The sequence below is a fragment of the Cyprinus carpio genome, chromosome A7, assembly GCF_018340385.1.
Source record: "Cyprinus carpio isolate SPL01 chromosome A7, ASM1834038v1, whole genome shotgun sequence".
NCBI lineage: Eukaryota > Metazoa > Chordata > Actinopteri > Cypriniformes > Cyprinidae > Cyprinus > Cyprinus carpio.
This window is the reverse complement of record NC_056578.1, coordinates 32,586,368-32,694,835: the sequence shown is the minus strand read 5'-3', so window position 1 is coordinate 32,694,835 and position 108,468 is coordinate 32,586,368. Positions and strand designations below refer to the sequence as shown.

At 37.7% G+C, this 108,468-nt stretch overlaps 1 protein-coding gene across 2 annotated transcripts; it reads right to left on the bottom strand.

Annotated features, from left to right (window-relative positions):
• Nucleotides 1-18,186: 18,186 nt before the first annotated feature.
• On the bottom strand, nucleotides 18,187-100,548 carry LOC109070898 (cellular tumor antigen p53-like). Of its 2 annotated transcripts, none has more exons than XM_042760852.1 (11): nucleotides 100,318-100,548; nucleotides 99,547-99,653; nucleotides 99,211-99,271; nucleotides 98,780-98,989; nucleotides 66,159-66,345; nucleotides 46,934-47,046; nucleotides 19,934-20,043; nucleotides 18,973-19,097; nucleotides 18,797-18,870; nucleotides 18,590-18,693; nucleotides 18,187-18,462 (listed from the first exon to the last, which is right to left on the bottom strand). In XM_042760852.1, the coding sequence occupies exons 2-11, from the start codon at nucleotides 99,612-99,614 to the stop codon at nucleotides 18,390-18,392; spliced, it is 1,125 nt and encodes a 374-aa protein (XP_042616786.1). In that variant the 5' UTR covers nucleotides 99,615-99,653; nucleotides 100,318-100,548; the 3' UTR covers nucleotides 18,187-18,389. The 2 variants fall into 2 exon arrangements, with proteins under 2 accessions (XP_042616786.1, XP_042616787.1); XM_042760853.1 differs by having other exon boundaries at nucleotides 100,491-100,525.
• Between the last annotated feature and the right edge of the window lie 7,920 nt (nucleotides 100,549-108,468).

Genomic DNA, 108,468 nt, shown 5'->3' with positions numbered 1-108,468 from the left:
CATCAAATGTGTCTTTAAATTCACGTGAGGATTATAGTGAGAAACTTGACTACAACAATAGTACCGAGTTCAAAGAAGAAGAAAAAATGAAGTAAAAGAAAAGATTCCATGAGGACGAAACTTACATTTCAATGATGAAATCCATCAATAAAAAAATACAAGAAAAATAAACAGCATAAAGAAAAGTGTGGACAAATCAAATGATTTACACTGCAAAGCTGTGTCAGAAATGGAAGTAGATGTTGCCTGTACAATCTTTGAGTGATTTCATAAACATAGATAAAGTATCTGTGAATGAAATGTGTGCTGAACAAAAACCAGAAACATATTCTTTATACCTAACAAAAGAAAATGAAAGTGATGTTGAATATATTTCAGAAACTGCAACTGTTTATTTACAGAGTGTGGAAAAGTACAAATCAAATGATTCAGATGGCCAATCAAATAATTTACAGTGTGAGGCTGTGTCGCAAATGGAAGTTGATGTTGTCTGCAGTCAATCTTTGAGTGATTTCATAAATACAGGTGAAGTATCTGTGAATGAAATGTGTGCTGAACAAAAAACAGAAATGCCTTCTTTCTACCAATCAAAACAAAATGTAGGTGATGTTGAAGTTATTTCAGAAACTGCCAGTGTTTCTTTAGTTTAGCCCATTTACAGTACAGCAACAAAGGAGCATTTGTTTAAAGCTAAACATTGTAAATGTTGTAAAAGAACAGGTGCCGTATGTATAAAACTTCTAAGAAATGCTCTTAAGAATAATCTTAAGCTTTGACTTGTCAAAAAATACTTAGTAAAGAGTAGGACTTTTCTAAGAGTAGGAGACTTTTATAAAGCAGCTAAAAGCAACTTTCAGTAAAGTATAAGACTGATTCTTAAGTGCTGACTGAAGTGGGACATAAGTGCTGTGAACTAAGGACTACAATGATGTGAACCCAAAATGGCTGCCCTGAAGCTCTGCATCAGCCAATAGTGAGCCTGCAAGGGTGAGGTCACAGCAGCATGACACAATTATTTCTTTATTTAATGAAGACATAACAATTATTTCAATATTTTAATTTATTTAGAATAATTCGTTTTTGCTTTGTGCAAAAAGAATTACAAATAAGTACATGCATTTATTTCACAAAATTTTAATTGCGTTTCAACACATTAATTAAATGGACAAATGTGATGCTATTTAAGTAGCTACATAATTCAAAATTGCACTCACAGCTGTATATAAAGGAAAGACAAAAGTTGCAAATTGTTAAAAAATGGATGCTAAAAAAAAAACTGGTCCAAGAAAGAAAATCATCTTCTAGTGCAGTCAGTCCTTAAATGGAAGGACGTGATAAGAGGAAAATTCAGTCCGACTTAAACAAGCAAGGAAAAAAAACGCATGGCACCAAATTGTACTGACAGTAAATGCAGCATTTCCTCGGACAAGACGTTCAGCAGAGGATTGTGAGAAAAGGTGGTACAATGTGTTGGCAACAACACGCAAGGAAATTGCAGCATATAAAGAAAGCATGCGAGCCACTGGTACATTTTATTTTAGCTTATTAAACCATTTTATATTAAATGATTGTCTCCATGTGGTCAGCAGCTGAGTTTTTGTCAAACAGGTGGGGGCCCTCCATGTAAACCTCTGTCTGAGATTGGCGACATAGTAGAGGAGATACTTGGAACGGCCAGTCCCTCTATTTGTGGCATTCCAGATGCCCCAGACCCTGCACTTCTCAAATTGAAGGAGTTACAAAGATGGTAAGAAGAAAATTATGCATGTAATAATGTATGCATGTAATGTGCCTTTTTAATAAATTGATAGTATTTCAATCACCACATCGAATTGAATAAACATGTTTGCACAGTTTAATATTTTCTGCATGTGAATGTAGTGTGGATAACTCTGGAGCCGGTACATCAGATGCCCTGTGCCCTCCAGATGAGCCTTCTGCCTCACAACACACTGGAATTGCACAGGGCGCAGCCACTGAGGATGACATTGAGTCCCTTAAAAGAAAAAAGCTCAAATTGCAAATTAAGTTGCTTGAAATTCAAAATGAATATTACACACTAAAACTGAAAAGAATTAAGAATACTCAATGATTGTACATATGCTTTGTGTAATAAAATTTTGTAGGGAAAAATTAGTTCGTTGTTGCTTATTGTCTACAAGTCAGGTGAATGTCGACTCTCTCCATGAAGGAATGGAATCTTCTTTTCAGCTGTCCAATTCCTCTCTCCACCATGGGTCTTGTTACTTTGTGTACTCTTCATGACACAAAAACAATAAAAGAACATAGGTCAGATAAGTCAAGAACGCACTCATTGAACAAAATTGGTATCTTGTCTACAGTTCAGTCCAGTACAGTACCTGTTATAATTGAGCTGCTGTTCTCCTTGAGGTCTTCTGTAAGGGGTGAGAAGCCAGTGTTTTAAAAGGGTAACCCAAGTCTCCCAGCAGATGACATCCAGGGCGAACATAATTTTGTTCTAATAACCCAGTGAGGCCACTCTGGGAAAGAACCCAAGCATCATGTGTTGACCCTGGCCATTTTGGCACAAGATCGAGGATCTTGTAATTGGCATCAAATACGACTTGATCATTGATGCTGTGGAATCCTTTTCGATTGATGTATGTCTCCTCATTTACAGTTGGAGCAATGATGCATACATGGGTGCCATCAATGGTTCCAACAACTCCAGGGAAACCTGCAATCCTCATAAAATCTGCTTGCTTTTGCCATATAGTTTGAAGGTCAGTTGGGAAGTCAATGAACTGCCTTACTATGTCTGGTGTGGTTAGTGCAGCAACAGTGGTATTTAAGACCCTGCTAACTGTGGACTGTGATGGCCCTAAGTCATCACTGGTGCATTGCTGCATTTTTCCAGTCGCCAAGAAACGCAGAGTCATTTTAACTTTTATTTCTGCAGTTTAAGAGCAGGTCATATGGGTTTTTGAAAAATCTCTCTTTTGCAGTTTATAACGTAGCTATCCTTAAATGAAAACAATCTGCAAAGTTGTTAATCAAAAAAGTGCATGATAAATAAAGATATTGTCTCTCAAAAGAGAGAGTCGGTTCTGAATCGCCGTAACGAGTCCTTATATTTTCGACTCTTTTGCCTGTTACCGGTGTATGTCACTGGGTAACACATTTGCATAATCATCACCTGCCGCGAAATACGAACAGAGTCTGATCTGCCCACAAACACTTTTGCTATTAGTGCGTTTACATCATGTTGAGAAGACGCGGTATTCAAGGATACTACAGAAATACAATTCGAGCCTTTTGTTGTGTGCTTGTCATTTTATCAAGAACTGCTTCTCTAATCTGGGCTTTTATCTTCGTTGGCTTCTAATCTTCTTAATTTGGACTAACAAGCTCTCTGAACCACGACCTATAAGTAGTACGATTGATACGTTAGGTGTACATTTTCAATTGAGTGCTCAAAATATAATTTTTTTGTGCCAATATGTGATGTATACCTAGTGCAGCTTTAGGTTTCCAGGTAAAGTACGATATTACTGGCTTACTGTCTTAGTGCTCCTGTAGCTCAAGTGGTAGAGCATTGCGTTACGAAGTGAAAGGTTGGGGGTTCGATTCCCCGGGAACACATGATAGGTAAAAATTGATAGCCTGAATGCACTGTAAGTCGCTTTGGATAAAAGCGTCTGCTAAATGCATAAATTTAATTTAATTTTAATTTAATTTACTGAAGTAGTTCTAAAAATTCGCAGTGAACCTAAGAATATGTCGATTATTGTAGACTGACGTTGTTCTAATTACTTTGTTTAATAATAAAGAATGTAGTGTAGCACACAGACTTTATAATAATTGTGAAACTGCTGTTTATTGTGCTGCACTGGCAGTTACAGGGTTAATGCGGGAGAGATGCGTGATTTCGGCTGGTGCTCCTGTGATACAACTGTTCTGCGTTCTGATTAAAAGTTAAGACCAAGCGTCTTTTGTCTGTCGTTCTTCAAACATTACAGTAGACATATTTTGGTTTACACACTGTATTGTTTAATCAGTTAGTCACGTTAACACTCGGCTAACGTATCCACCTAGTGTTCACAGTTTAGCAGCTAAACTTTAGCTGTGGGCACGATTCACTTGCATAAGTGTTTTTGTATTTTATGTCATTATAAGAACGGATTGATTATATTATTGTTTTATGTAAAGGTGCTTTGTCAATGGTAGCGCTGGCTAACTGGCTCAAGGACTCATCTCTGTGCCAATCACAACAGGTTTGGCCAGCTGACCAATCAGAGCAGAGTAGGCTTGAGGAAGGGAGGGGCTTGCTCCGAACTTGCTTGAAACGAATCATTTCCTAATCATTGGCAAATGACTCTAATATTAAGACAAAAAATTTACTCTTGAGTGGCTTTATACATACTGCCCCAGATCCCATGCCGAGTCTTTAGTGTGTAGTGCAGGCTTCAGCCTCAAAGCACCATGGAGGAAACGGGGTGGGGATGAATGATCCTGCTGCCCGCTCGAGTTTGAAGGTCCCTCCTGATGGGAATCTCCCAAGAGGAGCCATCGAGAAAGAATACAAGGTCCAAAAACTGCTTCCCAATTGAGGTCGCCAGGGATGTAACTGCTCTGAGTGAGAGGAGTTTTCCCTGAGCCCACAAGAGGATATGGTGTGCCAACTTGCATAATAGGCATGAATGCAGACACCCCTGGTGGTTGATGTAGGAGACCAACAAAGTGTTGTCTGTGTGGACAAGCACATGATGGCCCCTCAGGTCTGATAGGAAGTGTTTCAGTGCCGAAACATGGCCAGCATCTCCAGGCAATTTATGTGCCACATGTTGGGCAGTGTGGCCACTCATGACTGCTCCTCAGCCCATGAGGGAAGCACCTGTTGTAAGCGTTACACGATGAAAAAGAGCTCCCAGCATGGGACCTTGAGACAGGAACCAAGGCTTCTTTCACATGACTAAGGCATGAAGGCATCACCACGTGATCTTGATCAATTGAAACGAGTTGCCGGGGAAAACCCTTTGGTCCTGAGCTACAACCGTTAGGGTCTCATGTACAGCAGGCCAAAAGGAATGACATTGGATGCAGTTGCCATCAGACCCACTAGTCTCTGACACTGTTTCACAGTGAGTGACTGGCCTAGTGTGATACTGTTCACGACTGCAAGAATCGAATTGATATGAGCAGAAGAAAAATGTGCCTGCATCATCGTCGAAACCCACACCACGCCAAGATAAGTGGTCCTCTGAACTGGAGAAAGCACACTCTCCTTGGTGTTTAGCCTTAACCCCAGCACTTTCCTATGTGTGGACGACATCTCGATGCCGAACCGCCATATGGTCTGATTGAGCCTAGAATCAACCAATCGTCAATATAGTTTAGAATGCGGATTCCCTGGAGTGTGAGGGGAGCCAGAGCTGCATCCACACACTTGGTAAAAGTGTGGGGTGACAGCTCAATGTTCAATTTCTTGCTGAGCAAAACTTTTCTCTATTGGGGAGACATTTTAGCCACCTGAATAAAAACATTCTTTATACCAGACCTTTACAACAAGGGCACAAAAAAGTTTGTAACTTTTAACTTAAATATGGCATTTATATTTGACTTGACCATTGATGTAACTAAAAAAAAAATGCACATTTTAGGTTACCTGAGAAAAAATATATATTTTTAAATTGCTGTGTTACCAAGAAATTCTATTATATATATATATATATATATATATACACACATACACACACACACACACACAGTGGGTACGGAAAGTATTCAGACCCCCTTAAATTTCTCACTCTTTGTTATATTGCAGCCATTTGCTAAAAAAAAGTTTATTTTTTTCCCTCATTAATGTACACACAGCACCCCATATTGACAAAAAAAAAAAAAAAAAAAACACAGAATTGTTGACATTTTTGCAGATTTATTAAAAAATAAAAACTGAAATATCACATGGTCCTAAGTATTCAGACCCTTTGCTCAGTATATAGTAGAAGCACCCTTTTGATCTAATACAGCCATAAGTCTTTTTGGGAAAGATGCAACAAGTTTTTCACACCTGGATTTGGGGATCCTCTGCCATTCCTCCTTGCAGATCCTCTCCAGTTCTGTCAGGTTGGATGGTAAACATTGGTGGACAGCCATTTTTCAGATCTCTCCAGAGATGCTCAATTGGGTTTAAGTCAGGGCTCTGGCTGGGCCATTCAAGAACAGTCACGGAGTTGTTGTGAAGCCACTCCTTCGTTATTTTAGCTGTGTGCTTAGGCTCAATGTCTTGTTGGAAGGTGAACCTTCGGCCCAGTCTGAGGTCCTGAGCACTCTGGAGAAGGTTTTCGTCCAGGATATCCATGTACTTGGCCGCATCCATTTTTCCCTCGATTGCAACCAGTCGTCCTGTCCCCGCAGCTGAAAAAAAAACCCACAGCATGATGCTGCCACCACCATGCTTCACTGTTGGGACTGTATTGGACAGGTGATGAGCAGTGCCTGGTTTTCTCCACACATACCGCTTAGAATTAAGGACAAAAAGTTCTATCTTGGTCTCATCAGACCAGAGAATCTTATTTCTCACCATCTTGGAGTCCTTCAGGTGTTTTTTACGATAGCTCAGTTTGGCCGGACGGCCAGCTCTAGGAGGCGGTCTGGTCGTCCCAAACGTCTTCCATTTAAGGATTATGGAGGCCACTGTGCTCTTAGGATCCTTAAGTGCAGCAGACATCTTTTTGTAACCTTGGCCAGATCTGTGCCTTGCCACAATTCTGTCTCTGAGCTCTTCAGGCAGTTCCTTTGACCTCATGATTCTAATTTGCTCTGACATGCACTGTGAGCTGTAAGGTCTTAAATAGACAGGTGTGTGGCTTTCCTAATCAAGTCCAATCAGTATAATCAAACACAGCTGGACTCAAATGAAGGTGTAGAACCATCTCAAGGATGATCAGAAGAAATGGACAGCACCTGAGTTAAATATATGAGTGTCACAGCAAAGAGTCTAAATACTTAGGACTAGAGATCGACCAATATGGGTTTTTCTATAGCCGATGCCGATGTTTAGAGGTCAGGGTCAGCCGATGGCTGATATGTGCTGCCGATTTTTAGGGCCGATATCTTTAAGTTTTCCCCCTCATTTGCATGCTAAAATGTCACACTAATAACAAAGAGTATAGAAGCCAAGAGGCGAAACTCAATCGAACGCTCCATAGCAACAGTTGCCCCATGACGTGACGGCGCGGCCGCCATTATGGACTGAAAACTGAAGCAAAAAGCAGAGAAATAATGGGAGTCAATGGCACTGAAAAACTTAACATAACAAAAACTTAACATAACTTAATTTTTTCTGGCCGTCATATCTAAATATGAAAATTTAAAATACATTAATGAGGATGACCGACGTTAAATGATAGAAAATATAAGTCTGTGTCGGTTATGCATGGCATTTTTGGGACAAAATATTACTATAGAAGTACTATAAGACTACTATAGAAATACTATAGCGGCTCTAGGATATTATACAGGTATTACAGAACATAACATACTTCTGTGATGTTCTGTAATACCTCTATAATATTTTTAAGCTGCTATAGTATTTCTATAGTAGTCTTATCGTACTTCTGTAGTATGTCCCAAATTACTATAGGCCTAGTATTCCTATAAGATTACTATAATATTTTGTCCCAAAATACTATAAGATTCCTATAGTACTTTTTCGTAAGGGTATGTCCCCCACCGAACCGGCTTCATTAGCCTAAAGTTACGGTTTGCAAAGATACAATTATAAAATTACTGCAAACCTTTAATATATCAATATTTATGTTCTATTATGCATTTTCCTTGTTATATGAATAACAGAAATTCATGAAATAATATATATAGGCAGACACACAGTAATAAGATTTATTCAAATGTTGATTTTGACATTAGTGAACATCACCATATATTATATGATTTGGAAAAATAAATAAATAAATAAAAATTATAAATGAGCATTTCTAAAGACAGTTCATCTTTTACATAGAATTTCACAAAAATATTAACAACTTGTTTTTCAACATCTTCAGTGAAAGTGCACAGAGTGAACGTTTTAATGGCAAGAACAAAAACAATCTGTGAATGTCCTATTACAGACGGAAAGGTACAAAAAAAAGATGTGCAATCTAGCAAGTGCACACATGAACTATAAACAGTACTAAAATGGAAGTGGTGCCATAAGATCTCAGTAATTAATCAGACACCACCATCTATTGTGTGTGCATTTGTGTTTGAGAAGTTTGTTTGTATTTTTTTTTCTTTTTGTGAGAGAAGAGGCATTGACATAGAATGGAAGCATTAGTCAAAAAGGTGTATAATCTAGCAAATGCACACATGAACAAAAAAGAACTCTGACCATCTTTCAGAAACTAGTGTACTACTAGCCAGCTACTAGCCAGTTCAAGTTTTGTATAGATTTCTATACAAAATTATAGCAAACTGGCGCTAACGATTTCAGCAGCTTTCAGTCCATAATGGCGGCCGCGCCTCCGCAGCGCCATCTACAGACTGTTACCCATAACACAACAGAGTTTCGCCTCTTGGGCTTCTATACTCTTTGCTAATAATAAGTGGATGCACAACATTTCTAAACTTATCATCATTTATTGAGCACTGACTTGAACCATCTCTCGAATCTTAATTTTGTGCACTGCACGGTATTACAAATAAAAAAAAAATATCTAAAGTTAACCAAACAAATCAATAAACTGACCAAGTATTAAATATATAAAACAGGTAATAGATATATAAAAGTCAATCATTTACATAAAAGTTGTAGAGCATTTATCAAGCAGAATTTTTCAAGTTTGTTGGAACATAAATGTAAACTTAAATATACATTTAAATAAAAGAAATAAAATTTTATAAATAACAAATCAATTAAACTGAAAAAATATTAAAAAATAATATATATAAAAAATAAATAATAGTAGTGCTGCAAACACACTAGCAACCAGCAACATTTGTGTTTGGTATAAATGACACAGAACATCTACAGTGCATTCTAACTTCAAACTTACATAGCAGTCTGTTCATTTTTAAGATTAAGTACAGTCAACCAAACATATAAAAGGTTACACTGGTCAGTTTAAATAGACTGGTCCACTCTGCTGTTATGCCAAGGACGGTTTTGCTCATGTGAAGAGGATTATCTTTTCCGTCTAGTTTACATTAAAAAAAATATATATATATATTGTAGTTTAACATTCAGATACATTGCGAATATGGAAACATTTGGATATGTGCAGAACGAGGCGTGAGCAACAACCTCCACCCACATAGCAAATGTCTTCTGGCCCAGATCCGGGCCACACAATCACTTTTCCCTCAGCCCAAGTGCCGCAAAGAATGACGGCCCTGAAGTGGCCCCAGAACTGGATTAAAGACAAGGGCCACACATGGGCCATAACCAGGCCGAATCTCAGCCAGTTAATCATCCTGAACTGGGCCAAAACAGGTTTTATTATTGGTGCCAATTCTCAGCTTTAAGTAAACCAGAATCTCCAAATCTGAGCCACACCTGAGCCTTATATAGCCCAGACCAAACCCAGACAGCAAGCAGTTTGTTGGATTTCATGCGGGCCAGATGTGGGCCGGATCTGGACCAACACTATATTGCTGTCTGGGAATACAGAATCTTAATATTTCAGATTATTGCCTTGTATATTGCTATAATCACAATTATACATTTTGTGACATGCTTTGGTAAACCAGACAGCAACATAGTGTTGGCCCAGATCCGGCCCACATCTGTACATTAATGTACACACAAACTATGCCAATAAAGTACATTAAACTGAATAGAAAATCAGACTTAAAACTCACACATCATGTAACTGTGCAATAAAAAAATATATAAATAAATAAAAAAAACCTTTTGCATTGATTTTTCTATTTATTTTTATAAAGAACAAATCTACCAATAAAGAGTGAGTATATAAAGAATGCATTCTATAAGAGAAACGTCACAGATAGACACATGTAACTTAATCATAATAATTTATTACAGGTGTGTCAAAGAGCAGTACCACAGTAGTCCAAATGACGATACATTGCAGTTGCAGTCCTCTCTGGCAGAATATAATAGGAGGAGCAGGGAATAATCTAAATTGTTAAACGCTGAAAATACTATCCCGATCCACTCTGTTAAGGCGCGCGTTCCACATTCAAAACACGCATCACCGGAAACACGGCATGTCGCAATCTATGACGAAACCGGCGAGAGCCAATGAGCGTTTGATATCGCTGCCGTAAAACTTGTTGTAAAACTTATTAAGGCACGTTTTTAAATTGTTACTATAGTTACAGAGGAAGGAGATACATATCGCCGACGAAAGCGGTTTGAATTTGGATCTGTTCTGTTCCTCACACCAAGCATCACATGGATACAGAGGATTTAAATAAAAAATAAAATACTTTCATGATCATTTTATTTAATGCTTGTGCATGACAGCATACTAATAATAATGATGTGCCTCATGGTAAACCAGATAATTATTACATGATGGTTAAATGATCTCTCTCTCTCTCTCTCTCTCTTTTCATGTAAGGATTCTAAGATTATGTGTACCAAGAATAATAATATAATTTTGAAATGATAATGTTTCATTCTGTTTTGACTTGCCATTTCAAAGACTACATATTAACAATACTACACTTTGTTAAAAATGTATGTGATCATTTAACCATTATCATGCATCTTGTTTATCATGAGTCACATAATATGCTGCCAGATCATAGCCTGATTTGGGCCACATATCACCTGACTGATCTGGGCCACACTCCTCCCACCAACAATCGGCCCTCATATTGTTTGCCGGATCCCCGCCCTGCCGTCATTGCCACACATGGCCCAGCTCTGGCTGAAAGGGTACATGCCATTGCCGACAGGAGGCCAGCAGTGCTAGCTTGAGGCCACATTTGGGCCAAGTCCGTTTGCTATGTGGGTACATCTAGCCAAACCCGTGCGCGCTCGTCCTCGTCTGCACCCACACACCCACTGTCACGATCTAATGCACTGTAAATGCCGGATTTTTTAAAACAAAAAGGGCCTGGCTACCGGAATGCAAAAATTTAAAATCTAACATTTTGCAGAACAGGATCAAATAAAGTACTGGTCATTAATACTCGCATAAAATGTTTAATGTGAAAAAAGCGGTTCACTGACTGCGCAGCACAGCCACATGCGCCACAGTTACGTTTGGGATAATTTTATTTTTAATAGTGTCATTTGAAAACATTGCAATTGCGTTTTAAAATACAACAACGAGCACCACGAAACCATTTAAAGAGGCGCATTCAGCGGTCTCCTTGACGGGAAACAGACAACAAAGTAAAATGATCTCAAATGTACAGCGTGCTCCCTTCATTTTATCAAATGATCGTAATCACATATTCATTTTACAGTCCTGCTACTAGCATTTTATTCAGACTAAAACCCCTTTCATTCGGGTGAGAAAGTTTTTCCGTGTGGCTTTTGCACATAATAATACCGCTGCAGACGCATTTTGCAGCATTAAGCTTATTCATTGATTGTTCATTTAAATGACGATCGATCATGGAAATGATCAAATATTGACATCCCTAAATGCAAATGAGTTGGATGGAAACCTGGCTATTGTCTGCATCAAACCATGCTTCCGAACAAATGTCCTTCACCATTCTCTGCTGCTCCAGGACAGCTGTCTCTCTGAGCACGCTGCTGTCTGTGAGCGGGGCGGAGTAACGGAGCCCTCAATCACGCTGCAGTGTTTGTGAGAGCTGCCACCTTCTCCACCCCATTTACAGAGAGGAATTCTCTGACTACCTTTATCTCCCAGGACTGTTGTTGAATCTTCCAAAAGTTTTGGCTTGGGGTCCTTCACATGCGGTAGCAGCACTTTCCACCGCACCAATAACACGGGGCTGCCCGCCGACGTGCCTGGATTTAAATCGGCGCTACTAAACACGGATATCGGCCGATGCCGATATATTAAAAAATGACAAATATCGGCCCGATATATCGGTCGACCTCTACTTAGGACCATGTGATATTTCAGTTTTTCTTTTTTAATAAATGTGCAAAAATGTCAACAATTCTGTGTTTTTCTGTCAATATAGGGTGCTGTGTGTACATAAATGAGGAACATTTTTTAACTTAAATGATTTTAGCAAATGGCTGCAATATAACAAAGAGTGAAAAATTTAAGGGGGTCTGAATACTTTCCGTACCCACTGTATATATTATATATATATATATATATATATATATATATATATATATATATTAGGGCTTGCATAGACTAGTCGAGTAGTACTTCAACCACTAGTCGGCGCTGTCGGAATTGACTACTCGAGCGTGCATTAACATTAAATTAACATTATTAGTCTTAACTCTTAACTAACGCCTTTCATATTTCAAGTTTTTCCCTCATTTTCTAGAGAAGTCTCCAGTGTAAATGTATAAATTAATTACAGATACATATCTTTGCGGGAAAGCGGAAGTTGACGTTATTGTGAAACAGGCTAATTCAAAATGTTGAACGTCATCAATAGACACCACGCATCAGATGTATTGAAGTATTTCATCAAGGATGACAAAAATATAGTAATTTGCCAACTCTGTAAGACAACATTAAAATACAACAGCAGTACAACAGCTATGCACAACCACCTATGATCGAAACACCCAACCACAAAGGCAAATGTTAGTGAGACGCACACCACCGACCAAATGAGCATAGGTGAATTCTGTAAGCGCCTGATTACAGAGAGGAGAAGACAGGTAATAACAGATTTACTTGTGGATTTTATAGTGAAGAATGTAAGACCACTCTCTGCAGTTTCAGGAGAGGGATTCAGGGGAATTATCAACTTCTTTGAACCCAGTTACACCGTCCCATCGAAAGCTACACTGTGGAAAATAATTGGCCACAAATATGACTCTCTAAAAGCAGACAACGCGTCTGAAATGAAAAGCAAGAACATCTCCCTCACAACTGATCTCTGGACTTCTTGCACCATGGACCCATATATAACAATAACGGCTCACTACATGGGAGTTGAAATCAAGGGTGTTAGGCACCACTATCATGCCAGGGAGACACACTGCTGTCAACATTACACAGAAGCTCACAGAAAACATTATTGGGTGGGAGTTACGCGTATTCTGCACAGTTCATGACAACGCCAACAATATGAACTTGGCCATGGAAATCTGTGAGGCCTGCCCCGCCACATTGGTTGCAGCGGACACACATTACAGCTTGCAGTTAAGGCAGGTTTGGATTTACCTGTGGTCTCGAAGACCATTGATGCTGTGAGGCGTCGTCAGTCACTTCCTTCACTCTTCAGTGGCGACCTGCGCCTTGATAGCACGTCAGGAGCAACTATCCATCAGAGGGAGAAAACTTCAAAGTGACTGTGCTAGATGGAATTCCACGTTCGATATGTTGGATGGCTTTTACGAGTGCAAACTGTACTCGCTGACGAAACGGTAACTAATCGAAAAACTCTGGGTATAAAGTCTGATCTGATTGAACAGCTGCTTCCCATACTGAGGCCGCTAGCAAAGGCGACAACAGTCGTGTGGAGAGCTACACGTCGGCCTGTCCTTTCTATATTCAGTGCTTCTTAATCTGACAGAAAACACTCTGCGCCCAGCGTGGGTGATCTCACAGCCACTCAGGCGTTCAAAAAGATGGTTCGGAAACAGTTGTTAATGTGGTGTAAACTGGATTCTGAAGCCGTAGCCAATTCTCTCCCTATTAGCGCATGCATGTTGGATTCACGGTTTAAGCATTTGCTGTTTCTACCAGAGAAAGCCAGAGAGGATGCCAAAGCCCATCTTGCCGATTTAGTGTACGACAACGAGACAAAGCATTCAGAAACTTCAGGTGAGCTAATAATTTAACGTTTAAACGTTATTTTTTGTTTATGTTTTTTAAACCACTTCTTGATGCATATTTCACTGTCAGAACAGGTGAACAGGAAGTTGCCGACTGCAATGTGACAACCAATGCATTGCCCAGTGAGCATAAAAAACCAAGACTCAAGGCTGATCTCGAGGAGCTCTTTGGATGTAACTACAAAAGCTGCAATCCTACGACAAAGCAGCCAACTACCAAGGAAGATGAGATTCAAGATTATTTTCAGATGCCTGACATTCCCACCATGGGGAATCCTCTCAAATGGTGGGCATGTAATGAACACTGGTTTCCTCGATTATCCAAGCTGGCTATATCATATCTAGCTGTCCCTGTCACCAGTACACCAAGTGAAAGAATTTTTTCCTTGGCCGGCAACACCGTCATAAGGCAAAGATCAAGGCTGCATCCCTCTCACGTCGATGCGCTTATATTTCTGAATGCAAACCAGCGATCCATGAGCTCGACCAAAGACTGTGTGTGAAGAGAGGATAATAGTGGTGATGACTTATGTTAGTCTATAATATAAACTTTCAAGCCAGTTGCAGTAAGATTCTATTCGGTCTTGTTATTACTATGGGACAGTCTCAAGCCTCCAGGTTTTCATCCAAAATATCTTAAATTGTGTTCCGAAAACTAACAGACTTTTACGGGTTTGGAACGACATGGGGGTAAAATGATTAATGACAAAATTTTCATTTTAGGATGGAGTATACCTTTAATAAACCAACTCCAGCTGGTCCAAAATGCAGCAGCTAGAATTCTTTCTAGAACCAGTGAGTACAACCATATTAGCCTAGTTCTGTCAGCTCTGCACTGGCTCCCTATTGAACAATGAATACTTTTTAAAATCTTGCTAATTACTTATAAAGCCCTGAATGGTTTAGCTCCTCAGTACTTGAGCATGCTTATATCTCATTATAGTCCTTCACATCCACTGCGATCTCAAAACTCTGGCCATTTGATAATGTTATGCTAATTCCAGCATACAGACCACTTCTGAAACTCGCCAAACCAGTTCAAAAACTCATCACAGTTTGGCCAGATGTTGCTACCTCAGCACTACAGGACTGCTTTCAGTGCTCAGACTAATATGTTTTTAAGTTTCCACAGTCTGTGATGATTTGGGGTGCAATGTCATCTGCTGGTGTTGGTCCACTGTGTTTTTTGAAAACCAAAGTCACTGCACCTGTTTACCAAGAAATTTTGGAGCACTTCATGCTTCCTTCTGCTGACCAGGTTTTTGAAGATGCTGATTTTATTTTCCAGCAGGATTTGGCACCTGTCCACACTGCCAAAAGCACCAAAAGTTGGTTAAATGACCATGGTGTTGGTGTGCTTGACTGGCCAGCAAACTCACCAGACCTGAATCCCATAGAGAATCTATGGGGTATTGTCAAGAGGAAAATGAGAAACAAGAGACCAAAAAATGCAGATGAGCTGAAGGCCACTGTCAGAGAAACCTGGGCTTCCATACCACCTCAGCAGTGCTACAAACTGATCACCTCCATGCCACACCGAATTGAGGCAGCAATTAAAGCAAAAGGAGCCCCTACCAAGTATTGAGTAGCTGTACAGTAAATGAACATACTTTCCAGAAGGCCAACAATTCACTAAACATTTTTTTAGTATCTACCCCATGATGAAGAGCCGGCTGAGAATAAAAACAGAAGTTGCCACACACAGCAGCGCCAATGAGAAGGACTTTTTTTCTTTTGGTGAGGAGGAAGATGAATGGAAGATGAAGAATGGCCTTTAGTGCAGACTCAGAGGTACTTGAGTACATGAGATCAGGCTCAGATTCTAAATCTAATTCTAAGTATTCTAATTTGTTGAGATAGTGAATTGGTGGGTTTTTGTTAAATGTGAGCCAAAATCATCACAATTATAAGAACCAAAGACAATCTACTTCAGTCTGCGGCATTGAATTTAATACACGAGTTTCACAATTTGAGTTGAATTACTGAAATAAATGATCTTTTCCACGACATTCTAATTTATTGAGATGCACCTGTATGCTTTCTTTTCCACCTTTACTCTTATTTGAAATTAGTTTGCACTCCAAATAAACATGATGGTACTTGCACTTGAAGCCTATAACTTTATCGGCCCCCAGAAGTAATGGTAATGCCAAAAAATTATTGTCTTTGTATTGTGCCCTCCTAACATTTTTACTGGCCCCTTTCGGCCACCCTATAAAAAAATCCTGGAGGTGCAACTGGTAAGAACTGTAGCTACTGCATTTTGGACAAGCTGGAATTTGTTTATTAAGCACGCAGAGCAACTACGTTTGGAGACGTACGTGTGCTTACTGGTATTACTGGTGCTCCGCTGTTATACACAGTAAAACATGTTTTTACAGCAAAATCACAAATACAGTATACTATACAGTTAGTGTATTTACACCTATGACAATTCAACAACAGTTCACTCTAGAGTAGTTCAACAAATGCAATTTTAACACAAGGAACCATGTTTATGGTTTATAATACTCACATTTGAAAACACTCTTGTTGCTGTTCTCCGCCCCCTCCCACCTAAGATAGAGAAGTGTCCATCGGATGCACACTTCATAATCTGGGCTGAAGCAGTAGGACATCCGGGGATTTCTTGCCTACTCTTATGAAAACAGAGGTTTCGAACATACTACTTTCTGCATATACTCTTTTTTTCTCCTACTATACAGTAGGTAAGTAGGCATATTCGGGTGCAACTTAAGTATATGTACATCTGAATCTTGTGAGAATTACTACACCACACAGGTAATTCTCACCTACTATTTTATGAACACTAAGGATTCGGACATACTTCACCTACTGCTTTTTGCCTACTATACAGTAGGGAAGTATGTGGATTCGGATGAAGCCGCAGTCTACCAAATCAAAAGAAACAGGCAGCAATGCACTGCTACATACTGTACACCAAAGAGGTAAAACATTATGAGTACTCATAGGTTTAGTGAATATTGGTATTTATCTCCTATCAAGGTCACATGTGAAGGTTTACCAAGCCACATTGCTTCAATCCCAGTATACATTTACCCCAGTATTATCAAAAGCCTTACTATAAAAATACAACAAAACATTTTCTTACGACCTTACGTGAATTATTATGACAAAATGCATTATGAAGAACTGCACCTGCTATGTAGCTGCATTAGAACTAACGTTAGCATCAAGCTACATAAGACTATTTATGAAATTATTAGTACACTTTTACTCAAGTCACTTTAAAGTGTTTGTAATAACTTCCTTTTGCGATCACATGTGGAATTTGGTTGTTTACTGTTGTAAAAATATGCTATTTATAGCCTTTTACATCGCTGCACAAGTTAGCATTTCAGATGTACATTTTTAATATTGTTATAAAAATGCCCCAAATCTCAAGAAAATCACATACCAACCATTTACTAACGTATTCGTGTGTTTATTATTTGGATATTTCGTGGGTACAGAGGTTTCTCTGTGTTGTTGTGGTCAGATATCAACACGGAAGCATACAGGAAATGCATCACGGGTAGGACGGGGCAGGATATGATGCACAGTTATGATAGACAAGCGATGGACGAATCAGGTCTCTGTCAGCGGCAGCGCGCACACGGAGTACACGTATACAAACAGAGACAGCACTGGGAGCAGATCATTATCATTAGATCACGTAAATCAGTGGAAAATGAATAGAAATTATGATTCTGTCTGAAGAAATATGAAGTAAACATCAGTAAATATATCTCCGTGCAACTTTTGACTATAAACCCTATTTGACGCTGTTCAGTGAATCTATGTGAACATAAATAAACCACTGCAGACGTGACCGAATATGAATGCTTGATGAATTTCTATTCTAAAAATAACTCATACATATTATTTTGTACTCCTGACATAAAAAACTAAATAACTGTCACTGCAACAGTTTTATCAAAACATTGGCCAAATATCGAAGCTATAATCTTTAAACTTTCAACTGATGCACAGTTTCTCCAGATCAAGTAAGAGAGTGTGATGTTTAACGTGCTGTGAAAGTGAAACAATAATAATCTGGGGTCGTTGACGATCTTTGACAGCAAAGTGGTTAAAGGAACTTTGAAGAAACCCTCCTTGTTAGGATGTTTTATTCATAATTCTTTTATTTTTTATGAATATCCTTGCTGAATTTCCAAAATGTTACAAAAGTAAATATAAAAGAAACCAAGTAAAGCTTTGCATGAGAAAAAAGATGTAAAAATTGGTTTCACAAGGTAGTCAGACTATATGAGTGCAAGTATCGATAAATCGAGAGAGAAATGTTACATTACAAAACATTTTATTTCAATAATTATAAAAAATAAAAAATATTGGGCATGCAAAAAAAAAAAAAGTTCTTGAAAGAAATTATGGTTCGCTATATACAACACCTTGAACTCACAGGTTACACACCCATCTTCAGAAAAGCTAGTAGAAGACTTTTTGATTTTTGTGCATAGAAAAAGTAACAAAATGAAAAGCCGTTTTAGTCTGAATCTTTTAGACGTTTTTTGCCACTCTTCGGCTGCAGACTGGCTTGATCAAGTTTTAAGGTGTTTCTACGGAAGAGATTAAATATAAATTACAAACATTTTATTTGGTATTTTAAAAAAAGACAAAATATTAAGCAGTGTTAAAAAAAGGGACAAAAACAGAGACCCACAAAAAGTCTGACAGGAATCATACCGTTTTTGCCTGTACTTTTCTTGGTCAGCAACAGGCATCATGTGCATAAGCTCCAAACTAGCATTTATGGTCCTTAGCATTTCAAAACGCTCCTTCCCACGTATCTGAAAAACAAGTACAATAAAAACCTTTGAATAATCAAAAATTATTTTCATGAAATGTCTTTTTATAAAGGAAGTAACTTATAAATATTCCAATGTTACATACATGAAGAATGTAAATCTCATCAGTGGATTCAGGTCCAGCTAACTGATCCGAAATTTGATCCTCTGGTGTAATTTCTGTAATAAAAAGGGTTGAGAAATAGCACATATTACTTAATGGGTTAGACATCAATTGAGGCAGTTATCAGTCTTATTTCCTCCATATTTAATTTTGTTTACTTCTCTTTGTCCCAGTTACTGTCTCCCCAGTAATCTTTTTCAGATTGACTTCCTCTGTTTTGCGGTCACGGCCTGGACATGCACACACTCGAACTTCAAAACATCGGCGACCAAGGACCTGTCCCCTGAGAATGTAGAACACCACCAAACGGTCAACCCTTGGGCCGTATTCACAAAACATTCTCTCTCTTACCACTTAAGAGTTCTCCCAAATAGCAGTAAATGTTATTTGGTAAGACTTTCTTCTTTAAACCCATTTACAAAGATGCTGAGACCTACTTTTACTTAATAGGGAGAAATCTTAAGCTAATAGAAAGGGCGAGGTTAACCTCATTGTTATAGTTGATATCAACAAGGTTCTTAACAATGCCCACAGTGATTGGGTCTCTGTCAGTGATTTAATCATAGAAATATTGTACAACAAGCTATCATATTTCCATATTCAAGGACTTTTAAAATAAAATTGTTGGCATATTCAAATACAGATTAAAATGTAGGCTAATTAAGTATATGTTCAGCTAATTGTCAGCCTCTTACACGTCTGCATCTCGTTAACAATAAGCGGATATGCATAAGCAGCCTTTTATTAACAGACTAGAATAATCATGGCTGATAGCTGATAGTAAGACATTGTGCATTCAACATACAAGGAAACCAAACTGCCCGCAAGAATAGCAGTTAATTCTTGCCCAACTTGTACTTGAAAAGAAGGACATTTAAATTAAAAGGAAATTATCGTGAAATGTTTCTAAAATGTATACATTTCAAGATGGATTGCCAGAAGCAGCCATTTTAGGATTATATGTGATTTAGTCAAGGCAAGGATTTGGGCAAGTTAGGAGCTACTTTTAGATGTTTTGTAAATACGGCCCCTGATCTCCATTACTGCCAGAAACCTGTACAACACCCAAGGATGGAAAGGAAAAGACAAAATAAGAGAAAACAGGAGAGAGGGACTCACTCAAATGTCTCCATGGTCAGTATGGTGAGAATTGGCCTCCTATTCATCCCACCCATACAGCTGCTGTTGCACATGAAGTTCAGTAGTATGGTGGTTACCACTGAACCCAGCTATATGGACAGAGCCAAAATACAAACAATAAAGTTATCTATCCACAACTTGGGCACCACTAAAACAACACTGAGAAGGTGGTGTCAAATATATATTTAGTTGTTGACTCTATCACTGCTAACTATGTTGTTTGAATAGTCAGAAGTTTGGACAGGACTTAGTGGATTTAAAGGTTTTTGGTCCTTTTATGTCTGCTGGCCTTTGGGAGTATATTTCCATACCTGGAGCTGATTATTTTGGTCTACGTTGGTTTGTTAACTCACCTATTTTAATTTCAAAACAAATGTCATACACAGTACATGTCAATGTTTATTTATATGATGACCAAATAAAGTGTTTTTTCTTTGCTAATATTAAATGTTTGAAGGGATTTATGGATGGAGTTCAGTCATAGCCATTTCCCTTTTTGTTTTTGCTTTGTTTTATCCTTTTTGTGAAGCTATTACTCTAAATCCTTCCTTTCAGCTCAGTTTTTTTTTTTTTTTTTTTTTTTTGTTTTGTTGGTTTGGTTAGGTGGTTGTGGGTGTGTTTTTGTGTTTTATTGTTTTACCTTTGTTTATGCTTCAACCTGAGTGATTTTGTTTTTGCCGTTAAATCTGCATCTTATAAAATGGCACATACCATAACTGTCACAAGGTGGCAATATCACCATGGCTATTATTTATATAACATAACTTTAATATTATGACTTATAGGCTATCTGCACAAAATGCCCCGAATGCATGAATCTGAATGAACTCCTTTTGTGGATGTGTTCTTCACGCAACAATGTGCAGAAACACAGCAACTAAACTCTAAAAATTCACAGCTTTTTATTATAATAGTGTTCTCATTATAATGTTATATGACAGTAGTTATCAATGTTCTGCATTCATGTTTTTAGCTGTGCGCTATGAAGATGACCAGCAAAATTAAGCATTTGACAGCAGGTTTTTAATCAAAGGGATTTAACTAATCATTTATCTCATATAGAATAAGCTTCATTATTTATACAACATAAATGTTAATATTACGACTTATAGGCTATATGCACAAAAGGCCCCGAATGCACATGAACGTGTCTGCATGGCTCTGAATGAACTCCTTTTGTGGACGCATTCTTCATGCAACAACGTGCAGAAACACAGCAACTAAATTCTAAAAATGTACAGCGTTTTATTATAATGGTGTTCTCATTATAATTATGTATATGACAGTCCCAGTCATAGTTATTAATACTGAGCATTGTTGTTGCGCTGAAGAGATAATCACCGTAGTACTACAATGAAGTGCTTTACTGCAGCGCAACTCAACCAAATGCATCTTATAGATAAATAATATGTACACGATATGTATAAACCAGCCGAAATGTTTTGAAATCACTTGTACCCTACTGCAGTGTTTCCCAAACCTGGTCCTGGAGAACCTCCAACACTGCACGTTTTTGGTGTCTCTCTTATCTGACACACACATTTGAGGTCTTGGAGGTCTTTGAGGTATTCACTAATGAGCTGATGAGTTAATCAGGTGTGTTTGAATAGGGAGACGTCTAAAATGTGCAGTGTTGGGGGTTCTCCAGGACCAGGATTGGGAACCACTGCCCTACCTGATCGAAAAAAATCCAGTCTTTTGCCTGTCATTGGACCTTTTTCACATTTCCGGGTTTCTCAGCAGAGGAAGCCATCATAGTTGGGTTAACTTGAAGAGCAGTGAATGGGAGAGTACCACAAATATAATTTTTGCATTTTCATTTGCTCAAATAGCAAAAGAAAAACTCCACAATAGCGTTTTCATGACTTTCAATAAAAGGAAAAAAAAATTGAGAGACTGATAACGGCAGTCAGAAGAGATGAACGATGTCAAATTTACCATCCCTCATCATAGATGCTGCATTAGAAACAACCTCGCAATAGTGTTAACTGTTTTTTGGATGCAAAGGTGATATAATACAAAGAATAGTGTTATAAATGTACATACATAAAAAAAAAAAAAAAAAAAAAAAAAAAAAAAAAAAAAACCATACACACTTTCGAGGTTGTACGATTCTGATGACCATTAAACGCGTCATCACAGTCTTGTTAAAAGGGTCCATTTGAGTCTTTTTAAAGTTTTAAATCACTGCTGCCAAGATGCTCCTCTGTCGGTCACGGATTATGGAAAGTGAAACTTAAATCTATAGGGGTGGTTGGATTTATTCACACACATTAAAATATTTATTTGAAGCTTCTTTCTTTTCAGATTCTTATTTACAGCATCATTTTAATAGGCTGTATATTAACTTATTGGGAGAAAACCAGTAGTTCCATGTGAAATCAGAATTTTGTTTTTTGCATTAAATAATTTTTACCATTAATATATGTACAGGAATTTCTTTAGGTAAATTTGATGTATTGTTTGGTACTTTTTTGTGTCTGCGAGCATATGATGTCCAGGGTGAATATTGGGCATCTGGCGCTGCTCCTCTTCTGTGACTTTTTTCCATGACCCTATGAAAGGAATTCTTGGTTGGTCAGATTCGCTTCTAAATATTAGAGGTCGACTGATATTGGATTTTGCCGATACCGATAGCTAGGTTGGACCACACTGGCCGATACAGATTAATTAACCGATAGTTTTTAAAATGAATACTGAAAAAAAAAAAAAAAAAAAAAAAAAAAAAAAACTAAAATAGTGCTTTATTTAAAAAAAAAGTAGTATTAGTAATAATACTAATAATAATAATAATAATAACAACAGTAATAGTAATAGTAAATGTTGAAATTACCACACTCTAATAGGGCCCCATGAAATCTGTTAAATTTTTTCCTAAATTCCATTTTAATTTTTTCTAAATTCTGTTTTTAAATTTTTCTGGATTCTGTTTTTTCCATTTTAATTTTACTCCACTCCTTTTTAATAGTTAAAGTTAATTAATCATAAAGTCTAATTAAATAAAATCATGAAACTTACACATTTTCAAATCAGTTTAATAAAAGTTTAACAAAAATTACATGATTAGGGCCCTATGAAATGTTTTATTTTTTCTCACCATATTTTTTTTATCGTTACCAAATTCTGTTTTAGCATGTCTAATTATTTGAAAGCATAAAACTTAATTTATTTTTTCTTAAAGAAGCCTAATGATTTTCTGTGAATTCTGTTTTTATGACTGAATTCCGCGATTCCATCCGTGTTTTCTGCATCGCGCAAAACATAGGGCCCTGCAATAAAACCATCACAATGTTTACTCTCGCACTTTAACTGCTTCTATTATTGAGCACTTAATGATTGTCTAATCAAAATAAAAGAGCAGCGCTGTGTCTAGGAGAACTCACCGGTATCACACACACTCCGGACGTGTCGTGTTCAACTCAAGCAGCAGTCTAAAACTGTTTATTTATTCACCAAACGAACACAAGCTGACTACAAGAATGAACAATGAGGTAAAGATAATTTGAAGTTCAGTGTTTAAAAACAGAGCAAACGGAAAGAGCGATCTATATTGTAGCTCTATAAATGAAGCATACAGACTTTATTAGAGCCACAGAAAGACAAACGTTTCGATGGAAATGCTCAATATACAATTATGTACATTAACAACGATTCGGGGCGAATATAATGCAATTTAATGGAAAACTATGTGAATGGCACTCTGAGGCATGGCAGGATTTTCTGTCTTAAAAGTGTCTCGTTTTGTTCAGCGTGCAGCGTCACGTGTCTAAACAAACAGCACGTGCTGTCAGTGATTTCAGCCACTAGAGGCAGCTCTCGCACTGTATAATGAAAACAGAGCCTTCTCAGCCGCTCCAGCAACGGACCCAACCCAGGAAACTATCAGCCGTCTCCAGCAAGAGACGAAACGCGGAAAACTATCGGAATGGCGTTTCAGCTTGCTAAAACGGGCAGAGCTGAATGCTAAACAAGTCACCTCTGAGAGCCATTTCATCAGAATTTTATCTTTCAGCGCGAAGATCATCTCCTTGCTGGACTCTGAAGAAAAGCAGCAAGAAGCTTGAACATGTCCCACATGCTTCACTTGCCCCGCAGCGCCTCGATTCATTTCACACGTGAGGATCAGCGCCCCTTGTCTACAATGAATGAAACAGATCGGAGGAAGCTGTCACTGATGATCCCATAGGTGCGTTTCCATTGCTCTTCAAATTGTGCAAATTGAAATTGCGAAATTGCGAAAAGGAATATTTCGCAAAACTGCAATGGAAACTTTTTTTCCACATTTACAGGTTACATGGCTTATGTAAAAACGCCATTAATGCTTGGATAACCCCTTATCTAAACTGCACGTCTGCGGAGCATTATGGCTCCGACATGGCGACCGGAGCTGATCGCGGCCACTCTAGTCAAAGCTTGCATTTATACCAGCCGTGCCATGTTTCAGAAGCGGTTCTCCATGCTGCTTTTCTAAATATACACATCCCATTTGATTAATGCAATGGCTGCGATACACATAAACCTACCAACATCGATTGCCATGACTTATTGTGAGAGAGAAAAGTCGTTTAAGAGTTTTAGTCGCATAAACATTGGTTAATGGAAACGACACCATTTCACAAGTTTTTCAATCGGTATTTATAGAATATCACAAAAGTTTTGTACAAATTTATAATGGAAACATGTCTCGTGTCACTGACAGCTTCAAATGAAAAGGAGTGGGCGTGTTCCAGAGAGGATCCTCGCACCCTTCCTCCCAAAGACACAACATGGGCTGACTGTGAGCTGATTCGCATTCTCACTAAGGCCGTGGAGGAACTCGGCTTGGAATGGTCGGCTCCAGAAGAGCCAGCCTGCAGCCACTTAGACAAGTAGTACTTTTGGCAATTGTCAAGGCCATGGCCAACCTGCTGGTGCTGGAGCGCCACCTTTGGTCGAACTTAACAGAGATCAAGGACACTGACAAGGTCACAGTCCTCTACTTCCCTGTTATCCACATGGGATTATTAGGCCATGCTGTGAATGTTTTTGCTGAGCGCTTCACAGAGGCACAGTAGTCATTGCAGGCTATGTGTCACTTCCTGCCAAAGTGTTCTAGCTCAGCGGCTGGTTCAAGTCACCAGAAGGCTCCATCCTCCCAGCAGCTTGTGAAGCCTGTGCTGTCTTCGGCCTAGCTTGAGTCTAAGTCTCAGCCTGGGCACCAACAGTGCTTAGACGGCTAAATGCTAGCCATTTTCTAAGCACCAGGGAAGAGTGACATTGACCCTGAACCGTCCTGATCTCAGGTTCATCCTCAATCTCAGACACCTGAATCATGTGCTGATGAAACACCCATTCAGGATGTTGACTTTGAAACAGATCCTCAAGCATATATGCCCAGGGGACTGGTTCATAATGGTAAATCTGAAAGATGCTTACTATCACATCCAGATAGCCCCTTTTGAGATTCACATTCGAGGAGGTGGCTTTTACAAAGTGCATGGTGCTCTTTCCATTCAGAGGCAGATGGGAATTTGCATTATGAATTACCTTGATATTTGTCTTGTGTTAGCCAGAGAGGAGCAGGAACTTCTCATTCACAGATCACTGTTTTTCAACCACCTTGAGCACCTTGGGCTAAAAATCAGTTTAGCCATGAGTTCTCTGTCTCCCAGGCAGTGAGCCTTCTTCCTGGGGACAGTTATCAACTCTGTCCAGATGCAGGCCAGGCTTATGCCAGAATGCTCACTAACAATTCAGCAGCTAGCAGTGTCATTCAGATTGGGGATTTTCCTCTGCGATTTCATGGGCCTGCTTCACATGCGGCCTCTACAAATTTGGCTCAAAGCCTGTGTATGCTTGGTGCCAGCACAGTCCAATGTTTACCGGGAGCCAGAGCGCCTGACATCTTGGCAAATTTAAAAGAGCTGACTAATGCTAAAATTCAGTATGATTGTTATTCACATCAGCACTAATGATGTTCAACTTCGTCAGTCGGAAATCACTAATAATAACATTAAAGATTGTAATATGTTCCGGTCCCCTACCTGCTTACCGTGGTGACAAGATACATAGCAGACTGTTGTCACTCATTGGCTGGATGTCAAAGTGGTGCAGAATAACATAAGTTTCATAGACAACTGGACAAATTTTTTGAGCAGACCTGACCTGTTCAAAAGAGATGGTCTTCATCCCTCCAGGGGTGGTACCACTCTTCTCTCTATAAATAAGGCATATAGTCTTAAGCTGCATCCTAAATGATGCACTATACACTAATACACTATGTACTTATGCACTATGTATTCAACCATGTAGTGTATGATTTGTAGAAGGATATTTTGTCATTCGGAGTCTGATAGCCCCTCCCAATATGAGTGCATGAAATGTTCAACATTCTGCACTTTTTTTCGGTCATTTAAGTGCACCATCCGGATATTTTAAAGCGCACTTTTTATTTTATGGAATTTTCAGTGTGAATGCACTGCTCACACTATTTATACTACAAAACGTCACACAACTGAATAAGTACGCGATTTGGGATGCACCTTTAGAGTTTGTACTTGACTAACTGGGGCCCAAGTCAGGAAGCAGACAGATCGACCATCTACTAGCCACCTCACATCACAGAAGTCGGTTAATTCTCAGCACATAGAGACTCTGTCACCTAGATATCATACTATAGAGATTGTGTCTATTCCCCTAACTAGCAAACACAAAAAAGTCCAAACCAATTTAAGGGTAACAATTTAACTGATGTTCAACAAATAAAAAAAAACATACAACACGGATAAACAAATGATAAATCTTGGCTTAATGAATATTAGATCCCTTTGTACGAAAGCACTTTTTGTAAATGATATGATCACAGATCACAATCCTAGATTAGGGTTGGGCGATGCCTACAAAATTAGCATCAGACAACGTCTACAATGAAACACTGCAATGGACAATGACATCTGCAGCGGCGGCATCATCATCAGTGTCCGTGTACATCAGCACAGGCACAAGATGAATGTTGAGAGAGTCAAATAGGTGATACTGTGCATATATTGAGCTCATCCATCCACGCTTGAGTATACTTTAAAAGCTGTGCGGACACGGCTGTGAGCGAGACGGAACGCGGAATGTGAAGTATACCTGTGCCTAAGGATTGATGCAGATGTCAGATGATTAAAACATTAAATGTAATTATTATTTTAGGCTATTTTAATTTTATTGTAAAATATTTATTATTCAAATTTAGAATTTTCTTGCTATTTTTGTTTGCTTCGTTTAGCTCATGTAAAACATCTAGCCCAGTGGTTTTCAACCTGTGGGCCGCGGCCCCCTAGTGGGTCGCGATGGTATTGAAGGTGGGCCGCCAATTCCTATTAAAATAAATAATAATATTGTTAATATATGTAAAAATGTCTAAGTCATAACATAATAACATCATTTCATATATATAATTAAATAAGCCCGAGTTATTTTCTGTTCATTGCCAGTTCATTCTAGGGCTGTGCGATAGATATTGTCATAAAATCACGATTTGAGCGTGCGCGATTTCTAAATCGCTTTATAGCACGATTTTCCGCGGCCCTGACCTCCCGCAGTATGCTATCCGATCCAATCATAATGCAACGCGCCTAGCGCGAGAACAGATGTGATGCGCCTTTTTTCCAAGCCCATGTTAACGGATCAGAGTGTTCACACTGCACGCGGTAAAAGGCTAGAAATAAAAACGTGCGAAAAGAATTAATATTTAGCACATGAGCATAGAGAGAGTTGTGAGTGCACAGGACACAGTTTGAGCGAGAGAAGACACGTTTTAAGTGCGCACACTCTCTCCGGGTGAGAGCAGCGTGTATCTGAGCAAGCGCGTCTGGTTTTGTGACAGAGCAAAAGAAATGTGCGTGCGTGCGGACAGATTCGCGCTCGCGCATTAATTTAATGTGCTTTTGCGTTACATTAATGCGCTCTCGCTGCTGCTTCTGCACCGCATACACATTCTGTATACACACTGCAGACAGAGTAGGCCTACGTGTGAACCTGTATAATGTATAACAAATCTATTTCAACACCTGAGGCACCGCTACAATTAATGAGCTCTATGAACAATGTATGGCAAAAAAGAAAAAAAAGTCCCTGGACACAGGATTTATTTATTCATTTATTTTTTGCCATAAGTCTAGAAATTTTGTTACACCTTTACTATAGTGATTATTTTGACTTATGTCTGTTCTAGAGACGTTACAACTTTTTGATAAAGCTCTAATTGGTTTTCTTTTGGAAATATGTTTCAAATTCATCCTGAATGGATTTATGATTGTAAAGCATATCTGTGTGTGTCAAAATTGTGATTAAAATCGAAATCGCAAAATTGCTCAAAGAAACCGCGATAGGTTTTTTTTTGTCCATATCACACAGCCCTAGTTCATTCAATAAATACAGTTAACAATCTAGCTTCTGAGTACTAAATTATTAACCCAACAATAGCGGGGGCAGTTAATTATTTTTTTTTGCAGTGGGCCTCGCAAACATATGTGTTTGGTTGTGTGGGCCGCGAGTTGAAAAAGGTTGGGAACCACTGATCTAGCCTATAATTCATTTGGCGTTTTTTTTGCACAATAAAATCTTTGTTTAAATTGTGTTCACTGAACTGTTTTGAGATTGAACTAGCTGCAGATAAACACTCCATTATTGGTGATTTTAATATCCATTTTGATAATGAAAAAGATGCATTGGAATCAGCATTTATAGACATTCTGAACTCTATTGGGGTCAGAAAACACGTGTCAGGGCCTATTCGTTGTAGATTTAATACTGTCACGTGGAATTGAGGTTAATGGCTTTGAAATACTGCAGAAGTGTTGATATCTCGGATCATTATCTAGTCTTGTGTATTCTCCATATAGTCAAGTCAAGTCAAGTCAAGGTCACCTTTATTTGTATAGCACTTCATACAATACAGATTGTGTCAAAGCAGCTTTACAGTGTCACACAGGAAAATAGTTGGTCAAGAATACAAGAGAACAATAACAGTCATTTTTTTTTTCAGCTACATTCAGTTCATTGATGATTCAGTGATGTCATCATCCAGTTCAGCTCTCTTCCAATTGTGCTGTGCAAGTGTCCCCAACTATTCAAGCCAATGGCGACGTTTGCAAGGAACCAAAATTCTATCGGTGACAGAAATGGAGAAAAAACCTTGAGAGAAACCAGGCTCGGTTGGGGGCCAGTTCTCCTCTGGCTAGACAAAACCAGCATGGTGTGGTTTAATTCCAAGCTGCAACACAGGGCAGATTGTGCAGAGGACTTGTCTGGACCTCATGGTCTTGTGCCGATGGTTGTCGAGGTGACAGGTCTTCACAGGGGATCTATGACTGGGGCGCATCTAGTTGCTGTAGAGCTCATCTCTAGGTGCTGGTCCACCATGTGGTCTGGATATGGGTGGCTATGGTGAAAATCTGATCTGGATACAGACTGGATACAGTTCTTCTTGCGATGTAGCGAGTACTTCGAGTGTTATGGGAAGTGTTCCCGGTTCTGGTTGACCTAATTAATGCAGCTGAACAATTCTTTAATGGATTTGAATTGTAGAAATGCGATAGAGTATGTGTATGCCAGGTTAAAGAGATGAGTCTAATCTAGATTTAAAGGCGTCTTATTATGCTCTTTTTCAAAGTCTTGATTTTGTTTTGGGGGTGTACTAGAACATGCTCTCATGCATGGTGGTTCGAAAAACGCTTTATATTTCACAATTTACATTATTAAAATACCTTTCTCCTCAGTCTGGCACAATCGATTGCTCGATTAGTTCCAGGTTTGATGAAGGCCCGTCTTCAAAAAAACAAAATGTGTTGTGACTGGTTAGCTGTCCCAGTGTGTTGTGATTGGCGAAGCAGCAAGTTCCGTCTGCTCCGGTGTAGTTAAGGATGGAATCAATATTGCCATATCAATTTGAACCGGATTCAAACCCTGAGAATATTGAACAAGAGGATCGCACAGAACCTTTGCACGCACAGATACTGCAAGACATATTAGAGTGGAAACACTTTTTTTTTTAGATACAACGTCAACAACCGCTTAAAAATAAGTGCATTTACTATGTACAGATAAGTGCAACAGTAATATGCATTATGTTAATTGTTCTTTAATTATAACATTATAACATGAACTGCAGTGAAACTGTTATACAGTTGAATTTATTTATACCATAGTCCCATAATTGAAGTGTAAATTCTTCTTCATTTTCTCTGATGCACTAACTCTGCAGCAGCACTTCTTCATCGTTGTCATGTCTGATGCACTCAACCAAGCGTTCTAACCACGACCTCTCCCCTCCCCATCCCCCAACCAGTCAAATTTCCATAGGCGGGAATTATTTTAATGATTTTCTAATGGGCCGCTTTGTGACACCCCAAACCCCTGGAAAACAACGCTGTAGTCCATACAAGCTGTTCGTTGTAGTTCTTGAGAAGGGAATTTTTTAAAAACAAAATATTTCCCTTTGGAGAGGACTTTGAGATTTGTAACTTTGTAGATCTTTTTTATGCCCAAACATACACACTACACACTGACTAAAATTCACAAAGTGAAAAAGCATAATGGGACCCCTTTAAACTGACAGAGTATGTCTGCCTCCTGAACAGCGCTAGGTAGACTGTTCCAGAGTTTGGGTGCTAAATAGGAAAAGGATCTGTCCCCCGCAGTTGATTTTGATATTCCAGGTATTATCAAAGCCAGAGCCAGAGTTTGGAGATCGCAGCGGACATGAAGGGCAATAATGCAACATGAGCTTGCTCAAGTATTGAAGAGCTAAACCATTTAGGGCTTTAAAAAGTAATTCACAAGATTTTAAAATGTATTCGATGTTCAACAGGTACCCATTGCAGAGTTGACAGAATCGGGCTAATATGGTCAGACTTCCTGGTTCTTGTAAAAACTCTAGCTGCTGCATTTTGGACCAGCTGGAGTTTGTTTATTAAGCGCACAGAGCAATCATCCAATATAGCATTAAGATAATCTAACCTTGAGGTCAGGTATATTTTTAAGATGGAAAAATGCAGTTTTACAAATGCAAGAAACATGGTGTTCAAAGGAAAGATTGCCATCAAATAGCACAGCTAGGTTCCTAACTGATGACGTGGAATTAACAGAGCAGCCATCAAGTCTTAGACAGTGTTTCAGGTTATTACATGTGGAGGTTTTGTGTCCAATAATTAAAACCTCTGTTTTTCAATATTTAGCAGTAGGAAATTACTAGTCATCCAGTTTTTTAAATTAACTATGCATTCCGTTGGTTAAGTATGTGTCATCGGGCCGTGGAGAAATATAGAGATGAGTATTATCAGCATAACAGTGAAAGCTAACACCATGTTTCTTGATGATACATATTGCTAAAGCTGCAAACTCAACTACTTGTTACAAATATGGTAGAACCATCACTTCTATAACACTAGGCTGCTTTGTAAATCTTCCTGACTTCTCAATTCCTCAGCAAATCCAATTTCTCAGAAAAACTTGATGTTGTAACAAACTATGGATTCTATTTTCTAGCACTTAAGATACGGTTGCACCTATACACTTAAAAAAAGATCAAGGAAAAAAGTCTGACACCATGGTGTAATAAGAACACACGCCTTAAAGAGAGAAGCCCGGAAAATGGAGTGCAGCTGGAAGAAAACAAATCTAGAGGAATTTTGTATTATTACATGGATGGATAGTACTTCTACCTATAGAAAAACTATAAAAACTGCTAGATCTGCTTACTTTGTCTCTTTTAGAAGAAAACAAATGCAACCCCAGGCATTTATTCAATACAGATCTAAATTAACGAAAAATAAAGCATCAACAGGCACAGAGATTTCCCAACAGCACAACAGTAATGACTTTCTGAACTTCTTTACTTCCAAGATCGATACCATGTAGCCATTAGCTAGTATTGCATCAGACAGTGCACTATAGATCCCGAGGAACAAATCCACTCATTCTCTGTTATAACAGAGGAAAAATCATATAAATGTCAAATCATCAAAACCAACAACATGTATGTTAGACCCTATTCCATCTAAGCTAACAAGGTTAGCTTTGTACCCTGGTGCCTCGAACTCGTGCCGCGCTGTTTGAATACATGCAATTCGTGTGTATTAGAAAACATATTCTGCAGTTAATTGTTTGAGGCCATTTCACGATTTCAATCATCATACAGTCACCAGCAACAGCCACCCTTTTCTCTCATCGGAGACATGCAATGCAGGACTAAACAGTTTCTCGCTTTCTGTGCTTATAATGATTTTAGCATCTTTCTCTGACACTTAAATACTTTCACACTGCTGACAGGTTTGCTGCATTAGTGCGCGCCTCTATTTGATCACGTCACATCATTGTTCAGTACAATTTATTCTGTCTTTTTGATTATTGCAATTTTGGTTGCTGAACATTTGGTGCATCCCTACCCTTAATGATGTAGCTCCTCAGTACTTGAGTGAGCTCATGTCACATTACAGTCCTTCACGTCCACTGTAATCTCAAAACTTTGGCCATTTGATAATACTTATAAAAATAAAAATCAACTGCAAGCGGCAGATCCTTTTCCTATTTAGCGCCCAAACTCTGGAACAATCTACCTAGCATTGTTCGGGAGGCACACACAGTCTATCAATTTAAATCTAGATTAAAGACCCATCTCTTTAACCTGACATACACAAAACACACTATCACATTTCTATAATTCAAATCCATTAAAGGATTGTTAGGCTGCAATAATTAGGTCGACTGGAACCAGGAACACTTCCCATACGCCTGATGTACTTATTACATCATAAGAAGAATGGCATCTATGCTAATATTAGTCTGTTTTATTCTTATTCCGAGGTCAGCATAGCCACCCAGATTAAATCAGTTTCCAGACCAAATGGTCACCGTAGCCACTCCGATCCAGTTCATATCTAGACCAGATGATGGATCAGGGCCTAGAGATGACCTCTAAAGCCCTGAATGTCAGCGGAGACATGTCAACTAGATGAGCCCCAGAGACAGATCCCCTGCGAAGACCTTGTCAACTACAGTGTGTGCATAATTATTAGGCATGTCGATTTTTTGATCATATTTTTTTCCAATCGCATTTTACCAATTCCAAACCACATCAATCTTAACTATTAATTTTGCATTTGATCATTTATGAAGTGATTATGTAATTGTCCATGAAGGCTGTAAGTAAAAAAAATCCAGCTGTGCATAATTATTAGGCAGGTTTTTTTCTTTCAAGTGATTTTTTTGTGATCAACATTTTTATTCAGATTAATTTCACTTTCAGAAATAAGTCACAAGTCAAGGTTCAAAAGAACTATGTACAAACAGATGCCATGAAGCCGTCCACCTATACAGAGAAAGAGGAAGAAAAATAAAAGTGCTATAAAAAAAAAAATCAGTGAAGCATAGTAGGCATGTCAACTTTTCATCCTATCTAGCAACATCTCAGCAACATTTGTCCAACTCCGAATAGTGTTGTCCTTTGCGCCGTTGATCCTGGCAGTGGTACCTTCCAGTAAGGCAATGTCTCTGAAGTATGATAGCCAAGTGAAAGTTATGGAAGTGGATGGTTCTATCCATAATTTCAAAATAGTCTTTTTGGCAGCAGTACTTGCAGCTGATAAAGTCTTTGCTGATAAACACTCAACTGGAGACTGGAATCATCTAACAATAGAAAAAGTTGGGGATCTTGAGGTACATGTAAATGCATGAAATCTGAAAGAACGGAACATACAGTTTTCCAAAAAGGAACCACCACCGGGCATTCCCAAAACATACGCAGGTAAGAGCCTACTGTGGATTTATTACATAAATGGCAGTGAGGATCAGCTCTAACCTTTATCTTATATAGTACACTAAGAGTGAAATAGGCTCTATTAATACATTTATAATGTATCATCTGATGTGCAAGATTTTTAGAAGCGGTAAAACATCTGGCCCATACCACATCCCAGTCAGGTTGAACAAGCCCTTCCCTTTCCCAGGAGTGGATAGCTGGAATAAAGGTATACTGTAGTATGAGAATGGAATTATAAATCTTAGAAACTAAACCACTAGAAGGAGTATCAATGTTCAACCATTCCCACAGAGGATGAGTAAGCACATTGGTGGCCCAAGGAACGCCGTAGGCCTTTAAAGCTGACCTCAGTCTTAAATATAGAAAGAAAGAGAATCCAGGTAAAAAAAATTCTACACTTAAGTCCTGAAACGATTTGAGGCCATTATCACAATAAATGTCATTCAAAGTATGAACACCAGCATCAGACCAGGTTTTAAAAACAAAGGGTTTGTTGCCGGTGCATAAACGGTTATTATGCCATAATGGAGTTGTCTTAGTATATAAGAAAGGTCCACCCGTAATTTTCTCCACCTTTTTCCATACATCAAGTAAATATTCAATAATTGGTCCGCAAGTTTTCTTTAAAGATTTTGAAATACCTGAAAAGGGGAGATATCTTGTAATCGAACCGGATGGATAATATTCGCTTCCAGAACTCGCCATGGAACCGTAGAATCTGAGTTAACCCAGGTTCTGATTCCTCTTATTTGAAAGGATAAATTATATAATTCAAAATTAGGTAAAGACAGACCTCCATCTAGTTTCTTATGCTGCATCGTCTTAAGTCTGATTCTGGGTTTTTTCTTCATCCATATAAATCTAGAAATGGCTGTATTAAGCTCCTTGAAAGAATTTTCAGGCGGAGGAAGAGGCAACATGGAGAATAAAAAATTAACCCTGGGGAGCACATTCATTTTAACTGTAGATATTCTTGCGTGAAGAGCTAAACATAAGGGGGACCATCTATCTAAGTCTTCCTTGATCTTATTCAGGAGAGATTTATAACTACAATTAGAAATAAGATGAAATGAGGAAGATATAGTAATGCCCAAATATGTAAACTGTTTGACTAAGGTAGGTAAACTTTTAGATTCTTGTCTAGCTGCCTCATTCAGAGGCATTAGAGCAGATTTATTCCAATTTATTTTGTAACCTGAAAGACTACCAAATATGTTAAAAAGGTTTAGGCATTCAGGAACGGACACCGAAATATTGGAAACAAAGAGCAAAATATCATCAGCATAGAGAGAAATTTTGTGTGAGGTATTTACGCAGATAATTGGTTGTATAGATAAAGTTTGTCGTACTGCTTGTGCTAATGGTTCCACTGATAAAGTAAAAAGCAAGGGGGATAATGGGCATCCTTGACGGGTGCCCCGGCCAAGAGCAAAAGAGGAAGATGCTAAGGAGCCTGTAAGAACCTGTGCTGAACAGCAATTGTAAAGCGTTTTAACCATTTGAATAAATCCCTGTCCAGCCCCTACATGATCAAGAACCGCCCAAAGAAAACTCCATTCTATCCTATCAAAGGCCTTCTCCGCGTCCAATGAAATGACCGCGGAGGAGGCCGGATAGGAACTGGACCTATGTATAATATGTAGAAGTCGCCTGATGTTATCGGAGGCAAATCGATCTTTGAGAAAACCAGACTGGTCATAGTTTATGACTTTATCTATACACTTACTTAGTCTAAGGGCTAAAGTTTTAGCAAAGAGTTTTGCATCTGTAGTTATTAAACTAATGGGCCGATAACTGGCGCATTCTAAGGGGTCTTTGCCTTTCTTGAGTAAAAGGGTTATGAGAGCTGTATTTTGGTCCCTGTGAAGGGTTCCATTTTCAATCGCGAAATTAAAAGAGGCAAGAATAAGTGGCAAAACTATATCCCAGATAGCAGAAATTAGTTCAGGAGGAATTCTGTCACTACCTGGAGCTTTGTTCTTAGTCTAAAGCCATTTTCAGTTCATCTAATGACAGTTGGCCATTTAGTATCTCTAAATGTTGTTCATCAAATTTGGAGAGGGGAAACTGCTGAAGAAAATATAAATTTTGTTAATAACTAGAGGAAGAATTAGAAGTGTATAATTGTTCATAGTAAGATTTAAAAATCTGATTTATATCTTTGGTTTGAGTGTATAAGATGCCATCCTTCTTTATAGCATGTATATTTGCTCTGGATTCCATCTGTTTAATCCATTGCTCTAATAATTTACTCGGTCTCTCCCCATTAAAGTAGTAAGACTGTTTTGTGCAGTGCATAATAAAGTGGGCTCTGTGCAAGAGTAACTCTTTTAACTCTGATTTAAGAGCATTTAATTATTTTTCTTTTTGTTGACAATGAGTATTTTTGAGATCCTGTTCCACCACCTAGACTTGTCTCTCCAATTCAATTCTACGGCCATTTCTAGACCTCTGATGAAATGAGGAGAAAGCAATGCATTTCCCTCTAATAAAACACTTTGTTACCTCCCATAGCACTTGAGGGTTATTTGTCGAACCCTTATTCAGTTCAATAAACTCTACCAAGGAGGTGCGCAATTGTGATAAGAAATCTTGGTCAAGAAGTAGAGATGTATTAAATCTCCGACGTTAGTTTCCGGAGGAAATAGAAAATGGGAGAAGATACAATGTAACTGGAGAATGGTCTGAAAGAAGAAGGGGTAAAATATCAGCGATTTCAACAAACGTAATGAAAGCTGGTGATATGAGCAGGTAGTCAATGCAAGAGAAGGATTTATGGCGAGCTGAGAAAAAGGTATAGTCTTTGACAGCCTCATTCCTCAATCACCATATGTCACACACGTTGACCTGTTTAATAAAATCCTTTAATAATTTTGAAAAGGTCTGATCCGAATGTGATATTTGAGATCTATCAAGTAAGGGATTTTGCACAGCATTGAAGTCGCCTCCTATGACAAGGTGATAGTCTTTCAAACTTAGTAAAATGCTGACGAGCTGTTGATAAAATATTCATTCAAATCATATTCGTTGGGAGCATAAACCGTTGACATTCCAAGACATTATATTAAGAGCCATAATTCAATTGAATTACTGTACATTTTACTAATTAAGAAACAAGAATTAGTGGACTTATAAGGATAGTTCGTGGCATCTGAAACTATAAGGGAGGAACAACAAGAACGGAACAAAGGCAGTAAGTGGAGAGTGAGAACAAACTCTCCTACCTGCCATCACAACAACCTCGTCTGGATACGTGGCCAACATAACAGAGGATCACCCGAGTCCCAAGACCAACTAGGTGTCACAGTACACTAAAGTAGTGCTCAGCATAGTAGTGATATCAGTCTACATCTTCTCCTGGAGACAGCTCACTGTAATCCGTTAACATTTCCACTGGCGTGCTGTCACGTAAAGGCAGAGGCACAGCAAGTGCCTGTTGCTGGTCAGCAAAAGCTTCCACGTCAGCCGGCGTTTGGAGATGAGAGGTTGATCCGCGATGCGTCACCTTGATCGTGGCGGGATATATCATGAAGGAAGAAATCCCGAGTCTTTTCCTAGACTGAATCATCTCATGTCTTTTCATGGCTGTTTGGTTGCTGTAGTCGGGAAAGAAGAGAAGCGAGCTGCCCTTGTGTATTATTTGACCCGCCGCCCGAGCTCCTTTGAGGATAGCGTTCCTGTCCTGGAAGCGAAGCAGTTTTAAGATTAGAGTACACGGGCTCTTTCTGTTGCTGTCACCAGTATATATCCGATGCGTCCTGTCGATTTCGATCTGTCTGTTTTTAAGTGACGGGATCCACCGTGGTAACTGAGCTTGCATGAATCCTAAAGCATCGCTGCCTTCTTCCCCTTCTGCAAGGCCGACAAGACGAATGTTACATTGACGGCTTTTATCTTCTAATCTCGCCATTTTGTCTTGAAGTGTATCAAAGGTTAGCTTAAAGGCCGTGTTGCATGGTTAATTTTTCAACGAATGTGTGCAATTTGCTTGTTGGTAATGAACAATTAAACTGTCATCCATTGTATTTTATGTTGTTGGGTATCACAAAATGGAATAAAATACGAAAAAGTAGGTACTATCTTACAGCGGTTTGCAACGATTCTCCTTTCCCCCACAATGCATTGCATTACGTCACATCGGGGAGAGAATTTACCAAAGCCCGCCTTGAGAGCATTCAGAGTGACTAGAGAGACGAGTAGTAGACGAGAGTATTCAGATAGTGCAGATTATAGATAAATACATAGATATAGATAGATAGATAGACAGACAGACAGACAGACAGACAGACAGACAGACAGACCGATAGATAGATATCGACCAACAGCGACTAAACGCACTCACTTCCCTACAGCACCAGCTTTCCAACGCAGTTTCCACACAAGCACCAGCCAAACATAGCGACAGACACGCGGCTACGTTTGCAACAACATTTTCACCGGAGGAAGAGATAAACACTTAGAAATGCCCATATAGCTAGCATGATGCCTTCTATTTCTAGATGACAAAGACAAAGTTCACCAGTACGACACTATGACAAAGGTTACTGGTACTTATCTGAACTAACGTCATGATCACTGCCACTAGATATAAAGAAAACATTTATTTTTCACTCGGTGCTATCCAATGACAGTAAAAAAAATATATATATATATATATTTATATGTGTGTCGTTATTGTGCACTGCTGCTCGTAGACTAGCTCCAGTGTTCATTGCTGCATTGCTAAATGATAGCAACTCACCAGGACACTTCACCAACTCTCCACTCATTCTCCTTGGACCATGCATTTAATTGGCTTTGTCGGCCATCAATGCATTTAATTGGTCATCGTGCCCTCTCACGTCTGGCTGGTTTGAAATTATAGGGCTGCGGGCCATCATACATGTTGGCTCTTGCCACCTCTTCCTCATCTCAGTTTTTATCGCAACGTTACATTGTCCTAAAATCGTTTTTTCAACGTGTACCACTTGCATAAACACTGCGTCCGTAGGCAGTATTATCCGTAGGGGCTGTCATTGTTGTTTCGCGTCCTGTGTGACATCGGAACTCGGAGTACATCGATCTAGTACGAGTTCACGGGTGGGAAGTCACGGGTTTGACTGCCGTTCCAGTGCACTTTCATGGGTTTAAGGTTGGAAAAACACGGGTTATGGGTTGCCTGGAACGCGCATCATACTAGGCTGAGGCTACATTTCCTCCACTTCTCCCCAATGTGACGTCATCACCGAATTGCGTAAAAAAAAACGTTAATGGGGCTTCCGGTATGCGACGGAACAAGATGGACGTGTGAAATGAGAGCTCCGTAAAGTCAGTCGATTAAAACCCCTTAAATTCAGCGAATATTTTCTAAGTTGTGGTAAAAGACTCGGAATATGAGCGGGGGTGCTAAAACAAGAAACCAAAAGATGACTGGAAAAGCAGAACAAGAGGGACGCAAAGGAGATGGAGCGAATACACTTGATGCTAACAATGCTAACATAAACGCACACAGCAGTGACTCGACTTCTCAACCAAGTTTGAAAGATATAAGCGATCAAATAAGCAACCTTCGAACTCAGCTAACTGCCGATCTAACAGCGTTTAAAGAAGATGTAAAGAGAGAAGTGAAAGAGGAACTGTCAGAATTCAGACAACAGATTAACCAACAATTAGCTTCTACGACGTTTTCCCTACAAGAGCATGACAATAAACTCGAGGAGGAGGCGGCGCGTATTGAAGAACTGGAAAGTTGGTCGGCAGCAGCAAATGAAGTGCTCCAAGAGACACTAAAAGAGCAAAGGGCACTGCTTGGAAAAGTTGACGATTTGGAATCAAGGGGGAGGCGAAACAACCTCAGAATATACGGGGTACGCGAGGAAATAGAAGGTTCCTCTGTGATTCAATTTGTGGAGAAGCTGTTGGTGAGCGAAAAACTTATTGAAGAAGGGACTGATGCCCAAATACAACGCGCACACCGCTCACTCGGCCCGAAACCGTCCTCCGACACACCCCCGAGATCAATAGTTGTTAACTTTCTTCAGTACAGAGTCAAAGACGCGGTTCTCAGAAACGCCTGGAAAAAGAAGATTCAGCTTGGGGATAAAACTCTCTCTTTTGACCACGACTACACAACAGACGTGATCCAGCAACGTAAAGCTTATAAAAAGGTTAAGCTTGTTTTGAAAGAGAACGGTATCCGCTTCCAGACACCATACACCCGCATGCGTATCCATTGGGAGAGCGGCCAACAGACCTACAACTGCGCTGAGGAAGCCGAAAGAGAACTGCATCGCCGGGGTCTTCTACCTGGGGGCCACATCGGTGTGGATAATGCTAACTGGACCAAACATCGTCATGGCAACGCGTGCATCAGCGTGGAGAGAGGGAGACAGCCAAGAGAGCACGGGAGCGGCTACAGGAATTCCAACGGAAGATCAATACTTGAACTGAGAAAACAAAGACGGGGTAAATAGGTACTAGCTATGATCCAAAGAGCTGTGTGTTTAGTTGCATTTGGACATTGTCTGTTAATGATGTAAACACTAGTATTGTCATCCTTTTTTTTTGATTCAAATAACCTGACTTGAAGGGGCTAAAACACCTAAGGTAGAATTAGTGGAAAAGCTCTTGTTGATTTATACACTGGTTCTGGGAGGGGGTCCTCTCTCAGAGGGAGGCTTTCCCCCTTACCTTAGTTTGGCGAAAATGGGGGAATTACGAATACCCTGCCTTGGAAGCCTTTTTCAGTCTATTGGTTTTGTTATTTTAAGTTCAGTTCTGTTTCTGTTTTTATTTACAATGTTCATGGTCGAAGTTGATGGTTATAAGACAAGCAACCAATCTGAACCACCTTACATTCATGATGCACAGTCAAAAGCTTAAAATAATGTCATTAAATGTCAATGGATTAGGTAATCCAGTCAAGCGGGCAAGGGTGATGAATAAGATAAGGAAAGACGATATGCACATCATCTTGCTACAGCAAAACACATTTAGGAGCTTTGGAGCATGAAAAACTTACTAAATTTGGTTACAACATATTTTATAGCTCATATTCACAAAGTCATAGGAGGGGAGTTGCAATACTTGTAACCAAAAAAATAAAGTTTGACATTCTCAAAGAAGTAAAGGATAAGGAGGGTCGATATATTTTAGCAAAGGGTAAAATCAATAATAATCTTATGACATTGGTTAACATCTACGCACCACCTGAAAGCGAAACAACATTTTATAAAGAATTATTTGATACACTCACAGTAGAAGCGGAAGGGATCTGTGTATGTGGAGGGGACTGGAATTCAGTCTTAAATTTGAAATTAGATACCACAAGTAAAAACAGAAGTAAAAGAAATCTTACAAAATTACTTAATATTATGTTGGAGGAAACTGGTATGGTGGATGTGTGGAGGAAGCTCCACCCAACTATGAGGGACTATACACATTATTCAGTACCTCACTTGGTTCATTCAAGAATAGACTATTTTATAATGAGACAGGAGGACTTCTACCGGGTAACTGAATGTAAGATCGGAGTCACTGATGTTTCAGACCACAGCGCAATCTATTTAACTCTTAACATGGAGAATAACCCCAAAAATAATGTATGGCGATTAAATGTGGGCCTTCTTAACAACCAGTCAGTAGTTGGATCTGTCAAACAGGACATTAAAACATTTATAGAAGAGAATGACAATGGGGAGGTGGATCCATCAATATTATGGGACTCGCTAAAAGCTGCCTTACGAGGAAAACCTAATAGCCAAGGCAACAAACATTAAGAAAACTAGGACTGAAGCATATAAAAGATTAATTAAAGACTTAAAGGATAAAGAGGAAAAATTCATTTTGAAAAAAGATCAGGACACTCAAAAAGAAATTCAAAAAATTGAAAATGCAACTTGAAAATTATTTAGATGAGGAAGTAGAGAAAAAAGCTAGATAGACAAAACAAGCATATTATGAACTAGGCCCAAAATCTACAAAGTTGCTCGCTAGAAAATTACGCAAACAACAAGCGGACTCAACAATTCTGAAAATTAAAGATCCTATCTCGCAAAAGCTTCAAACTGAGCCAAAAGAAATAGAAAACACTTTTTATCAATACTACAGCAAATTATATTCACCAGAAGGCACTCCTAACAAAGAGTCGATCAGAGCGTTTCTAGACAAATTAGACCTTCCTAGTATAGGAGAAATACAAAATAAGAGAATATTAGCAGAAATTACATCCAAAGAACTAGATAAAGCAATAAGTAGACTAAAGGCAAATAAAGCCCCAGGTAGTGACGGTTTCCCCGGTGAGTGGTATAAGACATTTAAAGAAGAATTGAAGCCGATTCTTCTTGAAGCTTTAAACTATATCCATAAAGAAGGCAAGATCCCTCCCTCATGGAAGGAAGCAATTATTACGCTGATTCCCAAAGAAAATAAAGATAAATAAAAAAATAAAATAAAGAAGTCTTCAAGTGATTCACAATATTTCCAGCAATAAGCTTAAAGCATCCTTGATCAGCCTCGATGCAGAAAAGGCCTTCGATCGAGTAAACTGGGATTTCTTATATCTAACGTTGGAGAAATTTGGCCTTACTAACGAGTCTATTCAGTGTATTAGAGCAATTTATGATAAGCCAACTGCAAGAATTAAAGTGAATGGATCTTTGACAGATCGGTTTGAACTCCGTAGAGGCTGTAGGCAGGGCTGCGGTTTAAGTCCCACCCTTTTTGCTTTATACATCGAGCCACTGGCTCAAGCGATTCGGGAGAAAGATGATTTAAAGGGGATTATGATCAATGAAAGAGAACAAAAGGTTGGATTATTTGCGGATGATATATTGTTATTTCTAGAAGATATTAACATATCACTTCCCATACTGATGGATCTTCTGGGAAAGTATAATGTGTATGCGGGATATAAGTTGAATATTTCCAAAACCCAAATATTACTGTTTAATCATTCACCCTCAAATGAAACTGCACGCTCATACGATATAAAATGGAGCACCAACAAAATTAAATACCTCGGAGTATTTCTGTCTAAAGATCCTTCACTACTATATAATTTTAACTACAATCCAATAAACGAAAGTATTAAATCAGATATCCAGAGATGGTCTACTTACCCGTTCGACTTAAGTGATAGAATAAATGTGATAAAAATGAACATCCTCCCTAGGCTACTTTACTTATTTCAATCCCTCCCGGTAAGCATACAGTCAAAACAATTTACAGAATGGGATAAGCTGTTATCGAAGTTTATATGGGATGGGAAGAGGCCCAGAGTTAGGTATTCAACACTACAGCTGCAGAAAGATAAGGGGGGCATGGCCCTTCCTAATTTTAAAATTGTATTTTTACGCAGCTCAATTGCGTTACTTGTGTTGCTGGTGTGACCCTAGTTATTTTGCCAAATGGAAAGAGATTGAGACATGCATCCCTGGATATAATGTTCAGACACTTGTGGGAGAGGACCATATTCCAACCGAATTAATAGAATTTCTTGGCCCAATTGCACAATTCACAATGGAAATTTGGTATAATGTAGCAAGACAATTAAAATTGAATAAAGAAAGAAAAATACTAAGATGGGTAGCTCATGACAAAGACTTCAAGCCAGGAATGCATGACTCAAATTTCAAATATTGGATCAATAAAGGGGTTACAGCCTTTTGTAATTTAATTAATAATGGGGAAATAAGTTTTCAATATCTGAAAGACAAATTTAGTCTAGATAATCGAGACTTCTTCCGATACCTGCAACTAAGAGAATACTATAATAAAGAAATTAAGGACAGAAATGAACCTAATGCGGTTTTAGAGACTTTGTGTGGTGCATATCAACAGAAAATGCGCAAAATCGTTTCAAAGCTGTACAGTAGCTTAATGTCCTGTCAGAAAAACACAACTCTGTATGTCAAAGAAAAGTGGGAAAAAGAAGCAGTTGTCACAATCTCAAATGATGAATGGTATAAAATCTGTGAGATGTCACAGACATCTACAAATTCACAAAAATGGAGAGAATTCAATTGGAAAAAATTCATTCGATTTTTTAATCACGCCATCTATTAAAGGTAAACAACTGTCCACCCAACAAATGTGTTGGAGGAAATGTGGCACTGTTGGTGCTAACCACACGCATGTTTTCTGGGACTGCATAGAGATAAGACCTTTCTGGACTTCTGTCCATCTTACTTTTTGCAAAGTACTGAAGTATTCTGTACCTTTAACTTTTACAACAATGTATCTGGGTCTTTTGTCCAATGTAAAGAAAGAGGATCAATATTTGGTTAAGATTTTATTGTCGGCAGTGAGGAAAGCGATAACAAGAAGATGGCTCAAACCTGAGCCACCCAGTCATACTCAGTGGATAGACATTGTGCAGGAAATATTCACCATGGAAAGAATGACTTTTATTCTAAGATTGGAAGAAGCAGAATTTAAAGGAAAATGGGAAAAATGGATAGCTTATAAAATGGCATTAGAAACTGTGTAATCTGAATGTTTTTATTTTTTTATCACGACATCCGGTTGCTGTCTTATGTTTAATTGTTAATTTTATTTTATTTTTGCATTCTGTAAACATACTCAAAATTAAAAAAAAAAAAAAAAAAAAAAAAAAAAAAAAAAAAACGTTAATACCAAAAACGTAAAAAACTAAAAACGTAAAAAACATTTTTGAGACATTTTTAAAATGATATACATATCTTGAGTGATTTATGTACCCATTAATCGACAGTGGTGGTTAACCTGCAACATGGGCTTTAACTTTGGCAGAGTCTTGCTTAACTTTCCGAACAGCTGTCTGGATATTGTCAAAATTATTACTGATCAGTCTCATCTCTTTCTCCAGCGATCCAATTCTTTCGGCGATCGGTTGAAATTCCTCCTTGAAAATTTCCCGAACGATGCCGAACTGTAGCTTTAGCTCATCAGCCACCATGGCACCCAGCGCCTCATTAACAGGCTCTTTCTGTCATTTTTCTCCGGAGAGGACGGCAGAAGTTGTCGTTTAGCCATCATAGAAAAGTAAACGAATAAGGAAATAAATATAAAAAAAGTTGTGCCGAGAATATAACTTAAACGAATGGTTTATCGACACCAGGTCAGGGAGCTTCAGACTCAAGCTGCCATCTCTGTCAGCGGGTCACGTGATCTCCTCTTTCAAGTGACTCTTGAAGGACCAACATCACATCCTCTTGTACCATTTTTACAAGCAAGACAGACATTTCAGGATAGGAGATGGACTAAAAATTATCTCCCAAAACTCACTGCCAGATTCTGGAAGATAAATTCTTAAAAAAGGGGTACAAGAGGATGTGATGCTAGTCTTTAAAGAGTCACTCTCAATTTATCTGTCCATAAAGACTACAAAAAGTCAGCCTTCATGTATTTCACAACACATCAGCATGTGATTCTTATTAAGTGGAGGTCATGTTTCAGGATTCTTTATCTTAGCAAAGTCTCTGAGAAGCTGACAGATTCCATTTCTGGAGACTCCAGGTAGGTTGTAATTTTGAAATATGGTGACGCTGGAGACTAAATGCTTCCTGATGATTTCACATCTAGTTCTTCTCCTTAATTCGTAATTATTTTGCAGTTAACATGTCTCTTTTCTTCTCCACCTGTTTTTTCTGACCCTGCTGACCCAATGAGCATTTCGCTGTCCAATGGTCATGCCTTAATTTGCAAATTCTAGTATTGCATCCTTCTCATGGGCATTTAATAATTGTTTACACTTAGTCTGAGTTAAATCTCTTTTATGCTTAATTTTATCTGTAAAACAAAACATACCTAATAATTATGCACACCTGAATATAAGGAGTTTTTCCACTTCCAGTCTTCATGGACAATTACATATCACTTAAAAATGATAAAAATAAAAAAAAAGTAAATTAATACCAAATAGTAGTTAAGACCGATATGTTTTGGAATTGGTCAAATGTGCTTGGAAAAAAAAATATGATCAGAATATCAATGTGCCTAATAATTATGCACACACCGTAGACGGCCATCGGGACAAGACCAAGGGAACCAGACAAGTCCTCTGCACAATCTGACCTGTGTTGCAGGCTGGAATTAAACACCACAGTGCTGGTTTTGTCTGGCCAGAGTGGAACTGGCTCCCCAACTGAGCCTGGTTTCTCCCAAGGTTTTTTTCTCCATTTTTTGTCACCAACGGAGTTTTGGTTGCCACTTTCGCCTTTAGCTTGCTTAGTTGCAGACACTTAATTTCTGGCAATACTGTTGTCTTGATTGCACTGACACTATTGGAAGAAAGCTGAACTGGATGATGACATCACTGAATCATCAATGAACTGACTTTAACTGAAAAATTGACTTTGTTATTGTCCTCTTGCATTATTGACAAACTATTCTCCTGTTTGACGCTGTAAAGCTGCTTTGACAATCTGTATTGTATAAAGGGCTTGAATATGGTATGATTTTTTCCATCTCAAAAATATATCTAAATTACGACCTATGCTCACAATGTTAAATGCAGAAATGTTAATCCATGCGTTTATGACCTCAAGGTTAGATTATTGTAATGCTCTATTGGGTGGTTGTTCTGCACGCTTAGTAAACAAACTCCAGCTAGTCCAAAATGCAGCAGCTAGAGTTCTTATTGGAACCAGGAAGTATGATCATATTAGCCCGGTCCTGTCAACACTGCACTGGCTAACTATCAAACATCATATAGATTTTAAAATCTTGCTTATTACTTATAAAGCCCTGAATGGTTTAGCACCTCAGTATTGGAACGAGCTCGTTACATTATAGTCCTCCATGTCCGCTGCGTTCTCAAAACTCTGGCAACTTGATAATACCTAGAATATCTAAGTCAACTGCAGATCCTTCTCCTATTTAGCGCCCAAACTCTGGAATAACCATTTTTTTTTTTTATTAATTTTTTTTTTTTTTTGCATTTAACAATTATTTTCAGTATTTTTTTTTTTTTTTTTTTTTTTTTTTTACAGATTGTAGGAAAATATTTTTTATGTAAAACTTTTTTCTTTACATTTTTTTGGATTTATTAGAAAACCATAACAAAATTAATATATAAAAAATCAAGTATTTTAAGAGACTGTAATTTAATAATGCCTATATTTTTATGTATAAAATAAACACGCAAAATTAATCTCTTCTTCTATGTTTGATGTAACAAGACCAAAAAGCCAATAGATAAGAATTGGTGAACAGTGTGCTACAATCTGGGGTACCTGTGGGGACTCGTAAGGCAGCGTCACACTATGCCTCTTGGTGTTTGGATCCTCATGATACTGGACTCTCTGACTGCCCTCCACACGGATGAGATGGCTACGGTGGGAAACACCTAAGAAAAGACGAGGCCAAACAATATAGACAAAATGATTAATAGGGTTGGGCCGATAGACGATGCCATCGTTCATCTCGGCTCTGCACAAGACTGAATAGAAACCAGAAAGTAGGGATGTAACCATTCACTCAATTCACGATACTGATTTCACAATACAATTTTCTCACAATTTTTTTAAACAAAATTAGATTCAAGACTTTGAATATAATAAATAAAATGGTGTCCTTTTATTGTTGCTAGGACAAAATGCTGCACATTTCTTTGTGAAACAGAAATGTGTCAAATAGCAAAACTAAATTGACATTTTAAAATAAACCCCAAACCTAATCAAATAAATAAGAAAAAAAAAGGCCATGGCTATATAGCTATATATATATATATATATATATATATATATATATATATATATATATATATATATATATATATAGAATTGGAAACACTTCTCTGTTTACATATACAGTCACGGCCAAAAAGTTTTGGCAGTGACATAAATTTTGTGTTTTGCAAAGTTTTCTGTTTCAGTATTTTTAGATTATTTTTTTTTTTGATTTTTTTTTGTTTTGTTTAATGAAAAACAATTATAAGCACATTATAAGTTTTAAAGGCTTTTATTGGCAAAAAAAAAAAAATATACGAGTCAATGTTCACAGTGATGACCCTTTCTTCATAACCTCTGCAATTCGCTCTGGCATGCTGGATATTAGCTTCTGGACCAAATCCTGAGTGCTGGTGATCAATTCTTGCCTTATTAGTTCTCGGAGTTGATCACAATTTGTGGGCTTCTGCTTGTCCACTCATCTTTTGAGGATTGACCACAGGTTCTCTATGGGATTGAGATCCGGGTAGTTGCTTGGCCACAGATCCAAAATTTCAATGTAATGTTCTTCGAGCCACTTCTTTATCACTCTTGCTTTGTGAAATGGTGCTCCATCATGCTGGAAAATGCACGGATCAACACATAAAATTGCTGTCCAATCCCTGTACATCTTACAGAATTTCAGTCTGTCCTTGACATTTTTCTTGGAGAGAAGTGGCTTCTTTGCTGCCATTCCTGAGAAAGCTGTCCACTGGTGGTGACACGATTCCGTAGCTGGCTCCTCAGAGGAGGAGATGGCCCTGGCACTTGCTGGACACTCACTTCACTGCAGTCAAACCTCTCTCCTTGAAGTTCTTGATGATCCGGTAAATGGTTATTTCAGGTGCAATATTCTCCCTTTTTTTTTCTGATCAACTTTTTATTTGTATTTTACATAACAAATAATATCATAACATCCATTCAGGATAGAACGCAAAAACAACAACAGACAATCAACTTATTCCAATGACAGAGAAGGAAAAAAAAAAAAGTTAACCCTTTTATATATATTTTATATGTATTTTCAAGAAAAAAACACTGCCAAACACCAGTAGTACTAGGTTTGGCCTAATTGATTTGTTCTGTATAATTGTCTTTTTTGCAGCTGTAAAACCAGCAAACAACATTCTTTTTTTTATTGAGCTTACACGGAACGCATTAGTACCTGGATGGCGCCACAGACGGCTGCTTCAGTGCTTGGCTCTCCAGTGTTTGTACTGTTTTTGTTCGTTTTTCCTGATTTTTGTTTGTCAAACACGATCAGTTTCACCAGGGATGAACTGCTGAACATTCGGCAGAACACACCACAAAATCTTTTACCGGATTTCAATTATTCGGACGTTTTACTGAACGTTGTTGTTGGTGGAGCAGCGGCGCAGATCAAACGCTTCAAGAAGCGCAGACGGGGAAAGCGAGCTGGTGCGCTCGTTAGACTCAGGAAGCGCGGATTTCGTTGCCTAGCATCCATCTGGCAAATCTCCGCTCTCTACCCAACAAAACGGACGAACTCCTTCTGCTCTCCCGGACAAATAAGGATTTATCACACTCTGCTGCTCTGTGTTTCACGGAAACCTGGCTTAATGACGCCATACCGGACGGCGCGCTCCATCTGCCGGGCTTTCAGCTGTTCAGAGCGGACCAAGACGCAGAATCAACGGGGAAATCGCGCGGCGGCGGGACATGCTTTTATATCAATGAACGGTGGTGCACAGATGTAACTGTGTTAAAGAAGATGTGCCGTTCAGATCTAGAACTGCTTTTTGTCAACTCCAAGCCGTTCTATTCGCCACGGGAGTTTCACTCGTTCATTCTGGTGAGTGTTTACATCCCTCCGCAACCGCACGTAAGTCTGGCTTTACAGAAACTCGCTGACCAGATCACAGAGACAGAACAACAACACCCGGACTCTGTTTTAATCATTCTTGGGGACTTTAATAAAGTCAATCTCTCCCATGAACTGCCCAAATACAGACAGCATGTTACATGTCCCACAAGAGACAGTAATATATTGGATCACTGTTACACCACAATAAAGGATGCATATCACTCTGTTCCACGAGCAGCTTTGGGACTGTCTGATCACTGTCTGGTTCATCTTATACCAACCTACAGGCAGAAACTTAAATCTGCTAAACCTGTAGTAAAGACTGTAAAGAGATGGACCAACGAAACAGAGCAGGATTTACAAGCTTGTTTTTGACCTCACTGATTGGAGTGTTTTTGAAGCTGCTACCACCGATCTGGACGAACTCACAGAGACCGTGAGGATATATGTATTCCTACCAGGACTTAATTAACATTCAATAACGATAAGCCATGGTTTACAGCAAAACTCAGACATCTTCGTCAGGCCAAAGAGGATGCCTACAGAAATGGGGACAGAGTCTTGTATAATCAGGCCAGAAACACACTGAACAAAGAGATTAGAGTGGCTAAAAGGACCTACTCTAAAAAGTTGGAAGACCACTTTACTTCCAACGACTCAACTTCAGTATGGAAAGGACTGAGAGCCATTACCAACTACAAGAGACCATCCCCCTGCACTGAGGCTAATCCACGACTTGCTAACGACCTGAATGAGTTTTACTGTAGATTTGAAACACCCCACATCCATTCTGATCATCTCTCTACAAAACCGTTAACACCTCCATCAATACCCCTCTCCCCCCCTCCTCCTCTTCAAATCAGTGAAAACTATGTGCACCAGGTCTTCAGGAAGAACAAAAGAAGAAAAGCACTAGGCCCAGATGGTGTTACACCAGCCTGTCTGAGAACCTGTGCTGACCAATTGGCCCCCATCTTTTCACAGATCTTCAACAGATCTCTGGAGTTGTGTGAAGTGCCTTCCTGCTTCAAACGCTCCACCATCATCCCCGTTCCAAAGAAACCCAAGATAACAGGACTTAACGACTACAGACCTGTGGCTCTAACGTCTGTCGTCATGAAGTCATTTGAAAAACTGGTTCTGGCTTATCTGAAGAACATCACTGGACCCTTACTGGACCCCCTGCAGTTTGCTTACCGAGCAAACAGGTCCGTGGATGATGCAATCAACATGGGATTGCACTTCATCATGCAACATCTGGACAAAGCAGGGACTTATGTGAGGATCCTGTTTGTGGACTTTAGTTCGGCTTTCAACACCATCATCCCAACAGCCCTCCAGATCAAACTGACCCAGCTCTCTGTTCCTAGCTCTATCTGTCAGTGGATCACCAGCTTTCTGACAGATAGGCAACAGCTAGTGAGACTGGGGAAATTCATGTCAAACAGCCGCTCCACCAACACTGGTGCCCCTCAGAGGTGTGTTCTCTCCCCACTGCTCTTCTCCCTCTACACCAACGACTGCACCGCCAAAGACCCCTCTGTCAAGCTCCTGAAGTTTGCATATGACACTACGGTCATCGGTCTCATCCAGGACGGTGACGAGTCTGCTTACAGACAAGAGGCTGAGCAGCTGGCTGTCTGGTGCAGTCTTAACAACCTGGAGCTGAACACTCTCAAAACAGTGGAGATGATTGTGGGCTTCAGGAGAAAGCCCCCTGCACTCCCCCCACTCACCATCATGAACAGCACTGTGGCTGCAGTGGAGTCATTCAGATTCCTGGGAACCACCATCTCTCAGGACCTGAAGTGGGACAATCACATTGACTCCATTGTTAAAAAGGCCCAACAAAGGTTGTACTTCCTTCGCCAGCTGAGGGAAGTTTAACCTGCCACAGGAGCTGATGAAACAGTTCTACTCAGCCGTCATTGAGTCTGTCCTGTGCACTTCAATAACTGTCTGGTTTGGTTCAGCTACAAAATCAGACATCAGAAGACTACAGAGAATGGTTCGGACTGCTGAAAGAATTATTGGTGCTCCCCTGCCCACCCTTCAAGAACTGTATACATCCAGAGTGAGGAAAAGGGCTCAGAAAATCACTCTGGATCCCTCTCATCCAAGTTACCCCCTTTTTGAACTTTTGCCATCTGGCCGGCGCTTCAGAGCTGCTAATACCAGGACAGTCAGGCACAAGAACAGTTTCTTCCCCCAGGCAATCTACCTCATGAACAGTTAAATGTTCCCCACTTATGCACAAATGTGCAATATTCTTATATTTATTTGTTACCCCTCCATCCAAGTGCATCTCTGCATCTTACTCTATTCTAATCCATTGTCATCTATAGCACAACTGTTCGTACAATTTATTTATTTGCAATTTGTTTTTTGTTGTTGTTGTCTCTGTGTACTGGAAGCTTATGTCACTAAAACAAATTCCTTGTATGCGTAAGCATACTTGGCAATAAAGCTCTTTCTGATTCTGATTCAGAAGCCAGAATCATCAAGAAGAAAAAGTTGGCTTAACGGTGAAATCAATTTGTAGTAAAGAGGATAAAACAAAATTTACATGTGTCCACAGATTACTGACAATAGGACATTCCCAAAACATATGACATACCTGATGACACAGTATTACAGATATTGCAGTTGTAATTTGGTTGTAGTTTCATTTTGAATCTTTTGTAAGGAGTTATATATGCTCTATGGATAACTTTGAAATGTATAAGATGATGAGCCAAGTTTCTAGAGGTTAAACTGAGGTTAGACCACACCCCCTCCCATTTGACAAATTAAGGTCAGATAGTTCTCGATTCCAAACAAATTTGATAGAAAGAGGTTTTGTAATGTGAACAATTTTCCTATAGATTAAAGGGTTTATTATGCTGTTTTACAAGGTCTTGATTTTGTTTTGGGGGTGTACTAGAATAGGCTCTCATACTAGGTTGTTCGAAAAAACACATTTTCCACCACATATTTTACATTATTACAACACCTCTCTCCCCAGTCTGGAATGAACGGCTCAAATAGTTCCTGTATCAAATGAAAGCCTGTCTTCTGAAATACGAAATGTGCTGTGATTGGTTAGCTGGGCCAGTGTGTGTTGTGATTGGCAGCACTCAGTGCCTGGTCGGGAAATGTCATGCCCCTTACCACAGCTGCCTGCTGTGAGCTACAGTGTAAATATTGTGTCAAAATCAAATCAATTTGAGCGCGATTTAAACCCGTATGATTGTAATCACTCTAAGCTTGTCTGCCTTGGGAAAGCTAGCGTGTCTCCGACATAGTGATAACACTCGTTGCCTTCTCTAGTGCCACACAACCAGGTCCCATCCCATTCGTCAATCTTTGTGATCTCACAAATCCCGGAAAATATGTGTTGTATTCCAAACGAGTCATTCATTGTAGTTTTTGAAAAGTGATTTCTGTTAAATAAAATATTTCCTTTTGAATCGAACTTTGAGCTTCGTAACTTTGCAGATCTTTTTTTATGCTCAAACAGCAACATTACAGATTAACTAAAGATGGAAAAGTGTAAAAGGGTAATAGCACCCCTTTAAGGAAACAGATGATCGACCAGAAGATGGTGCAATCCAATCTCACATAGGGTGAGAGTAAATAAGTGATGTCCAAGGAACTCCATATGCTTTGAGAGCAGAACATAACTGAAAAAACACTAAATATGATGATGCTGGTAAACAAAACTTAATTCTTAATGCCTGAAACGAACAAAGGCCTTGGTCATCATATAAATCACTGCACGTGTTTATGCCCTAAAGAAAACCAAGATGGTTGGACAAATGGAAAATTTCCACAAAAAAATTGAGAATGTGCCATAATGGTGCACTGTTACAAAATCTCCTATCAGACGGTCAACTGTTTTCCAGGTTCTAATAGAATTAGCTATAACTGGGCCGAATTTGTAATTATCGCCTTTTTCCCCTGTGCTAGCAAATAAAATATCTTGAAGTCTATTTGATTTAACCTTGTCGGCTTCAATCACTCTCAATGACACTTTAGATTGAGGGTCAACCCAATTATGAAGAGCCTTTAGTTAGAACAACCAATAATACAAATAAAAATTGGTACAGCCAGTCCTCCTGCGCGTATAGGATGCTGTAACGTGGTAAGTTTGATTTTGGGGTGCTTACCATTCCATATATAATATGGAAAAATATACAGTTTATCTCCTTAAAGTAAACTGGAGGGGGAGAGAGTGGCAGCATAGTAGAAAAGAAAGTTAAGCCGAGGTAATACATTTATTTTAACTGTGGAGATTTTACCTTGAAGAGAAACTAAGATTATTCAATCTTTGAATATCACTTTTGATCTTAACTAGAATATTATTAAAATTGTCTCTGGCAATCTTATGTATGTTTTTATATATGTTAATGCCCAAATAGGTGAAAGAATCCTTAATAGGAATAAATGGGGGAATAGAAGAATTAAACTTAACATTGTTATGTGGCATTAAAGCAGATTTGGTCCAATCAATCTTGTATCCTAAAAACCACTAAAATTATCAAATTCCTTAATTATATCAGAAACTAAAAATTTCAAAGTGATCTAAATACATAATAATGTCATCTGCATACAGTGAAATAATATGATTGTGATCATGGATCTTAATCGTTGCTACTTCAGACTTCCTGGTGGCTTGTGCTAGTGGTTCAAGAGATAAACAAAATAATAAAGGGGAAACTGGACATCCCTGCCTCGTTCCCCATTATAGAAGGAATGGGGAGAAATAAAATTGCCAGTCAAGACTGATGCCGCAGGTGAGTGGTATAAAGTCTTAATCATAGAAATGAAATGTTCACCGAAGCCAAAACATTGCAGAACTGCCCACATATAGTTCCACTCTAGCCTGTCAAAGGCTTTTTCTGCATCAAGTGGGGCTTTATAGCGTTTGTGGTGTGATGAAAGTCTTTTTATTCAAGTATATGGAAAAGTCAACACATATATATTCAGATACGTGGCGCCCCTGCATAAAACCAGTTTGATCCTCCTTGATCAAACCATGAATTACCTTCTCCATGCGAAAGGCAAGACCTTTAGTGTAAACTTTTAGATCACCTGGGATAAGTGATATCGATCTGTAGCTGTAACGGATCTTTCCCTTAAGTAGTAATGATATCAGCGATGTGTTTTGATCTCTATGAAATATACCATGCTCAATTGCAAAATTAAATGAGTTAAGCATGAGTGTCCCTACCAACTCCCAGATTTCTAAATATAATACAGGGTGAAAACCGTCTAGACTAGGCGATTTGCATTTTTGTAGACTTTAGTGATTTATGGAGCTCCTCCAAACTTAATGGGGCCTCCAAAGATTCTTTACTGATTTGAGAGATCTAAGGCAATTCTAATTTAACTAAATACTGTTTACAAACTGATTCCTCAGAATCTGTTTCAGCTTTATACAAATTTACATAAAAATCTCTCAGATTCGAAATATTTTTGCCTAGTCCTATGCAAAATAAACTCCGCCTTTGAATGTGAAAGTAAATCATATTCTTCTTTCAAGGAGGACAACTGTGTGGCCCGTTGTTAAGGAAAGTGTTTTTTTTGTAGTTTTTGTAATTTTTTTTTTTTATTTTTTGTATTTGTTGGATTTTGTTTTTTCACTTTTGCAAAAGTGGAAGAAAAAGCTATACAGAATCCTCGTATTGCACACTTAGTCGTTTCCCACAATATGAGAGGATCCACATCACATTTCGTATTAATTTAAAGAAATTCCTTTATATGTTCTTTTAGCGAATTGATGAAAGTCTGATTGCTTAATAATGATATATTTAAAGCACCATTAAGGGGCTTTGGCTTTAATATTGGAAAGATGAATTTTACACAACACTTTGATAGCAACCTTTCCTTAGAAAGCCACGTTTCTAGCATTTGTAAAACTGCATTTTTCCATCTCAACAATATATCTAAATTACGGCCTATGCTCTCAATGTCAAATGCAGAAATGTTAATCCATGCGTTTATGACCTCAAGGTTAGACTATTGTAATGCTCTATTGGGTGGTTGTTCTGCACGCTTAGTAAACAAACTCCAGTTAGTCCAAAATGCAGCAGCTAGAGTTCTTACTAGAACCAGGAAGTATGATCATATTAGCCCGGTCCTGTCAACACTGCACTGGCTCCTTATCAAACATTGTATAGATTTTAAAATCTTGCTTATTACTTATAAAGCCCTGAATGGTTAAGCACCTCAGTATTTGAATGAGCTCTTGTTACATTATAGTCCTCCACGTCCGCTCCGTTCTCAAAACTCTGGCAATTTGATAATACCTAGAATATCAAAGTCAACTGCGGGCGGCAGATCCTTCTCCTATTTAGCGCCCAAACTCTGGAATAACCTACCTTACATTGTTTGGGAGGCAGACACACTCTTGCAGTTTAAATCTAGACTAAAGACCCATCTCTTTAACCTGGTTTACACATAACATACTAATACACTTCTAATATCCAAATCCGTTAAAGGATTTTTAGGCTGCATTAATTAGGTAAACCGGAACCGGGAACACTTCCCATAACACCCGATGTACTTGCTACATTGTTAGAAGAATGGCATCTACGCTCATATTAGTCTGTTTCTCTCTTATTCCGAGGTCACCGTAGCCACCAGATCCAGTCTGTATCCAAGTCAGAGGGTCACTGCAGTCACCCGGATCCAGTATGTATCCAGCCCAGATGGTGGATTAGCACCTAGAAAGGACCTCTACAGCCCTGAAAGACAGCGGAGACCAGGACTAGAGCCCCAGAGACAGATCCCCTGTAAAGACCTTGTCTCAGACGACCACCGGGACAAGACCACAGGAAACAGATGAGTCTTCTGCACAATCTGACTTTGCTGCAGCCTGGAATTGAACTGCTGGTTTCGTCTGGTCAGAGGAGAACTGGCCCCCCAACTGAGCCTGGTTTCTCCCAATGTTTTTTTCTCCATTCTGTCACTGATGGAGTTTTGGTTCCTTGCCGCTGTCGCCTCTGGCTTGCTTAGTTGGGGACACTTCATTTACAGCGATATCGTTGACTTGATTGCAAATTATTGCACAGATAACATTTTAAACTGAACTGAGCTGCATGATGACATCACTGAATTCAATGATGAACTGCCTTTAACTGTCATTTTGCATTATTGACACACTGTTTTCCTAATTAATGTTGTTCAGTTGCTTTGACGCAATCTTTTTTGTTTAAAGCGCTATACAGGTCCTTCTCAAAAAATTAGCATATTGTGAAAAAGTTCATTATTTTCCATAATGTAATGATAAAAATTAAACTTTCATATATTTTAGATTCATTGCACACCAACTAAAATATTTCAGGTCTTTTATTGTTTTAATACTGATGATTTTGGCATACAGCTCATGAAAACCCAAAATTCCTATCTCAGAAAATTAGCATATCATGAAAAGGTTCTCTAAACGAGCTATTAACCTAATCATCTGAATCAACTAATTAACTCTAAAACACCTGCAAAAGATTCCTGAGGCTTTTAAAAACTCCCAGCCTGGTTCATTACTCAAAACCGCAATCATGGGTAAGACTGCCGACTGGCCTGCTGTCCAGAAGGCCATCATTGACACCCTCAAGCGAGAGGGTAAGACACAGAAAGAAATTTCTGAACGAATAGGCTGTTCCCAGAGTGCTGTATCAAGGCACCTCAGTGGGAAGTCTGTGGGAAGGAAAAAGTGTGGCAAAAAAAAACGCTGCACAACGAGAAGAGGTGACCGGACCCTGAGGAAGATTGTGGAGAAGGACCGATTCCAGACCTTGGGGGACCTGCGGAAGCAGTGGACTGAGTCTGGAGTAGAAACATCCAGAGCCACCGTGCACAGGCGTGTGCAGGAAATGGGCTACAGAGAAGCAGCACTGGACTGTTGCTCAGTGGTCCAAAGTACTTTTTTCGGATGAAAGCAAATTTTGCATGTCATTCGGAAATCAAGGTGCCAGAGTCTGGAGGAAGACTGGGGAGAAGGAAATGCCAAAATGCCTGAAGTCCAGTGTCAAGTACCCACAGTCAGTGATGGTCTGGGGTGCCATGTCAGCTGCTGGTGTTGGTCCACTGTGTTTTATCAAAGAGAAGGGTCAATGCAGCTAGCTATCAGGAGATTTTGGAGCACTTCATGCTTCCATCTGCTGAAAAGCTTTATGGAGATGAAGATTTCGTTTTTCAGCATGACCTGGCACCTGTTCACAGTGCCAAAACCACTGGTAAATGGTTTACTGACCATGGTATTACTGTGCTCAATTGGCCTGCCAACTCTCCTGACCTGAACCCCATAGAGAATCTGTGGGATATTGTGAAGAGAAAGTTGAGAGACGCAAGACCCAACACTCTGGATGAGCTTAAGGCCGCTATCGAAGCATCCTGGGCCTCCATAACACCTCAGCAGTGCCACAGGCTGATTGCCTCCATGCCACGCCGCATTGAAGCAGTCATTTCTGCAAAAGGATTCCCGACCAAGTATTGAGTGCATAACTGAACATAATTATTTAAAGGTTGACTTTTTTTGTATTAAAAACACTTTTCTTTATTTGGTCGGATGAAATATGTTAATTTTTTGAGATAGGAATTTTTGGGTTTTCAAGAGCTGTATGCCAAAATCATCAGTATTAAAACAATAAAAGACCTGAAATATTTCAGTTGGTGTGCAATGAATCTAAAATATATGAAAGTTTAATTTTTATCATTACATTATGGAAAATAATGAACTTTTTCACAATATGCTAATTTTTTGAGAAGGACCTGTATATATAAAGATGACTTGACTTGACAACACAGCAGAATGATCAGACAATAAGATTGGTAATATAGAGATGGTGATTGGTATGCGATATTTATCGCATGCATTTGTCATGCGTGTCTCATCAGTAAAGCCGGTTCCGTGATTAGCGGTAAATGTCTGTCACCTGTTTTCAAACGGGAGCGGCAGTTAATACACAGAGCCGTAGTTCACTTACAAGCTACGCAATATTCTGTTCATAATTGAGATTAATCGCATTCGATTATGAACACGATATTGCGTAGCTTGTCAGTGAACTACGGCTCTGTGTATGAACTCCCGGTGCATTTGAAAACAGGTGACGGATATTTACCGCTAATCACGGAACCGGCTTTACTGATGAGACACGCATGACAAATGCATGCGATTAATTGTGCAGCCCTAGATGGAGGAATTAAACGAAATTACAGATGGACTGAGAAATATGTAATCTATCCTAGAGAAAGTCTTATGCCTGTTAGAAATAAAAGTAAAGTCCTTAGAGGTGGTATTCTGAATTCTCCAAAGATCGATTATATTGAGTTCAATTATAAATTAAGTAACTTAGAAGATGCATTGGCTGTTGTATCAAAGTGAGATTTATCCAAAACAGGATTTACGACAACATTAAAATCACCCCCCCCCCACTAACGGGCAATCAATCTGCTCAAGCAATGTATTGGAAATATTTGTAAAAAATGAACTGCCTGCCTCATTCAGACCATAAACAGAAACCAATGCTATCCTGTCATTATGTATTTTGCAACAGATATAAACAAATCTACCCTCAACATCACTTCCGGTATGTTCAACTGTTAGCTGTAACTTCCTGTTAACTAAGATACACACACCCTTAGTTTTATTAAGAGCGCAGGAGAAGGCTACCAATTTATAATACTTGTTCTGGAAACATGCCACATCAGATTGTTTTAGATGCGTCTCTTGTATCAGTGCACAGGAAATTGATTTACAGTGTAAATATTCTAATATAAGGGTTTGTTTGATAACAGAATTTAGGCCATTTACATACAATGATAGAATATTTAGAACATGCACTGTATATTCGTAATCCCAAAATTGTATCTAGTAAATGGAGAAAAACAAAAGCAATTCCATCCTGCAAATGATATTCGTAATATGATGATTTTTTCTATTTATTGAAGACCACCTGAATGAGTAATCCTTTTCAAAATAAAATATAAAAGATATTTATGTCTGTTGTAGAAAAAAAAAAAAAATGTCAATGACGAACAACTTTGAACAGGAACCAAAACAAGACCGCACATTACCAAGAATATAGGTCTAAGAAACAGAAAAATGTTTTGACATGTGACCAGTCCACTCCAATGCAAAACATGTCCCTGAAAGCCCCACAGTGTCAAGAACTAGTAATGAAACCTTCTCTCCATTAGCCCTTAGAAAAGATTTTAAAGCTTACCAGTCACTAGACAAGTGTGCAGGATAAAGAGTACAAGATCACAGCAGAAACTTAAGTGTCCATGTCCACCCTGGGCAATTAAGATCACCACCACCAAGTTCCCCTCACTGGGCAGAGGAGATGGAGACGGTATCCATTGCCTTCCCTTTGCTTTGTAGAGCTGCAGCATATATTTCTTCTGTGGCAGTGAGCTGATAAAATCCTCCACTTTCCAGAAAGAGTCAAACATCATCTGCTCACCATTGTGCCGTAATGTAATTGCCGCCGGATACATGAGAAAAGTCTGCAGACCCAGTGCCGTCATCTTCTTTAGGATTGAGCTGAAGCCACAACCAAATCCAAAGTACTCTGTTGTTCTTTGAGTGCTAGCTTGATACCGTTAGCAATGGCGCTCTCAAGGTCCTCTCAGGAGATAGAGGAATCTTCGAATCTTTTCTTTATTGGTGATTGATCAATCTCTCTTTTCCAATTGTCCTTGACCGTTGAAGTACTCATGATGAGTTAGACAGAGTGGTTCGGAATTTACTATCAGGATTACAGAATATTTGACAAAGTGAGCAAAGCGAAGGACTAGGCATGCATCGCCGTCGAAGGGTCACATGATTCTTCCATGTGCAATATTCTTTGTAGCAATTTCCTTGCATATAAGTCCATTTTGATGCAAAGCGATGATGGCTGCACGTGTTTCTTTGGAGGTAACCATTGCTAACAAGAACAAAATTATTGGAAGCGCTTCTCTCCTTTTATAGCAATCAGTCTGCTCTTACAATTTAATTTGTATGATAGTGATTTCATCTTCCTAGTACTTTTTCACACTTTCACGTGTGCTGCTGATATGATTAGTGAATTAATGTTAGCTGGTAATTTTGTGTAAGCAAAAAGGTTTTTTTTTTTTTTTAATTTTTTTTAAGTAATTTTTTTGGCCAATGAAGCTTTTAGCAATTATTTAAGATGCATCTGATCACTCTACACAATCATCTAGAAACAATGTGAATGAACACCACATTACCTCAAGCAGCAAACTTTCGGCCATGACTGTATATGTGTGTATATATGTATATATAGGGTTTAAATTGGGCCGAGGTACATAGACTCCAGGGCTTGAGATTAACGCTTCATTAACGCCAGACAAGTAACATGATTAAAACATCAGTTCACTGAACAAAATTATAAATGCAACACTTTTGTTTTTGCCCCCATTTTTCATGAGCTGAACTCCAAGATCTAAGACTTTTTCCATGTACACAAAAGGCCTCTCTCAAATATTATTCACAAATCTGTCTAAATCTGTGTTAGTGAGCACTTCTCCTTTGCTGAAGTAATCCATCCACCTCAGGTGTGGCATATCAAGATGCTGATTAGATAGCATGATTATTGCACAGGTGTGCCTTAGGCTGGCCACAATAAATAGCCACTCTAAAATGTACAGTTTTACTGTATTGGGGGGTCCGGGGGTCCGAAAACCAGTCAGTATCTGGTGTGACCACCATTTGCCTCACACAGTGCAACACATCTCCTTCGCATAGAGTTGACCAGGTTGTTGATTGTGGTCTGTGGAATGTTGGTCCACTCCTCTTCAAGGGCTGTGCGAAGTTGCTGGATATTGGCGGGAACTGGAACATGCTGTCGTATACGACGATCCAGAGCATCCCAAACATGCTCAATGGGTGACATGTCCGGTGAGTATGCTGGCCATGCGAGAACTAGGATGTTTCAGCTTCCAGGAATTGTGTACAGATCCTTGCGACATGGGGCTGTGCATTATCATGCTGCAACATGAGTTGATGGTCGTGGATGAATGGCACAACAATGGGCCTCAGGATCTCGTCATGGTATCTCTGCATTCAAAATGCCATCGATAAAATGCACCTATGTTCGTTGTCCATAACGCCTGCCCATACCATAACCCAGACCTGCCAACCTTGGAAAATATTTTTGAGTACCGTCAGCGTGGCGGGCCGGGGGGTGGGGGGGTTGTTGTGGTGGAGTGGGGGTAAACAGTTTATCGTTTACAGTTTTTTTTTTTTTTTTTTTTTTTACTGTTTACCTTAACTGTTTAGTTAATTTCTGCTATATGTTTTTTTTTAAAATGCTATTTCAAAAAAAAAAAAAAAAAAAACTCCAGTAAACTTTGATTAAAACTCCAGCACACTTCTGCATAGGGCTGGGCGATATGAGCAAAAATTCATATCTCTGTATTTTTTGGCTGATTTGTATCAAATTACATTGTAACACTGCAATCTAAAAACGAAAATAATATTTTTAAAGCAGAAGTTAAAGTTACTAAACTAAAAATGAAAATAATAAAAAGCACAGACTAATTGAGTAAGAAGGTTATTTTGATTACCCCATTACACTTTACAGTTAGTGCCATCATACAAATACACTTGTAGGTTTAACATTCTACATGTCACATTTATTGTCCAACTACAAATATTTCAGCAAAATGTAGATTTTAGTCAGTTACTGCGCTCCCATTTCATTGCGCGCTGTCTGTTCGGCGCATATGCACGTGGCGGCGCTCGTTCTAAATGAAGTCTGTGGAGTTTAGCGGAGAATCGCTAAAGCAAAAGCTCATGCACTTCTGACAGCAAAATAGAAATATTTCCATGGCTTTTTAAACATTTACAGATGGAGAATATACTGGTGAAATGTAAGTTATGCATTAAGGAAAACAGCACATCTCAAACACATTAAACAGCGCGTCTCTGTCAGTCTCACACGCAGCATTTCTGTTCGAGCATCTGATGCGGCGAGCGCAAGCCGCTTTGAACTGAAACTATAGGCTACTAGGAGAGAAATTAAACACAGAAATTATTTAAATGCAAAACAAACAAAAAAACACTGATTGGTTGAACTCTTCATCTTTTTCTGTTGCTTGCTTTGAATACTGCGCGTGGACAGGGGCGTCACTAGATATTTGTGTAGTTTAGAGTGACAAATCGTACCAGTGTACTTTGTGGTCAAAATGCGTAGCTGCTACGCAAAATGCATAACCCCACCGCGGGCAACTCGATTCACAACGTTGACATCAGCAAACTGCTCACCCACACAATGCCATATACGCTGTCTGCCATCTGCCCTGTACAGTGAAGAGAACACCTCTCCAAAGTACCAGACGCCATCAAATGTGAGCATTTGCCCACCCAAGTTGGTTACAACGACGAACTGCAGTCAGGTCAAGACCCTAATGAGGACGACGAGCATGCAGATGAACTTCCCTAAGGCAGTTTCTGCAGAAATTCTTTGGTTATGCAAACCGATTGTTTCAGCAGCTGTCCGGGTGGCTGGTCTCAGACGATCTTGGAGGTGAAGATGCTGGATGTGGAGGTCCTGGGCTGGTGTGGTAACACATGGTTGTGAGGCCGGTTGGATGTACTGCCAAATTCTCAGAAACCCCTTTGGAGACGGCTTATGGTAGAGAAATTAACATTCAATTCACAGGCAACAGCTCTGGTGGACATTCCTGCAGTCAGCATGCCAACTGCACGCTCTCTCAAATCTTGCGATATCTGTGGCATCGTGCTATGTGATAAAACTGCACATTTTAGAGTGGCCTTTTATTGTGGCCAGCCTAAGGCACACCTGTGCAATAATCATGCTGTCTAATCAGCATCTTGATATGCCACACCTGTGATGCATTATCTCGGCAAAGGAGAAGTGCTCACTTACACAGATTTAGAAAGATTTTTTTTAAACAATATTTGAGAGAAATAGGCTTTTTGTGTACATAGAAGAAGTCTTAGATCTTTGAGTTCAGCTTATGAAAAATGGGCACAAAAACAAAAGTGTTGCATTGCATTTTTATTTAATTTTTCCTTTTTTTTTCTAAATATTCACAGATGTGTCAATTATATTATGAAATATTTGATATTCTGATTCTCAAATATGTGCAAGTAAATGGTGGTGGTTTAGCACCTTTATAATGGCCATGCTAGTGGATCTATAAAGGGTGATGGGCGCTGCCATGTTAGTTCACACTGAATCCAAGCTGTGTGATTAACAACATATAAATTCATCCTCTCCTCCCGAAAGACATTAAAGTAGGTTTCTGTTGAACAGGGTTAACTTTGTTACCTACACTATGTGTCTACGATATCAGCAAAACATGTCATCAAATTATATTTGCAAGGATTGTTATTGCCGCTTCCCTATACATCAGTGTGTATTTTACAAACAATTAATGTATATTTTTGCATTAATACTTGAGTATTTAAATGTCTGAAACTTAAAATAAGCATTATATGGTTGAAAACAGGGATGTCAACGATTAATCGATGATCGATTAATTGTCGATAAGAGATGCAATCGATTAAGGCTGTCGATGGTCGGTTAACCGATTCAATGTTGGGCTGCGTGCAGCTCATGCGCAAAACACGTGCGAGCGGCTGTGAGTGACGGTGACGGTATATAAAAGCATCATCATCCATTCACAATGTACAAATTAAGCTTTTAATGTGATTTAAACTTTAAAGTACATTAAAATAGAAACAACAAAAGTTCTTCAACATGAAAAGCAAGAAGAGAAATGTAGTAACTAAGTCATTTCATCAGATAACTGTTTCATATCGTGCGCTTTGCGGGGCTGCGGGACACAGGACAGGAAAGGTCTATTCGTTCCTACAACTTATTAATTTGTGGCAATTGTCCATGTTTCATTAATTTTGTTCCCTAAATAACCCATGATTTAACTGAAATAAGGGAACAAGTTAATAAATCGAACTAATTCTTAATTCATGAAATCTTTAATTTCCCTTCCCATGTTTACCACAGTAAGAGATGCGAAAACAGTGATTAAAAGTGAAATATAATAAAATAAATCTGCGAAATTAGAGGGTTAGACTATGAAGATTTAGGAAAAGAAATGATGCCTATATTATGTAATATGTAATTGAATTTGTGGAAATTCGTGACCAACCGGCAAACCAGAACAAAGCCACGTAAATAAAGGCTATGGGCTCGAACGGCATCCAGAGGCATCTAACATTATCCTATTATTCCTCTAATAAACAAAGCTTTTATACCACACTTGTCATAATCAGTGCTTATAATTTGTAAATAAATAATTGCTGGATTCAAAACAGCAATTAATAGGCACTGTGACCGACACTGACAATACGGTTTCCCAGAGCATTCAGTGATGTCACTAAACGGTGACGCCGAGCATCGTTCACAAGTTTCTGCATGGACCTAACTAGGGCACAGGTTCTCAAGCCCTGGGACAAAACGGGATGCTTTAAGGAAAATGTATAGCCTATTTAAGTAATAGGCCCAACATAAAAATAACAATTTGTTTTCATAATTGTTTTTTTAAATATGCGAAATATATTCAAGTGTGGCGACGCTCCATAAGTTCACGGGAAAAAAAAAGGATGACAACACATTCTGTTTGTTTGCTTTATTTTACAAGAGCACAAATCTTTTGTTTTTATTGCGTGTGCGCACAAATAAAAGTAAACACTTGTGCGGAAAAGTTTTTTTTTTTTTTTTTTTTTTTTTATGTCTCAGCTGTTTCGATCGTGCCGGAGCCTGGCAGCACACGTATATTCTAGCGATTCAAACTTACATCGCAGTCTGATCATTATCAAAATAAAATAGTCATCCAAACATATAAAAGGTTACACTGGTCAGTTTAAATAGACCTTATACCGGTTCACTCTGCTGTTATGCCAAGGACGTTTTTGCTCATATGAAGAGGATGATCTTTTCCGTCTATATGCGAATGCGTGTAAAGTACAAGCCTAGTTTACATTATAAATAATAGCATTCAAATACATTGCGAATATGGAAACATTTGGATTTGTGCCGAATGAGACATGACGAATAACCTCCAAATAAATTTAGCCAAAGCCGCGCTCGATAGTCCTCGTATGCACACACGCAGGTCACGATCTAATGCACTGTATGCCCAATGTTTAGAAACAAATAGGCCTACCGGAATGCAAAAATAAAAAACATTTTCTAGAACAGAATCCAGCAGGATCAAATTAATGTGAGCAACAGTGTTTTGCAGCAGCGCCAATGTAGTTCACTTAATGTGCAGCGCAGTCACACGCGCGCCACAGTTACGTTTGGGATAATTTCATTTTTAAACAATGTCAGTTGAAAACATTGCAATTGTGTTTTAAAATACAACAACGAGCACCACAAAACCAATTAAAGAGGCGTGTTCAGCGGTCTCCGTGCGGAAAGTCAACAAACTAAAGTGACCTCAAACGTATGGCGTGCTCTCTTCATTTTATGAAATGATCATAATCACATCTATTAATTTTAGAATCCTGCTACTAGCATTTTATTCATACTAAAACCCATTTAATTCAAGTGAGAAAGCATTTTGTGTGTGTGTGTGGCTTTTGCACATCCTGTCATGCCGGTGACTGCGTGCCTGCAATAGAGCATTTTGCAGCATTATGGTTAACGATTAATCGATTGATTGATCGTTAATTTAAACGACGATCGATCATGGAAATAATCGAAATTTGACATCCCTAGTTGAAAACACTGACGAGTTGTGATATATGCAAAGTGCTGAGCGTGTCCGTTTCTGGCTCAGCGTCAAGAAAAGCGCTAAAGCAGACTTGAATTAAGCATTTGATCACATGATGAGCTGAATGTTCTAATCACACTAGTGTGATCGTATGCTTCAGGGACCAGCCCAGAGTGATCACACTGGTGTGATTATATGCGCCAAAGGGTTAATAGGAATTTAAAGCACACAAACCTTCGTTGTTCTCAGCGATGCTCTGGTGGTGTGGACAGCGGATTACCACCTCAGAAACGTGCTCTGATTTCTTATAAATCGCTGTGGCTCTTAGAATGGCACCCTTAGGTGGCTCTCTGCCCACCAGTATATCCACAGGACACGTTTTTGCTAGCTGACAATACAGCTTATTCAGCATCTGAGAATACTGTGGGAATAACAGACAGAGGGTTCCAGCAGGATGAATCTCACATTTTTGCCAATATACATTTTATCTATTGCATGGTTTCTGCAAGATTTTTAAGCTCAAATTTAAGACTTAAGACCTTTTTTAAGACCTGCACAAGTAAAATTAATACCATATGGCAATGTCTATAGTAACATACTAAACTGTAAAATGACTATTAAAAGCATGATTTAAAGTTTATCACAAAAACATAACGTTTTATAAAATGATACACTTCACATTTCAGCCTTTAAACCATTTTTAATATGTCAAAAGTATTAATCATATTCATTTAAATCATTATCATCAATAAATTATTATATTAATTAAATAAAAGTTAATTGCTTTTTTTATATTAATTAAATAACAGATAAATTTTACTGTTTAGATTTTTATAATGCATTATCTTATCGTTTTTGCATTTTTATTTAACATTCATTGATTTTTACATTGGTCTAAATAAAAACAACCCCAACACTGTGTTCCTGCAGTTTCAGGACTGCATTTCTACTTGGACCACAGCCATCTAGCCAATTCTATTCCAACAGAGGAGAACTGATTCAAACATCAAACAAACAGATGCAAAGACTAGATCCATGGAAACTAATAATTTTTCTTATTTTTGATGTAAGAGCTGGCATGAACTTGAGTGTGTGAGGCGAGGTCAGCAATCTCCATTTAGCCTATTTAGGTGTGCAAAACAGTTCACTGTGCTGCTGTGTGTGTGCTTGTATTCAAATTATTTTACATTTATTAATGTACTAATAAACAGACTTATTTGTACAACAATTGTTTTATTGTTTACTGCACTTTAAGTGGGTCAGACATCAGACCTTAATTGCTCCACTGTGGCTAATGAACAAGCCTCGCAAAGACAAGTCTTTCTTCCCAAGAAAACAGAATTTAAAACCTAAAAACTGGTGGCCATAGGAGATCAGTGAACGTTGGACCATATGCTTTTAAAATGGTAAATATTTGTGCCACATTTCCTGCTGCCAACAGGTGGCGCTATGATTATATCTGAATATCGGCATGTAAATGTCTTCAGGCCAGGACTTTCACCAAACATGCAAAGTTTCGGGCAGACCAGATATTGCATGTTTAAGTTTATTTAAAACAAGTAATTTCCTGTCGCCAGCAGATGGCGGTATATGATTATAACTGAAATATTGGCCTTAACCCTCTGAGGTCTAAGGGTATTTTTGGGGCCTGGAGAAGTTTTGTCATGCCCTGACATTTGTGCTTTTTTCAGTTTCTTATAAACATCTAATGGCTAAAGTCCAATATTACTGTAATCAGCACAAACTGGGCTATAATAATAATAATAATATGTAAACAGCATGTATGTACATGATTGTGTTTTTTAGATGATTGTGATTTTTGTGAGTGGTTAGTGAAAATAAAAACTGCAATAAAACACATACAGAACATTGGGCATAGGGATTTTTGGGTCTGGGGATTTTTGAGTAGTGTTTTTTTTCTAATTAATGTAAAAACCATCTTGTTTACTCACTTACAGAAAACAATATATTGATTTAAATTTTCTAAGACACTTTTTTGTTGGTAAAAGTCATATGCGAGTAGGCGTCAAAACGTGTATCATGAATATCATTGTGATTTACACCTGAGACGACAAAGGCCTGCATTAATGAGCTGCATAATGAGCCATTCAGTCAGCTGTGTGACTGAGAGGGAAGAGTTACAAGAAAGAATGTAAGGAAAAAATAAAATGTATATTAATTTTATGTTTGTAGTTTATTTAGAATATATTTAATTATCCCACAACATAATTTAATATTCACTTGCGAGTGCAGATAAACAGTTTTATGAGGAAAACAATCAAAGCTGACTTTCAAAGCTGAATTTTTAGCATCATTACTCCAGTCACACAATCCTTCAGAAAATACTTTTAACAAATCTGATTTTTCTACAAAAAAAAAAAAAAAAAAAAAAAAAACATTTATTGTTATTATTATTATTAATGTTGAAAAGAGCTGAGAATATTTTTTCAGGTTTTTTGGGGGGGATAAATTGAAAGAACAGCATTGTTTGTTACATCTGTTACATTTACATTTATTTGTTACATTTATATTATTTACATCAAGCTTTTTGAATGGCGGTATAGTAGTGTATATGTTATTGAAACTTCATACTGTTTCACTTGATTATAATTAGTCAGGAATTATAGTTTGGAAAAAGTCTAACTAGTAAAATGTTTACACATTATGTGAAACCTAATACAAGTATATAAATAAATAAAAAGAGGCTTACTCATGTTTATGATCTCTGCTGAATGAAGCACTTCATTCTTTTTTTTTCTGAGGAAATCCAAATCTCAAATCCTGACGTAATCCACATCACATCTTTTTGGGGTGAACTATTTCTTATTCCTCTCATCGCGAAGCAAACAGTAAAATAAAAAAACTTGAACAGTCTCGCTGTGTTGTCTTCTGTTGTGTGGGCGTATTCAAGCTGCACGCTTCAGTGAAACCTTTAGCACATAGTAAATGTTGCTAGCATGTTTGAGAATATTTCTAGCATGATTAGCACACCAATGGCATATTTTACTGTTGAAAATAGTGCATAAGTGTTGCCAGCAGGTGGTGCTATGACTAACCGAATACGGGCATGTTGATGTGTTCAGGCCAGGACTCTTATAAAATGTGTTAAGCTTGGGGTAGATTGGGCATTGTATGCATGAGTTACAACAACTTCCTGTTTGATGGTATTAATAGCATGCTTTAGCACTTAGTAAGTGTTGCTAGCATGTTTGAGAATATTTCTAGCATGTTTAGCACACAATGGCATATTTTATTGTGTTGCTAATAGACCATACCAGTGTAAAAGATGTCACTTCCTGTTGCCAGTAGGTGGCGCTATAACTATAACCAAATATGAGCATGTATATGTCTTCAGGCCAGGACTCTTATAAAATGTGTGAAGTTCAGGGCAGATCGGACATTGCTTGCCTGAGTTACATCAACATCCTGTTTCATAGTATTAATAGCATCCTTTAGCACAGGGGTTTTCAAACTGTGGGTCGCAGAATGGAGCAAGGTGGGTCCCACAGTCACTTGGCTGCAGCTAAGTTTGCGTTTAAATGACACACACACTCACACAGTTTCAGTCTAGGGTTGCACGATATAGCCTACCAACATTAATTACAAATTGCGATATCCTTAGTGTGATTTTCGAATTGCAATTAAGTCCGCGATTTAAAACATGCGTTGCGTGTTTTGAAGCACTGGCTGGAGCATGAGTTGTAATAACACTGAGGGTCTCAGAGCAACGTCATTATTAAAAGGTTCAATCGGTCCGCATTATTAATGAGAAAAAACTTGCTCACTTCAATGCGCTGTATTCTGCATGAGATTGCATACACCAGAAAATTCAAATGTTACGGAAATGGTTTCAGGTAGGCTATGTTCATTCATTTCTATCGTTTGTTTGAACTGCACTGTTTTCGTTCGGGAAACGGTCTGTAAAAAGCATTTCACATGTACGGGGTGATCAGGGCATAAACGCAGGGTTAACTGTAACACTACAAGATTTAAACATTTCCACATAAAATTTACAAAATTTCGCAATATTTCCTTGACATATCATCTCTATATAGAGAAAAAAATGTGCCAAAGTTCAAAAATCTTTTGAAGATATTGCTGAACATTTATTTAACCATTGCAAAAGTAAATTTCTGACTGAAGTAAATGACATCTCATTTTTTTTGTGTTTATTTAAAATCTGTTTATTATTTTTACATACTTCACAATTATTTAAATCTCCAAACTGTTTTAGTTAGTTCTGCTTTACTTCTTATGCTTTCCTAAAAAAAGTGTTGGATTGTGCGCCGCTCTCCCTTACACACACAAACACGGAAGGACCATGAATGCATTTTCTGCTCTGAACCCCGCGATGAGTTTAACAACACGCAGATTACAGTTCACTGGAGTGAGCCTGTTTCACGTTTTTATGGACGTTTCATATTTTAACATCTGTAAACAAAGAAATTAATACGTAATTATTTGTACACTAAAATAAAATGGTTATTTTTCTTAAATACTTAATTTCTGTCATATCAAACTTTTAAGTAAGATTAGGCTTAAAGTAATGTCAATTTTTTTTATCTCAAATATTTTGGTGGGTCGTGAAATGGATTATACTTGTCTAGGTGGGTCGTGGAATGGAACAGTTTGGGAAGCTCTGCTTTAGCACATAGTAAGTGTTACTAGCATGTTTGAGAATATTTCTAGCATGATTAACACACAATGGCATATTTTACTGTGTTGCTAATAGTGCATAAGTGTAAAACGTGTCACTTCCTATTGCCAGTAGGTGGCGCTATAACTGTAACCAAATATGAGCATGTAGATATCTTCAGGCCAGGACTCTAATCAAACTTGTAAAGTTTGAGGCAGATTAGACATTGTATGCACGAGTTACAGTTATGTTCTGCAACACTGCATTAATACAGTAGGTGGCCATCCAAAACGTTGCTTCTACCGCCGCCGCGGCGTCTGTAAAGTGCATTTGCAGCTTTTGACCGCTGAGTGGCGCTTTAATCACAAGTTTTCAAACAAGCGCATCAAAGCACATTTTTGCAAATAGACGTCAGTTTTGCCTCACCGAAGTGTTATATTTGATGGCTGCAGTCAGGGAAAATTAAAGAACACTGTAGTTAAAATATTTAATATTCACACATGAAAGTTTGGCACTTATGAAGTTATGTGCATTTCTTAGAACGAATTCAAGCAGGATAAATGTCAAGCCTGTGCCTGAGCCTGTGCTTATATTTTCTCTAAACTACACAGTATTACACCATATTTTAGATTTGACACATTTAATAGTTGTGTGCAGTATTATTTATATAATATGAATTATGTGTTATATTATTCAAAAGAAATTGTGGTTTACTTTGCATCGGAGCATTAAAAGTGGTAGCCTATTTTAGTAAGCTAGGCTACATGGATTAATATGCAAAATCACAATATTCTCATATATTAGGCCTATATTTTAATTTATGTTTTAAAAATCCTATAATAAAAACAACATGCATTTTGTTATTCGTTTACCTGTCCTTTATTTTGACAGACAACTTATTGGGAAAAATATATTTGTCTGTAGACTGATTAAGAAATTGTTGCGTTTTTTATAAAATTATTTTCTTTATTTTAGTAAACGTGAGGCACTGTATAATTTCGTTCCCATTATTTAGGCCTAATTAAAACAAGAAACGAATAAATTAAACCTGCACGATGTAGCTAAATCATTGAAATTCTAAAGAATGGACTGATTAATAAAACGTCCTAACGATTAAACTCAAGTTCTCTCATTATAATCACCAAAAGTGCTAATGGATGAAAAAAAAAAAAAAAAAAAAAAAAAAAAAAGAGCTTCATTAAAGCTCCAATATGTAGGAATTTTGTAATAAAATTTCCGAAAATAACTTGCACAGTGCGATATATTTCCTCCAGTTGTGTACTTACAATATCTCAAAAGTCTCCAAAGATTTTTTATTTCAGAGAAATTCCGATTTTAAATAACTGGCCGTCCCGGAAAAAATATGTTGCCTCTCAGTGACGCAATGTCCGCTCTATACTTTTTTTTTCGGTGTATGTTCCACCACACCGGAATATCACATGGTCAAATGCGGTGGTTATGTTATAGCCGCGCGTATGGTTTGGTTGTCGTTGTTATGGATCACGATAACTCTTTGGCGAGTATTGAAGTGCCAGTAAAACGTAAGTTATATTGCTCTTTGTACTAAGGTAAGGATTTTTATCACGTGTGGTGACCGAGATTATGGCAGTACAATTAAATACAATCGGATATGTGTTGTTAAAAATATATTTAGTCATTACTTGCAAATGTTAGTTCAAATTTACTTTTAGAACGATTGGTTTGAGCACGTTAAACAACACGGCATTAACCATAAACACGTAACACTGCACAACATTAACCCAACAAATGATTTAACAAATAGCTGTAAGTTGTAACGGGATAATATAGTATAACATTTCACGTTCCTTGCAGTTCATTAATTATGATGACATAAAATAATACGATCATATATACAGGTAATACAAAAACGAATAAATTACCTCATCTGTGATCATGATTTGTTTATCCAATTTAGATACATTGCTATGGTGAAAACGCATTAAAAACGACATCTCCCATCGTCACCTGCTTCATAGCGTCATCAAGCTTCGCCTTTGTTATTGTTGGAAATGCGCCCTCTTGTGGTCAATTACAAAAGTCACGTACTGGAGCTTTAATAGACAACTTCAGTGATTTTAAAGGAAGCCTTCTTTACTTGCTTTCATATAATTTAAGTAAAAAAATAAAATTGCAGCCGCACTTAAATACAGGTGTGTAAAATGTCTGCGTGCAAGATTTGCGCGGCGCGAGTGATGTCGAGTGCAAGCGCAGCATTTATTCTTATTTGTTTTATCTTCTTTACAAATCTTGTTTGGTTTTATTTTGGATAATTGCATGTAAAAAATAATTTACGTAGTAATGCATACGCAAAATGTGAATTATTATTCATATTCAAGTGTTTGTATGAAAATTATTAATGCATGCAGGACAGGGAGGCGCCCTCTAGATCACTTGAATTTTTTTCCTGGTAATGAAATAACTGAAAATTGTGGTGTCTCACATACATGAGAAATATATCTACAGAAAGCTTGAAATGCCTTTTAAACGAATCAATTCAAAACGAAAGCATTATGTAATCTGTGAAGGTTGTAGGGTTGAAGGTTCTCTTTAAAGGAGTGTTTGTTTGTGTGGAGAGGATTGTTTGTTTCATCTTGTAGCCGACAAGAAAACATTTGTTTATTAATAAATAATTAAAATGTCTCCTTTTTTACAATTATTTTTACAATTTTTACTTCTGCCTGTGCTTTGTGGCAAACTTAATGCATGTGCTTGAGCGTGGAATATATTAAGGTTTATTATGGATTATAGATGTTAATTTCATATAAACCTCTGATTATTTGAATAATGACAAATGAACGACTAGTAACTAGAAAAATCTTACGTGGGAGGCAGATCTATTAATCTCTGTTAAAGTTTTTAAAGCATTTTATACGCGTTTGCATAAATTCTTCTTTCAGAACGGTCCGTAATGGACAGAAGCTTTAACACTGATTTTTCCTCTGAAACACAAAAACAAAAATTTTATGTTTTGAGAATGGCCAGCCCTTCTCTACAGATATTGTTGCTTCTGGTTTGTGCATTGTAAATAGGCTACAATAATAATAATAATAATAATAATAATAATAATAATAATAATAATAATAGTTTCCAAAAACTCCAAAATGTTTTTTGTCATGTCTGTATACGCATGTGTATTCCCAAATCTAAAAAAAGCCTATAAAACATCATAGACGGATCATACTGATGTCTGGACTCTGTTTGGGATTTAGAAAAACAAAGAAATGGTTCAATATATTGATTATGAAAAGGCTACATTATGTACGAATTTATATTTCATAGTCTAAAAAATGTTAAGACGAAATTAAATAAAATTAACGCAACAGTTTGCGAATTTAATTTTTTTTTTTTTTTTGAGTTAAGGTAACTACCTCTGAAATTAGGTTATAATAACAATAAACTATATTGCGCTAGTAGTCAACATTTGAAGTGGCTCAAAACCTTTCTTCAAATTTGCCCTAAAACCAAAATGACGAGGCAATCGTCCTATCTAAACCTGTTCTGCAAGTTTGATACCCTCATAAGACACTGTCCATATGAAAGACCAAGAGATTTACGCATTTATATCAACCCCCACAAGCTATACAGAACTACCCCAAAACCCCCAACCCCCTCCAGCTGGACTGAATTCGGTCTGTTTTTTGGCTGTGAGGAACGGTGTGTTGTCATGTTACTGGGCAGAAACATGCCTGCATTCACAGCAGCCCTACTCTTTTTATTCATTATTTTCCCGCAGCCAATATTATTGTATTCACAAGACCATAATAATAACAAATTATCAATTGATAATTAATCATTATTTTACGAAAATCATTGTTATTTGTGAACGTAGCGTTTGCGGAAGGCTTTAAGACCAAGCGGAGTCCTACATCAGCCGCTCCCACTTCACAGCGAGTCCGACTCGCGCTAACTGCACCCAGCTTCAAAGTCCGCAAGTTTTGATTTAACTAAATCAATTTGAGTGAATACAACTTACTGATCATGAGCCCAACATTTAGCAAGACAGAAAAACATTCAGTCTACCTGAAGGAAGATGTATTTCATTGTAAGTTAATGCTGTTATATAGAGAGTTAAATAGAGAGAGAGAGAGAGAGAGAGAGAGAGAGAGAGAGAAATAATAAAAAAACAGTGTTGGCTATTCATTATATTGAAGTACAAATCCAAACACTAGAAGCAACCTACACTCTCTCAGTGTTCTTTCATTGAAAAGTATGTTTTTTGTTTATTCAAGTGCCATTGTTTAAAAAAAATGCTTTATTGGCCAACGTTTCATAGACCTTCAGTTGTTATTGTATAAAATCCCATGCCATTTGTAATTTCACAGTATTTTCACCTCCTAAATCACTAACCTTTAAAGTCACAATTCTATAATGGTCAAATTTACTCAGGCCGATGGCACTTTTAATGACATTATTTTTTTTTTATTTTATTTATTTTTTTTTTTTTAGAATAATTGTAGCCTACATTAATAGGTGAAGCAAAACAAATATGAATAATATTTGGATCGTCCCTTATTTTTTCCCTTATTTTCTTAAAGAATAAACACTTATTTTCTACAAGAATTAACCTGATAACATACTATTAATTCATAGAAATAATTTAAGCAATTAAACCCTTTTTTTAAACTTGAACTTCAATACTATTAAACTGACTTTAAAATCTTTAAAAGGAGTTTATAAGTTAAAAAGGGTAAAATGTCACAGTGCATGTTAAATAGCCTAAACGAACTTGTGTAAACAATATAATTAGAACTAACAATATAATTCGATTTTTTTTTTTTAAATGAACAATTCCTGTATAAAAATGGGACATCAACCTTTATATCAAACATTTTGAAATCGTCCACAGCTGAGCAACGCGCGAGGCAGGTTGAGCGTGCGAAGTGAATGTGCTGCACAGTCATTTTCAGATGCAATGAAAATAAAAAAAAAATAAAAAAAACTCGATAGCCTAGATTAGGCCCAGACTCTGTTCCTATGTATATAATAATTATAATTACTGTTAACCCACAGTAACAAATTTTAACCGATTAATCGCCTATTTTCGTTTGCTGCATGTTTTTTATTTATTTATTTATTTATTTTTTAAAACAGGCTAAAAAATTAATTACGTTTGTGAGAGGAAAAAAATATATAAGTCATGTATAAGTTTCATTTTATTACATTCAGAAATAATAACGGCTGGCCTAATAATGTTATAATGTGCCAACAGGATATTTTTAGTTTTCTTCACTTTACAACAAATCCTTTAAATTTAACAAATTTATCAGAACAGAACAAGAATTAAAAATATATAATTCTAATGGATAAATAAAATTGCAGTATATTATAATATAGGCTTAGCTATAAACAAACAAAAAAATAAATAAACAATAATATAAAGCAAACCATAAGGTAAGGTTGGGCTCTCATTCGGGAGAAATCCAAACGTTTCCATATTCGTGATGTTGCCCATTTCAAGCTTAACTATTATTCATTAGGTAAAATAGGCTTTGTAGTTCACGCATGTTTCAGTAAAAAGTGTTAGCAGTTTGAAAAATCAAGAATAATAACAGAATTAATAATAATTATTGCTAAATGCTGGACCGTTCTCATTTCGATCTGCAAATGGAACCTGAAGGATTTTTTTTAAACCAAGAATAAACCGAAATGAAAACATTTAGCTTTTTATCCGTATATAAAGGCCTTATATTTAATGACTGTTTAATAACAATAGCATGCATAAGCTCCTTCCTGTAAAGGTCTTTCTTTTAATTTTTGATGAGTAGACTGTAGCCTAAGACTATCCTACATTTTGAAATTAACTCACTGTACATTTTTAATGGTTTTTAAAGATGTTACAATGTTATTTCATAATGTTATTGTTTTACTTCCTCCTTTTATCTCATTTTACAATTACATTCAGTTCGCAATCCGTCCCTTTGCGCCACTTGGCGGTAGTTTCACAAATGAATTTAACACGCGACTGACTTGCAGTTCACCCCGCGGCCTATTTAACACTTGTTGATGCTTTTTATTATTTTGCAAGCAGTCCATAATGTTACACATGACACTTCCTGTTGCCAGCAGGTGGAGCTATGACTATAACCAAATACGGGCATGTTGATGTGTTCAGGCCAGGACTCTTGTCAATTGTGTGAAGTTTGGGGCAGATCGGACATTGCTTTTCATGCATGCATTCAAGGCGCACTATGTTGAAATTGAACAGGTGGTGCTATCAAGCCATTTTGCCACACCCACTTCTGAAACCTATATCAGATTTACATTTTCGCCAGTTCTGATGCGTGTGCAAAGTTTCGTGAGTTTTAGAGCATGTTTAGGCCCTCAAAATGCGATTCATACCGGAGAAGAAGAAGAAGAAGCAGAAGCAGAAGCAGAAGAATAATAATAAACGGAGCAATTCCGAGAGGGTCCTCGCACCACTGGTGCTCAGGCCCTAATAATTATCTGCTTGATGACACTGTTATTTGAATGAAGAGGGAGTCTGTCATGCCCAAACACGCAATGGAAAAGGGAAGTTTGGTTTATCAAGTTAATCCATGGTCCAGTGGTAGAAGTGATTTCAAAAATCCTGATTGTGTTTTTAGGGCTCAAGCACCGATGGTGTGAGGACCCTCTTGGAATTGCTCCGTTTCTTCTTTTTCTTCTTATTTTTGGTGTTATCAGGAGAAGATGCCTCAAAGCGCATATTTGCGTTAGTCGGCCCCAGAGGGTTAACATACTGCGATGCTGAGTACCTGGCGCGATGAGACAAAACCAATAAAACCCAATTACAAACATCCAGTGGGCACATAATTACTAATTATATTGACTTATACTGTCTTTTTATGCATTGTGTTGCGTATCGTGCCGAGTAAACAAAACCATATCTGCATTTGTGACCGGAGAAATGACAAACAACAAGCACTACTCTACACTGCTCAAAACTCACGATTGAATCATCAGTGGCAAATTCTTTAAATATGTAAACATACTTACAGGCTGTGAGTCAGAAGAGCCAAACTGTCCTTGCAAAGTTGGAATTGCCCCACTTTATAGAAACAGACACTGGCATTGTAGGCTACTCTTCCAGGAAATAGTCCTCGTCCTCCGTAAAATGTGCTGCACACATCTGAACTGTTCTGGAACAGTGTTGTAAATACAACTTAACCACTGATTTATAGTTGTATTCTCTTTTGAAGGCCAAACAAAGTAGTTTCACTTTCACAACTAAACACAGCATCTCCACAACATGGAGGCGGCGGCAACAGCGAGAATAAAAGTGACATACAGGAGTTGTACATTATGAGACATGTGCATTATTATTAGTGTGCAAACAAACAGACCGTGTCTGTGCGCTCTCCGATAGCTTTTTGCACAAGCACACTTCAGTATGGTCGCATGTCTGGCAAGTGTTTTATAATGGACACTTGCTGAAGAAGTGTGTTTTTATAGGAGTTTGTGATGGTCAGTGGGTATACATATGGGTGTTTATACATAGGGGCACCAACACTCTTGTCAGAGGAACTGTTCACTGTTGATGTCGAGCTGCCTACAGATCACCACATTCGACAAATCAGAATGTTTTTATTTACTTTTTCAATTTGTGTTTTGCTCTGTTTAATAATTTGGTATTGCAGCTTGTCTTGAAGTTATTTATATACTGTATGTATAGAAAATGGGGTTAAAGTAAAAAAAGTGAAAAAAAAAAAAAAAAACATTTTTTTCTGGGGGCGGAGGTGGGTTGCGAGTATTGGACACATATGCAGGGTTTTGTCTTCAGCTACTTTTTTACAGATTTACAAGCAGTTGAGAGATTGTGAATGATAAATCGCATTCTGCAATGAACATGCACATGCTTATTTTGAAGTCACAAACACAGTCAGTCATTCAGGAGCGCAATTCTGGTCTGACAGATTGGGGGGGGGGGTTCAAAACTTAGTGTAGGGTAATAGTTTCAGTACCATTTTAATATGCAATGGATTATCCAAATTAAGACAACGCAAATAACATAATATTTTCAGGAAATTATTATTAACAGCATAATTTAAGGAAAAATAATAAAGTTGATGTTTAATGTTGAAAACCAACAAACAAATAAAATAAGCAGCACTACGCACTTTAAACATTAAAATATTAATATAAAAAATGGCCGGATTTTAAACAATCAAAAAATCTTGGTTTGGTGACTTACAACATAACATGTTATCTATTAGATTTGACAAAAGATAAAATAAAATAAAAATAATGCAATGTATTGCAAGTAAACAAATTATGAAATGATAAACTTCACATTTCAGTCTTTAACGCATTTTAAGAAAAGGATTAAAATCATAAATTATAGGCATTTTAGTGTTGAGATTTTTAGAATGCACATTAGCTTATTTTCCATCTACAGGTTAAGATTTACATGAAATCGATATTGAAATGAAAATGTAACTCCACTGTCTGACAGCAGGTGGCACTTATGAAACAGCAGAAATAGAGCAGTTTCCACAGTAACCACTAGCTGCATTTACATAGACCCTACTAATCTGATCATAATAGGACTAGAAGCACAATCAGAATAAAAAAAGTCACATGTAAACAGGTCAATTGGATTGAATTGGCCAGATCTGATTAAAAGTTCGATCGGATTGTAAGAGGTGGTTTATTCCTTTTGTAATCCGAGCGAGAGGACATGTAAACACTTGATCAGATTGAAAAACAAAACTGGAAAGTACTGCGCATTCGCAGTGATGTAGAACAAGCGTAATGACGTATGATGCGTGGAACGAGCTGTTCTTCCTGGCGAATAAAGTGTCATAAATGAGTGTCCCATCATTATAAAACTCCCCTTTCACTCAGCGTCTGTGAAGTGGAGCAGGACAACATCCCACCAGTCCTTGTTTAAGACTCTCATCAACAGACGACTGGTTTTGTTTGCGGGAAGGGGCACTATTACCTTTTTTTTTTTTTATTATTATTATTATTTTTTAAGTAGCCTAAGCAGCACTGCACAACAGTTCATGTGCTGGTCGTCGCCCAATTAGTATCCGAAGAAGATAAATAGCACGTGTTTTTTTTTAAAAACTGTATGCGACAACAAAGGGAAACTCTGTATATTCATGCAGTGTGCACGTCAAAAGATTAAATCCGATCAGAAGCTTGTGACAAACACACACATCAACCAGATGTATTTATTTAGGGTGCTTTCACACCTGCCTCATTTAGTTCGGTTGAATCGTACCAGAGTTCATTTCCCCCTTTGGTGCGGTTCGTTTGGGCAGGTGTGAAAGCAGCAATCGCACTCGGGTGCGCACCAAAGGCGGACCAAACAAGCGTACCGAGACCTGCTTGAAGAGGTGGTCTCGGTACGCTTCTCAAACGAACTCTGGAGCGGTTCGCTTGTGGTGAGAACGTGATCCGACCTCGAACAGACCCAACTGCAAAAAGTACTGATCATTTTTGGACTAAACCAGCTGCCGTAGTCAGCTGCGCTGTGCATTATGGGAGGAGGAAGTGTTTGTTGACAGTTTGCACTTTAGAATGGCAGCTCGTGGATTAACCCTCTGAAGTCGATTAACGTGTATACGCGTTTTGAGGCATTTTGTCCTGATAACCCCGAAAAGAACTTAAATTACACTTTCAGTTTTGATCGTACAGATAAGAGCAATACATCAATCGAATCTGTAAAGGGTCTACTTTTTTTTGTATACAGACATAATAACAACAAAACTTTGTGCATTTATAAAATAAAGATAACAAACAAGGAGTGATGTCTGCAGCCTTTGTCTGCGCTGATCTTCATTTACAAATGCGTCATTAAAAATGAACTGTAACTCAGTGAATACTCAACACAGAGACATGAGAGAGATATCTATAGAAAGCCTGACATGTCTACTTTTAAACCAAACAAGTGCTGCCGAAAACAAATATTATGTGATAAAGTAATCCATATGAAAACAACGCGATGTCCGTTTTTCACGTCTCCCTTCATTATCTTCTAATGCGACCACGCCCCCGCGCCGAGCGCGCTATTAAGATTCAAATGTTTCACTAAAGCGCACGGCTTTTGAATACGCCCACACAACAGAAGACAACAGCGAGACTGTTCTTCAAGTTTTTTTTATTTTACTGTTTGCTTCGCGATGAGAGGAATAAGACATAATTCACCCCAAAAAGATGTAATGTGGTTGAGGATTAGAGATTTGGATTTCCTCAGAAAAAAAGAATGAAGCACTTTATCCAGCAGAGATAAACATGAGTAAGTCTTTTTTTATTTATATACTTGTACTAGTTTTCACATAACGTGTAAACATTTTACTAGTTAGACTTTTTCCAAAATATTATTCCTGACTAAATGTATAATCAAGTGAAATATTATGAAGTTTTAATAACAATATACACTACTATACCATTCAAAAGCTTGATGTAAATAATATAAATGTAACAAATAAATGTAACTGTAACAAATGTAACAAACAATGCTGTTCTTTCAATTTATCCCAAAAAAACTTGAAAAAATATTCTCAGCTCTTTTCAATATTAATAATAATAATAATAATAATAATAATAATAATAATATTTTTTTTTTAACAATAAATGTTTTTTTTTTGTAGAAAATAAGATTGTTAAATGGATTTCTGAAGGATTGTGTGACTGGAGTAATGATGCAAAAAATTCAGTTTGAAAGTCAGCTTTGATTGTTCCTAATAAACTGTTTAACTGCACTCACAAGTGAATATTAAATTATGTTGTGGGATAATTAAATATATTCTAGATAAACTACAAACATAAAATTATATACATTTATTTTGTCCTCACATTCTTTCTTGTGACTCATCCCTCTCAGTGATACAGCTGGCTGAATGGCTCATTATGCAGCTCATTATGCAGGCCTTTGTCTTCTCAGGTGTGAAATCATGATAGTTGACGCCTACTCGCATATGACTTTTACCAATAAAAAGTGTCTTAGAAAATTTAAATCAATATATTGTTTTTCTGTAAGTGAGTAAACAAGATGATTTTCACATCATTTAGAAAAAAAAAAAATTCTAGGCTACAAGCTCCAGTTCTCAAAAGTCATGGGAACCAATTTTCTGTATGTGTTTTATTGCCTTTTTCAAGTGATTTAACATTTTTTTAGTTTTTCACTAACCACGCATAACATTTTTTTTCTCAAAAACACAATCATGTACATACATGCTGCTTACATATTATTATAGCCAAGTTTGTGCTGATTACAGTGAGATTAGACTTTAGCCATTTAGATATTTATAAGAAACTGAAAAAAGCACAAATGTCAGGGCATGACAAAACTTTTCCAGGCCCCAAAAATACCCTTAGACTCCAGAGGGTTAATGCACGCCTCCGCTTGAAGTTACGAGCGATGCCCGCTCGCCGTTTGCAGTGCATTAGAACGTTGTTTTCAAGCCGCATCCACGCTTCATTATAGAAATGTATTGTTTGCATATTGTCGTGTATACAAACAATGTAATAGATTATGGCCAGGGACAAAACCAGCCCGCGCAGTCGTCTCTCCATAGCTGTGTTGTCTCTGTGTTGTTTGCTGGCTTTTCCTCTTATGTTGGAATTTTCCCGCACGCAAATTCTGACCAATCGAAAAGCAGTTTAGGAAATACGTCATGAACAATGAGTGATGTGGATGTTGTCATGTGACTGCATTTTGGTTCGTTTCAACTGGTTCGGACCAAAGCAATCAGTGTGGTGTGAAAACAGTGTTGCAATCAAACCAGGGATCGAGTAAGGAGAAATTGGGTAATGTGAGATTGGCTCCTATAAGAAAAAAACTTATTTTAGGTGCCACAGAATAAACGTGTTTTATTTATTTTACGATTATTATTATTTATTTATTTACATTTCAATCAGACTGTCATGTGTTTAGGTCTCATCTTTTCTTGACTTTATCAGCATTTTAATCCATCTTGTAGATGACCTGGGAACTGGTGCATTGTTCATTACACAGAATCTGTACCAATATCATGGAGCATAAGCATCACTTGGCCACTGAGTGTAGCTTTGGGCTCCTCCTACATGAGACATTTCAGGAAGTTGTACTGTAGGATCTCTTATAAAATAGCCTACCTTTTGATGTTAATTCATGTTCACTATGTACTATATTAGTAAAGAGAAAGATTAAATGGGTTCACTTGCCCTTGAACTGAGACACTAAAGCGACTGTGCCTGCCCCCATTAAGGAGCGCCAAAACTGTATTGTTTGAATTTCGTTATGAATTCGGAATAATTTTTAAAGCTGGTACTTTTTATTAAAAAGTTACAAAGCACAGAGCTTTTTGCGATTACTGAACAGCAGTTGCACTTCAAATAATGAAGTTCACGCATTAAAAGAACACAGACCAAGATCTTGTTTAGAAGAAGCCATATTAGTAATTATTATAAACGAGAATTGTTAACGATATTGCCAATATCCACACAGCTGACAGCTTTACCTGTTCTAGTTGGTTCAAGTTGTGCACGAAATAGACGCTGTATTTTCTGCACTTTTCCTTCTTACGTCTCCGTCATTTCTCTCTCGCTGCACAGCAGAGCTGCTTTTATCAGACTGTGTGCATCAGCACTGATGTGCGGCAGAGAAGAGGACTGTCTGAAACTCTCTTTTTCCACTAAAACTTTAATGCGCATCGTCTCAGTTTAATACGTGAACATAACAAAAGATTTGATCGCAAAACAATTAGGAAAAAAAGGCATTACATTCAAATTTTTAAGTTATAACATGTAAATATATACCCAGATAGCAATAACACTTGGGCTGATTCTGGCTGAAATGCGTCTCTGTCGGTTCAGTCTCAGCAACGGTGAGAAGATAATGGGCCAGAGCCACGCCGACTCTACAAAACACTTCTGGCTGACAGACGCCTACGGACTCTATGGGCCGATCTCGGCTGAAAGCTGTTGTACACGCGGCAGTTCCACACTCGGTGTAGTTGTGTGTATTAACCTTCGGCCCGAGTTCGTTTTATCACAGACGGGGCGCTGCTAGAATGAAGCAAATCATCCGCCTGAGAAAACTTTTTTAGCGGTTAAATCCTGAGGAGCTTTCGGCGGGTAGTCGCCAGTGGCGACCTCAGCAAAAACGTCACTCGAAAATTTATATTTATGGTCGCAAATGCGACTGTTTTAGTGGCAGTTTGGAGCCCTGGAAAAGGAACCAAAAAAGCCGAAAAATGCTACAATGTATAATTGTTTGCCCTTGGTTTGGACCAAATGAACCGAACTAGAGATGTGAAAGCACCCTTAGTGTTCATGTAAACACTACGTTCTGATTCATCAATCAGAATGAATTCATTCCGATGGAAGCAAAAAGCGTCCATGTAAACGTACCTATTGTAAACAAAGCAGCACTGTACTTTTAAACACTGCTTTATTAAGGACCTTTCAACATGGCACATGGCAGTCACAAAAGTCTAGTTCATTCTCAGTGGGAGACATGCAGAAAGCGGCAAAACACAGGTGGTTTTCAAGGGGTGCTTGTGCACCCAATATCCTCCTGCTTCCACGGGAACGGCGCTTTGTGGCAGGCACTACCCAAAATAAAAATATTTTATCTTTTTCTGAGCGGCAGCAGCACCTGTGTCGGTTTCAACCAATCAGTGATCAGAATACTTACAAGTAATCATAGAACATTTAACTAAACTTATAACGGCCTATCGGGAAAATGGAGAAGATAGTTTTAAGTGTAATACAACTTTAGGCAAATCATCAAAAACAGCTTCACTTGTGCCAAACGAGAAAAACACATACACAGGGTTATTTGCCAAACAAAAAAATAAAATGATTTTCCTTGAAACTAACTAGTTACAGATCTGCCATTAGCTCTTGACAGGCTCAGACTACAGATTAAGGTGGGATATTTGAAACAGCAAAAACAAGAAAGGTTACTCACTACAATATGCTGCAAACACATGTAACATTTAGGCAACATGCTTTTGATATCAAGTTTTGCTGGTTAGCTTTGTCCTTGACAGGGTACAAGATGACCTACAATCTAAAACATTAAATTTCTCAAATTGTTTTGTTCAAAAGAAATAAAGGTAAATTAAATACTAGGAAATTAATATAAAATAGGAAATATACAAAGACAGTTTACTACAGAAAACCACAGTTCAGTTCAATTTACAACAACAAAAACATTAAAATGGTCCAAGAACTGGTAACTTAATCAGGGTTCGTACAGATACTGCAAAATAAAATTCCAGGACTTGCACTACTTTTTCGGTTTTCAAGGACTAAAAATCAGATCTCACTTATCAATCAATATTGTTATTATCTTTCAGATTCTAATAAATAAACTAATAAAGCAAAATGGTACAAATAAAGTGAAGCACATGCAAAGAATGCAATGACTGTGGCAACTTTAACATTTTAAAGGATACTACGGCAAATTTATCGCTTTCCTTATTCAAACTGATTTTTTTTTTTTTTCATAAAAATATGTTTGATCTGAAGAATGAAAGCTTATATCATACTATTGGAAATATATTGGAAACAATAGGGGTGTGACAACAGTGTTTCCCACAGCCTTACACTCTATTTGTGGCGGCACTCCCCCGCCCCCATATATACATATATATGCAAATTAATTTTCTGCCAGCAGGAGGCGCTTTAAGAGCGGGAGAGATACAGGATTCTCCGGTAATGGCTGCGAAGCAGCGCTGAGCTCTCAAACGCTGCCTTATCAAGCATTACATGCAAAATGAAATGAAAATGAAATCGAAATTTTTCTAAATACAGTCGGTTTCCTTCTGAAATACAGTGATATAAAAACACCTGCATTGGGTTTTGATTTTGAAATGTGCAGTGCTCATGTTTATTCAATGAAGTCAAAGCCTTTTGGAAAATCTATTTGTGGCGGTCAGTTTTGATATTGTGGCGGCCCGCCATAAATAAATCAATGTGTGGGAAACCCTGGACAATGTACTTAGGTGAGACAAAATGCAGATACTTGTTTCACTAGAACAAGGCAATGTAATAATAATTTTTAACTTTTAAAATGACAAAATATTTATCTTAAATCACAAAAAGTAAAACAATGCAGTTGTATTTTGAAATGCTTTAATCTAGGAATTAACTGATCATTTTGCTAATCAAGTAATCTACTGATTATTTTGACAGGTGAGTAATCTGATATTTTTTTGTAATACAAATAAAACTAAGTGGAAAAACAGGCTTTAATATGACTATATTTATATATAAAGTAACGAGGAGGCAATAATAATTGGTCTTAAAGTATCAAAACCAAGTACATGGTTTTATTGAACAACATTGTTAAATACATAATGTAATATGCCTATATTATAACAAATACCTGCACAGGGCACCAACGGCCTGGTGATGTTTCATGTGATTCAACGATGTTTAAATCCTTTTAATCTTAATATTTGGCCACATGCAAAGTCAGAAACTTTTATTTTGAAAACGTGATGTACAATAAATTGCATATTTAGAAATATGTTGACATATTCTACCTTGTTGGCACAGCATGGTTTTGTAGCATACAGTGTCACAAACAGAATGAGACCATCTTCTAAAAAAAAAAAAAAACTCAAAGACACACGGAATATTGTTTATTTGAATTCTGTCGCTCTCTCGTGACAGCTCGTGACGCACCTGTCATCTGATGGGGACGTAACTTAGCGATTCAACTTCAACATTTTTCATATATGTGTGTGTGTTTTGTGGTGAATGTGGCTGCATCTGCATGATTACCATCTATTTGAGCACACATCAGCGTGTGATTACTGTGTAAATCACAGCTATCAGTGTAAATGTGATCTATATGAATAGAGTGTGATTATATTGGAAACAATATTGGGGGAAGTCGTGGCCTATTGGTTAAAGAGTTTGACTCCTAACCCTAAGGTTGTGGGTTTGAGTCTCGGGCCGGCAATACCACAACAGAGGTGGCCTTGAGCAAGACACCGAACCTCCAACTGCTCCCCGGGCGCCGCAGCATAAATGGCTGCCCACTGCTCCAGGTGTGTGTTCACGGTGTGTGTGTGTGTGTTCACTGCTGTGTGTGCACTTTGGATGAATTAAATGCAGAGCACGAATTCCGAGTATGGGTCACCATACCTGGCTGTATGTCACGTCACTTATTGACTATATGGCGCATCTGTATGATTACCATCTGTATAACCGGCCATCAACATGTGATTATTGACTATATGAGCATCTATCATGCATATAGCTCTGCATGTAATGACCTAGAACGCTGTCTAAGCCTTGATGGCTGCTCTGTCAATTCTTCGTCATCAGTTAGGAACCTGGGTGTGCTATTTGATAGCAACCTTTCCTTAGAAAGCCATGTTTCTAGCATTTGTAAAACTGCATTTTTTCCATCTCAAAAATATATCTAAATTACGGCCTTTGCTTTCAATGTCAAATGCAGAAATGTTAATCCATGCGTTTATGACCTCAAGGTTAGACTATTGTAATGCTCTATTGGGTGGTTGTTCTGCACGCTTAGTAAACAAACTCCAGTTAGTCCAAAATGCAGCAGCTAGAGTTCTTACTAGAACCAGGAAGTATGATCATATTAGCCCGGTCCTGTCAACACTGCACTGGCTCCCTATCAAACATCGTATAGATTTTAAAATCTTGCTTATTACTTATAAAGCCCTGAATGGTTTAGCACCTCAGTATTTGAATGAGCTCTTGTTTCATTATAGTCCTCCACGTCCGCTCCGTTCTCAAAACTCTGGCAATTTGATAATACCTAGAATATCAAAGTCAACTGCGGGCAGCAGATCCTTTTCTTATTTAGCGCCCAAACTATGTAATTCTTCTAAAATCTAATATAATACACTTCTAATATCCAAATCCGTTAAAGGATTTTTAGGCTGCATTAATTAGGTAAACCGGAACCGGAACCGGGAACACTTCCCATAACACCCGATGTACTTGCTACATCGTTAGAAGAATGGCATCTACGCTAATATTAGTCTGTTTCTCTCTTATTCCGAGGTCAACGTAGTGACCAGATCCAGTCTATATCCAAGTCAGAGGGTCACTGCAGTCACCCGGATCCAGTATGTATCCAGCCCAGATGGTGGATTAGCACCTAGAAAGGACCTCTACAGCCCAGAAAGACAGCGGAGACCAGGACTAGAGCCCCAGAGACAGATCCCCCTGTAAAGACCTTGTCTCAGACGACCACCGGGACAAGACCACAGGAAACAGATGAGTCTTCTGCACAATCTGACTTTGCTGCAGCCTGGAATTGAACTGCTGGTTTCGTCTGGTCAGAGGAGAACTGGCCCCCCAACTGAGCCTGGTTTCTCTCCCAAAGTTTTTTTTCTCCATTCTCTCACTGATGGAGTTTTGGTTCCTTGCCGCCGTCGCCTCTGGCTTGCTTAATTGGGGACACTTCATTTACAGCAATATCATTGACTTGATTGCAAATTATTGCACAGATATTATTTAAACTGAACTGATGACATCACTGAATTCAGTGATGAACTGCCTTTAACTGTCATTTTGCATTATTTACACACTGTTTTCCTAATTAATGTTGTTCAGTTGCTTTGACGCAATCTTTTTTGTTTAAAGCGCTATATAAATAAAGATGACTTGACTTGACTATCAGTGTGAATGCTGTATTTCTAGCAATATCAGGATGTACTGTAATCAGCATACATGGTTCATTATTTATTTTTATTACTCAAATTATTCTTATTGTATTTTTCTAGTGCTCAAATAAATCACTTATACGATGTCTAAGATTCTGTCTATTGTTTTATAATTGAAGAACAATACAGTGGTATGTTTAATGACTAAAATAGTTTGTAGAACTACTACAACTAGACAGTCTCAGAAAAAATGTTGCAGGAATCAAAATTTTCATGGTTTTTTTTTCAGATTTAAAATAGAAACTCATGAAACATGTGACTTTCAACCCATTACTTTTCTGGACTGCTTTCATGTATTTTTATATAAAAAAAATAAATAAATAAAAATCAAGGCACTTCAGTGTCTATAACTTTTTATCTTTTTGAGCACACAGAAGTCAGGAACTGTTGCAATTTTAAGTTAGGTAGGGCATTTTCAGTTTTGTGTCCCATAATGGGGGGTGCAGGTTAACAGGTTAAATGTGTCGTGCTCGAGACCCAGGCTTCTTGTCCATTCATCAGCTGCGACTCCACAATTGGATACTATTATGCGCGTCTCTTATTAAGAGCAAAAACTTCTGATTGGCTAGAAATGTTAGTTTGGTTGAGGGTGAAAGCTGTGCATCAACAAGTGTTTTTAAATGTAGGACGACTATCTTTTTTTTTCCGCAGCCAAACTCTGCATGCCGGAGATCCGGCACGGTGCCGGAGAACTTTAAGCCCTGATTAGTTTTCTCGAGCACAACGTGCATAAACACCTGGTTTTCTTAATTTCTTACACCAGGTACCAAAGTCTTGCCATCTCTGCCTATTTCTTCGATCCACGCCCAGCACCATTTATTTTTAAGTCGTTTATGAATTAGCAAGTCTTCCACAGGCTTCATAATCTTACTTTCCATCCTGCCAACTATGTTTGCTTGCTACTCTCCAATGTGCCATCTCCGCTCTGGCATCTATGCTCGGTTGCAGCCCTCAACCACACATTTTCCAAGACCCGCCCCATTCTACTTCTGTTTGACTAATAATATTAGCTTGGTTAAGAGTGAAAGCTGTATCCCTCTCATAACCATTGGTAGGCAAACTCATGAACATTTTTTTTTTGTTTTTTTTTTTAAAGCAACACTATGTAAATTTTGTCACTCTAGCAGTTAATAAACAGAACTGCACGCATCCCACGGAAGAACATTCTAACCGGAGCTACTTCAAGTTTATGTCTATGACAATTCATGCAGGTATGTGTTACTCCGCAGTGGTGATGACCCTAACAGGCTACAATAGTCCAAAAATAATCACTTCTTAAAAATGTACCGTAGTGATTTGGGATAAGACAAAAGGGTGGTTTGGTAGATGAATTAATGATGTACTCGCTCATTATATACATTCTGCAAATTCTGAACACAGAAAAAGTTACATAGTATTGCTTTAATATAGGACTATCTTCTTTTTTTTTTTGCAGCCAAACAACGCACGTCGGAGATCCGGCACGGTGCCGGAAAACTTTAAGCCCTGTAAACAAATGTAACGTTTTTCCACAAAGTTTTTGCTGTTGCTGTGTATACATAAATTGTGGGGAAAAAAAATTATCTTGAAAAAAGCTTGCATAAAATATAGTTTTGTGGGAATCATCCTCAATCTTTACCTTTGTAAAACAATTATCTTTATTTAAAATGTCTCAGGTCTTACTACTTCTCCTTTTGTTATAATGGGATAAATAATACCAGAATGTATGCTAAAATTTTTAGATTTAATGCCCTACCTAAGCCCTTTCACACTGTGATTCCGGCAAATACACTGGTAATGTGTCCCGGCATTTGTACCCGGGTCGCTAGATTTTGCACTTTCACACTGCCAGTGATTACCCGGAATATGTGCGTGCGTTCACAAACAACCCATAAAGGTCCCGTAAAGAGACGTGATATCAGGGTGTGACATGTAATGTACAAGTCGAAAACGCTAGGCACGTTAACTTTCACTTAAGCTGGCTTCTCAGCTTTGTTACAGTTTGCACATATTTTTTCATCGCGAACGTTGATCTGCCTTCAAAACACGCTAAAAGAGTCGCGCGATAACGTGCGTCATGACTACGACACGGCATTAGTTCTGGCTTTTGTTCACACAGCGCTCGTTCCGGGACTGAACCCGGCAATGTTACTAGGTCCCCGACCCGGGTTCAATCCCGGAATCAATCCCGGGACGTGTTTGCTTTCACACAGAAGTCGACCTGGCAATGTTCTGGCAATTTGCCGGGTCCGACGTGCAGTGTGAAAGGGGCTCTAGAATTTTTTTCACCAGCCGACCACTGTTCCACTTTATGATGTAATAGTGTGGCTAAACAGCAAATGTAGTACTTAAACAACAAGAGGTAAACGCAGGTCTACACAGAAATATAACAATAAAGATGGCACCAAACACAAGATGATGCTGTACAGTGCCAAGTTTTGGAATAACACAGGGTTTATCTCAATCATCTCCCTAGTTCAGTGGTCAGGACACTGATCAGGGAGTCGGCCATTTTAAGGGCGCTCTCAGTCACAAAATCATTCCAGTGCACTGAAACATTTACTCCCTGAAAAATCCCACAATGCAACACAAAACCTAGGGATGCTCCCTTACCAGAAATTGTTACATTTCAGAAGGGCGAAGCAAACCACACGAACCAAACTCGCTAAATATAATGACACGCGATTTGAAAAGACAAACCATTTTATTAGTATATTTCAGCATAAACACACTGGTAATGAATACATGTAGTTAACATTTATCATTAATATTTGGCTGAAATGTTGTAAGAACATGTAACAGAATAATTGTGTTTAAAGAGAATAAAAATAAAATCAAAAAGAGATTGATCCTGCCTGTTCTTGATTAATTCCAGTAATGTCATTCAACAATGTTTTCCGTTGACGTTGTACATAGTCATGTCACCGGAAATTGAGTAATCAACCAGGGAACTTTCAGTGAATTAGTGTACACGATATACTGATTCACGAGCTCGGGAGATGGGAAGCTGATTGAGATGCACCCACAGTCTATGCATTGCCTTCCTCTGATCCCAACATTAAGAAGGAGGGGTGGAACCTTCTTTTTAATGAAGTTCCAGACCACGTCAGTAAAAACTTGGTCCTTTGTTCACTTAATTTTACCGTGAATTCATTGACAAACATGGCACAATTCGATGCAGGATTTTCAGAAATATTTAAACTAAAAGTCAATGCTTTGCCAACTATATTGGATATGACAGTAATGTCGCACCACACAAGTGTGATTACTGTTTTTATTATGTGCTCACTATTGCTTTGTCTATTATTACAGATTTTTTGATATGTACAGAGTTTTTCAATGTTTTTTTATCCAAATCATAGCACCATTCATCTATTTAGGACGTAGGCTGTCAAACATAAACAACAAGCCAATCACACCAGTGGGCATTTACTTATGATTCTACAATCCTCTACGCCTATTCAAGCTGAGGGTGTATTCACACCTGTCTTGTTTGGTTCGATTGAATCAAACTCAAGTTCATTTCCCCTCTTGGTGCGGACCTTTTTGGCAGGTGTGAATACAGCATGTGCACATGGGTGCGGACCAAACAACCGTTCCAAGACCCAGCTGAAGAGGTGGTCTCGGCCTGCTTCCAAACAAACTTTGGTACAGTTCGTTTAAGGTGTGAATATGACCCGACCTCGATCCGACCCAACTGCAGAAATCACGCTCCGAAACAAACAGCTGGTGCATATAGTGCTGTTATTTGTGTCTCAGTGGCTAAAATAACTTGTTTTTAAACCACAATGCTTAAAAACACATGCAAATGGGTTTGCACAGCAACGTGACGCGAGCGGGCTAAATAGACTAAAGCTTGCCACAAAAATTACAATGACTATGCTGGGAGAAAATAGTAAAGAGATACTTGAATTATTTACTAATAAACTAGTGTTTTATGAGTCAGTGTTGCAATGAAGTAGATGATCCTGACTCCCCATCTCATCATTGGACGTGACTTTAGAAAGAAATTCATCTATACGGTAGGGCTGCACGATTAATCGTATTGTAATCTCGATAACGATATCCACCTTTCTCGAATTATTAAAAATAATTGTCACGATATTGGCCGGCTCGTTATTTATCCTGAAACGTGTTTTTTTAATTTGGCATTTGTGTTATCTTGCATTGCTAACAATCTTCACTAGCGTTCATGCTTGTGGTTCCCAGATTTGAAGAGCTTTAAGCCCCAAAACAGAGCTTTTCTCCTTTAAGGATACTTCTTCTGCCCGGTGTTTTTATTTAATTTGTGCAATCTGGCAACCCTGTGCGTGCTCACTGATGGTGGAACAAATGCTGATGATAATATGAAAACATACGAGTTTAGCGATCTGAGCGATCAATTGAAATACTTGTCCTGGTTCTCCAAAATGTACGCAAGAAGCATGGGCATTGCTAGGCTTTTTTAGCGGGGCTATAGCTCCATAAACTGCACACAACTTCAAGATCGCCTCAGAGTCAGTCCTCTTAAATTTCATATGAAAACGGCGGCAGACCTGCCCGTCTTTCAGCGTGCTCTTCAATCAGCAGACCGCGGCGGACTCAAACAGAAACAGAGGACCAGGGTTTCCCACACATTGATTTATTTGTGGCGGGCCGCCACAATATCAAAACTGACCGCCACAAATAGATTTTCCAAAAGGCTTTGACTTCATTGAATAAACATGAGCACTGCACGTTTCAAAATCAAAAACCAATGCGGGTGTTTTTATATCACTGTATTTCAGAAGGAAACCGACTGTATTTAAAAAAAATTTCGATTTCATTTTCATTTCATTTTGCATGTAATGCTTGATAAGGCAGCGTTTGTGAGCTCAGCACTGCTTCGCAGCCGTTACCGGAGAATTCTGTATCTCTCCCGCTCTTAAAGTGCCTCCTGCTGGCAGAAAATGAATTTGCATATGTATGTATATATGGGGGCGGGGGAGTGCCGCCACAAATAGAGTGTAAGGCTGTGGGAAACACTGGAGGACACAAGGTGTGTTTATCGATAGATTGTTAGAATATCTGTATCTGTGTAGTTCTTTGTCATAAATAGAGTTTACAATAAGTAACGAGGGAGCAATCGGTTTCCCATCTACTGTAAAGTTTTCGCGCCGTTCACCGCTTATCACACCACAGCTGTTTCCTCCAGCGACAATCTAGCCCTTAACACCTAGCCTATGAACGCATACTTTAATTATAATTAAGTATACTTACATTTAATTATACTTACTTTATACATACACTACTGTGCAAAAGTCTTAGGCACGTTAGTATTTTCACCCCAAAAGAATGGTGTTCGGACAGTTATTTATATATTTTGCTGTGTGTCTGTTTGGTGTAGAAACATTTAGTTTGTCTCAGTTTCATCTATTTCTTCATGTAATCACAGACAGATTTGATTATGGTGAGATCAGATCTCCATGTGGAGCACTGGCTGTTGTCCGACTGCTTGTGCATAAAAAAAATCTCACTAGATAATTATTAAAATTAATGGAAAAATTAATGTTTGGAAATGTAAACTGATATTTCCTACTGACACACTACAGCAAAAGATATAAATAACTGGCTTAAAACCCTTTTTGGGGGTGAAAATACTAATGTGCCTAAGACCTTTGCACAGTACTGTACTTTACAAATTACATTGTTGCTACTGTATAAAGAATGACCATACAGTCATCACAGAACTGATTAAAGACAGTGACAGACAGCACTCATTTAAACTAAATATCAGAGTGATTGACAGAGATACAGTAGAAACTATACAGAAGTATCGGTTCAGGCACTGTTTAGGCACCGGTACCGTTTTAAAAGTATCGATATGGCACCGGTATCGCAAAAAACCCAATCGATACCCAACCCTCGTCTTTGCTGGTCAAAGCTGGTCAGAAGGCTGGTTTTAAAGGGGTTTTGACCACTTCCTTAGCTGGTCAGGCTGGGAGACCAGCTGGAACAACCAGCTTGACCAAGCTGGGAGACCAGCTTAAACCAGCTAAATTTAGGCTGGTTTTAGCAGGGGTTTTTTTTCAGCAGGATAGAATAATCGTTATTAATAACTGTGATTATAATTTTAATCAAAATAATTGTGATTATCAGTTTAACCATTATCGTGCAGCGATAATATTGTTCACAAATCTGTCTAAATCTGTGTTAGTGAGCACTTCTCCTTTGCCGAGATAATCCATCCACCTCACAGGTGTGGCATATCAAGATGCTGATTAGACAGCAGTATTATTGCACAAGTGTGCCTTAGGCTGGCCACAATAAAAGGCCACTCTAAAATGTGCAGTTTTATCACACAGCACAATGCCACAGATGTCGCAATTTTCGAGGGAGCGTGCAGTTGGCATGCTGACTGCAGGAATGTCCACCAGACCTGCAGCGCTTCTGTAAGCGGAGAAAAATATAAGTGTACATAAGTGTGTGTGTATATATATATATATATATGTTTATATATATTTATTTATGAATGTTGAGTTGTATATATATATATATATATTTTTACTTAAATAATAAATTAAGAAAATGAGTGAAAAACTGTGCAACAAGTAACCTAGTATGCAGAGTTTGAGTTCATTTTTGTGCTGCGCGAAAGGAAACCAGACGGCAGAAAGCAGCATCCTATTTTTCTTTAGGCTTATTTTACAAAAGCAAAGATTTGTTTTTATTGTGAATGTACACAAATAAAGGAAAAACTTTTACAATCCCGATTATCTTTATGACTAAAAGGGTTTGCTTCCACTGTTAGAGGGAAAAAATTCAAGCGCTTACGCTGGCCCCGCATGTGCGCGCACAGTTGAGCTTTGCTACCTTGATAATGCAGCCTGTTCATTATCATAATAAAATACAGTCAGCCAAACATATGAAGAAAAAACAACAACACACTGCTCAGTTTAAATATGTAGTAAAATCTGTGCCGTTAAGTATTATCATGTGATGTTATGCAAAATATTTTGTTTTACGTGGATACTGGAACGCGAGAAGTACATAATTTGGCATTCAAATAAATCGCAAAAATGGAAACACTTGACTGTGTGTCGAATGAGAGATGCAATGTTGGTTTCAGTTTCGTTATAGCTTAAATTAATTTGTTTTGGCTTGTCATTTATATTGCTAGATTCTTATATTTTTAATTCTTGTTCTTTTCTAAACACTGTTAATTGAAAGGATTTGTTGTGGAGTGAGGGGAACCAAAACAGCTTAGCTATGTTTACAGTGTTTATTATAATGTTTGTAAACATTTCTGAATGAAATGATAAAATGCAACTTAAAATGCCTATAGGCTAGCCTACGCAACTTGGGCCAAGGTTTTGTCATAATTACAACATCGTATGACATTGTCTCATATGATGCTTATTAGTTTCTTCATATTGCAGTAGTATCTGATAACACAATCAGTAAAAAAAAAAAAAAAGAAAAATTAAAAATTGCACTGCGAAAGATCTCCCTGATTAGCCTGTTTTTGTACTTCCTGTTTTTCCCTGATTAAGAGTGTCGTGACATTCAGCCAAGTATGGTGACCCATACTCAGAATTAGGTGCTCTGCATTTAACCCATCCGAAGTGCACACACACAGAGCAGTGAACACACACACACACACTGTGAACACACACCCGGAGCAGTGGGCAGCCATTTTATGCTGCGGCGCCCGGGGAGCAGTTGGGGGTTCGATGCCTTGCTCAAGGGCACCTAAGTCGTGGTATTGAAGGTGGAGAGAGAACTGTACATGCACTCCCCCCACCCACAATTCCTGCCGGCCCGAGACTCGAACTCACAACCCTTCGATTGGGAGTCCGACTCTCTAACCATTAGGCCACGACTTCCAAACTTTGAGAACTTCTGTCCAATGAATGGATGACCTTGTGTGGTTTTGTTTACTATTTCTGGTCCACTTGCAAAAAAGGGCAGTGTGAAAGCAAAACGCACCAAACAAAAAAATAAAAATAAAAATATCAACATTGTATTTGGTCTGGACCAAAGCAGGTGAACTAGCGGACTTTCCTGGTATGAATACACCTTGAGAGTTCCGATGAGAGGGTCAAAACAGGACAGAAAATAGCCTATTACTTCTAATTTATGTTTTTTTTTTTTTTGGTTTGTTTTTTATGTAAAAATCTTGATAACATTATAAGTGGACCTCAAAGAACAGTACAAACTAATAAAAAAAAAAAAGGCAGTTCATGACACCTTTAAAGAATCTCTTGAATGTATGATTCGAATGTATGAAACTTTATTTGAATTACTTTTAAATGGTGATTTGCTCTAGTTTGATCACTACCATAGACATCAATGTTTGTATCTGAACTATAAACTTTTATCCCAGTATTTCTGTGATAATATGAATGATTGTAACAAATTATATTGTGTGGTTGAAAAAACAGTTTTCAGCAGCAGCGTGAACGGCAGCACGAACATAGATTTGAATGTTTCAGTATCACTTTTTCAAAGGTTTAATAGACACAGGAAAATCGTAATTTCGCAATCTTTTAACAATTAATCATGCATCTCTACAAGGTGCCCACATTTGCATCTGACAGGCTTATCTTAACATGCACGAAGGGGGTAAAGAGTTGGGAGGGGGGTTAAGAGTTAGAACCTCTGCGTAACATCAGCATGACAGGCACAAAGAAGACCACCTTCCTCCATCAAGCTAAGCTTTAGGCTAACTCTTTTCATTTAGCAGACACTTTTATCCAAAGCGACTTACAATAGAACAATAGAAGCAATCAGACCAACGAAAGAACAACAACAGTATACAAGTGCCATGACAAGTCTCAGTTAGTCTAGCACAGAACCCATAGCTATGTTTTTTCCCCCCCAAAGAATAGGATAGACAAGAAAAGGTAAGTGCTAGTATTAGTTGGTCAAGATGAGAAAAAGATGAGTCTTTTAGATGTTTTTTGAAAAGGAGTAAAGACTCGACTGTTCGAATTGAGATTGGGAGGTCATTCCACCAGCTTGGCACAGTCCAGGAAAAGGTCAGTGAGAGTGATTTTGAACCTCTTTGGGATGCCACCACAAGGCGCCGTTCACTTGCAGAACGCAAGCTTCTGGAGGGCGCATAAGTTTGAACTAGTGAGTTTAGGTATATTGGTGCTGTGCCAGTGGTCATCTTGTAGGCAAGCATTAGTACCTTTACAGCCTTAGAACATGCCCAGTCATGTTACGTTTCCGCTGTCATCCTCAAGCCGCCTTTCCACTGCACATGACATTCGGACACGATTGTCGCATTTCTCCCTCTAGTTGCAATCGCACAAAACTTTCAAATTCGTTGTGCAGCAACCGTTAACTCGGCGTATTCACCATGGTAAAATTAATAATTTTAATGAATATAATTAATGTATGAATGCATCGTCACAAATCAGATGACCCCTCCAAAAAATAAAAAAAAACAGGAGGTTTTATGGGTCTAATCAATGTTAATAATGATTTAATAATTATAAAATAATTATTTCTGCGATAATTATTCTAAAGCACCATTTTACATAAATAGTGTTTAAAGAATAATGTTAAAGTGAACAATATAATGGTAATTCTGACCTCGCGCCGATAGTTTTGATTAGAATACATCACATCCGGTCGGGCGGTCGCATATGGCCTGGCCGTAGAAGTTCAAATATTTGAACGTATTCGAAGCTCAAATCGAATCCGAAATTTCCGCATACGCATATGATCGGAACTCCGTGCTGCTCCCGCACTACTTTCCATTGGAAATGAATGACTTCCGGTCTGTTGCTTGTCATTCGTCGGAGACAGTGGAAAGGCGGCTTCAGACCTCAGGGCCTGCAAAATGCTCACTTGATCAATTTTTAAGTGAAATAAGAAGTTCTAGAAAAGAATCAGGACAAATAAGACTACATGCAGATACCTTTAAATTACAATATTTAAAGAAATATTTTTTTTTCTCTGTGAAACTACAAAAAAAGTACAGAAAATGCTCAAGAATAAAGCACAAGGTAAGAGAAGGAAAGCTCCTCAACTCTCATCAACCATAAAGTCTCACTAAACTGAAAAAAGTATATACATCTAAACTTTGCAGAAGTACTATATATATTAAATTTTTTTAAATGTTTTTAATGAAGTCTCTCATGCTCACCAAGGCTGCATTTATATTCTCAAAAATACAGTAAAGACACTAATATTGTGTAATAAAATTACAATTTAAAATAACTGTTTTCTATTGTAGTATATTTTAAAATGTAACACTCCTTTGATGCTGATTTTTCAAGTGACAGTAAAAAACATTTATAAGATTGTCAAATAAATGCTGTTCTTCTAAACTTTCTTTAAAAAAAAACAGCACTGCTTATTTTATTGCCTATTCCTAAAATTCTTAAAAAAAAAAAAAATTGCAGGAAAAATATTAACTCATTTTATATATTTCATTATAGTCACTTTTAGACAAGAAATAATCCAGTTAGAGAAAATAATTGACATTACATTTTCAGTACCACACAACATATAAATTTAGTTAACACTACAAGATATGTTTGTAAACGTATGCAGATCTGGGGGGAAAAGCAGACATATTAAAAACTGTGTATATTCAAAATATTTTGCTCATCACTCACTGTAGATGTGGCTGACTTCGTAGTGCTGGACTGATTAAAGCGTAACTGGAAATCATATTCCCCAGGATAGTCTGTGGTTGAGGGCACTACAGTGGCAGGAGGTGGGAGGCTGTCCACAACTGGGGCTACATCAGGTGCAGGAACAGCAGCATCAGTGTTCTCCGGGAGATCCAGGTCAAGGCCATCTGGAAAATGGCCATCAGGCAATGCCTGTGGTAGCAAGTGTTTAAATTTAGGTACAGACGCCTGTTTGATGCTTTATTCTGTTCTAAAGTTTTAAATTAGAAGCAATAAAATCCATGCAGCAATTAAGTTAAAACAGCTACTGGATCTCTGGTACCAAAAATCCTAAGTCATTTCAGTCATTTTTTAAAAAAACATACAGTTTAAAAAAAAAAGTGCGCATCAAGAAAGGTAAAGCACCAGCTTACAGCGGTAAGCCAAGCATCACTGTTTGTACGAGGCAGCTCCTTGATCAGCTCACCAAATCCTCTATGGAAGCAAAAAAAAAAAAAGATCAAAACACTTATTTTTATAGATGAAGATGCATTTCTGAGAACTGATCTGAAACAAAATATTTTTTGTTAAAAGATGTACATTAAAAAAATGTTAACATTTACATTAACAACTGAATGTATAACCAAGATTGATGTTTGTGACTAACGCAATATGGTGTAGTATGTGCTGCGATTTCATTGTATTGTTAGACCTCAAATAAAAGTTAGTCTGGTGAGCTATCCTTGTAACTCATCTGTGTCTGGACTTACAGGTCCCCCCAGATCTGCTCAAATTTGCCCTGGCTCATTGGCAGATCTAGCAGTTCCTGATCACCCATGGCCCAACTACCTGCAGCCTGCTTCACGGGCACTGGAGACTGTAGAAATAGAAAGAGAGGCAACACACTAAGACAAAAGCAACAACATATCCAATAAACAAACACAAAAAAAAGCCAATGTGCATAAAATATTAACAACACACTGGACTGTGAAACTGTAGCATTTACAAATGTCTACCGGAAAAAAAATGCCTCTTTGAACCAGAAAGACATCACGGATCAGAAAATATTTTTCCAAACTTTTTCAAATTCAAATATCTGTCATCCAAAGAATTTCAAAACACTATATTGGTGTCATTACATACCCTGAGGTTTGGTGTTCATTGTTAAACCAAATCCACCTAATAAGGACCAAACCCAACAAACTAACAGCAACTCGACATTAAAACAAAGAAAGCTGAAAAACTTGATTGCCATGTGGGATCAAATACATCTCGTGGAAAATACTGATAAACTAAAGAGCGTTAAGTGTGTTGATGTCCACATAAGAGGAAAGATTCACATCTCCGTGTTTAAAGATAAATCTGTTTCATGCTTTCGCATTAGGCCATATCTGAACATCGAGAAATCAATTAATATGAACAACGTATCAAATGGTGGTCAGATAACCCGTAAAATAAAAAAAGGCTTTTGTTAACATCAATCACATTTCGTCACGAGTTAAGAAAGGGGAAATTTTTCGTTGTTTGATAGCTTAACTTACATGAAGACGACTTTCAAACGTGCGTGATAATCATTCACCGTATCGATCTGGATCAATACCTCGCCTCTCAGTGAAACTCCTTTCCCAAATCTCTACACACTTGGCGCTTTCAGATCTTGAAAGAGCACACGTGTTGTTTTAGATAAGAAATAATTTACAGTTCACAGACTTACAGCTACTTCCTATTCATCACCGTGAAAAAGCGAAGACCGCAGTCACGTGGGAGCGGTCATGTGAGAGGCGCGAATTATCAAAGTGCATTTTTTGAATTCACGACCAAGAACATTAAATAAGAAATTAACAGATGGATGTTTTGTTTCGATGCTAGGTAGAGACCCTTTATATTGGGCAGTCGGCTAATATATGCAAAATAAATGTTGGTTACATACTTTTATGATATTATATAGATTGTTGACTATGATCTTAAATCATAATGTGACAATTGTACTTAAATCCTATATGTTTTTCCTTATTTCACTGGAAGAGTCTTTTAACTGATAGCTAGCATACACTTCTTATTTATTTATTTATTTATTCAAATTAAACGAGAAATCCACTTTTTGAAAATAAGATGACTTGTTCAAATCCAATGGCAGAAACACAAACAGGACAGGCCGCCATTATGGACTGAAAACTGAAGCAAAACGCCGAGAAATAATGGGAGTCAATGGCACTGAAAAACTTAACATAACAAAAACTTAACATAACTTAATTTTTTTCTGGCCGTCATATCTAAATATGAAAACAATTTTAAAATACATTAATGAGGATGACCGACGTTAAATGACAGAAAATATACGTCTATGTGTCGGTTATGCATGGCCTAATTACCCTTAGGAAAATAGTATTTTGTGACAAAATATTACTATAGAAGTACTATAAGACTACTATAGAAATACTATAGCTGCTCTAGGATATTATACAGGTATTACAGAACATAACATACTTCTGTGATGTTCTGTAATACCTCTATAATATTTTTAAGCTGCTATAGTATTTCTATAGTAGTCTTATCGTACTTCTGTAGTGTGTCCCAAATTACTATAGGCCTAGTATTCCTATAAGATTACTATAATATTTTGTCCCAAAATACTAAAAGATTCCTATAGTACTTTTTCGTAAGGGTATGTCCCCCACCGAATCGGCTTCATTAGCCTTCCACTTACGGTTTGCAAAGATACAATTATAAAATTACTGCAAACCTTTAATCTATCAATATTTATGTTCTATTATGCATTTTCCTTGTTATATGAATAACAGAAATTCATGAAATAATATATATATAGGCAGACACACAGTAATAAGATTTATTCAAATGTCGATTTTGACATTAGTGAACATCACCATATATATGATTTGGAAAAATAAATAAATAAATAAAATTATAAATGAGCATTTCTAAAGACAGTTCATCTTTTACATAGAATTTCACAAAAATATTAACTTGTTTTTCAACATCTTCAGTGAAAGTGCACACAGTGAACGTTTCAATGGCAAGAACAAAAACAATCTGTGAATGTCCTATTACAGACGGAAAGGTACAAAAAAAGATGTGCAATCTAGCAAGTGCAAACATGAACTATAAACAGTACTAAAATGGAAGTGGTGCCATAAGATCTCAGTAATTAATCAGACACCACCATCTATTGTGTGTGCATTTGTGTATGAGAAGTTTGTTTGAGCATGACCATCTTTGTTTGAACTCTGACCATCTTTCGGAAACTAGTGTACTACTAGCCAGCTACTAGCCAGTTCAAGTTTTGTATAGATTTCTAAAAACGAACAGCAAAACCTCTACACTGGTAGAGATTTGAACAAACAAACAATAAATATCAGTTCAAGTTTTGTATAGATTTCTAAAAATGAACAATAACTGATTGGAAGAACTGATCATTTGAACTGATTGAAAGAACTGATCATATGATGATTTCAGCAGCTTTCAATCCATAATGGCGGCTGCGCCTCCGCAGCGCCATCTACAGACTGTTACCCATAACACAACAGAGTTTCGCCTCTTGGGCTTCTATACTCTTTGGCCAGAGGTGGCACCGATGTTCTGAAATATTCGGTATCACTGGGCGGAGCCTACATGAATATTCATGAGTTTCCTGTTTCGTGTTAAAGCGACTCTGAAAATATTAGTGATGGACATATAGCAGCGGTGTACAAAGGAAAACAAAGATGCCCTAAGTGTGGAGGTGATCATAGAGTTGAAAATTGTGAAGAGAATGTACAAGACAAGTGCTGTAATTTTGGGGGGCAACATAGGGTAACATACAGTGGGTGTAATGTAAGGAAGAGAGCTGTGGAAATTGAACAAGTGAAAGTGGTAAACAACATAAGTTATTCAGAGGCAGTGAAGAAGGTACAAGAGCAAAGGAGAAGTGATAACACTGATACAGACATATAGAGACAAGAGGCTGGTCAAGCAGTGGAAAGCAGCACAAAACTGACAGTGGACAGGCTGATTTTGTTCATTGCTTATGTAATTAATTGTACGGACCAAGTCAGGCACAAAACAGAAAATTAAAATAATTGTGAAGGGAGCTGAAAATATTTTGGGTATAAGCAATATATCTTGGGAAAATATCAATAAAAGGCTGGAAATTGATGGGAAGTCGGCAGATGTAGGTAATAAGACAACTTGAATATTGTACAATGGAATGCAAGAAGTTTGTTAGCAAATGGTCAAGGGTTTAAAGGTTAAATAGAAGGGTTTAAAAAGAAACCAGAAATCATATGCATTCAGGAAACCTGGCTTAAACCAGTTCTAGATTTTAGTATTAAAGTTTATGATAGTATACACAGCGATAGAGAGGAAGATATTGGTGGAGGGTGTATAATATTTGTAAAACAAGGAATACAATATAAAATTTTAGGGAAAGGAAAGGGGTTAGAATTTATAATAATATAAATTTTGGGGGAAAAAAGGAAATGTTAAAATTGTACATTTTTATAATCCATGTAAAAGACTATCACTAGAGGTACTGGATGAACTGATTGTACAATTAGAAGGGAAAATCATATGTTTTGGAGATTTTAATGCTCATAGCACGTTATGGGACAATTGTAATGATGGGAATGGAATAGTGATTGAAGAGTTTTAAGGATTTAGTATGTTTAAATGATGGACGGGGAACAAGGATTTCTGTTAGAACAGGAACAGAAGCAGCTACTGATGTTACACTTGTTTCAGATTCACTGGTGGGTTTGTGCTTATGGGAGGTGTTTAGAGAAATGACTATAGGGAATGATCATTATCCTATAGTGATTGAAGTAAATTTAAGTATAGAAGAGTGTAATTCAGGAGGAGTAGAAAAATGTTTTTTTTTTTTTTTGAAAATGCAGATTGGGAAGCATTAAGGAGTATTATTGAACAAGAAATGGGAAAAATTGAAGTTAAAGAAGATGTTGATAAGATTAATAATGATATTTGTAATGCCATATTGTTAGCAGCAAGTTAGACTATTCCAAAGAAGGGAGGCAGGAAAAAAAGAAGATTGTACCATGGTGGACAAAAGAATGTGATAAAGCAATTAAATCTTGAAATAAAGCTTTTAAAATGTTAAAAAAGAATCATAGTCTTCAGAATTTTATTGAATATAAAAGGAAGCAAGCAAATGTAAGGAAGATCATAAAAAAAAAAAAAAAAAATGTATGGATCAGATTTGCTATTTAATAAGTCATCTCAGTCATCTCAATTATCCAAGGATGTTTTATTAAAAATGTACAATAAAATTTGGGAGGAGGGAAAATTACCTCAAAATTGGAAGGAGGTTATAGTTCCAATACGTAAACCTGGGAAAGATTGTACAAATCCTTGAAATTATAGACCTATTGTTTGACATCTAATATTGGTAAGATAATGGAAAAAAATGGTGAATGAAAGGTTAATGTGTCATGTGGAAAATAGTAAATTGTTATCCAAATATCAGAGTGGTTTTAGGAGAGGGAGAAATACAATGGATCCGGCTGTGTGTTTAGAACACGAAATAAGGAAAGCACAAATAAATAGAGAGAGTGTAGTGGCTGAATCAAATCAAATGTATAGATGGATCAAGGATTTTTTATCAGGAAGAGCAATAAAAGTGAGAAAGCTATTGTAATAGTTGAAGAATGGTCATATAAATGTGGTTTTAAATTCTCAGTTGACAAAAATGTTAAATGTTTTTTGCAAGGAAAAAAATTGGAAGTGAGGTCAAATTGAAATTATACAATCAAGAATTGGAAAGAGTGAAAGGATGGCGTTAAAGGCCATGTATAGTGGATTGGTTAGATCTGTGTTAGTTTATGGTTGTGTGGTGTATGGATCAGCAGCAGAAACGTCTCTTAGAAAGTTAGATAATATACAGCATCAGGTATTGAGATTATGTACAGGACCTATAAAAAATACACCAATTACAGCACTACAGGTTGAAATGGGGGAAATGTCATTAGAAATGAGAAGGGTACAGTTATCAGTCAGTTATTGGGTTAATCTACAAGGCCATAGTCAAGAGCATCCAACACTAGATACTTTAAAATCTTGTTGGGAAAAGGAGAGGAGGAAAATTAAAAGCTTTGGATGGACAGTGATACAGAAAGCAACAGAACTGGAAGTTAATCAGTTAGATGTTAGTCCAACTGTACCGATACCTGTAATAAAACCTTGGTTACTTTCAGATGCAGTAGATTTTACATTGTTAGAACAGAAAAATAAGGGTGAACAATGTAATTTATATAATGTGCAGACATATATTAATGAGTACTACAGTTATGTACAGATCTACAGAGATGCTTTTAAAGAGTTTAGACAATAAGTAGTGTTTACGGTTCCAGAATTGTATCTATCAGTAAGGAAAAGGATCAGTGATGAATTATCTGTTTATACATGGGAAATCATTGCACTACTATTAGCAAAACAGTGGATAGAGGAGATAAGACATTTGAAATCAGTTGTTTGTTCAGATTCATGTTCATCTTTGGCTAGTTTACAATACAGTCACTCAGAGTAGACCAAAGTAGACCACACATTTTAATGGAAATAATGCAAACGTTATTTAGAATTCAAATGATGGGGATTACAAGAAGAAACAGTGGAACATGTTATAATGTACTGTCAAAAATATGACACTGAAAGAAGGAGTCTAATGCAAAATTTAAAATGCAATTTAAACTGAGAGATACTTTATAAAATAACTCAAGGAATGGATGTTATAGTTCTATTTTCAGTACCTTAAAATAACTAATTTGTGGGAAGGAGAATATAAAAAAAAGGGGTGGGGGGTGTAAGTATGTCATTTTGATCCACACTCCATACCAGTTGGTGGCGGAAATACACAATTTTGTTGTTTGTTAACCGCCAATAAAATTTCAAGAAGAAAAATAAGAAAATAGTACTGCGTTTTCATCAGATCACAAATCTTTTCAACAAAGTAATTACGTTTCAGCTTCGAACGAAGTTAAGCAAGCTTAGAATATAATTGTTAGTTTGTGCAAAAATGTTTATAAATTGTTTCCTGTGTTATATGTGTATTCAACTATTAGAGCCACTGATTTGCCAGAGGTAGCCTATCGTTAGAATACGCTACAAGTAAATATTTTCTTATATTCCTCTGTTTTGCTATTAAAAGTATGTTGTTTAAAGTGTGTAGCCTATATATGGTGGCATAACTTGCTCACTGTATTGTAAGACTGTAAGGTGAGAGATAAGGAACAATATAAAGACTCTTAGGAAGTAACTTTTTTTTTCTCCTTAAAGGCAGGTCATGTGTAGAAGCCGTTTTTTTTTTTTTTTTTTTTTTTTTTTTTTTGTAATTAATGTATCTGTTACAAATCAGTAGAGTTTGCTACTTTTTTTCATAGTTTACAAAAGCACTTCTAATGGGGGAGACTTGAATTTTCTCAAGTTATATATGAGGCCACTATTGCACACATACATGAAGACATGGGTAAACGTTCTCAGAATTAACTTTTGTCTTTGTGTTTGTTTGTTTTTTTAATTTGATGCAAAGGATGGTGGATGATGACCAACATAATGTGTATTTTATCACTGTAATAGTTAAACAAATCAAATGCAATATATATATATATATATATATATATATATATATATATATATATATATATATATATATATATATATATATATATATATATATAAAAAAAAAAACACATATACGATATGATACAAATGTTGTATTATTTGACCAGTTTTAAAGTTTAACTATATTTTGTTCCTGAAATCCACACTTTTGGAATCAAGATAATCAAAGGTAATCTGCTGGTGGTTCCAGCTAACCCATCGTTTCATCACAACTTCTCTATACAGCTGGGTTCGTCAACCATAACTCCTTCCAGGACAGCCAGAAACCTAGGAGTTGTGATGGATCATCAGTTAAGCTTCACAGACCATATTGCTACAACGACCCGGTCCTGCAGGTTTGCCTTATACAACATTAGGAAGATTAGACCCTTCCTGTCAGAGCAAGCCACCCAACTTCTTGTCCAAGCTCTTGTTCTCTCCAGACTGGACTATTGCAATGCTCTCCTGGCGGGCCTTCCTGCATGTACTATCAAGCCTCTACAACTGATCCAGAATGCAGCAGCGAGGGTTGTCTTCAATGAGCCAAAAACAGCTCATGTTACTCCCTCTCCTCATCAGGTTACACTGGCTACCAGTAGCCACTTGTGTGTGATTTAAGGTACTGATGCTTGCCTACAAGACGACCACTGGCACCGCACCAGCATACCTAAACTCACTAGTTCAATCTTATGCACCCTCCAGAAGTTTGCGCTCTGCGAGTGAACGGCGCCTTGTGGTGCCATCCCAAAGAGGTTCAAAATCACTTTCACAGACTTTTTGCTGGACTGCGCCCAGCTGGTGGAATGACCTCCCGATCTCAATTCGAACAGCTGAGTCTTTACTCATTTTCAAAAAACATCTAAAGACCCATCTTTTTCGCCTGCACTTAACCAACTAATACTAGTACTTACCTTTTCTTTTTCTTGTCTATCATGTTCAAAAAAAAAAAAAAAAAAAAAACCTGGCTACTTGTGCTGTACTAGACTAACTGAGACTTGTCATAGCACTTGTATACCGTTGTTGTTCTCTCGTTGATCTGATTGTTTCTACTGTTCTCATTTGTAAGTCGCTTTGGATAAAAGCGTCTGCTAAATGATTAAATGTAAATGTAATGTAAATGTAATCAAACCAAGCACAACCTAATAAAACATGTTTCACGGATAAAGGGTTTTGGAAAAAATAACATGTTGGTGAATATTCTACTAATATTAAAAACATGTGGGTCATTCTTGAACAATCTGGTCCCATTGATTTGGAAGTATGTTTCTTCTCCCAACATTTAGAATGATTTCATTGAGTTTGTTCGTGGTGTATAAATCTCTGTTTGCCATTTGTTGTTCATATAGGAATTTATAACAGGATTTAGACCCAAAAGAGATATTACTGACCACAGAAATCCTATGATGCGTGCTTTTGTGTTGATCAGTAGGCTTTTCCCTAAACACCTATACCAAATAGACACCTGTGTAGCTTTTTTTTTTTTTTTTTTTTTTTTTTTTTTTAAACTTGACCATGTATTTTATATTTATACAGGTGTGTTGTAAATGTCATTTATGTAATGCCTTCATCACATCTGTTAATAAAACTTTAACACTGAATCAGTTGCTGTCTTTATTTGGCAAAAGGAATCTACTTTTATCTTTAAAAAAGGAAATATACAAATTACTGTATGGTTTGATTTAGCCATTTGTTACTAAAATATAAAACATTTTAATTGTTATAAGTTTGTAGAATATATGTAAAACATTGTTAAAGTACTGCAAGTTTGCTGATTTCACAACTTGACCAGTCAAAATGATTTTCACTTGAATCTCCAATTCATCTCAAAGTGCACCACAATGCAGTATATGATTAAAGGGGTCATGTGATACGACTTCAATTTTTTTTCTCTTTGGAGTGTTACAAGCTCTTGGTGCATGAAGAAGATCTGTAAAGTTGCAAAGACTAAAGTCCCAAATCCAAAGAGATATTCTTGATCAAAGTTAAGACTCTGCCACGCCCCCTAAAACGGCTCATTCATACACGCCCCCACATGTCTACGTCACTATGTGGAAATATTTGTGTAATGCTGCCCAAATGTTCATGCA

Excerpts from the sequence above, each read along its gene's own strand:
- LOC109070898 (XM_042760852.1), bottom strand. The coding sequence starts at position 99,614 with ATGGGTGATCAGGAACTGCTAGATCTGCCAATGAGCCAGGGCAAATTT. Across the intron at positions 19,098-19,933 it reads CTGACCATGGAGACATTTGA|GGGACAGGTCCTTGGTCGCC; the intron begins GTGAGTCCCTCT and ends CTACATTCTCAG. Across the intron at positions 18,463-18,589 it reads GAAAAGTACAGGCAAAAACG|AAACACCTTAAAACTTGATC; the intron begins GTATGATTCCTG and ends TCTCTTCCGTAG.